The sequence below is a fragment of the Rhinolophus hipposideros genome (genome assembly GCF_964194185.1).
Source record: "Rhinolophus hipposideros genome assembly, chromosome: 24".
Taxonomy (NCBI): domain Eukaryota; kingdom Metazoa; phylum Chordata; class Mammalia; order Chiroptera; family Rhinolophidae; genus Rhinolophus; species Rhinolophus hipposideros.
Window position 1 is genome coordinate 24,084,536 of NC_138070.1, and position 121,896 is coordinate 24,206,431.

Genomic DNA, 121,896 nt, shown 5'->3' on the forward strand with positions numbered 1-121,896 from the left:
TCTTCTTCAATTGTTTAAAAAAAATGTCTTCTAGTTTCCAGCATATAGGTCTTTCACATGCTTGGTTAAGTTTACTCCTAGGTATATTATTCTTTTTGCCGCAATTGCAAAAGGAATTTTTTTTTAATTTCTTTTTCTGAGATTTCATTGTTAGTATATAGGAATGCAATGGACTTTTATACATAGACTTTGTGGCCAGCAACTTTCCTGTATTCGTTGATTGCTTCTAACAGCTTTTTGGTGGTGTCTTTAGGGTTTTCTATATGCAGCATCATGTCATCTGCAAATAGCGACAATTTAACTTCTTCATTCCCAATTTGGATGCCAAAGAATAATTTTTAAGGTCATTCATCTAATGACCAATTTTGTTGAAAACTTGAGAAAGTTCAACCTGTCAGGCAAGTAAGCTTTCAGAAGCTCTTGCTCACTACTAGACAATTAGTCAACAGACTCTATCAAATTACTTTTAGCCAATTACTTAAGGAAATTATCAGAAGCAAAATACTATCTGCTTTATAAATTATGTTTTCTTCCTTTTTTTTCCTCATCAGGTAGAAAAGACAAATGAAGGAAAATCATCAAAGACAATGCAACACCCAGGAATAGGAGTTGCTTCTCAAGACCAATATTTAAGTGCCATTTGACTTAGATGCAGCAAGATTCCTATCAGGGAGCCTCTTGGGTATCTGTGTATAATTACCATCAGCTACAAATCGTTTCTGCATTGGTCATAAGTTGACATTAAAAACAGACAAACAATAAGTAGTAATTTGGAAATCAAAGGCATAGAAACAGACGTATGGTGAAACAATGAGAGAGACTGTGATGATTCAGAAGATACAGTTGGTGTAAAGAGAGAAAGTGGCCACAGATTAAGTGATCACAAAGGATACCAGCATTTAAGGGTATGCAAAGAGGGGGCATAAGGGAAAACATCCATTTACCACTTAAATCATTTGCAAATTGCAGTATGTTCTATTTCTAATTCCACCTACTTACTCCGCATCCTGATTCTACCTGAATCTCCCTGAGGTTAGTCAGCACATGGAGAACAAGCAACCTCAAACTGTTCCTCAGTTTCTTTAATTTCCTCAGGATAAACTGCATTTAACGCCAAATTTTCAAGATACAAAATTACTCTAGTTCCAATAAACACAAAATTATAAAGAAAACAAAACCTTTACTATCTGTAGCTAAACTTTATCACCTGCCCAGAAACACAGAGCTCAATGCCCAGAAATACCACAGATCAATAAATCAGAATTACTATAGGAGGAACCTGACATTGATATTTTTAAATAACTCTTCAGGTGATTACTAGTATAACTAAAACTAAGAATAACTATCCTAAAGTCCCAAGCTCAATGAAAAATTAGAACAAATTCCAGATGCCTAATGAAAATTCAGATCTGTATAGCAACAGAATGTTTGGAAAATATTTCCATGTATTTTAATCATGGAATAAAATTGTGAATTGATATTATAATTCCATTTATTCTCAAATGTGGACATTGATTTGTCACCCAGTAATTCGTAGGGCTTTAACTGCTGGACTATACTATCTGGTATTGAAATAAGCTTGCCATACGTTTCATTTCATGGTAATATTTTGGATTGCCTAGGTGACAAGGGACAGTCTCTTACTGGGACAAAAGTCAACTCAAAATCTATAAATAAAAGACATTTGTATTCACCTGTAGGGTAACTGAGGAACATGAGGGTGGTAAAGCTCTGGGGGGAGAGTGGGTTTCTCACCTTCATTTCCTCTGAATCACAGCAAAATTGTCTGAATTCTAGAAAGCATTAGAGGGAGTACAGACCCAGTCAGGAAAGAGGTCAAGATCACTCAGTAAGAAACAAATGTTGGTCCCTAGCCTCACCAGAAAGGCTCAGATGTAGTCTTTCATAGGCTCTTCTCTCTAATCCTCACAGGACTCCCAAAGGAGAATGGCGACAGAAAATCACTCTACAGTGACAGAGTTCATTCTTCGGGGACTAACAAATCAGCCAGAGCTCCAGCTCCCCCTCTTCCTCCTTTTCCTGGGGATCTACTTGGTCACCATGATAGGGAACCTGGGCATGATAACACTGATTTGTGTGAATGCTCAGCTTCACACCCCCATGTACTACTTCCTCGGCAATCTGGCACTCCTGGATCTCTGCTACTCCTCTGTCATTACCCCTAAAATGCTGGTGAACTTCGTGTCAGAGAAGAACATCATCTCCTATGCCGGGTGCATGTCACAGCTCTACTTCTTCCTCGTGTTTGTCATTGCCGAGGGTTACATGCTCACAGTGATGGCCTACGACCGCTATGTCGCCATCTGTAGCCCTTTGCTTTACCATATCACCATGTCTCATCTTGTCTGCTCCCTGCTCGTGGCTGTGGTCTACCTCATGGGCCTCATTGGCTCAACCATTGAGACTAGCCTCATGTTAAAACTGCCCTACTGTGAGGTTCTCGTCAGCCATTACTTCTGCGACATCCTCCCCCTCATGAAGCTCTCCTGCTCTAGCACCCGTGATATTGAGATAACCATCTTCTTTTTGGCTGGATTTAACATCATAGTCAGCAGCTTAACAGTCCTTGTTTCCTACGCCTTCATCTTCTCCAGCATCCTACACATCAGCACCAGAGAGGGGCGGTCCAAAGCCTTCAGCACCTGCAGCTCCCACCTTGCAGCTGTGGGATTATTTTATGGGTCAGCTTCGTTCATGTACTTAAAACCCTCCACAGCCAGTTCCCTGGCCCAGGAGAACGTGGCCTCCGTGTTCTACACCACAGTGATCCCCATGCTGAACCCCCTCATCTACAGCTTGAGGAATAAGGAGGTAAAGGCTGCCATGCAGAAAACGCTGAGGAGAAAAATGTTTTGATGCAGAAATTATTCTTGCTCAATTTTATGAGTAAGTTTTTATAAATGCCAGCCAGAAGTCCTCTGCACACGCAGCCATGATGGCAAAAAATGACTTCTCTACATGGTTCAGTGAATGCCTCCTTTTCTTCTTCCCACTTCGTTTCTTCTCTCTACTCTTATTGCTGTTTGAGGCCTGTCAATTTCAAGCTCACATTTTCATTCTCTTAGGATCCATTTTCTATATCCTGGGCCCTTTGGTAAATATTTACTTTCTTAATTGTAATTTAATGTACATTTTAAACTTTCAGCATTAAGTTTAAGAGTCATTCATTGTTTCATTACCTTTAGATAGAAAATATTACTCAACTCAATTCTTACTTTTTTTATTTGGGCATGCACAAGGCAAAGATAGGTGAATCTGAAAGTCACCAAGTGTGATACACAGCCCCTTTCTCCTCTAGACTCTTCCTTTCATCTCTTTCACTCATCTCTACTTATTCCTGCCCAAGAACTTCTACTGATCCCTTTATGTCAGATCCTTAGTTACCATAAAAATAATACTGGCTGCTAACATAGTTTTGGGTGTTTATTCTGAGTCATATAACTCTTCTAAATGCTTTATATGCATTATTTCAATTATACTGCACAACAGATAGGTATGATTATAATCCCCATTTCACAGGTATGGAAAGTTGGTTTGGTCACATAGATGGTAAACAAAGCCACTGGGATTTAAACCCTGGCCTAAGTGATTCCAGACCCCACACTCTTGACTCTCAATCCTCTTTGCTTTATGCTAACACTCCCTTTGTACTGCCTTTTAAGCCTGTCTAGTTGTGCTCTTCAAATTTTGAATGCCTCCTGTAAATAATTTCTCAGACCCCAACTTTTATCATCCACCTTAGTCTCTTCCCATTTACAGGGAACCTCTTCAAGATGACTAAGGAAAGACTAGTGATAGAGTGACAAACTTGATATAGTTTGAGAACTAAAAGACCTACATCCTGGAAAACACCTCAGTCCCAAACAAAAAAGAATGCTTGTTCATCCCAGATTACACATGCTGCAGAATCGTTTGTCCTCCTTAAATAATTGATATATCAATGGGCTAACTCACTCAGTAAATCCACTGGCCATGGAACAAAATTTCCCCCTGTTCCTCTTGTTTATAACAATATCAAGGGTACTTGTTTTAGACTCAGCACCCTGACAGAGTGCCAAGGATTTGTGGTCATCCTCTTGTCATTTCTAGCTATTTTGGGTATACTATTGTGCCAATTACCAGCTCATTATGGAAAACAGAAATAACTCTAGTTTTTTCAAGCAGAAAGAGATTCATACTTGCTTACAATTTTTTGAATGACTGGAGGAGTGGTGAGGGAGCCCCCAAAGTGACTCCACAATAGATATGAATACCTGCTGCCACTGTGACCCCTGCCACCATGAAAAATACCTCTTGCACTCAAAAAACTGGTAACTAAACAACTGAACTCTAGTCTGAGCACTACATGGTAACTTGTTAGAAATGCAAATGTGGGGGCTCCACATCTACAGAATTACTGGGTGGGGCCCAGCAATATGTGTTTTAATAAGCTTTTGGGTGATTCTCATATGAGGTGTGACTATTAACTTTGTGAACTTGTTGCAACTGTGTTGCTAAACTTTTTTAATATCATAGGGATTATTCATTATGAATTGGTACCAACTTGACAAACTATTAACCAAGTTTACTATTTGGAAGTGTTGAAAAGGCTGCGTGAAAAGGTTAGACAACCTGAACTTTTCATCAATTCATGGCTCTTGCATCATGATTATGCACCAGCTCACCCGGCACTGTCTGTGAGGGAGTTTTTAGCCAGTAAACAAATAACTGTATTGGAACACCCTCTCTACTCACCTGATCTGGCCCACAATGACTTCTTTCTTTACCCAAAGATAAAGGAAATATTGAAAGGAAGACATTTTGATAACATTCAAAACGTCAAGTGTAATACAATGACAGATCTGATGGCCATTCCAGAAAGAGTTCCAAAATTGCTTTGAAGGGTGGACTAGGTGCTGGTGTCGGTGCATAGCTTCCCAAAGGGAGTACTTCAAAGGTGACTGTAGTGATATTCAGCAGTGAGGTAGGTAGCACTTTTTCTAGGATGAGTTCATGATGTTAATTGTCATTTCTCGTATACTGAAGTGTGAGATCTACCTCACTCCCACCTTTCAAATCTCACACAAATGCATTTAGCTAGTGCTACAAAGCAATATGAGATATGTAACTTTTAGCTTTTTCACCTGACTAAAAGGAGGATGGAAAAAATATTGAGAGAGACATTTCCAAGTGGCTACTCTGCCCATTTCTCTTGACCTTCCTTCAGGAAGAGCTGAGACCTCTATCATACATATTCCTCTAATTAGAAGGAAATATAGGAAAATATTTTTGTTATGTAAAGATGAGAAACTATAAAGCCAAATACATTGGTGAATTTGATTACATAAAAAATTAGGATTTTTTTTGTTCAGCAATGGACACTGGGAATAGAGTTCATCCCCAGTGGGGATGGATGGAAGAAGATACCTAACTAGCTTATATTAAAAACTTCAACAGTGACAGAAAATAAAATGGGCACAGTATATAGAACAAACAATTTATAGAATAGGAAGCCTGAAGTGACTCCCCACATAGGAGGAGATGCTCAAGCCAATTACTAATCAGAGAAGTGCAAAAGAAAACAACAGGATATATCTTTGCACCCATCATTGGGTAAATAAAGACATAAATTGCAGTGGAGACTTTACAGCAGTTAGAAGCAAAGGATTAGCGATAGGCAGCACAGCTCAGAGCTACAATGCTTTGTGAGAAAAGTAAGAAATGAGATAATGAGATATAAAACACAATATCACTCAGGTATATTAAAGTTACATATACACAAACCAAAATAAAGCATATTTAGAAAGAAAAAATAAAAACCCTTAAGAAAGTGGGAATAGAGGGATCATATCTCAACACAATAAAGGCCATATATGACAAACCCACAGCTAACATCATACTCAATGGGGAAAAGCTAAAACCATTTCCCCTAAGATCAGGAACAAGACAAGGTTGCCCACTATCTCCACTTCTATTCAACATAGTGCTGGAATTCTAGCCACAGCAATCAGAGAAGAAAAAGAAATAAAACGCATCCAAATTGGTAAGGAAGAAGTAAAATTACCATTATATGCAGATGTCATGATACTATACATGGAGAACGCTAAAGACTCCACCAAAATATTAGAACTGATAAATGAATTTAGTAAAGTAGCAGGATACAAAATTAATACTCAAATCAGTTGCATTCGTATATACCAATAATAAACTATCAGAAGGAGAAATTAAGAAAACAATCCCATTTACAATCTCTTCAAAGACTATAAAATACCTGGGAATAAATTTAACCAAGAAGTAAAAGATCTGTACACATAAATTTATAAAACACTGAAGAGAGAAAATAAAGAAGATTCAAATAGATGGAAACACATACCATGTTCATGGATAGGAAGAATTAATATAATTAAAATGTCCATACTGCCTAAGGCAATATACGTATTCAATGCAATTCCTATCAAACTACTAAGAACATTTTTCACAGAAATAAAAGATATAATCTTAAAATTTAGGAGAACTGACTCTGGGTGGTGAACACACAATGGGATTTATAGATGATGTAATACAGAATTGTACACCTGAAATCTATGTAAATTTACTAACAATTGTCACCCCAATAAATTTAATTAAAAAAAAATTATATAGAACCATAAAAGACCCTGCATAGCCTCAGCAATCTGGAGAAATAAGAACAAAGTGGGAGTTATAATGATACCTGACATCAAATTATAGTACAAGGTACAGTAATCAAAACAGCAAGGTACTGGCATAAAAACAGACACATAGATCAATGGAACAGAATAGAGAACCCAGAAATGAATCCAGGCCTATATAGTCATTTAATCTATGACAATGGAAGCAAGGATATACGGTGGGGTAAAGACAGTGTATTCAATAAATGGTGCTGGCTCCAGTCAAAATGGCTATCATCAATAAATCAACAAACAACAAATGCTGGCTTGGATGTGGAGAAAAGGGAACGCTAGTGCACTGTTGGTGGGATTGCAGATTAGTGCAGCCACTATGGAAAACAGTATGGAGGTATCTCAGGAATCTGAAAATGGAACTACCCTATGATCCAGTAATTCCACTCCTAGGCATCTACCCGGAGAAATCCAAAACTCCAATTCAAAAATCTGTATGCACTCCTATGTTTATTGCAGCACTTTACACAATAGCCAAGATATGGAAACAACCGAAATGCCCATCGGTAGATGACTGGATTAAGAAGCTGTGGTACATTTATACAATGGAGTATTACGCAGCCATAAAGAAGAAAGAAATCTTATCATTTGCAGCAACATGGATGGATCTAGAGAACATTATGTTAAGTGAAATAAGTCAGAAAGAGAAAGACAAGTACCATATGATCTCACTTATATATGGAATCTAAAGAAAAGACTATGTGAATGAACTAATCAGAAACAGTTTTGGGGACACAAAGAAAAAACCGAGAGTTGTTAGATGGGTGTGGGGGCGGTTTGGGGATAAGGGGAAAGGTGAAGGGATTTGGAAGCAGCTGGTAACCACAAGATGGCCTCAGGGTTTTTTTGAAAATTAATTTGGGGAAGGTATTCAATAATGTTGTAAAGATTTTGTTGGGTATCCGATGGACATGCATCCTATTTGGGAGACCACCTCAGGGATACTGTGGATACCTGATCATGGCATTGTACACCAGAAGCTAAACATTAATGAATGCCAACTATAATTTTATATATATAATGTGATGGTTCAGTGTGAGGTCGGAGGGATAGTGGATGGGGGGGGGGTTCACAGTGTGAGGGATATAAATGATGAACATCTAAGTATTACCTTGTCTTGTACACCTGAAACTAATAAATAAAAAAATAATAATAATAAAATAAAATAAAAAATGGTGCTGGGAAACCTGGACAGACACATGCAAAAAAATGAAGCTGGACCACCTCCTTACATCATATACAAGAATGAATTCAAAATGGATTAAAGACTTAAATGTAAGATCTGAAACCATAAAATTCCTAGAAGAAAATATAGGAAGAAACTTTACAGACACTACCTGGAGTAAGATTTTTACTGATATATCCCCTCAAGCTAGGGAAGTAAGAGAAAAAATAAACATGTGGGATTACATCAAACTAAAAAGTTTTTTCATAGTAAAGGAAACCATCAATAAAACAAAAAGGGATCCGCTGAATGGAAAAAGGTTTTTGCCAATGATATATCCGATAAGGGGTTACTATCCCAGATTTATAAAAAACTCACTCAACTCAACTCCAAAAAAACAAACAATTCAATTAAAAAATGTGCAGAGGACATGAAGAGACATTTTTCTAAAAAGGACATACAGATGGCAAACAGACATATGAAAAAATGCTCAACCTCACTAACCATCAGAGAAATGCAAATAAAAACCACAATGAGATACTACCTCACTCCAGTCAAAATGGCTATCATCAATAAATCAACAAACAACAAGTGCTGGCGAGGATGTGGAAAAAAGGGAACCCTTGTGCACTGTTGGTGGGATTGCAGATTGGTGCAGCCACTATGGAAAACAGTATGGAGGTATCTCAAAACTCTGAAAATGGAACTACCTTATGATCCAGCAATTCCACTCCTAGGTATCTATCCGGAGAAATCCAAAACTCTAATTGAAAAAAATCTATGCACCCCTATGTTTATTGCAGCACTATACACAATAGCTAAGACATGGAAACAACTGAAATGCCCATCAGTAGACAATTGGATTAAGAAACTATGGTACATTTATATAATGGAGTATTATGCAGCCATAAAGAAGAAAGAAATCTTACCATCTGCAACAACATGGAGGGACCTAGAGAACATTATGTTAAGTGAAATAAGTCAGACAGAGAAAGACAAATACCATATGATCTCACTTATATGTGGAATCTAAAGAAAAAATAAATTAATGAACTAATCAGAAACAGTCTCAGAGACATAGAGGAAAAACTGAGGGTTGCTAGATGGGAGGATAGGTGGAAATAAGGCGGAATGTGGGGGGATTAGAAAGCACAGTCAGTAACCACAAGATTGCCACGGGCTTATGAAAATCAATTTGGGGAATGTAATCAATAATGTTGTAAAGATTTTGTAGGGTATCCGATGGACACTTGTCTTGTTAGGGAAACCACCTCAGGGAAGATGTAGATGACTGATCACTGTACTGTACATCTGAAGCTGAAGCTGAACAATAATGAATGTCAACTACAATTTTATATATATATATACATATATATAGTTACAAGAAACAGAGTACAGCATTAGAGATAGTGGAAATGTAATGGCTGTGTGCGATGTTAGAGAGATAGTGGATGGGGGAGGGGGATTGTCACTGTGTGAGGGATATAAATGATAAATGTCTAACTATTACATTGTTTTGTGTACCTGAAACTAATAAAAAAAATTAAAAAAAATTTTTGAAAAGTAACAAAAAAAGGAATTTAAGAATTAGAAAAAGTAAAGTCGTAACTAAATAGTTATAAAAAAAAAAAAGACATGGAGGTACAGAAAACCCATGTATATTTAGTGAATGATAGGTGATAAAACTAAATCACTTCTGTGCTGAAGATTGAAATAGGAGAGCTTTGGGGAAGAGTGGTGTGATTGTTAATTTTATGTACCAGTTTGCCTATCTCGTGGTGGAAGTGTGGCTTTGTTATTATATTTACTTGGAGATTAAGTGTAGTTCAAGCAGATGTGTATGGAAACCAAGTTGGCAATGGGTGGACTGAGATGATTAGTTTATGTGTCAAGTTGGTGTTCAGTTACTGGGTCAAAGTTCATCACCACCAAACCAAGGAATGTTAGAGGGACTTCTTTAAGATGGAAAAAAAAGATCAAAATTATGAATAATAAAATGGCAAAGGCTACATATTTATCAACAATTACTTTCAATGTAAATGGATTAAATGCTTCACTGAAAAGACATCAGAGTGCTGAATGGATAAGAAAACAAGGCCCTTACATATGCTGTCTACAAGAGACTCACTTCAGATTGAGAGTCTCTGAGATGGAAAGTAAAGGGATGAATAAAGATATTTCATGAACATGGAAATGAAAAAAAGCTGGGGTAGCAATACTTATACCAGACAAGAGACTTTAAAACAAAGGCCATAACAAGAGACAAAGAAGGACCCAGTAATCCCACTTCTGGGTATTTATCTGAAGAAACCCAAATGCTACTTCAAAGGGGTATGCACGTCCATATGGTCACTGCAGCATTGTTTACAATGGCCAAGATATGGAGGCAGACTGGGTGTCATCGATGGATTAATGGACAAAGAGGAGGTGGTGCATATATACAATGGAGTATTGCTCGGGCATGGAGGGGAATGGGTTCTTGCCATCTGCAGGGGCAGGGATGGACCTGGAGGATAGTGTACTGAGTGGAGTATGTCAGACAGAGAAAGACAGATGCAATCTGGAATGTGGAATCTAAAGAACCAAATAAACAAACAAAACAGAAACAAACTCATAGATACAGAAAACATTTTGATGGTTGTCAGATGGGAGGGGGGCTTGGGGGTGATTGAAAAAGGGGAAGGGATTAAGAAGTACAGATTGGTTGTTACCTAGCAGTCACGGGGATGTAGGGTATAGCATAAGGAATATAGTCAATAATATTGAAATAACTATGTATGGTGTCATATTGGTACTAGATTTGTTGGGGTGATAGATGGGAGAGGATGGGGGCAGGGTGAAAAAGGTGAAGGGAGTAAAGAGTACAAACTAGTAGCCTAAAAACAGTCATGGGAATGTAAAGCACAGCATAGGAAATATAGTAAATAATATGGTAATAACTCTGTATAGTGCCAGATGGGATCTAGACTAGTCAGGGGGATCATTTTTTAAATTACACTAATGTCTGACCACTATGCTGTACACCTTAAATTAATATAAAATAATATTGAATGTCAACTGTAATTGAAAAATTAAAAAGTGGGGGGGAAGGTGAAGGAGAATAGAGGTCCAAATTTCCAGGTATAAAAGAAGTCATGGGGATGTAATGTACAGCATAGGGAATATAGTCAATAATATTGTGATGGCACAGTATGGTATCAGATGTTTGCTGGACTTATCATGGTGATCACTTCTTTAGGTATATAAATGTTGAATAACTATGATGTATACCTGAAACTAATATAGTACTGTATGTTAGCTACAATTTAATAAAAATCTTTTTAAAAAATAAAAAAAAGATTATTTCCATTCTTTACCATGCAGGGACACAGAAAGAATAGGTACCCAATTATAAGGTCCGATTTTGGCCAAAGCTGATGGGCAATTATTTGCCCACAGCAGATTCACTTCTTGTCACATTTTAAACACTTGCTTGTAAAGTTCAACTAAGCAGAGTTTGGTGCTATGTTACTACTGAGACACACCTTTAATTTTTAAACTATTCCCAAGAAATAATTAGGAAACCTTAAGACATAGCTTCTTAAAAGGGCTATTTCCATCGTAGCCTAGCTGTTTCTCTCTACTGGGCAGATTTTGGATCTGCTTGTGGGAGCCCACGTGCAATTGTGGGGTAAACATGCAAAGTGTGACTCAAGTCAAGAGCAGCCTAGAGAACTTCCCACCCAGTTTGGGGGCCTCTTGGAAGCTTGCTTTCCAAACAACCTAAGTGATTTCTAGAAGAGAACGAGTAGAGCAGTTCATCAGCATTTACTACTTTTATGAGATCCCAAAGTTCAGAGAAAAGATGGGGGTCCCTTGTTCCACCACTCTTTGTGGGGGGAGGGAAGAAGAGAGATGTGTACCTACCAGTTTTAGTTTTTGGCTTACCTGTGTCCTGTCCTTTGTTGGTCTGCAGGCTGCTGGAGCAGGCAAATATACCAGACAGACAGATGAGCACTTAGTGCCCTGGCCACAGCATGGAACAAGGCAGTAATCATTTTCCTGCCGCCTGGTAATCTTTTTACATGGTAGGGCCATAATCAGTGACTGGCGGGAAATAAAAACAGAATTTAGTTCCCAGAGAGGGGGCTAGTAAGAGGCAAGGGTAGAGTCCAGGGCAAGGAAATTGAAGGCTTGCCCAAAAAGCTAAGACAATATCCCTCAGAGTCCCAGTAGAAAACAGCACATTCAAATTGGATGATTTACCTTGGAGATTTCAAGAGAATTTCGGAGGTACATGAATGCTGGAAAAGAGGGGAAGGGTGAACAGGAGAGCAGAAGAAAGAGGAAGAAGAACAAGTAACCAGGATTAAGTGGAATCTGCAGATACTGAAACTTTGGACCTGCTCTCATCAAAGATGATACGTAGGGTGATGAAGTAAATGAAAACGTGAGATAAAGACTGGGAACTACAAAGTGAATGCCCATGACTACAAAAGCCACCAGCTGTGACATAGGTGCTAATTCAGGAGAGGTGGAGGAAGGGACCTACGGCACACCTGTAAAAGTCTATGCTGTTGTGGTCACAAAACTTGGTCAGTCCACGTTTTTTGGTCAAGCCATGGCTCTAGCAAACATTGTAACATAGAAACCAAGCATGAGCACAAAAGAGTCCTTAAAGAACATAGCCTCAATAGTGACCACAGACCACTAGTAGTATCAAAACACAGTGATCACCAATGACTAAAAAGATCTAAGTCATACACTTCACATAGATGATGATTAAAAAGCTCCATTATCATTTTGGGTGAAGTGAAAAAAATGAATAGAAGAAATCTATGAATGAGAAGCTAAAGACAGAAGAAGAAGGAGAAAGAGAAGGAGGAGGAGGAGGAGGAAAAAGGAGGAGGAGGCGACGCAGAAGGAGAAGAAGAACAATAACAACAAAAACAACACGGCGTGTTGGGTGACCCAAGAGTGGCGAAGCTGTGGCTTCCCTAAGATCAGGAAGAAGTGAGTGGCTTGTAGCTCTGGTCTGTGTGTGAACTGAGCAGGAACCTAGTAGTCATGACTGAGCCATCTTCTTCTGGGTAGTGATCTCTAGGTTTAGAAAAGAAGAACCTTACTAAAGGTAGAACCAATTCCTTACCTCTAGAATGAGAATTTCTGTCTCCATATTAAGAGAATGGCGAGTTTTTGTGTAAAGGAAGAGGAGCGAGGTAGTAATGTTGATCTCCTTTTTGTCCCTTTCCACACCTAAGAGTGCCCTTCTGTTACAAATTCATACACAGGCTTGAAGTGTCTGCAGCTTCTCAGCTTCCCAGGGCGTATCACCAGTCTAGGTTGGGCACCAGAATCCAGTCCTCACAGCATCTCAGAGAGATTCAGCAGTTACCCAGGATACTCAGAGCTTGGCCTTAAACCAGGTACAAAGACTGAGACCTGGGAAGAGACCTAGAGACATCATCATCTCCCCTCCCCTCCCCTGCTTCAGTCTCCCCCACCTCAGATGCAAACAAGGGGAAAGGACAAATCCAAACCAACGTCCAAATCCAAAACATTCCATTGTACGAATCTAGGTTAAGAAGGACAAGAAGACACGTGGTATACAGCCACTCTCCCACCAGTATCACAAGAGCTGGGACTTACAGTCCTTTCTGTCCTGATGCTGGAAGGGAACAGGCTCAGATAATGGAGGAAGGGACAGTCCTGAACCTAGATCCTTCTTTTCCATTAGGCCAGGAAAAGAAAAGCCTAGTCCCTTTGTTTCTACATTATCCTAGCAGGAATTCTAAGCTAAAGACCATAATTTCTGTGAAAGGCTATGCCCAGAGGCTCCTCTCCAACTGAAGAACGGAGGCATCACGTGGCCATATCATTGTGGCCATCTCAGATTTTAAAAACAGTTTTACTTTACATGTAGCTATACCAGAGGCCTAAACAGTAATCAAGAGGAGGTTCCCTTGAATACTCTCCTGGAGTTATTATAGAAAACAAGAAATTGAGGCCTTTGAGTTCATGCATGCACCACACTGTGATTATGACCATGCATAGTTTCTCTTCGCCCCTGGCACTGCTTACCCTGAGAACAGCAGAGACAGGTTCCTACTCTGTCCCCTCCCGCCCTTGGCCCTGGGACCCGGGGTTGATGCTAAGTGGGAATCCCCATGCTGGCTCTCTATAAAGATGACCAAAATTTAGTAACACAGTTTATGGACCTGGAAATTGAGCATCGTTTTAATATCCACATCACAACCTCTAGTGCTTGTTTTTATTTTAGTTTTGGACATAAACATACATATATTATATATAAACATGTGTACCATTAAATAAATTATATAGGTATATATGTGTATATATAATATAATTATGTATATTTATACACATGCAGTTTATATACCGGGGATGCCAGAAAAATCTGTACAAGCGGACGCTTTGGTCAACGTTCCTCAAGCCATAGTTCGCCGTAATCAGAAGTGTCTGGATGCTGATGGTAACCACTTTGAGCACCTCTTGTCATTGCAGAAGTCAAACATTACTTGTAGTCACCTTTTGTTATTGGTATATAGAGAGTATTACAATTTTAATAGTGTTTTCCTTTCTTAAAATGTGTATACATTTTTTGCCACCCTCTGTGTGTGTGTGTGTGTGTGTTTAATAAAAAGAAGTAGAAGATGGTATTTAAAAATCAACAAAGACCTGAACGTTTTTTCAGTTTCAGATCAGACAGGATGACTCCTTAAGCTACTGCCACCTGCTGGCAACATGCCTAAAATTCAAGAACAGGAATAAACGTGCGCAGGAGCTCCTGCTAGCCCAGGAAAGACTGAACAATTAGATAGCAAGTTCTAAAACACATGGAAAACCCAGATTTAGATTTACAGGTATATCTGTACAGGAGTTGCACTGTGGCACTGGGTATGAACAGAGGGATGGGCAAAGAATGGTATAACTTATTTGAAAATGAACACCATCCCTTGAATATAGACCGAAAATAAGGCATAAGTAAACATCTCTATTTTACATTTTTTTTACAATAAAAGAAAAAAAGAGGTTTTTTTTAGGGTAATGAAGGTATGCTTATTTGTATACGCATACTTATTTGATATGCACACTGGAGAAATGAGTTAGTGAAAAAGAGAATATTGAAAGCACAAGCAAGACAATGGAAATTTGAGAATTTGAAATACCTGAGGGGATGGAAGGGAGTGAGACCAAGAGAATGTGAAAAGACATTTGACCAAGTCTAATACCTACTCATTACTTTTGAATATTAACTGAAATAAAAATTAATAGACAATTCTTAATATTATGTGAAAACATTCGTTAATAAAAATATGTGTTGCTGTTATGGTCTGAATTGTGCTCCTCCCCCAAATTCCTATGTTGAAGCCCTAAACCCAAGTATCTTAGAATGTGACAGTATTTGGAGCTAGGACCTTTAAAAGTAATTAAGTTACAATGAGGCTGTTAGGAGATCTAACAAACAGAAAGACATTACATGATCTTGGATTGGAAGACTCAACCAAAATATATTAATTCTAAGTTTTTTTACAAATATAACATATAAGTAAAAATAGCACCTTTTTTTCTGGAGTAATACAAATTGATTATAAAGTTTATCTGAAAGAATAAATAAGAAGAAAATCATGGAAATCCTGGGGATAAACCACACACATAAATAATGTATAGAAGCTAACCCTGACAGATTTGAAAACATTATAAAGCTTCCATAATTAAAACAAGGTGATGGTAGCACATGAATAAAATGGTAGACCACTGGAAAAGAATATGAAACTCAATATAGACTCAAGAACAAGTAAAATTTTAATATTTAACAAAGCATCTCATATCAGTAGGAAAAAAATGTTTCCATTTTTTAAATAGTAAAGGTACAATTGGACAGTCATATGAAAAATAATAAATTTAGATCAATTTCTCACACCATAAACAGTATTAATTTCAAATGTATCTGAAGGTACATATTTCAATTCAGACAAAAAGCCAAAGTTTTTAATATAAAGAACTTCTTTAAAATGAGAATAAAGAGAGCTACAACCCAAGAGGAAAATGGACAAAAAATATGAATGTGAGTAGAGATTTCAGAGAAAATAGAAACAATAATAGTTTTTAAACACATTAAAAGATGTTCAACCTTTCTCATAAGAGAAATGCACATTAAACTACAGAAAAAAATACTTCAAGAAAAAAATGGAGTTGAGATTTCCTCTTCCAACCACAAGGGAATTAAAAGGGTTTAGAGTTTGCCTAAACTTTAAACAACTAGAAAAGTAGAATATATGAAAGGGCTGTTTCCAGAAATTGTCAAAGGTAGTAGAAGAATCTAATTTGAGGGGAAAAAAGAAAACAAATGAGACCAACCTGACATTCTTCCTAGAGGCAATTTCCAAACTGGAAAGCAGGGAAGGGAAGCAGTAGTTTGGTGGTCTCGGTAAGCTAAGGAGGCAGACGTTGGAGTTCAGGGAGCCCAAAGCAGCTCGAATCTGTAGAGCAGAGGGAGGTATGCAAAGACCTCCACAAATCCACAAAGAGGTCTCCTTAAGAATTTGGATGGATAGCAAATCTAAGTACAGTTAAATTCCATGAGACCAGATTAAAAATAAATAAATAAATAAAAGTTTCTTTGACAAAACCAGTTACCAGGGAATTCCACAGTCACACAGCCTGGCATCATTCAAAAATTAAAAAATAAATTTAAAAGGGGGGGGAAACAGAAAAGAAGGAAATTAATTAAAAAGAAAAAGACAAATTCTCACCAGCTAGACTGAAGAGATTTCAATGAATACATGAGGCATATCCTAGGCTACTCTAAATGTACCCTATAAAATCTTAAAAAAAAAAAAAACTTCAAAGAAGAAGGTCCAAGATGGTGGAATAGGTAAATGCTATGCCTGCTGCCTCCTAGAATCACATTAAAATTACAACTAAATTATAGAACAGTCAACCTTGAGAATTACCTGGAGACTAGCTGAACAGAACCCTTATAACTAAGGATATAAAAGAGAAGCCATGTCAAGACTGGTAAAAGGGGTGGAAGAGTAAAACAGGCTGACCCCAAGCCCACAGGTTGAGCACTGGGAGGGACATCTTGGTGGTTGAGGTCCCCCTGAAGAGAAAGGGGTCCCAGCCCCACACGAGGTTCCCAGGTGTCCTGTGCCAGGAAGAGGAGTCCCCACAACATTTGGTAGTGAAAGTCAGTAAGGATTCTATCCATCTGTCCCAGTGAGAAGGAAGATGACTGGAAACCCAGATGTTCTCTTAAAAGGCCCGCACAGACTCACTCACTTGTAAGCACTCACACTGGGCTTCAGTGGAGGGGAGGCAGCTCGAGAGGGGCCAGAGAAATACAGTGAAAGACTGAGTTGTGTGGCTTCACAGAGAGGGGTGGAGGGACAGTTGCCATTATCCCTGTGTGGAGTCTGCCTCACATGGAGACTATAGGAGGGCACCATCTTTCTTGTGTTGATCCCTCCCCCAAAGGGCCAAATCTGAGACCACATTGGTCTGGTAAAATCCACACATGCACACAATGGTGACCTCCTGGGACCACCCCCTTTCTCCACCCCTACTCAGCTAGTTGTGGCATCACCCAGGGCACACTTGGCTCCTGGGAAGCCACTCCCATCCCACATATTGTGGAAGTCTTTTAGCAGTGGATGTCCAGCAGTGGCAGCCTGGGGAACTTTCAGTAATAGGTGGTCAGTCATAGCTTGCACTGCAGGCTTTCTTGGGTGGCTTTTGGGGATTTATGGGCCTAGTGCAGGTGACGGCTGGCTGTGGTGTTCTCAGGGCATTTTGTGGGTGGCCACAAGTTCAGTACTGGCATAAGAACTGAATCTACATTAACTTTGTGAAAACCACTGGCAAAACACAATGACTCCCTGGGATCCCATTCCTCCCAACTCTGGTGGCATCACCAAGGGAACTGTCAACACTCACTGGGTCAACCAGCCTGGCCTGCACACCTAAGGAGGATCTTTAGGCAGCTGAGACTTACAGGCAGCCAGCAGGTAGCAACAGGCTCAGGGAGGCCCTGGTCCTTTTGCTAAGCTGCCCCAGGCTCAATACTGGTGGCAGCCAGCCTTGGTTCACAGTGAGGCCACCTCCACATGCCTCCATGTCCAGCACAGGCAGCAACCAACTGCATATAGCTTTGTAGCTCCCACCAGGTAGCCGTGGACCAGATACAGGCAAGGCTGAAATTGGCCTGCACAGGAGCCCCTCCCAAGAGGCACCAGAAACAACACACCCAAAGGCTGGCCTCAGACCACATCAGAGCACTACCCAATTAGCCCCACAAATGGCACACCCAAATGGTGGCATCAATAGGCACAAGAATCTACAGGAATGAATCCCCCTCTGACGGGTCAGTCCCCACACAAATAGCTCATACACTGTGAGTGTAGCCAATCCTCATAGCTACTCAGCCTGAGAGTCAGTCCCACTCACTGACTCACACAATCAAGGCTCAACTACAACTGGAGAATACACACAACACACACAATGGAAACTCCAGGAACACACACACAGGTGATCAGGGAAACTGTGCTACTGGACCACACAGGACACTTACTACATAAGGCCACCCAGCAAAGACTGAAAGACATAGGAGATCTGCCTAATACACAGAAGAAAACACAGAGAGGCAGTCAAAATCAGGAAACAAAGAAACATGTCCCAAATAAAAGAACAAGAGAAAACTCTAGAAAAAGAACTAAATGAAATGGAGGCAACCAATCTACCAGAGACAGAGTATAAAACACTGGTTATAAGAATGCTAAAGGAACTTAGTGAGAACTTCAACAAAGAGACAGTAAGCATAAAGAAGGACATAGAAACCATAAAAGAGAACCAGTGAGAAATAAATAATACAATAACTTAAATGAAGAATACACTAGAAGGAATCAACAGCAGATTAGATGAAGCAGAGGATCAAATCAGTGATTTAGAAGACAAGATAGTAGAAAATACCCAATCAAAATAACAAAAAGAAAAAAATTGTTTTAAAGAAGACAGTGTAAGGAACCTCCAGGAAAACATCGCACATAAAAACCTACACATCATAGGATTACCAGAAGGAGAAGAGAAGGAGCAAGGGATCAAGAACCTATTTGAAAAAATAATGACTAAATATTTTCCTAACCTGGTGAAGGAAATAGACATACAAGCCCAGAAAGAGCACAGAGTCCCAAACAAGATAAAACCAAACAGGCCTACACCAAGACATGTTATAATTAAAATGGCAAAGGTTAAAGACAAAGAGAGAATCCTAAAAGCAGCAAAACAAAGATAACTAGTTACTTACAAGAGACATAAGAGTGTCAGCTGATTTCTCAACAGAAACTTTGCAGGCCAGGAGAGAGTGGCAGGAAATATTCAAAGTGATGAAAAGTAAGGGCCTACAACCAAGATTACTCTACCCAGCAATGCTATCATTTAAAATTGAAGGGGAGCTAAAGAGCTTCCCAGAAAGAAAAAGCTAAAGGAATTCATTATCATCAAGCCAGTATAGCAAGAAATGTTAAAGGAAGCTCTGTAAAAAGAAAGAGGGAAAACAAACAAACAAACAAAAGAAGATTAAAAATATGAATAATAAAATGGCAATCACTATGTATCTATTAATAATTACTTTAAATGTAAATGGATTAAATGCTCCAATCAAAAGACATAGGGTAGGGGTGGGGATAAGGGAGAAGGTGAGGGGATTAGAAAACAGTCGGTAACGACAAAATGGCCTCAGGGTTTTTGAAAATTAATTTGGGGAACGTAATCAATAATGTTGTAAATAATTTGTAGGGTATCCGATGGACACGTGTCCCATTTGGGAGACCACCTCAGGGATGCTGTAGATGCCTGATCATGGCACTGTACACCGGAAGCTAAACAATAATGAATGCCAACTATAATTTTATATATGTAATGTGATGGCTCAGTGCGATGTCGGAGGGATAGTGGATGGGGGGATGGGGAGAGGAGGGTCCACAGTGTGAGGGATATAAATGATGAACATCTAAGTATTACCTTGTCTTTTGCACCTGAAACTAATAAAATAAATAAATAAAATAAAAAAGAAATAAAAAAATAAACTCAGAACAAATCCTGCTATAAAAAAAAAAGACATAGGGTAACTGAATGGACAATAAAACAAGACCCATACATATGCTGTCTGCAAGAGACCCACCTCAGATCAAAAGACAAACATAGACTGAAAGTAAAAGGATGGAAAAAGATATTTCATGCAAATGAAAACAACAAAAAAATCTGGGGTAGCAATACTTATATCAGACAAAATAGATTTTAAAACAAAGACTATAGTAAGAGATAAAGTAAGACATTACATAATGAGAAAGAGCTCAATCCAACAATAGGACATAACCCTAATAAACATCTATGCACCCAACATAGGAGCACCTAAATATATAAAACAAGTAATGACTGACACGAAGAAAGAGATTGACAAGAACAATCATAGTAGAGGGCTTTAACACCCCATTGACACTAATGGACAGATCTTCCAGACAGAAAACCAACAAGGAAACAGCGGCCTTAAATGACACACTAGACTATATGGATTTAATTCAGGGGTGTCCAAACTTTTTTCAACGTTTTTTACCAAGGGCCATATGCGGTAAAATACATAAACAGCCAGGCCACTCACTCGAGGTGAAGTACATATTGCTTCACCTGGTTTATTTAAGTAAACTAAATATATTTTTGGAATTTGCTGCAGGCCAATTAAAAATGGATTGTGGGCCGCAGTTTGGACACCCCTGATTTAATTGATACTTTTAGAGCATTTTACCCCAAAACAGCAGAATATGCATTCTTTTCAAGTGCATATGGAACAATTTCTAAGATAGACCACATGTTAGGCCACAAAACATGTCTCAATGAATTTAAGAAGATTGAAATCATATCAAGCATTTTTTTCTGACCACAATGGTATGAAACCAGAAATCAATTACAAGGAAAAAAAACTGAAAAGCACACAAACACATGGAGGCTAAATAAACAACAAATGGGTTAACAATGAGACGAAGGAAGAAGTCAAAAGATACCTCGAGACAAATGAAAATGAAAACACAATGACCCCAAATCTATAGACCTACAGAAAGCAGTCCTAAGAGGAAAATTTATAGCAAAACAGGCCTACCTCAGGAAACAAGAAAAATCTCAAATAAACAATCTAACTTTACATCTAAGGGAACTGGGAAAAGAATAGCAAATAAAGCCCAAAGTGAATACAAGGAAGGAAATAATGAAGATCAGAGCAGAAATAAACAAAATAAAGGCTACAAAAACAATACAAAAGATCAATTAAACCAAGAGCTGGTTTTTTGAAAAGATAAACAAAATTGATAAAACTTTAACCAGACTCATCAAGAAAAAAAGAGAGATGACCCAGGTAAATTAAATCAGAAGTGAAAGAGACATGACAATGGACACCACAGAAATACAAAAATGTTTAAGAATATACTATGAGCAATTATATGACAACAAATTGGACAACCAGAAAGAAATGGAAAAATTCCTAGAATCATACAATCTTTCAAGAATGAGTCAAGAAGAAAAAGAAAACCTAAACTGATCAATTACTACTAATGAAATTGAATCAGGAATCAACAAGTTCCCAATAAACAAAAATCCTGGACTAGATGGTTTCACAGGTGAATTTTACCAAACATTCAAAAAAGAATTAACACCTATTCTTCTCAAATTATTCCAAAAACTTCAAGAGGAGGGCAGGCTCCCAAGCTCATTTTATGAGGCCATCATTACCCTGATTCCAAAACCAGTCAAAGACATTATAAGAACAGAAAACTATATGCCTGTTCAATGTGCTATACACCTGAAGAGCTGAAGTAGAATATTGAATGGCAACTATAACTGAATATATAGGTATATATAGTCACAGGATGTGGAGTACTACATAGGAAGATAGTCGATGGTATTGTTACAGCTATATAAATTGTCAGAGGGATAGCAGCTTGGGGGATGGGTTATCACTTTATGAGGGTTTTAAATGTCTAACTATTACATTGCTTTGTACACCTGAAACTAATTTTTTTAAAATCCATTTCCTAGAAAAAAATTTTTTAAATAAAAATAAAAACAGAAAACTATAGACTGATATCTGTTCTGAACATAGATGCAAAAATCCTCTACGAAATATTAGCAAACCAAATCCAGCAATACACTAAAAAGATCATACACCACAATCAAGTGGTATTTAGTCATGGTATGCAAGGTTGGTTCAATATCTACAAATCAATTAACGTGATACACCACATAAACAAAATGAAACATAAAAAATATATGATCATATCAATAGATGCAGAAAAAACATTTGACAAAACCCATCATCCATTTATGATAAAAACTCTCAGCAAAGTGGGAATAGAGGGAACATGTCTCAACATAATAAGGGCTATATACATATGACAAACACACAGCTAATATCCTACTCAATGGGGAAAAGCTAAAAGCATTCTCCTTAAGATCAGGAACAAAACAAGGATGCCCATTTTCACCACTTTTATTCAACATAGTACTGGAAGTCCTAGCCACAGCAATCAGATAAGAAAAAGGAATAAAAGGCATCCAAATTGGAAAGGAAGAAGTAAAACTGTCATTATCTGCAGATGACATAATACCATATAGAGAAAACCCCAAACATTCCACCAAGAAACTGTTAGAACAGATAAATGAATTCAGTAACGTAGCAGGATACAACATTAATATTCAAGAATTGATTGCATTTTTATACACCAATAATGAACTGTCAGAAAGAGAAATTAAGGAAACAATCCCATTTACAAATGCATCAGAAAAAAATACCTAGGAATAAATTTAACCAAGAAAGTAGAAGACCTGTACTCAGATCATTAGACGACATTGAAGAGAGAAATTAAAGAAGATACAAGTAAATGGAAGCTTATACCATGCTCATGGATAGGAAGGATTAGTATAGTTAAAATACCCATACTACCCAAAGCAATCTATAGATTCAATGCAATACCTACCAAAATACCAAAGACATTTTTCACAGAACTAGGACAAATAACCCTAAAATTTGTATGGAATTATAAAAGACCCCAAATAGTCACAGCAATCTTGAGAAAAAATAACAAAGCTGGAGATACCACCCTATATGATATCGAACCATACTACAAGGCCATAATAATCAAAACAGCATGGTTTTGGCATAAAAACAGAAACATAGATCAAGAGAACAGAATAGAGAGCCCAGAAATAAATCCATGCCTATATGGTCATTTAATCTATGAGAAAGGAAGTAAGACTATACATTGGGGTAAAGACAGTCTATTCAATAAACGGTGCTGGAAAAAATTGGACAGATACATGCAAAAAATGAAACCGGAAAACCTTCTTATTCCATATACAAGAATAAACTCAAAATGGAATAAAGACTTAAATGTAAGACCAAAAACATAGGCAGTAAACTCTCAGCCATTACCCTTAGTAATATTTTTACTGATGTATCTCCTCATTAAAGGAAAAAAAAAGAAAAAAGAAACAAATGGGACTACATCAAACTAAAAAGTTTGTGCACAGCAAAAAAACAACAACCCACAAACAAAATGAAAAGACAGCCTTCTGAATGGGAGAAGATATTCATCAATGATACATCTAATAAGGGATTAATATCCAAAATTTATTTTAAAAACTTATATAACTCTACACCAAAAATTAAAAAGTCTAATTTAAAAAATGGGTAGAGGACCTGAATAAACATTTCTTCAAAGAGGACATGCAGATGGCCAATAGATATATGAAAAGATGCTCAATGTCACTAATCATTAGAGAAATGCAAATAAAAGCCACAATGAGATATCACTTCACACCTGTCAGAATGGCTATTATCAATAAATCAACAAACAACAAGTCTTAGCTAGGATGTGGAGAAAAGGGAACTCTTGCATACTGTTTGTGGGATTGCAAATTGGTGCAGCCACTATGGAAAACCATATGGACGTTCCTCAAAAAATTAAAAATAGAACTATCTTATGACCCAGCAATTCCATTTTTGAGTATGTACCCAAAGAAATCTAAAGCACAAATTCAAAAAGATATATGCACCCCTATGTTCACTGTACCACTATTTACAATAGCCAAGTCATAGAAACAACCAAAATGCCCATGAAGTGACAACTGGATACAGATGTGGTGGGTGGCCAGGTGGCTCAGTTGGTTAGAGTGCGAGCTCTCAACAAGGCTGCTGGTTTGAGGCTCGACTTGGAGCTGAGCTGCGCCCTCCACAACTAGATTGAAAGACAGTGGCTTGGAGCTGATGGGCCCTGGAGAAACACACTGTTCTTCAATATTCCCAATAAATCTTTTAGAAGAAGAATGAGGAGGAGGAAGAGGAGGAGAAGGAGGAAGAGGAGGAGGAGGAGGAGGAGAAGGAGGAAGAGGAGGAGGAGGAGGAAGAGGAAGAGGAGGAGGAGAAGGAGAAGAAGGGGAAGTGGTGTATATATATAATGGAATATTACTCTGCCATAAAAAAGAATGAAATCTTACGATTTGTGACAATATGGATGGACCTAGGGGGTATTATACTAAGTGAAATAAGTCAGACCAAGAAAGACAAATACCATATGACATCAGTTATATGTGGAAACTAAAAAACAAAAGTTCTTCAGTTTCTTGTTCTAAAGAAATGAAATGAAATGAAATCATAGATATAGAGAAAATTTTGAGGGTTGCCAGATGGGAAGAATGTTGGGGGGCTTGGAGAGAAAGGTGAAGGGATTAAGAAGTACAAATTGATAGTTACAAAATAGTCACAGGGATGTAAAGTACAGTAGGGGGAATATAGTCAACAATATTGTAAAAACTATATATAATGTCATATGGGTACTAGACTTATCAGGGGAATTACTTCATAAATTATATAAATGTCTAACAAATACACTATATACATGAAACTAATGTAAAATAATATTGAATGTCAACCATATAAAAAGTCATAGGGATATAAAGTACAGCTTAGGGAATATAGTCAATAATGTTGTAATAACTATGTACCATGTCAGAGGGGTAATAGACTTATTGGGCTTATCACTTTATGAGGTATATAAATGCCTAATCACTATGTTGTTTTTTTACACCTGAAACAAATAAAAAAAATTCATGACATATTAAAAAAAACAACTTGAAAAAGATCATACTGATCCTCAAAATACTTAAAAACCTGCCAGATGAAAGCTCAACACACTTTAAAGAATACAATAAAATCCAGCATTCAACAACAGAAAATCTATAATGTCCACATCCAATCGAAAATGACTAGATATGAAAAAGCAAAAAAAATGTGACCTACAATCAGGAAGAACGTAACTCAACAGAAACAGCCTAGAAATGACAGAAAAAACTGAATTGGTAGATAGGACTTTACAATTAGCTACTATAAATATACTCAATAAGTTAAAGAAAAAAGGAAAATGATGTCAAAAAGAAATGGAAGATATAAAAAACCCAAATGGAACATCTAGATATTAAGAAAAAAGTCACTTGATTGTATTAATGTTAGATTAATCACTGCAGAAGGAAATATCAATGCACTCGTAAACATAACAATAGAAACTATCTAAACTGAAACATAGAGAGGAAAAAGACTGATATAAAAATTAATAGAGCTGCATCACCCTGTGGAACAATATCAAAAAGGTGTAATTTGTGTACCAGGAGAAAGGAGGAAAGAGAAAAATATTTAAAGAAATAATGGCTAAAACTTTTCCAAATTAGTTGAACACTATATACCCAGAGATCCTAGAAGCTCAATTGATCTATAATCAGAATAAATACAAATAGAACCACACTTTTTTAAATTAAATTTATTAGGGTGACAATTGTTAGTAAATTTATATAGGTTTCAAGTGTACAATTCTATAATACATCATCAAAAAAATAGAACCACACAAAGGTACATTATAATCAAATTGCTAAATATCAATCATAAAGAGACCATTTTAAAAGTAGGCAGAGGGAAAAAAAACACATTACATACGGAAGAATAAAGATAAGAATTACCACAGACTTCTCATCCGAAATGATACAAGTAATAAGATAATGAAATGACACCTTTAAAGTGCAGAAAGAAAAAGAATTGCCAATCTAGAATTCCCTATTCAGTGGAAATATCTTTCAAAATCGAAGGTAAAATAAAGGTACCTTTATACAAACAAAAGCTTAGAGAATCTGTTGCCAGCTGACTGCACTACAAAAAATGTTCAGGAAAGTTAGCTAGACAGAAGAAAAGATACTAGATGGAAACTTGGGGAGCCCCTGAAATTGCAAAAAATAACTTTGGAGATATAATATAAATGTAAGCTTGGAGAGCACCTAAAATTGTAAATGTGTAGATAAATATACAGGCTATTTTTCTCAATTTTTGGTGTCCTTAAAAATAAAGCAAGGAAAGATGATAGGAAGGGAGAGGTATGGGCAGCAATTTTAAATTGGGTGGTGAGGTTAGCCCTCATTGTGACGGTGATATTTGTACAGATACTTGAAAAAGACAAGGCCAGAGTTGTGCTCAGCAATATCACCTTCTCTAATATCCTATTGGGTAAACATGCTCAATGAAACATCCCTCCCAGGCAATACATTTTTATCATACACTTTAGTAACCAGGCCTTAACCCAAAGCACTGGCTCTAAGGGAGAAAATCTTAAAGTGAGAGTTTAGAGGTGCAAAGCCTTTTTTGACCGTTTTAAGAAATTAAAAATTATATGATAAAGGTACCTATGTACACCCGATTCTGTTCTCCAAACACCTAGGTCTGGCTACTCTACATTCCATTCATTTTGTAATTGGCTTCAGGAAGGGGTCTAATGAACTCATTCCTTCAAGGACGAATAAAGCTAGTATATGACCACCTGTATTCCACATTACTTATTTAGAACACTTTTATTTTAAAGAGGAAAGACGTAGCCCAAGCAGTAAATCTCAATTTGGAGAAATTCAAGCTTTAGCAAGCAGGGGGGTTAGACATATTTTTTTGGTCAGAGTTAAGGTCTGGAGTCTCCTTGGAGAAATCATAACACAAAGGTTGAAATCTGTTTTCTTCAAAGCTTGTTTATGTTTATTAGTATATGTACACACTTATCAGTAATTGCTGATCTTTCTCTGTAGCCCATATGCAACCCAGACTCAGAAGTAATGGTGCCTTATTTATAGATTTTCACTTAGAATTTTGCTGCATCCTTCAGTATCATTAATGGATACCAATCTCTGTCCTCAGTCCCACTGCTCAAAATTTACAAACAGAGGAAAATAATTCATTACCACAAATTTTAAATAAGCCCCAGAAGGCAGACTCTCCTTGGGATTCAAGAGCAAATAAGACCTCAGGGGTTCATTAAAAGTTGGCTTTTCTCTAAGAACCTTTGAGGGTTCTTGCCGGGATGATGCAATACCAGGGAAAGTTGCTCTGAGCTGATGTCACTTCAGAGACTATTGCCACGGAGTCTCAAAGATATTAGAGCACACCCCTGTTTACTTTTGTTTTGTTTTGTTTTTTAATTGATTTATTTTACTTTTTATTGAGGTAAAATTCACAACACAAACTTCACCATTTTAAGCATTTTAAAGTGCAGATACCACAGCTTTTAGTACATTCACAATGCTGTGCAACCATCCGCACTATAATAATTCAGAACATTCCATCATCTCAAAAAGAAGCCCGATGCCCATAAGCACTCACTCCCTATTCCCACCTACCCCCGGCCCCTGACAACCACTAATCTGCTTTCTATCTTTACTGATTTTCCTGCTCTGTCATTTCCTATAAATGGAATGATACAATATTTGGCATTTTGGGCCTGGCTTCTTTCACACAGCGTAGTGTTTTCAAGGTTTGTCCATTTTGTGGCATGTATCAGTACATCATTCTTTTTTATGGTTGAATAATATTCCATTGCATGGATATACAATGTTTTATTTGTCCACGTTATCAGTCGATGGATATTTGTGTTATTCCCACTTTGAGGCTATTATCAGTAATGCTGCCTGAAGGTCAGCCAGAGGTGAGAGCTTAGGGTCTTCTCAGGTCTTTTCTGAGCATCTGCCCAGGGCATGTGTGTTGCGTTGTAGGTTCCCAGGAATATGTATGAGCTTATTTCCTTAAGTATCTCATTCCCTAGTCTTTCCTCCCAAGCTTTTTGGTTAATCTATTATTTGCCCCAATTACCTCTTGCCCCAGGTGGCAGTGACTAATACATTTGCTTTTAAACATTTCCTACAAACAGCCTTCTCCTCCTGTAGCTGCCTCAGCCCTGGGAGTGTTCCAGGTTAGGCAAAACAGAGGCAAGCCCTTTGAGTAGGTCTTTCAAAGAGCCACAAGACAGATCAAACAAACAATCGTAATTCTTGGAGAATGATGTCTGTTATGCTCCCTCCAATACTGGCGCTAACACCCGGAACACAGACTGTTGTCTCCAAGGCCAGCGCTGAGCTGGGAGCAGGGCAGGCATCCAGGATAAGTTAAAATGCCACAAAACTCTTACCAAGACTCAGCTCTTTTCCTTTATTGTGTTCTCCTGGTTGTTGCAAGCTTTTAATTAGTATCCAGAATTCCACAAAAGTTGATTTTGAAAGTTTTTGCCAGTTTATTCATTGCTTTTCTGGATAGAAGGGATTGGGGAGCTGCCTACTCTGACATTTTTGCTGACATCAGTTTTGAATTGTCCCCTTTCACTCAACGAAATATCCCAGTTGAATGGCAAATTATATGGTCCCACTAAGTATTCAGAGAATAAACTTTGGAATCAGTTTGCTCTCAGTACAAAGCCTGACTCTGCTACTTCCTAGCTGGATGACAGTGGTAAATGTTTTAAACCTCTCTCTGAACTTCAAATCCTTTCTTCTCTTAAAATAGGGATAATAAACACAACTAAAAGAGTTGTAATTACGAAAAAAAGGTGCCATTTCAGGCACTGCAGTTTAAGGTGTAAAGCTTATGATGCAGTGTGGATTTCCCTGTCTTTAGGAACATGGTTAGGGCAGGTGTTGTAGGGGGAGGCAGGGGATCACATATTATGTATTTTAAAATGCAACACAAAAAAAGCAAGTCGTAAGCATTACATATAATAGGGCCTTATTTCAGAAAAAAAAAGGCATATGCATCCATACAAAAATATGGTGTCACGCAGGGCGGCCGGCGGGGTCTCTGGTCCCTCTCCCCACATAAGAACGCAGGATATGGTGAGGCCAAAAAGGAACACCCACGGAGCCATATAAGTAGGGGAGTCAAACCAATATATTCTCCCTGGCGGCTGAGCTGGAGACACAAGAAGCAGGATCTATATCATCTGCAACCCGCCGTCCTAACAGCAGTCCGCGCTTGCCAGCTACCATCTTCTTGCTAGCCCCCAATTTTTTGCTAGCGTAGCCACAGTAGTTATGTTAGTGGCCAATGGCTTACGGGTTACAGCTGACGGCCAACTAGCCACAGCTGATGGCCATCTGATCACAGTTGATGGCCATTTACTACCCGAGCCAGCACCTTTCTATGTGAGGCCGAGAGCCTGGAAACTGCTTTTTTGGGGCTTTGTCCCCACACCTGGAACAATAAATATTATGTGATTAAGAATGGTAATCACTAGATAGAGAAAATAGGGTGTTTTTATTTTCCCACTTTTTCTTGCCTCCTTATATTTTCTCATTTTCTTCATGAACATAAGCTGCTTTTGAAATTTTATAAAATGCTTATGAAATACAGTAATAAGATCCATCTCCTGTTTATCCCCAGAAAACCAATACATCAATTTTACTTTTAAAAATGAAGTCCTACACAAAAATAAGTTAGAGCAAAACAGCATGTCACAGTGGAAGACAGGGGGCTAGTGGTCAGAAGTTCCGGGCTCAGGCCCAGTTCTGCCTCTTACCAGCTAACATAACCATGGTAACTTGAGTAACTTCTTGAACTTCAGTTTCCTAGAAGATGAAAAAAATAATACACATTTCTCTTTCTCCCTGTGCTGTGCTGATAATAAGATATTAAGAGTAAAGTGCGTGTATCTGCAATGCCTGAGACCAATATACAGACTTAAGAGGCTACAAACCAGAACAGTGGTTCTCAAACGTTACTGTTCATCAGAACCTTCTAGAAAAGTTAGCACCCAGATTGCTGGACCCCATCTCCAGAAGTTTGATAGAGCTAAGTGGGGCCCAAGGATTTATATCACAAATTCCCAGGCAGTGCTAATGATACACGTCTGGGGACCACATGGCAAGAACCACTGGACTGGAGGCAAGGTGACAAAGCATAGGCTTTTCAGGTTCAAGTTCCAAGTCACCTCTCTTAGTTCTGCGACTTTGGGCACATCTCTTAATCTATTTGCACTTGAGTTTCTTCACCAATAAAAAACATAATTCCTGCTAATAAATACCATCTGCCCCCAAGATTTTTATGAAGATTAAGTGGTTTAAGTTTGTGAAAAGAATGCATAAACTCCACTGAATTATGTAAATAGCATTAATTATATAAGTCAGGCAACTAAACTAGCTTGAATTTAAATTATTTTTATTTTAGGAAATACATCTCAGACACAGATGTCTGTCACTTTAGATTCCCAACAATGAAGACCCATGCTTCCAGAAAGCGTGTTTGACATTTGAGTACCTGCCGCTGTGGAGCTAAGAGTGCCTTGGTTAAATACTGTAATGTGGATATGTAAATAACAATAATAAACAACCCAAGAGTTAAAATTTATTGAATACTTACTATTTACCAGGTACTGTAATAATTTAAACATTACAATGAAGTAGGTTCTGTAATAATTCCCAATTTGGAGCTAAGAAACTTAGGTTTCAGATGGTCAAATAACTTGCTCAGAGTCACACAGTAAAGATCAGAAGCAGGGTTTCTAAGTAATACACATACAATGTTACTTCTTAATTCATTTAATTTAGATGTTACTCCTTGATTCAGGCCTAGAACAGTATCTAACTCATAATAGTTATTATGAGTTGTTTGCTAAGGGAATTACTGCCAATGAAATTTCGTTGGGATTTAGTTCTCTTACATTCCTGAACCCCCAATTCTTCTCTCCTATCCTCCCAATAAGGTATGTCACAATTTTCATTTCTCGGTGCTTTATATTTACTATACTACAATTAGGTTTCTCTACTGGCTCTATTTTACTTTTTCCAGAGTCAATACTGTCCCCATAGCTTTCTCTGTGCTTCTTCCTAATATCTCCACAAAATCCATTTTCCAGGGTAGAATGTGACATGAGAAGAGGAAGTTAAGGACAGACTTCTTGGGACCCCAATATAAAGGGTACCCAGAGGAGGAGGACCTGGTTCTCCACTCAAATCATTTTTCTTTTGATCTATGAGAATGTTATCCTTCTACTTTCACCTACTTCTAAACTTGACCTAACCTAAATTTTCCTGAGCTCCTTTGAGCACAGAGGAAGCGATAGATTTCATCCCTTTTTCTTAGTTCCCTTATTTTACTCAGGAAAAACTACATTCTAAGCCCAATTCGCCCAAATTTTTAAGCTACAGAATTATTGATTCTCCAATTTTTCGAGCTACACAACCCTCAGCTGATAAAATCTAATCTTCCTTTAGTAGAACACTGCCTCCTGTCTAGAGTACAGATGCAGCTCACTTTTTAGCAATCATAGGGCTTAAGCACAACTACCAATCTACTGGATTCAATTTCATATGTAAAGCAAACCTAGTTATTGGCATAAACACACAAAGTGCTAGATTTTACTTCTTCTCCCCTTTTATTTTCATACCCACAAACATATATATAATTTATCATAAATACATAACTGTGATACCATGCATGTTTTTTGTGGGTGTGTACAATTCCTTGTTCTTTATTCTTTCCCTTCTTCCTTGACTACGTTGTATCCACATCATAGACAGGCCACATGTAGGCACCTAACCAGAGTTTCTTCATGGTCTTCCAACTTTTATATCTGTGTGCGTTAGTTCAGTTAGTCAAGTTCCATGAATACTGATATGCATGGGCTGTTGGGATGCAAATTGTCCTCCTTTCTGGAATGGTTTCTTAGAATCACCACTTGATGCTCTCACCCCAATTACTGCCCTTTGATTTAGCTGGTAACTAGCCTCCCCATAGTAGGAAGACACCTGCTTTGTTAGATTATAGAGCTTCAAGTCCAGGGAAAACCTACGGTCAATTTCCAGATGCCTGACGATAACTCACATTTCTATAGCAACTGAGCATTTGGAAAAAAATATTTCCATATGTGTTATTCCATTTTGTGCTTACAACACACCTTAGGAGTTGATATTTTTACTTCTCATTTTATAATAAGGACCTGACTTGTCATTCAGTGAGTAGTGTAACCACACCACACTCTACTCCCTGGATTTGGGATAAGGTCAGCTTCACAACATCATGCTCCGATGAATATTTTGGAATTGAATAGATGAAAAGGGGGATTGAGTTACTGAAGCAAAATACACGTCCAAACCCAAGAAGCAAAACAAAAAAATTATCTCTGAATGTATGAAAAAGTTGCAGGCAGTAGAAACTGCAGACCTTGCCCATTTCCTCTAACCACGCTGATCTCTGAAACACTGCCTGAGTGGTCTGATTCCTGACAGACATTAGCAGTAGTGAGATGAGTGAAACAGGAAACAGTTCACTGGGGGGAGATGCTCACCCTTGGCCTGACCACAGGCTTCCCTCCTGGAAGAGAATGGCTGCAGGAAATCATTCTGCAGTGACAGATTTCATTCCCAGGGAATCGACAAGGCAGCCAGGGGTCTAGCTCCCCTACTAGAGAGCACTATAGTGGGGAGCCTGGTCTTGATTGCTCTAATTTTTATTAATTCTCAGCTTGCTACTCCCATGTACTACTTCATCAGAAAGTCATCATTTGTGGATTTCTGCAACTGCTCTATTATTACCCCTAACATGCTGAGGAACTTTGTGTCGGAGAAGAATATCATCTCCTTTGAGACAGCATGTCACAGCTCTACTTCTTGCTTGTATTTGTCATGGCTGAGAGTGACATGCTGACCAATGACTACTATGTCATCATATCTCATCAAGTCAGCTCCCTGTTGGTAGTTGTAGTATTTACAATGGGGCTGACGGGTTCAACAACAGACAATGTGCCTTATATTAAAATTGTCTTTTTGTGAGTTATTCACCAGTGATTACTTCTCTCATCTATTAGCATGTATGATATTGATATGAAAATTTTCTCTTTGACTTGACTCAACATTGGAGTCATTAGATTAGCAGTCATTGTTTCCTATGCCTTCTTTCCCTAGTATCCTCCACACGAGCTTCACAGAGATCAAGTCCAAAGCCTTCAGCAGAAGCTCTGGGATTTTTCTATTGGTCTGATACATTCATGCTTCTCTCGTGTTCTCTCTCAGATTGTTTGCTCTAAGAGAAGCCAGCTGCCATGTGGTGAGAACATTCAGTCAGCCCTACGGAGAGGGTTATATGGTGAGGAAATAAGACTGCAGCCACACTGAGGCCTTCTACCAACAGTCATGTGAGTGAACCATCTGGGACGTAAATCCTCCAGCCCCAGTCAGACCTTCCAATGATTGCAGCCCCAGCCAATCTCTTGATTTTTAACTCTGTGAGAGACTCTGAGCCAGAGCAACCCAGCTAAGATGCTACCAAACTCCTGACCTGCAGAAACCGGGAGATAATAATGTTCATTGTTCTAAGCTGTTAAGCGTCAAAGTAATTTGTTACAAAGAAATATTTAATGCACATATAAAGAGATACTCAACTCACAATTAGCAAGAGAAATAAATGCAAGTTAAAACACCAACATATCACTTTACACCAACAGCTCTCAAGTTGTCTCAGGACCCCTTTGCACTCTTAAAAAATATCAAGGACCCCAAAGAGCTTTTATGTATGTGAGTTATATCAGTTTATATTTAGTGTTAGAAATTAAAACTGAAAAATTTTAAATATTTATTTATTCATATATTTTTAAATAAAAATAAATCCATTACATGCAAACAGGTATTTTCGTGAAAAACAACTATATTTTCCAAAGCAAAACAAAAATTTAGTGAGAAGAGTGACAATGCTTTACAATTTTGCAAATGTCTTTAGCAGGTGGCTTAATAGAAGACAAATGGAATCTCATATCTGCCTCTGCACTCAATCCATTGAAATACTATATATAATGTAGCCGCTGGAAAACTGCACTCTACACTCATGCAGGAATGAGAGTTAAAAGACCAGATAGTGTCAATATTAGCAGGAAAACAGTTATGACTTCAAAGACCCCCTAAAAGGGCCTCAGGGACTCTCAGAATTTCCTGGACCACACTTTAAGAACCCCTGCTTTACATTCATCTGACTAACAAAAATTTTAAAGTTAGATGGTGCTAATTGTTGGTGAAGATGTGGGAATATAGGAAACAATATGCACCATAGGTATTCTAGAGAGCAATGTAAGACTACTGAGGACCCTGAGAAATAAGACTCCTACTAAGAACGACTCCTGGTAGCAAACTGGGCTCATATTAAAAACAAAAACAAACAAACAAAAAACAGAGCCTAGCAGCCATTTCTACACAGGGTCTTCTCATGCAAACTGTACTTCAGGGAGAAAACTGCACTGAACTGCCGGCACCGTGTTCTGAACATCTGAGCCAGCCCTTATAAAGGAATTCCTGGAATTGTATTTCAATCAATAAGACTGAGACACTCCTTATCCAATCAAAGTTATGTAGCTATATTCCCATTAGCATCTTCACTGACCAATCAGAGTGGCTGTATTCTGACCAATCAGGACAGTATTTTTTGGACCAACCAAACTGCAAAGATTTGGAATCCTCCTTTGTATGAGGACAGACTAATCAGGAACCAGGGGATTAGTGGGGACTTCTCTTTACATACCTCAGCTCCCCTCTGGCTAAGGGAGCACAATTTCCCTTTCCACCAAAGACTGAAGCCTATGTTTCTCCAGCTGGAGCTGAAACACCAAAGATGAGACACTGAAGATATCTCACCAGGCCAGAGTGGAGAAGAGCAGGACAGCACAGAGCTGTTTAGCCAGAGGGCCGTCTTGCCCTAGGGCTTCCTCATAACTGCTGTTTCACAGCTGTGCTGCTTCATAATTGAGCTGTAATGTTATTGAACTGTCCCACAAGCTGTGCTGTTCTCACAGCTGTACCATATCATAATTGAGCTCTTTGCACTGACTGAAGTTTCCTTCTTCGCTGCACCCCAAACTGGGGATTCCTGTTGGTGTGTAATTGGTGTCAACAACTATCAGTTGACACTACTTTAACACAAACTAAGTATACGCTGCCCTACAACCTAGAACTTCTAGTCCTTGATATATATCGCAATTGAATTCTCTTGTAAGACCATGGAAAGGTATATTTTTTGTGTACAAGAAGTACAGGAAAAATGAATGTTCATCAACAGGCAAGTGAGCAGATAAAATGAAATATTTTGTAGCAGTAGAAACAATGCCTAGCTGTGAACATAGTAACACGGATGGACTTTAGAGGTACAGAGCTGAGTAAAAAAAAAAAAAAAAAAGCAGTAAGAAGTAGAATGAGACATAAAACACAAAATCACTTAGGTATATTAAGATTATAGTGCATTTGGGTAAAGTGTAGTATGTGATAGCAGGCAAATGCTCCTGCATCAACAATTAGAAAAAGCTATATTAATTTAAAAATTGTGCTTTGTGAATATAATTATCAAAGAAACAAAGACAAGATGAATTACAATTCCACAGGAGATGGAACCATTTGGGGATAAGAAGACAACCTCCAGGAATTTTTACCCTAAAGGAATTTTCTGCTTCTTGGTACCAACTCACCATTGGTCTTATTCCAAGCAGAGGGTTTCTGTTGGGGAAAGATGAACCATCAAAGCTTTTAGTGGTTGTTACAAGGGTAAAGTGATAATTATAAGACTTCAAACACATGTCAACTCTTCTTCAGATATTTACGGAGTGCTAGGGTTGTCAGACTAACCCAAAAGCTTCTAAAGTGCCAAGCGAAATGTCCTACACCCTGTGATGATTAGGAAACAAAGACACAGCAAAGGGAGGAAGCCTGCATTAAAGTCACTGATACAAACTCACTGAGCCAGTCTCTTCTTCAAAGCATGTGCTAAATTGTGAAGCTACATGTGGTGGGAGGCTAAGAAGCAAGCTGAAATCCTCTGAAGATGATAATAAACTCAGAGTCTTTCAGAGGTTTTTAGAGTCAAAGACCCACAGATTCTCAATCAAAAACCTGGAAAGATCAGACTCTAGGAATAGAAAAAAATAAATGTAGACTGAAACTTACAAACTCCAGTACAGACCTAACTCGGCTCTGAGCCTGATTGTATTCAGTGGCCAGATACTCACATTATATGCCTAGCTGAAGAAAGGGGAACCACCTTTGGTGAAAGATAGCATTGTCTAGAACACCTCTGGTCCTTATGGTTCTTTTAATCACAGTGTTCAGCATACAATGCAAAATTACAAAGAGGTAAAACCACGTGCAAAAGTAGACAGTAGAAGCAGATACAGATTATCCCAATCCTGGAGTTAGCAATAAGGATTTTAAAATAACTCTGATTAATATGAACAAGAAAATAGAAGATGTATTAATTAGATGAAAGTATGAAGATTTTCACCAGAAAACTAGGATTTCTAAAAAAGAATAAGGGATTTTTCTGGAGTGATAATAATGTCCTAATCTTGACGAGGTGTGGATTACACAGGCGTAGGCATTTGTCAAAATCTGTGTGTGCACATTTAAGCTCTGTGCATTTCATTGTGTGTAAATTTTACCTTAAAAGAAACAAACTGTAAACAATATTGAAGTAATGTTAGCGATGTGCATGGTGAAGTATTTAGGGAGAAGTATATCAGTGTCAACAATTTACTATAAAGTTTATCCAAAAAATAAGATGGTTTGATGGGTAGATAGAGGTATGGATAGACAAAGAGATGGATAACAAAGCAGGCCAAATGAAATGCTAATAATAGAATTAACTGTTACAGATGTTTACTGTAAAACTCTTAATTTAGCTGTATATTTATTTTTTTATAATACAATATAATAGGATATTATAAATAATGGTATGTGAAAAAATTGACAATTTGGTTGAAAAATGGACAACTTATTCAAAAATTTAACTTATCTGATGTAGTGGTTTAAAATATACCACAGGCTCAGTCTTTTGGGAAGGATCCTGCTGAGCCACTAGCATAATAAAGCTGACTCTCCCAAAACAAAAAATATATATATGTAGTATATATATATACCACAAATTCTTTGACACCCCCTTTAAAATGTGGAGCTTAATTCCCCTCCCCTTCAATATGGGCTAGATTTTGTGACTTCCTTCTACTTAATAGAAAAAAATTAGAAGTAGCAGTTGCAACTTCAGAGATTAGGTCATAAAAGGCACTGTGGCTTCCTGTTTGCTCTCTGTCTTAGATTACCTGCTCTGGGAAAATCATCTGCCATGTTGCCCTAAGGAGATGCCCACCTGGTGTGGAACTGAGGCCTCCTGCCAACACCCAACAAGGAACTGAGACTCTCAGCCAATGATCACTGAGTCATCTTGTAACTTCCCATCAAGACTTGGGAGGTCTGCAGCCCCAGTCAACATTTTCACTGAACCTCATGAGAGACCCTGTGCCAAATAACCCAACTAAGCTGCTCCTAAATTTCTGATTTACAGAATCTTTGAGATAATAAATGTTTGTTATTTTAAGCTTTAATTTTCAGTACAATTTTTATGCAGCAATAGAAATGCATTTCAGCTACCAGAAAAGCTAGAAAATCTGAATACCCAAATATTTATTAAGGAAATTGAATCCACTAACCAAAACCTCCCCACAAAGAAAACCCCAAGCTTTGATGTCTTCACTTGTAAATTTGTCCAAATATTTAATAAAGAACTGATACCAATCTTGCACAAACTTTTCCAGAGAATAGATAAAAAGGAAGTATTTCCTAACTCTTTTAGTGAGGCCAACATAACCTGTCAAAGTACTTAGAAGAAAGGAAAATAATATCAAGCTTGTTCTATTTCATAAATACAAATGCAAAATCCTTAACAAAATTTTAGCAAACTGAAACCAGCAAAAAAAAAAAAAAAAAAAAATCAAGATTTTTATCAGAACCAAAGTCTATTTCAGGAATGCAAGAATAACATTCAAAAACCAATCAATACATTTCATCACAATTACAAATATAAGGAGAAAAAAATCATGTTAACATCTCCAAATATGCAGAAAAAATATTTTTAAAAATTGAACATCCATTCAAAATAATCACACTTAGCAAACTAGGAATATAAATGAATTTCCTTAAGGTGAAAATGAATGTCCACAGAGAGAGAGAGAGAATAGGAACACCCACTATCGCTACTTACATTGAAGGTTCTAACCAGTGCAATAAGGCAAGAAAAAAGAAATTTTTAAAAAGAAATGAAAGGCACAAAGATTAGAAAATAAACTGGTCATTTTTCATAGATGACATAGTTGGGTAGATAGAAAATCCAAAAGAATCTACAAACTATTAAAGTCAATAAATGAACTTAACAAGTTTGCTGGATAAAAGAGCAATATAAAAACATCAGTTGTATTTCCATATATTAGGACCAATTAGAAAATCAAATTTTTAAAAAGATATTGTTAACAACAGTAACAAGAAATACCGAGTAACAGTAACAAGAAATACAAAATCAAATACCGAGGAATAAATCATAACAAAAGATGTAGAAGATATCTACACTGAAAAATAAAAATCACTAGGAACAGAAATTAAAAACCTGAAGAAATGGAGGTATATACTGTGTTCATGAATTTAAAAACTCAATACTGTAAGGTATCAATTTTCCCCAAATTATGCTATAGATTTAACAGTTCCAATAAAAAAATTCTGGCAGGTTTTCATCCTGAAATTGATGAGCTGATTGTAAAATTCACATAGAAATGCAAAATGTCAAGAATAGCCAGAACAATCTAGAGGAACAATAAAACAGACATTTACACTACAGGTGAATAGAGCTTAATAGTAGTTAAGACAGTCTAATATTGGTACAAAAATAGACAAATTTTCACCTGGTTTATGAAAACAGAAAAATGCATTACAATGAGATAGATGGTCTTTTAAATAAATTGTGCTGAGTTGACTGGATATCCACATGGAAGAACCCTGCCTTCTCATGATGTGCCTGAAGTCTGAAGTAGGACAGCTTCAGTTTTGTCATTTTTGCCTCCAGCAAGGTTTCGTGATTAATTTGCTCTAGGGCCTACTTATTTGTCTTTCTGATGGCTCAGGGTATCTGTAGAGCTCTTCGCTAACATCATATTTCAAATGAATCAATTTTTTTTCCTATCAGCCTTCTTCACTATCCAACTTTCACATCTGTACGAGTAATTGGGAATATGAGGGTGTGGATGATCTTAGCCTTGGTCTCTAATTTCTCTAATCCCTATCTAATTCCTGTTTATAATCTCTAATCCTTATCTCATCCCATATGTTAAAAAAACAATTCCAGAGGGACTGCAGATCTGCATGATAAAGATAAAACAAAAATATTTTAGAGAACAGCTAGGAAAACATTTTAGGACATTGGAATAACCAAAAGTTTCTTAAATAGGACACAAAGTACTACATAAATGAAAAAACTTGATACATTAACTATTAACTATATTAAAATTATGAATTACTAGTCATTAAAAGACACCATTAACACAATGAAAAGTCAACCAATAGAGTAAGAGAAAATATAAATAAAACATATATTTGGTAATAGTCTTATATGAAAAATAGAAAAAGAACACCTGTAAATCAATAATCAATATAAGAAGAACTCCTGTAAATTAATAGTCAACAGAAAAGCAGGAAAAATACTTGAACATGCACTTGACAAAAGAAGATGTCCAAATGGCAAAGGTGGCCAAATGCACTCATCATCAGAGAAATGCAAGTTAAAACCTCAATCCAATGCTACTACACAACTTCAAAAATGGCTAAATTGGTTTTTAATTGCAAATACATAATGGTAAAGTTGTGAAGCAAATAGGACTCTCACAAACTGTTGATGAAAATGTAAATTAATATAAACACTTGGAAAGCTAATAAAGATGAACATATACAAAGCATTATGGCCCAGCAATTCCAATACACCAATTCTCTTTGGTATATACCCAACAGAAATGCATACATTCATTCATCATAAGACAAAAATTAGAATGTTCACAGTAGCATTATTTTGCAATAGCAGGAAACTAGAAAATCAATTGCCCTTCAGTTGGTGAATGGATAAACAAATTGTTGTATTTCTGTACAATAAAAGGAATGGAAATCTGATACTCACAACAACATAGACAAATCTCAAAAAAATACATTAAGCAGACACGGATAGGAAGAATCACATCATTAAAATGTCCATACCACCCAAAGCAATCTACAGATTCAGTGCAATCCCTATCAAAATACTAAAGACATTTTTCACAGAATTAGAACAAATAATCCTAAAATTTATATGGAACAAAAATGACCCCAAATAGCTAAAGCAATTTTGAGAAAAAAGAACAAAGTTCGAGGTATCATGCTATCTGATATCAACCTACAGTACAAGGATATAATAATCAAAACAGCATGGTATTGGCATAAAAAAAAAAAGACACATAAGTCAATGGAATAGAATAGAGAGCCCAGAAATAAACCCACACCTATACAATCAATTAATCAGTGACAAGGAAGACAAGAATATACAAATGGACTGAAGACAGTCTCTTCAATAAATGGTATTGAGAAAACTGGACATATTTATATGCAAAAAATGAAATGAGACCACTTTCTTACACCATATACAAGAATAAACTCAAAATGGATTAAAAACTTAAATATAAGACCTCAATCAAAAAACTCCTGGAAGAAAACAGAGACAATAAATTTTTTAACATCACTGTTAATAATATTTCTTTTTGGATATGTTTCCTTGGGCAAGAGAAACAAAAGAAGAAATAAACAAATGGGACTACATCAAACTAAAAAGTTTTTGCACAGTAAAGGAAACCATCAACAAAACAAAAAGACAACTTACTGAATGGGAGAAGATAGTCTCCAATGACACAACCAAAAAGGGGTTAATATCCAAAATACATAAAGAATTCATACAGCTTAACACCAAAAACCACACAATCCAAATAAAAAAATGGGCAGAAGATCTCAATAGACATTTCTCCAAAGAGGACATACAGATGGCCAATAGACATATGAAAAGATGCTCAGCGACACTAATAATCAGAGAAATGCAAATTAATAAGATAACCATAATAAGATATCACTTCACAACTGTCAGAATAGCTACCATCAATAAATCAACAAATGACAAGTGTTGGCAAGGAAGTGGAGAAAAGCGAACCCTCGGTCCTATTTGGTGGGATTGCAAATTGGTGCAGCCACTATGGAAAATAGTATGGAGGTTCCACAAAAAATTAAAAATAGAACTACCATTTGACCCAGCAATCCCACTTCTGGGTATTTATCTGAAAAAATTCAAAACACTAATTCAGAAAGATATATGCACCCCTATGTTCATTGTAGCATTGTTTACAATAGCCAAGATATGGAAGCAACCTAAGTGACCACCAATTGACAATTGGATAAAGAAGATATGGTATACATATATAGTGGATGTCGTGAGGAGCGTCCGGCGGGGTCTCTGCTCCCTCCCACTCCCCACATAAGAACGCAGGACATGGTGAGGCCAAAAAGGAACACCCACGGAGCCATAGGTAGGGAAGTCATACCACTATGGTCTCACTGGAGGCTGGGTTTACACGACGTGCGACCTGCTGTCCGCTTTGCTGCCAACCAACCAACTCTCCTTGACTCTCCTTCACTCTCCTTTGCTCTCCTTCAGTCTCCTCCTTCACTCTCCTCGGCTCCCCTCCATAGCCGCGGCAGTTATATCAGTGGCCAATGGCTTAATGGCTACAGCTGATGGCCAACCAGCCACAGCTGACGGCCATCCACCATCCGAGCCAGCACCTCTCCACATGAGGCCGAGAGCCTGGAAACTGCTCTCCGGGGCTCTGTCCCCACAGTGGAATATTGCTCAGTCATAAAAAAAAAAACAAAATCTTACCATTTGTGACAACATGGATGGACCTAGAGGGTATTATGCTAAGTGAAATAAGTAAAACTGAGAAAGACAAATACCATATGATTTCACTTATATGTGGAATCTCAAAAAACAAAATAAACAGAAGGGAGATCCAAGATAGTGGAGTAGATAAACACTGTGCCTGCTTCCTTCCATGAACAAATTAAAATTACAACTGAATTATAGAACAATCAACCTGGAGAACTATCTGAAGTCTGCCTGAACAGAAGTTTTATAACTAAAGATATAATAAAGAAGCCACGTCGAGACTTGTAGGAGGGACAAAGACATGGAACTGACGAACACCAAAGCTCCGTGTGGTAGTTGAGAAATGGGATGGATATCTCAGCTGTGGACATTCTCCCCAGAGGAGCAAGGGACCCCAGCATCACACCAACCTTCCCAGCCCAGAGTGCTGGTGCTGGGAAGAGGAGCCCCCACAATATCTGTCTATGAAAAACAGTGGGGATTCCAACCATCCAGGTGTAAGGGATGCGGTGGGAAACCCAGGCATCCTCTTAAAGTGCCTGCACACACCCTTTCACTCCCAGGCACTCACCTTGGGCTCCAGCAGAAGGACAGTAACTTGGGGGGTGTCAGAGACTTACAGGGGGGCAGACTGAGTCATGTGGGTCAACAGCTGGAAGATAGTCAGCATTCTCCCTGTGACAGGTTCTCTTCCTGTGCAGCCAGCAAGCTAGAGCCATCTTTTCTGTGTTGAGCCCTCCCCCTACGATTACGGCCAAAACTGAATCTGATTGGTCTGGTGAGCTCTGAAGCTCCAACCTCCTGATTCACTGAGATCCCAACCCACCCAACTCCCCCAATGCCAGAAGCACTTTCTCCAATAGCAGCCAGCTCCACTCGCATTGCACTCTTTCTTGGGAAACTATCAGATTTTGACAGACCCCAAGCAGGCGGTGACTGGCCTCAGTGTGCTCTGAGACTTTTGCTGAGTAGTTCAGACTTAACACTGGCAACAAACCAGAATTTGCATTAACCTGGTGACCACAACTCTTCTCACTCACGCTGATACCCTGCCTCACCAAACCTGCATACTGCACGAGGCTTTTTCAGTGGCTGAACCTTAAGGGAGCAGGCCTCAAGATGTCCTGGCATTTTGCAGAGCTACCCCAGGCCCAGTACTGGAGGCAGACATCCTCAACTCACAGCATGGCCTCTCCCACATGCCTCCAGGATTAGCACAGGCAGCGAACAATCGTGGTTCATTTTGTAGCTCTTACCACATACTCCTTGGCCAATCACAGGCAGTAGGAATCTTGGGCCTATACCAGAGCCCCTCCCAAGAGGCCACAGAACCAACATGTTTGGAGGTTGGCTTCAGACCACAGCAGAGCACTACCCAATTAGTGCCACAAGCAACACACCCAAAGGACAGTCTCAACACACACCAGAGCCTGCTGGGGCGAATCCCACTCAGTGGGGTAAGCCACCCACACAGCAGCCTGTAAGCTGTGGATGTGGCCAAACCCCACAGCCAATCAGCCTGAGGGTCAATCTCACCCACTGACATGCCAATAGTAACCAAGGCTCAACTACAACAGGAGAGCACACACAACCTACACAAGGGACATTCCTGGAACACCCAGTGCAGGTGACCAGGAAGACTGTGCCACTGAGCCCCACAGGGAACCTACTACATAAGGCCACCTGGCCAAGACTGGGGGACATAGCAGATCTACCAATACACAGAAACAATGAGAGAGGCAGCCAAAATGAGGAAGCAAAGAAATACATTCCAAATGAAAGAACAGGAGAAAACTCCAGAAAAAGAACTAAACAAAATGGAGGCAAGCTACTTACCAGAGACAGAGTTCAAAACAACGGTTATAAGGATGCTCAAGGAACTTAGTGAGAACTTCAACAAAGATATAGCAAGTATTGAAAAAGGACATAGAAACCATAAAAAAGAACCTGTCAGAAGTGAAGAATACAATAACGGAAATGAAGAATGCACTAGAAGGAATCACCAGCAGACTAACTGAAGCAGAAGATCAAGTCAGTGATTTAGAAGACAAAGTAGCATAAAACACCCAATCAGAACAACAAAAAGAAAAAAAAATCCAAAAAAAAAAATGAGGATAGTTTAAGAGACCTCTGGGATAACATGAAGCGTAACATTTGCATCAGAGGGATACCAGAAGGGGAAAAGAGAAAGCAAGGAATTGAAGAAATTCCTATTTGAAGAAATAGTGACTGAAAACTTTCCTAACCTGGCAAAAGAAATAGACATACAAGTTGAGGAAGCGCAGAGAATCTCAAACAAGATCAACCCAAACAGGCCCACGCCAAGACACATTAAATTAAAATGGCAAAGGTTAAAGACAAAGAAAGAATCCTAAAAGCAGCAAGAGAAAGGCAACTAGTAACTTACAAGGGAGCTCCCATAAGATTGTCAGATGATTTCTCAACAAAAACTTTTCAGGCCAGAAGGGATTGGCACAAAATATTCAACGTGATGAAAAGTAAGGACCTACAACCATGATTACTCTATCCAGCAAAGATATCATTTAGAATCTAAGGACAACGAGCTTCCCAGACAAGAAAAAGCTAAAGGAGTTCATCACCATCAAACAGTATTACAAGGAATGTTAGAGGAACTTAAGATGGCAGCAGGGGGAGGGGAATCAAAACTATGAATAATAAAATGGCAAAAGCTACATATCTATCAGCAATTACTTTCAATGTAAATGGATTAAATGCTCCACTCAAAAGACATAGGAGGGCTGAATGGATAAGAAAACAAGATCCTTACACATACTGCCTACAGGAGACTCACTTCAGATGGAAAGACACATACAGATGGAGTGTAAAGGGATGAAAAAGATATTTCCTGACAATGGAAATGAAAAAAAAAAAGAAAGAAAGAAAGCTGGATAGCAATACTCATACTAGAAAAAACGAACTTTAAAACAAAGGCTATAACAAGAGATAAAGAAGGACCCAGTAATCCTACTTCAGGATATTTATCTGAAGAAACTCAAACACTACTTCAAGGGGATGTGTGCATCCATATGTTCATTGCAGCAGTGTTTACAGTGGCCAAGATGTGGAGGCAGCCTGGGTGTCTGTCGAAGGAAGAATGGAAAGAGGAGGTGGTACATATATACAATGGAATATTGCTTGGCCATGGAAGGGAATGGGTTCTTGCCATCTGCAGGGGCAGGGATGGACCTGGGAGGTATTGTGCTGAGTGGAGTGTAAGACAGAGAAAGACAGATGCGATGTGATTTTGCTTATAGGTGGAATCTAAAGAATAAGTTAAACAAACAAACAGAAACAAAGTCATAGATACAGAAAACATATTGATGGTTGCCAGATGGGAGGTGGGTTAGGGATGACTGAAAACGGGGAAGGGATTAAGGAGTACAGATTGGTTGTCATACAATAATCATGGGGATGTAGGGTACTTCGTGAGAAATATAGTCAATAATATTGTAATAACTATGTACAAGTATGGTGTCATATGGGTACTAGATTTGTTGGGGTAATAGATGGGAGGGAGTTGGGGGGCAGGGTGTAAAACTGAAGGGATTAAGAAGTACAAATTGGGCCGGCCCAGTGGCTCAGGTGGTTGGAGCTCCGTGCTCCTAACGCTGAAGGCTACCTGTTCGAGTCCCACAAAGGCCAGTGGGCTCTCAACCACAAGGTTGTTGGTTCAACTCCTTGACTCCCGCAAAGGATGGTGGGCTGCGCCCCCTACAACTAACAACGGCAACTGGACCTGGAGCTGAGCTGCGCCCTCCACAACTAAGACTAAAAGGACAACTTGACTTGGAAAAAGTCCTGGAAGTACACACTGATCCCCAATAAAGTCCTGTTCCGCTTCCTCAATAAAATCTTTTTTTTTAAAAAAAAGTACAAACTGATAGGTAGAATATAGTCATCAGGATGTAAAGTAAAACATAGGGAATATAGCAAATAATATGGTAATAATTATGTATAGTGCCAGTTGGGTACTAGACTAGTCAGGGGAGTCATTTTTTAAATTACACAAATGTCTAACCACTATGCTGTACACTTGAAATTAATATAAAATAATATTGAATGGCAACGGCAAGTGAAAAATTAAAAAGTGGGGGAAATATGAAGGGGAATAAGAGGTTCAAATTTCCAGGTATAAAATAAATAAGTCATGGGGATATAATGTACAGCATAGGAAATACAGTCAATAACATGGTGATGGCACAGTATGGTGTCAGATGGTTGCTGGACTTATCATGATGACCACTTCTTTAGGTATACAAATGTTAAATAACTATGGTGTACCCCTGAAACTAATATAATGTTGTATGTTAGCTATATTTTAATAAAAACCTTTAAACAATAAAATAGAGGGGAAAAACAAAAACAAAATAAACAAACAAAACAGAAAAAAACTCATAGATATTGAGAACAATCAGATAGTTGCCAGATGGGAAAAGGGTTGGAGGCTGGGTGAAAATGATAAAGGTATTAAGTAATACAAATTGGTAGTTACAAAGTAGTCATGGGGATATGAAATATAGCATAGGAAATATAGTCAATAGTATTACAATAACTATGTATGGTGTTGGGTGGGTACTAGACTTATTGGGGGGAATCACTTTGTGAGTTGTCCGAATGTCTAATCACTATGCTGCACATCTGAAACTAATATAAACTTGAATGTCAACTGTAATTGAAAAATTAAAAAATATAAGTCCCACATAAATCAGCGAGAAATGAAAAAAAAAAGTATGTCATGCAGAGAATCCAGTCACAAAAAATGCATACATGTGATTCCATTTACATAAGTCCAGAAACAAGAAATAAAATGGTTGATTCTCATAAATATGATGTAAAACAAAAGAAGCCCAACAGAGGAGAGTATACATATGATTCCATTTCTGTAAAGTATAATGAGGCAAAACTAATTTATGCTATTCAAAGTTAGGATGATGATTACCCTTTGGGAAATGATAGTTATTACAAAGGAGCACAAAGATGGCTTCTGGGCATTAATAACCTTCTGTTTCCTGATCAGATGAAAGTTGATTGAACTGTACACTTATGCTATGTGTATATGAATAGATGTGTATTCTACTTCAATAAAAAATGTAAACTATTTTTAAAAAGCAAAAGAAAATACATGCATGCAAACCAATAACAAACATTTGGCAAAAACACACATAATGAAAAGATACAGAAATGGGAGTGTGGCAGGGCTAAAGGGGAATGAAATAAAAGATCCTTTCCCCTGCTCCCATGCCTGGGTCACTCCAGTTAGCACTCACAGGCATCTCTGAATCAGAGTTGGCCTCTAGCCTGGGGATGGGGAGAGAGGCATGCCCAGCCCAAACATTTGTGGGCCCAGGGAAAACAGTTCAAATAGAGGCCCACATACTATATATCTAATAAATTATACATTATAAATAAAATATGTTCTATCTGCCTACCTTGACATATTTAGACATACACACATACACACACAAATACACATACACACACAAACCCTTTATAATGATCAGGAATGCCATGTTTGAATTTAGAATCCTCAGACTCCCCAGGGCCCTTCTTCCCAACCCAGCTAAATCCCACATTGCAAGAAACTTCACAGTTGCATGTGTGGGCCCCCCAGGACTTCTAAATTCCATCCAACCCCCCACAGCAAGCATTCCCTAATCCCAGGGGTGTGCACACCAGCAGCGAGGTCTGTCCATGGGAGGATGCACTTGAGAAAAGGCCTGCACAAACCTTGGAGCAGGTTGCAGCCATCTGGGCAGGGAATGACAGCGTCCCGCGTCCCAGGATAGTGGTCTGGAGCAGGCACATAGGCTCTGAATGGGCACGTCCTCTTGGCCCCACGGACTCCTAGGCTGTGGGAAGGCCAAAGCCACAGGGGACCAGCATGAAGGCCACGGTCAGAACCTCTCTTGCCAGGTCTCAAGGCAGATGACCTATGCCCCACTGTTTGCTTTCTGACCCAACCCCACCAAATAGAAATAAGAGTTGTCATTTGCCCGACACTTTACAGTTTACAAAGTACCTTCACATGTAATACTCATAATCCTCACAATCTTGTAAGATTACAACATAATACCATTTGATAGATGAGAATACTGAGGCAAAAGTGACTTCTTGAAGTCACACAATAAAAAGAAAAAAAAAAGATTATTGCTAGGTCTCCAGTGGAAGACTTTTCCCTCCAAATTTCAAAGGTCATGTTCTTTCCATGACTCAACACTGCCATCCATCCCTCAGCTTTCTAAAGAACTGATGGGGTTAAAAACATTGTAAATACATGAAAATTGTAAATATGTGGTTGAAGCATGTCAGAAAAACACCAGAGGCAGGGAAGGAAATTTAATACCAAATACAGAGTCCTTTCTGGGAAAGAGGCTGGGCCAAATTCATCACTGGGACAAAGAATAGTATGTAGGAGTAGAAAACCTAGCTGAGTCTTGGGGGCCTCATCCCTACCCCAAACCACAAAATGAGGGCCTTCAATGCAATTAAGCAATCTCCACCCAAATTCCACACCAATTACATGAGGGGCCTGGTTTCACAGCATGCCTTCTCTCCACCGCCCCACCAAAAATACTTTATTAATGAGAGAGCAGCATAAAGCCACAGGCCTCCATCTGCTCAGAGACAATCCAGGGACAGCAGGCTGGCACCAGCTCCAGTTAATGCCCGACCCTCCTCCAGTGAGGATCCACTAAGCTATGCCTCCCTCTAATTACCAGGTGTCTGGCTCAGGGCCTGGCCAGTTATTTAGAGAACCAGCGCCTGCTCCTAGCACAGATCTCTATGAGGCTGGGGCTGCAGGCACTCTGCTCAAAGCCAGCTGCCTGAAGCTGCCGTCTCCTCACTCTGCTATTCCAGGACCCCTCCTGCCGCCTCTGCACCCCAAAGCTCAGCAGCACCATGTCACTAGCACACACAGCTGCAGAGTACATGCTGTCAGATGCCCTGCTGCCTGATCGCAGGGGTCCCCGCCTCAAAGGATTGCGCCTGGAACTTCCCCTGGACCGCATGGTCAAGTTCGTAGCTGTGGGCTCCCCTTTGCTGCTGATGTCCCTGGCGTTTGCCCAGGAGTTCTCCTCTGGTAAGTGGCTTCCAAGACCTAGTGTATAGGAGAGATTCCGCTTTGTGTCCCTCTTTACATGGGCTCTGAAGCTACGCAGCTCCCACGTTGTCCAGGTGTCATGACTGGCCTGGGCATTACCTAAAAGGCAAACTGTGCATGAGTTCAGCGCACCAGCAAAGCAGAGGCACTAAGAAATTTTGAAAAGTCATTTCCAAAATGTTGCAATAAAAATTTAGCTTAAATTTCAGTATTCATGTATTTTATGTCGTTGCAATAACTAAACTTTTATTTTGATTTTATATGAAAGAGAGATTAGGGCCCCATAATATTTTAAGGATGTAGGACCTCTGAAGGTCTTGGTCATCCATGCTTTACGTAAGTCTCTTATCTTCTTGGAGCCTTCTTCCTACTCGCCACCTCCAGGGTTACTGACTGGAGAACAGAGGTTAAGTGGCTGACAGAGCCTGGTACATCACAGGTGCTGAATAAACCCATTCCTTCCTCTGAAAACACAATTAACAAATACATATATGTAGTGTTCTAGGCGCTGGATTAACTCAGCAAACCTGCCACCTCTATTAAAGAGAAGGTGGATTTCCCAAGAATTGGAATTTCTGGCTTTCTTTTCCTGCTGTGTGATTAGCTTACCGCATTTCCCAACGAAGTGTGTCAACCTCCCACTGCCTCTCCATTTACCTAGAAGATGGGGAGTACTGGTTCCCATTTCTGTCTCTTTCTAGAGAATGATGGGAAAACCGAAAACCAGAAACTCTCCTTCCAAGCCTACTTTCCTTCTAGTACCACTCCCCCACATTTTCCCTGATTTGGGCTCAGAAGTCCAGTAACATAATCCTCTAAATTTTAAAACCTGGAAGACATCAGCTCTCTGAGAAAAGTGATGTCACCACCAAACTGCAAGCCTTCCGGTGCAAAACTGCAAGAGCGCAGGGACGCTCCCCACCTCCCCCCACCCATTCCCACCACCACCCACTGCTGCCTGCCTGTCTGGGAGTCTAGGAGGAGCCCAGAGAGAAAAGAACTGCGGGACATCAAAGTCAGTGCATGGGCAGGCCTGGGCTAGAGACTGGAGTACTGTCCCATCATGCTCTTCCTATGGTGACACTGCCTTGCCAAACCCAGAAACGGGCATGGTAAGAAAGTGCCTACCAGGTACACAACTCTGCCCACCAGGTGGCAGAGTTGTGGAGGGGACCCCTAAAAGCTCTTAGCTGCATGTCTCGTGGATTCCCATTCCTCACTGCAACGCAGGGCTGCCTCAAAGCTGTATTCCTGTTCCAGGGTCTCCCATCAGCTGCTTCTCTCCCAGTAACTTCAGCGTCCGGCAGGCTGCCTATGTGGACAGTTCCTGTTGGGACTCACTGGTTCACCATGAACAGGACGAGCCTGGCCAGTACAAGCTGAAATCCCTCTGGCCTCACAAGGTAAAGGGGGCTGGGACTCCATCAGGCCGGCTTCCTGGCTGAATGGAGAGGGACAGAATTGCATCATTATAGTCTCGCTTGCCTTTCCGCCACCCCTCCCCTTTCATATGTTGGTCACTGACTTTCATGTTTCCGGCATTCTTCAAATGTCTGATGTTCTTTGGTTTCCCACTTTTATCTGATTGTCAGCTTTGTGCTGATGGATGAGGCTTGTTGACCAGCAGCCTTTAGTTTAAGGAGATGTCTTGGGCCATTTTATGGGGGAAAACCTCAAATATCAGTATCTGTAATCCTGTCTCTAGGGCGGTTCAGTTTTCACAAGTATGATTCGATCATGAATTTGTGTAGAGAGGGCAGGTTGCAGTTGGCATCAAGTTCAACTGCCAACCCTCTGGGAACTCAGCATTCAGCATTAATTCAACTAACCCCCCCCCCAATCTCAACATGGTTCCCCCGCTCCCCCGCCCTCAATAGACCCAAGTGCAGAATCTCTCTGGTTTAATGTTTCCAAGACGTAAACCACGGCCTTCTGCCAGGGACAGGGAAATCGCTTGAGTGCATCACGTTACAGAAAGGATGAGCAGGGCTGCTTTTCCAATATTCCTGTTGTTTCAGCCCCACCTGCAGCCTGTTTCACATGTACCTGGTAGCTCTAATTCCTGAGTCTTTCGGGTTCTGTGGCACAAAACAGCTTGCTTGCCCCTGCCTCAACTCCATATCCACCCACAGGCTGGTATCTTGTCACAAAACTGCTTTCCAGTTTTCAACATCTTGTTACTGTTGTCTCCCCTCCCGTTTTCTTTCTCTTTACATGATTATGTCTTTTTGACCTTTATTCTCATTTCAGTGGGGTTTTATGAGGGAGCAGAAGTCATATGTGCATCCAATTCGCAATGTTTAAGCAGAAGTCACTCATAATATTTTGTAGTTATGACAATTTACAAGGCCTCAAAACACCACAGTTCGAGAACCCCAAACCAGTTACTTAATGCAGAGTTCACAGAGGGTTGGCAGTTGAACTTGATGCCAACTGGTCTTTGTCACTGGAAATGCGTAAGCAGTATCTGGAAGGCAATACGTTCAAGATATTGCAGAGGGAATGCATGTCAGAAGAGTCAAATCTCTAGGGATGAAGGGTTTGTTTTCAAGAAATGTCATTTGACAAACATGCGTGAAAAGCTTCTAGTTTTCTTTTGTGGCCTAGTATACCTTTCCCAACTGCGCTCTTTAGTTTAGAAACTGTCTCTCACACACACATGCACACATACTCCTTTCTCCTCTACCTACATGCAACCAAGTACTATGTGTCCTCCCTCTTTGTCTTCAAATTGTCCTCTAAAATACAAAGCACCCCTGGTTCAGAGAAGCTGTAGTCACGTAGTCAATGAAGAAATAAGCACCAACACCAGACTGCCGAGTTTCAAGTCCCACTCACTCACCTACTAGATGTGAAACCCTGTAGGTTACTTACTATTTTTACACGTCAGTTGCTTTTTCTGTAAAATAGATACTAACAGAGTACGTACCTGCTAGCAGCCTTGTGAAGATCAAATGAAACGATGCATGTTAAGCACCTAACACAAACGTAGCTTTAAAAAGCCTTTACATGTAGAGTTTTCACTGTGACAGAATAGTGGGCCCAACCCTGCTAGGTGTGGTGTACGATGAGGAAACAAGGAAAGACCCTTTATCTCAGGCAGCACGAGAGGAGGCTGGGAAGGGAATGGGATCGGACCTCTTTTCTACAGGGTCTAAGTAAGTCAGCAATGTCGGGGATGCTGGCTGGACTTTGAAAGCTAATGGGCTTTGGGTGCCTGGTAATGAGAACCTGGAGCAGAGAAAGAAAATGGAAGACTGAAAATAAAGACACTGTCCCTAGGGATGCCACGACCACTGTTGGCCATGCCTTCTGGTTCGCTACCCAGGCTAACGTACTTGGGCACTGGGGAGCACTCTTGGTCTCCCCATCTACCCCCTTCCCTCCAACTTCCTTCCTTCCTCTCTGCCTCTAGCCTTTCCAGATCAGGAAAGTGGAGACGGGGAGCATGATGATACACCATCCCCTCTCCTGGGTCCTATATTCAGCCAGCTCAGTCAGTAGAGAGCCATAGGCCCTGGGCTGCTGGGAGCTCATTCCCCTTTGGAGGCAGGAGCCCCACTCAGAGCTCTCTCCACAGCTCACTCTTGCCCCGCAGGCCCTCCCCTACTCCCTGCTGGCCCTGGCCGTGGTCATGTACCTGCCAGCTCTGCTGTGGCAGTACGCAGCTGTGCCAGCCCTCAGCTCTGACCTGCTCTTCATCATCAGCGAACTGGACAAATCCTACAACCGCTCCATCCGCCTGGTGCAGCATATGGTGAAGATCCGGCAGAAGAGCTCGGACCCCCATGTTTTCTGGGATGAGCTGGAGAAGTGAGTTGTTCCTTCCACTCCTTTCCGAAGGACTCCGTCAAGAATTAAAGTAATATCCGTGCAAAGTAATCTTTAAACTATCCTCTATACCACCTTTCTCAAGAGTGCAAAGTGCTTAACATCTCATTAACTTTCTAGCATTTCTGTGCCAGAAGAGCAAGGACTCTACCCCTACTTTACAGATGAACACAGAGTCACAAAGGGATGGATCTCTTTAAAATACTTTCATATACCACTCCCCTGCTCAGAAAACCTTGAATAGTTCCTCTCATGTCTACAGAAAAATATCCACGTTCTCCCAAATACTTTTCCAAGGCTCTCTGGCCACACTGTCACCAACGACTTTCTGAAACTTCTTACTATGTGACAGAAATTTTCCAGTCTAGCTAGGCAGTCTCCTCCTTTTCTCCCGAACAAGTCATTCATCCATTTCGGCATTCATCAACCGTGTATGAGTACCAGGCACTGTTCTGAATGTTTTAGATACATGTGTCTTTGTTGGGGGGGGGGGCAGAGATAGGGAGGAGACAAAGCTACGCCTATCAACCCCTGTGGGGCTTATATTCTACTGAGGGAAAACAGACAACAAATAAGCATAACACATTAAGTAAATTATATGGTAGAAGAGGTATGAAGAAAAAATAGTAAAGCGGGTAAGGGTGGAGGTGGACAAGAAAGCTGGAAGGTTGTGGAGTGGTGCAGTTCTTTTTTATATTTTTATTTTTTTTAAGGAGGGTGCCGCTCACAGGGGACCATGCGGGGATCGAATCAGCAACTTTGGTGTATTATTAGCACCACACTCTAACCAACAGCTAACCGGCCACCCCCAATGGTGCAGCTTTAAACAGGGTGGCCAGGGTGGATAGTTGAACAGAGAGGATAGGTGAGCTATTTGCAACCATATTCTGTCTCGTGTTTGCGCACATACTCTTTCTGGACCCTATCTACCTTCTGGAGACCGACTCTAAGACAATCTTCTCCATGAAGGTTTCTGAACCCTCCAGCCCACACTGCTGTTGTCACTCTCCTGATTTATTACCATGGTTTGTAATCATTTTGACAACAAACCAAGTGCTATTTTTATTTTATGTTTGCGTATCTTATCTGCCCCTTCCCCACAAGCCAGACTGGAAGCTTCTTCAGAGCAGAGACTGGCTTACGTGTACCTGAACACCACAGCTCCCAAAAAATACTTGTTAGCAAATTTATTTTTATAAAAGTGAATGAATTGACCTAAAAATCATAGAGTATACAGATGAACCAGAATGCGCTTATTTAGACTCCCAGTCCAGTGCTACTTTATAATAAGCCTTACTGCTTCCTACGGCTCCTACCTCAGCTTACAGGTTTCCTCTGCCCTGCTGGGCAGAAATCCAGTGTGACCATTTATTATTCACTGATCATTCACTGGATTTACTGCATTGTACTCACTGCTTGGAGAATTACGATGTACTTACACACCTTCTTTTGGAGAGAGGTAGTTATGGTCAGAGAAGGGAGATTTTCATGTGAATTGAGAATACCATGTTGGATCCACACATTGTGGTTTTTTCCACATGGCTTTTTCAGGATATGGTTCTAAATGTCCCTCACCTTGTCTTTCTTCCCCTCTCCAGGGCTCGGAAAGAACGATACTTTGAATTCCCCTTGCTGGAGCGGTACCTGGCATGTAAGCAGCGCTCACACTCACTTGTGGCCACCTACCTCCTGAGGAACTCCCTCTTGCTCCTCTTTACCTCAGCCACCTACCTGTACCTTGGTCACTTCCACCTGGATGTCTTCTTCCAAAAGGAATTCAGCTGTTCTGTCAAGACAGGGCTGCTCAGTGATGAGACGCACATCCCCGACATCATCACATGCAGGCTGACCTCCCTGTCCGTTTTCCAGATCGTTAGTCTCTCCAGTGTAGCAATATACACCCTACTGGTTCCAGTGATAATCTACAACCTCACACGGCTATGTCGGTGGGACAAAGGACTTCTGTCCATCTATGAGATGCTCCCAGCATTTGACCTCCTCAGCAAGAAGATGCTGGGGTGCCCCATCAATGACCTCAATGTGATCCTTCTTTTCCTCCGAGCCAACATCTCTGAGCTCATCTCTTTTAGCTGGTTAAGTGTCTTATGTGTGTTGAAGGACACCACCACCCAGAAGCACAACATTGACACTGTGGTGGATTTCATGACTTTATTGGCTGGCTTAGAACCCTCAAAACCAAAACACCTCACTCACCGGGTGTGTGACGAAAGCCCATAGTGAAGAAATCCTGGAACAAGAAATTTTATGGTGTAAACAGCTCTCTCCTTCATCACAAGCCTCATAGACTAATATACAAAAATATCTGTTTTAGAATTGCTAAGCTGGGATTTAGCCGACTCATACATTCTGTATCATGTTATCCTAAAGGTGAGAAGAGATCATCGACACATGGAAATAAATCTGAAAGCTGGATCTGAAGAGTCAAAGAACTGAAAAATTAGGTCTAGAGCAGATGAGAAGAAAAACCTACAACCAAAATAAAGTCTAGACATTCTACAAGGAAGAAGGTTCTGAAGGCTATTTATGGAGGCAGGTTCTTCTCACTGTATTTACTCCATGGCCCTTCTAGAATACACACATAGCTTATCCCAAATAGCAAGTGGGTTACTCTGGTAGGAGAACCCCTCCAAACCCCTTGGTGGGGCCTGACATCCTAGGAATTTGCCCTGCTTGCTTTGTCGAAGCCATCAGCCGTGCTCAGGCCTTCTGTGGCCTGCAAAGTGGGCAGGTGGTAATGATGGCAGGAACCTGTAATCTGCTCTTTGGGCTTAAGGACCATGTAGAACAAGACCAGGGCCGTGCCACAACCATGAGGTGTGCAGATACACCGTTTCATCATCTAAATCAGGGACTCCCTTAACCACCGGCTGGGATTATGGGCTGCGGACTACTTCACAACTCTTCATGGGCCCAGGTGTACTTTTACTACCCCAGGGGAGGTGATACTTCCACTTGCAGCCAACCACCGAAAAGCGACCACTTAAGTGAAGTGCTGTTGAGCCTCTTCTCTCTTCTCTGACTCATCACCCTATCTTAGTTGGTAACTTCCATTCCTGTGCCTGTATCTAAGGAGACCTTGATCTGACTCCAAAGGCCACGCTCAGCCCACAATACTATGCTGTCTCTCATTTGATAGTTCTTTTCCGAGGTGCACATTGTTACACCCTTCTTCATATAGGTAAACAGAAAAATTATCTTGCTCCTGACAAATCTGGGTAAGTTCACCTAAAACAAGCAAAGTGGCAGACAGAGACATTCATCAATGGCTTCCTATTGTCATTAGGTAAAAGTCTAACTCTTCAGTTAGTACAACACCCTTCACTATCCAAATACTGTCTACTACTTCCGTCCTCTTGCCTCTCTCCATGTGCATCGTTCACTCTATTCAACTACTTGCAGTTTCTAAGTTCGCATGATGTTGAGGACAGCATATTCAAAAGCTTATGAATACGCCGTCCCCACTGCCCAAGATGCCCTCCTGTTCTTCACTGGGCTGACCACTACCTCTCGTTCAGTCAGCCAGACATAGTTCTTTCAAGAAGTGTTCCTTATCTCCTCCCCCGCCCCCAACTAGGTGCTACCATGTCATCCAATACTTACCTCTGAGATGAAACTTATTACACTGTGTTACTACTGCCCCTTTATTTGCCTGGCTTTCCCTCTTAAATAAGTTTCCCAAACATTCTGCCACACTGAACACTAAATAAATATTGTCCTGAGCAAATAAGTGACTGCATGAGTTGCTTGGTAACATCACATTGTCTGTAGTGCACAGATTCAGCCTCTAAATAATCCTGTATGGAAAAAGCTTTGTGTGCAAAGATGCACTTTGCAGCAACTGGTGACCAAAAAATCAAATTACATGAAAATAATTATGAAAAATTATTAGGCCATAACTGGAATATTAAGCAGCCATTTAAGATGGTTTATAAAGAAGTCATAATAATACTGCAAAATGACTATACCGTGTTTCCCCGAAAATAAGACCTAGCGGGACAATCAGCTCTAATGTGTCTTTTGGAGCAAAAATTAATATAAGAAAAAAAATTAATATAAGACCCGGTATTATATTATATTATTATATTGTATTATATTAATTATATTATATATTACATTACATACGTTACATTACAATATATTATTATATTATACCGGGTCTTATATAATTATTATAATTATTATATATTATTATAAGTATAATTAATATAATTATTATAATTATAAGCTGTGTGTATATCCTGTTATGTTACATAAGACCCGGTCTTATCTTACTATCTTACGGTCTTATAGTAAGATAAGACCGGGTCTTCTATTAATTTTTGCTCCAAAAAACGCATTAGAGCTGATGTCTGGCTAGGTCTTATTTTCGGGGAAACACGGTAATAATGGCAAGTGAACAAAAAGGAAACATTATATTCATATGCTCTAACCTACATAAAGATGCATGAACATATGCAGTATGATATAACCTATATAAAAATGCACGAAAACATACATACCAACACGTTCAAAAAGGTTCACTCCATGTGGTAGCATTATGAATTTTTAAAATCTTTGTACTACATTTTCTAAATTTCTAAAATGTGCATGGAATGTTTTACATATTGTAAGGAAATGTTTCTAATGAAGAACAAACAATAAACATGTTAATGCAAATACCACTGAAATCCACTGGCCAGAGCAGTTTGCTAACTAATACAAATGACAGCACTTTTCCTCCCACTATGTATGACACGTGTATTTCAAGAGGAATAATGATAATAAAGTCAGATCACGAAGCCTGCAAGGACAAAATACAGCTGTACAGCAAATAAACCAGGCTGTTAGCAAATATGGGATTAAAAAAACAGAAACAAAAACAAAACCACCCACATCTCTTCCTATCACTCAGAACTATTTTCAGGTTCCACGGTAAAGTTCCCATCTGTAGTATCAAAGGCATGACTCGTGGATATTTTGTAGGACAAAAACATTGCTGGCAGTTTCCAAAAACAAATCTATATGGCTGCCTTGAGTATGCGTGTGGAAACACACTGGCACCGTGGAAAGCGGCTCCGTTAAAACCCAGCCACGTGCAGCAAGGGCAGCTCACAAGGCAGATGGACATAAAAGGACTTTCGCAAGCCTTCTCTCTGCGCTAAAACTGTCTTGTCAAGACCCTGTCACTAGTTTTACAATTTTCTGCAATGAAATACTGGGTCAATTCCAAACCCCCTTTCTTTGCACTGTGTTCCTATGTGAGCGTTCGATTTTTCTGCAGGAATTCAATGAACTTATTAACGAGGTATTTGCCATCATGTCGATATACACCTCTGGAAGTCTACACTTGTCATACACAACCGCGATGACGTTTTGTGCCGGTGGTGCCTTACAGTTTAGAAGTCGCGGCCACCTCCGTCCGTCTCCAGTATGTGGTTTTTCAAAGGAAAACTCTGTCGCCCGGGCTCAGTGGGCGGGTTGCGGGCACCGCGGAGAGGAGAACCGACACGCCTGTGCCTGGCGGACCGGTGCCCTTACTGCACCCTCACCAACGGCCTGTCCTCCTCATCTGATTTTCAGCTAGACTTTCATGACGAAGCGAGCGCTACACAAATAGATGATTAAGGACAGGAACATACTTCCGTGCTAGCGTGTTATTAAGGCTGCGGGCTCTGTCTTCCACCTCCCCTCTTAGATGCTAACCTGACAGAGCAGAGGCCTTTTTTTCTCTATTCAGCACCGTCGTCCCGGCTCCTGGTGAAACCTCAGCGTCCTGGAACCCTGCCTGTCACCTGCACGAGGGAAGGAGATGAGGAGAGCAGCGGCACCAGCACGTGCGTTCGAGCGGGACCTACAGTCCGGGGAGGACCGCGGGCGCCAGGAGGGAAAAGCGGGTGGTGACCGCAGGGGGCCACGGGCGCGTGTGACACTCGCGCCGCGAAGCTGTCGCCGGCTCCTGCCTCCGCTCTCCAGCACGCGCCGGCTGAGCACGCCCACGCGAGTCACGGGCGGTCACCGGGACGGCTTCCGGCCGCCGGCCCACCCCGTCCCACCCCCTCAGGCAGCTGCCCGGCGCGGCCGAGACGGACCCCCGCTCTCCACCCAGAAGTTACGCCAGTCGGCGCCACGACGTCACTTCCGGGCAGACGCGGAAGTGCGGAGAGACTCCGGGAGCCGGCTCGGCCGTGCGGGTTTCTCGGCCGCGCCGCGCGCCGTGGGAGCGTGCTGGAGAGGCCGGTTCCCCAGGGCCCGGTTCGGCCAGCGCAGCCCGGACGAGGCCGCCGCCCCGCCGCCCCTCGGCTCGGCGTCGATGCGCGCCGCGCCCGGGAGGCCCCGCGGCGGGGCCGGGCCATGAGCCTGCCCCGCGGCCTCGCTCCGTCGCTGCGGGCCCCGCTGCAGTCCGGCCGGACCAGGATGAAAAAGCTCCCGAAGAGGAGCCAGAACGAGAAGTACCGACTCAAGTACCTCCGGCTGCGCAAAGCCGCCAAAGCCACGGTGTTTGTGAGTCTGGCGCCGCCCGGCCCTTCGCCTCGACACTCCGTCCGCGAACTCTGTCCCCAAACCGGCCCCCTCCCCAGAGTGGCAGGACGAGTACAGTGTTAGCCTCGGCGGGAGACGTCGCTCCTCGGTGGCCCGGTGTCCTCGGACGGATTCCGGTGGTTTCTGTAATCTTAGTTCCCCGTCCGCGCGTGAGAATAACTCCCCTGCAGAGCTGTGAACATTAAGCGAGGAAAGCCAAGTGCTTGGTACCTAAAAGTACCTAAAAGATGTGCCCCTGAGTTTTAGCCATGACCGTGATGACCGCGGGACTCTGGGAAACGCGATAGAGTCTCAAGAGAACCCTGAGAAGGAGGCACTATTTTAAAAATGACAGCCCTGAAACCCAGGGAGATAATTAGCTGTAAGGGCACGGGGTCAGAGCCCTGACTGCAACGTAGACACCCTGGTTCTGGTTTCCTTATTCCTCCCACTTCGCAGCCTGTTTCCTAACCACGCCGTGTACGCAGAGCTGACCCCTTCCCTAGACAGACACGTAAAGCTTTCAGTCATTTATCTCCTAACCTCTTTTGAGTCTCTCAGACGTTACCGCCTTTCTTTTATTATAGAAGCACTGGGTTTATTGGATGCACTGGTTTGCCAGCCACACTTTGTTTGACAGTGTTCTGGACGGTGGAAGCTGGCCCCAGGGATGGGAAATAGGGAGTGGAGTCCTGCAAGGCCCTCCCGCGGCCGAGTCACCACCTTAATTGTTTTTGCCAAAAGCTTGAACATCTCACCTTTCCGGGAAGCATGAGGAACAGTTCGGAAATTAGAACATGCATTCCAAAACCATGTATTAGCTCTTGCTGTGTGCACTGCAGAGAAATAAGGGAAGTAAAATTAAGAGGATTTGATAGTCAATTGACTGTTACCTTTTATTCCCTCCACATCCAAGGTACATAAAGCTTGAAGCCTATGTTACTAGATTCCATTAACTAGCTGAAGGACGGATATTGTGTTGTACAGAGTTTGAGGTCCCACCTGTGGACCATCAGATTGGAGCATTCCCTTCAGGACTGATGCTTGGCCAATAGATTGAGTCATCAGTAAGGACAGATGATACGTGAATACACATAAGTAGATTATGAATAAGAATTTTACACACTAGAGTTGATTTGGTTCCATCCAGCTTTGTCTTTAAGGTTCATATTACCTGGGATGCTTTGGGTTAGGTTGGTTCTGTATGATCGACAACAGTCAAGGTACTTGGGAAGGGATATTCCTTTATATAAGGACTGAATTTGAGCATCTGTGGATTTAAGTACTATGCCCTCTTCTCTGCCAGAGGCTACCCTAATTAGGGTGACTGTACATCTTGGTTTGCCTAGAATAGCCCGAGTTCACCATATTGTTCTGGCATAATCACCAATAGCTCCCCCTTTTTACTCATAGGTACCCCAGTTGTGATAAGTTCTATAATTACCCTGCCCCTAGTAGAACTTGACTCTACCTATAGGTTCTCTTATAGTTTACAACAAAGACTTCTTTGGTTTGAAATACAACTCCTCTTCCCAGCATAATCCTCTGATCTTCTATTCATTTTATATGATTATATTCAAAATTTTTCTTAAAGGAAAATGCTGCTATTTGTGATGAAATTGCTCGTCTTGAGGAAAAATTTCTTAAAGCAAAAGAAGAAAGACGGTGAGCTGACTTCATTTTGTGTTCAGAAACACACTTTTGGTGATTGATACGGTATTACTGTCCTGGGGATTTTTCTCCATGGTGATTTTTGTGCATCGCACAGTCCACTGGCCACTGATCAAGTGCAGAGAAACTCACAATTTGTGGTATTGGTCCCAGTTCATTGTGGATCACAGTGATGAGACAGCTCCTCTACTCATCTTTCTGACAAAGCCCTCTTGCCACAACTAATGAGTAATCTAATTATAACTCCCCAATTATGAAGCCCAAGGGATAAAAAGAAACTCTTCATCCTACAAATATTTATTATGTACTACTCTATGCAAAGCACAGAGGGTATGTACACATATGCAATTCATGGTATACATATATACACCCTTCAGAAGCCTAATACCTTCCAACGTCAAGGTAGAACAACCCTCAGATGCAGAGAGATATGCTACAATTCTTTATCCTTGACTTCTTGAATATTGTCCTCTAGAGCTTCATTATTCCTAGGGTCCAATAAGAATGGTATTTTTATGAGCGCAAGAATCTTTGTATATAGTTCTGGCTTTTCCCAGTACTTAAGTAAAATAGTGACTTGAGATAAAACAGAAGTTCATAACTCTGCTCCTTTCCTTCCCAACCTCAGGTACTTGCTGAAGAAGCTCCTTCAGCTTCAGGCTCTAACTGAAGGGGAAGTACAGGCTGCAGCTCCTTCCCACAGTTCCAGTTTGCCCCTGACTTACGGTGTGGCCAGCTCTGTGGGGACTCTACAGGGAGCTGGGCCCATTTCTGGGCCTAGCACTGGGGCGGAGGAACCATTTGGGAAGAAATCCAAGAAGGAGAAAAAAGAAAAGGGCAAAGAGAACAACAAACTGGAAGGTACTTTGGAGTTACCCCAGTGGCTCAACAACTAATGACAAAGACCTGGTACTAACTGGTAGACACACACGGTCACAGATCCACTTCACCTCTCATCTGGTCCTTGATGAGCCCTAAGAGCCCTAATAAGCCCTTGGAAAACAAGTGTATTAGAGCCATTTTGGGTGGAGGAATTCCAGTTAGACACAAAGGGAGCAGGCTAAGGCCTCCGCATTCTTCCCTGTCAACTCTGGGTTGCCTTCAGTTCAGTCTTTCCTAGAGGTAGAGAAATGAGGTAAGTGGCCTTTTGAACACACTGCTGGCTTGGGAAATTTCTGATCTTAAAAGGGAAGTAAGAGGCCTTAAAAAGTATAAGACTCTTAGGTCCTAAGCAATAATAATAAAATTGGTCACTGCCAGGTGGGCGGGTTAGAAAGATACTCAGGGCTTTGGGGAAAAGTCCCCTGTGCCCAGTGAGTGAGTGTGTAGAACCAGGCTTGGCTAATTGCTCTTAGCATTCATGTGTAAATTTTTCCCTTCCCCTCAGCACTGGGAGGGGCTTAAAGTGGGTGACCCCAGATTTGCGTTTCAGTTCTGAAGAAAACATCCAAGAAAAAGAAAATGGAGGGAGGTGCTCGCAAGCTGGTTCAGCCCATTGCCCTGGATCCCTCAGGACGGCCTGTGTTCCCCATCGGACTGGGGGGTCTAACAGTATATAGCCTGGGGGAGGTGAGTGAGACCAGCGATACACAGACAGGAGACTCAGAAGCATGGGAACGGGGTTGAGACTTCCCTCCCTATTCCCATTAGCAGCAGCCCCTTGCTGATCCGGACCAACCCCAGAAAACCTCCAGTCCCTAGGAACCAGGTCGGTTTTGTCTGCTACACAGGCTACACGCCCTCTTTGCAGCCCCAGAGTGGTTCCAAAGGCTACCTGCAGTACACTGGACTTCCACATTCTCCAGTGACCTCACTTGTAGGTTGGGGGAATCCTTTTTCTAGATCATCACCGACCGGCCTGGCTTCCATGATGAGAGTGCCATCTATCCTGTGGGTTACTGCAGTACTCGAATGTATGCCAGCATGAAGTGCCCCGACCAGAAGTGTCTATATACTTGTCAGATCAAGGATGGTGGTGTGCAACCTCAGGTAGTTTTCTTTGCAAAAATTCTTTGAACTTTCTAGAAAACTAGTCAAGGATTTAAGTTGGCTAGATAGCACTTTATACAAAAATACTTTCTTGGCAAAAATTCCTATTAGAATAATTTTGATTTAACAGTTTATAGTCAAGGCATTTTGCAATTCAAAAAAGAAAGAAAATAATGTGACATGGGGGTTTGCAGTCAAAGTGGCTTGTACTCTTCCTCGCTATTATAAGGATAACCTAAAATTACATAGAGAATGATCTCATGTGTTTTTAAAATAGCATTTGCATTTGAACTTACAGATGTAAGTAAGTGGATAGGAAGGGTCTAGAAAGTCATGTAACAAACTGTTGACCTCTGGAAAGCAGTCAGGCCAGGAGTATAGAATTGAAACAGTCAAAGAACTTGCTCTGTTTTCTTTTTTTGTTTGAATTTTTAACAGCACTGTTAGGAATTTTTAACAGCACTGTTAGGGCATTGTACCCACCTCCTAGTATGGATAATATCAGCTTCAAGTTGCAGAGTGAAGAATAGCACAGGAGTAGTATGACTTTCTCTCTACTACTTCCTCCTTGAAGATTGCTCTCATGGCTCCTTTATCTTTCTCAGTTTGAAATTGTTCCTGAGGATGACCCCCAGAATGCCATTGTCAGCTCTTCCGCAAATGCCTGTCATGCAGAACTGCTCAAGGCTGTAAGCGCTACTATGTAAGTTGACCAACAGCTTGAAAGCAGGCAAAAAAGATCACTTTTGGTACAGCGAGACCTTTTCCCTTGCTTTTAAAGAGCAGAGATCCCTTATTTTAGAGAACGCTGCCCTGCATCCCGCAGTTGTCTTAGCAACTAGTTTCCAGCGTATCCAAGTCAAAGCTTACTGTGTGTGTTCATGCCCACATTCCATTCCTAAACCCATTCTCATCTCCCTCTGAGATCTCAAAACTTTCCCTCTCCTATTTAGGGGGAAACTAATGTCTAACCTGCTTCCATCTGGAGCTGACTTTTTTGGGTTTTCTCATCCAACCATCCACAACCTGATCCAGAGCTGTCCAGGAGCTCGAAAATGTGTCAAGTAAGTGTGGTCAAATCCAGTCCCTTGAGAGAAGCTCTGTGGTCAGTGGGGCAGGGACCTAAACTGCTTTGAGCTGCTTCTGTGCTCCAGGCATGCATGCTCCTTGAGCAGTGTACCTCAGTATTGGTCCTCTTAGCCCTCTAGACAGGTGAGCAGAAGGCAGTACCCTCTAGACAGGTGAGCAGAAGTGTACTGTAATTACCATTTTCTGTGTGTAGCATGATAGCAAAAGGAAGTCCTACAGAATGGGTCACTAAAAAAACCTGTCTAATTTTTTTTAGTGTTTTTTTTTGGGGGGGGGGTGTAATAAGTTTTTAGATGTATATGGGAGAGAGCTACAGAAAAAAATAGCTGAGCCCTCTGGAGTAAGAATGGGTTATGGCTAACAGACGGCTCTTGATAATGATTCCCTTTGATCCTACAGTTACCAGTGGGTGAAATTTGATGTGTGCAAACCCGGAGATGGGCAGCTACCCCAAGGACTGCCCGAGAATGATGCAGCAATAAGCTTTGAAGCCTTTCAGACACAGACCTTTGATGAAGATCCTAATGATCGCATTCTACAAGGTACCTTTTAATTTTACCTTTCTGGTTTGAAAATTGACGACTTTTATTAGACTACCCTCCCCTCTTCATTCATAGCTGAGTACCCCAAATATCTGGGCAGTAAGTGATACAGGCTTTTCACTGCTCCACCATTGAGAGTCCTGAGTCAGGAGGACCAGCTGCTCTCCAGCTGTCCTCGAAGAAGTCACAGGGCATGGCTGTGATCACAGTAAGGCAGGGCTCTGCGGGAAACTAGGATTCCTCATTGCCTACCTAAGTAAGACCTAAGTAAAACTCCAGGTGAAAGTTTACTAAGATTCCATGTGAGGTCAAGGGCATCAAGTCGTGGCCTTGGTCCTGCCTCTGGTCCACGGATTCCTTACCACGAAATGGATAGAGCAATCGGGGGATCTGGCACTGGGATCCCCTGATACAGGGAGAGCTCTGCACTGGAAATAAGCAATTAGAATTAAAATTGTTCCTCTTTGCCTGATATACTACATAACCCGAGGCAAGTCACTTCATCTGTTTCAGCCACAGTTTTCTTCATTGTAAAAGAAAGTATCAGTCCTATCTTACCAAACAAGGACACAGATACACGGGTGTCAAGGAGGTGAAAGAACATACATGGATCTCATCAGTCTCCTGAGGTTCCCAGGCAGCACTGGTACTTAAGGAATTTTTTCCTCAGGATCATTGGCCCTCCCAGAGCTTCAGACGACAGCCTTTGTGTCTTCTTACCGGCCCGTGTTCTTGACACGCGAACCCTTGGTAGACGATCACCTCCAGCACTTGAAGTCTCCATCGCAGGGTAGTCCAACACAGTCTTCAGATTGAACAAGAAGGGATCACAGACCACTTCATTTTCATCATGATGAGTTTTTTTAACTTAAACTGAAACTTAGAATATGTGGAAGAAGGCAGCCATTCAGGAGTGAAGAAGATATTAAATGAACACATTCTGTCATGGAGGTTCCCGTGGTGACGGTGTTCCCTGAGAAAAACTTCACCTGCTTTATTTTTAGTAATAAATTTCTTTTAACAGTTCTTATTTTCATCCTGTTGTAATCAGGATATAATCTGTTTTGTTTAGCTCTAAGGTAAACTTAAGTCGTTTTTCAACCAGAGTAAGAGATGGCTGCTGACTCATGAAGGAGTTAGTAAGATTCTGACAACCTCGACCCTTGATTCTGATCCTAGTTTAAGGAATATTAAGTCTCAGCCCCTGTACGCCAGGCAGCTGCTTTATTTTCATGTCACTATGATCAAAATCGAATCCTGCTTATCCCCAAGCTGCAGAGTCCAGTCCAAGGTACATTTCACATATCAAAAGGTCTTTTCTTCACATTTCACATATCAAAAGGTCTTTTTTAACCCTTTCTGCATCCTCTTTGTGGTTCCTTATTGGAGAATGTGCTTTTAGCTAAATACGTTGAAACCACATTAACACAAATTTAGGTATGTTTGGGGTTTGGCTCCTCCATTTCTAAGTGTAATAACATAAATCCGCATTTAGTGTGACTGAATCATCTGGACCCTGCGTATGGCATTAATGCGGAGGCTAATCTCGACCACTCCACAGCAGTTAGATGGATGGGCAGTGAGGCCATCCAGGTTCGGGTGCTGGAATGGGAAGGAACAGAAGGACTCCAGAAATAGAAGAATGGGGAAGGAGTGGTGAGAACTGGGTTGTTAACTGTGCTGTAATTCCTAACTACTAACTGGGGACAACACAAATGGAATTAGCATTTTATAGGCGTGAATTTGGCCAGCCCATTCAGGAGGGGCTCCGATAGCACCTTTGCACCACACCACACTGACCACTATAAAGTATCACAAGCTAAAGTAACGTTCATTTTATGACTAAAGTATAGTCTTTTTATAAGTTGGTATAGCTTTTACAGTGCAAAAAAATTATTCAAGTTTAGACAGTGGCAAATAGGGGTGGAAAGGTATTACTTAGCTGTTAGTTTTAATATTTTTCTTTTGTCTTTTTTCTCTATAAGTTGCCTGACATAGCTGCACTTACACAGAAATGATACATGCTGCTTCTATCAGATAGCAAATATCTTTCTATTCTATTACAGCTTGAGTAAAACACATTAAAAGAGAGCCTCATTTTAAGAAAGACATTTAACATTTTTTTTATTAGTGTGTTGTTTACTTTAATAAGAGTATTCACTTTATAGCTTTCCTAGAATGGAAAGAACCCATTAGTTGTTATAAACTCAGAGGATCAAGACCTACATCTTTTAAAATTAAATAATTAGAAAATATTGCACTACATTGCATGCTGAAAGGTTGAAACTTTGGTTTCAACTATAATGTTTATGTATGTATTTATATAAATATCACACATGTCTGGGGATACGTGGAATAATGTTCAATGTTTTTCCTATGGATCATCATTTCAGAAACCTCGAAAAATAACTGCCATATTGTACTTGAAATATCTTCATTTACCGGATTGTTAAAGATTTTTAAAATTTGACAACATCCAATATCATTGAGAATGAGTTAAAAAAATGGGACTGTACTTGGTGGGAATTTTAACTGTTGAACCCTTTGGAAGGGGTAAGCTGTAAGTATCAAAGTTTTAAACGTATCTATCCTTAAACCTGTTATTCCACATTAAGGACCATAAGGACATTAAGTGTGGTATGCTATTTGCAAGTAACATTATCACAGTATTAGTTTAATAGTGAAAAGCTGGAAAATACCTGCATGTCCACTAATGGGAAATTGTGGGGAAATTGGCTCCCACAAACTGAAACACTAAACATATGTTCAATTTACACAGGAAAATTAATTTGAAAACATAAATCAAAAACACAGATTACACAATAATCATATAGCATGGTGTGTAAATTATAACCCAAACAAATCAAGTGACTTCACCAAATTATCAAGTGTTTCTCTCCAAATGATGGATTTTGGGGTGATTTTTACTTGCTTACACTTTTTACTAGCATCCAAATGTTCTATAGTGATTATAAATTTCATTTTTCAAACAGTAGCATGTTATTTCATTTGAGAAATAAACTGAATTCCCACTGAATGTTTTAAATTATTCAACCAGTAAAATTAACTTTCACATGACTTTTCATTAATACATCCACTCCCTAAACCTAATTTTTCACATTGCGTGCACTAGGTTATTGGGGATGAAAGGAACCTGGGCTTCTTAGCTATCTCTAGTTTATAAAGTAAAAAAGTTACAGCAAGCTAAGGTTAATTTATTATTGAGGAAAAATATTTTTATATAAATAGTAGTGTAGCATAGGTGTACACTGTTTATAATAAGGTCTGCAGTAATGTAACGTCCTAAGCCTTCACATTCACTCATTGCTCACTCACTCACCTGGATCATCTTCCGATCCTGTAAGCTCCGTCCTTTCATGGTAAGTGCCCTGGACAAGTGTACAATTTTTTATCTTTTATACCGTATTTTTACTGTACCTCTTGCATGTTTGGATAGGTTAGATACACAACTACATATTGTGTTACAAATGTCTCCAGTATTCCGTACAGTAACATGCTGTACAGGCTACAGGCTTGCCGCCCAGGAGCAAGAGGCTGTACCAGACAGCCCGGATGCAGTTAGGTTATACCACGAGGCTTGTGGAAGTACACTCACTGTGATGTTCGCACGACATAATCACCTGATGATGCATTTCTTAGAATGTGTCCCGCCAGTAAAGCAATGCGTGACTGTATACTTTTATTTCTAATTTCTAATAGAAACACACAATTATCAAGTGCCGTGAGCTGTTTTTAATCAACCAATAAACAGCATTATGATTTTTTTTTTAATTAAAGTTTATTGGGGTGACAATTGTTAGTAAAGTTACATAGATTTCAGGTGTACAATTCTGTATTACATCATCTATAAATCCCATTGTGTGCTCACCACCCAGAGTCAGTTCTCCTTCCATCACCACATATTGGATCCCCTTCACCCTCATCTACCACTCCCCTCCCCCCTTACCCTCTGGTAACCACTAAACTATTGTCTGTGTCTGTGAGTTTTTGTTTCTTATTTGTTTGTCTTGTTCTTTTGTTGTTTTTGGTTTATATACCACATATCAGTGAAATCGTATGGTTCTCTACTTTTCCTGCCTGACTTATTTCGCTTATTAGCATTATATTCTCAAGATCCATCCATGTTGTCACAAATGGTCCTATTTCATCTTTTCTTACTGCCGAATAGTATTCCATTGTGTATATATACCACAACTTCTTTATACATACATCTATCGAAGGACATTTTGGTTGTTTCCATGTCTTGGCCACCATAAATAAAGCTGCAATGAACACTGGCGCACACGTGTCTTTATGTATAAATGTTTTCAGATTTTTTGGGTAGATACCCAGGAGAGGGATTGCTGGGTCATATGGTAATTCTATTCGTAATTTTTTCAGGAACCTCCACACTGCCTTCCATAATGGCTACACCAGTCTGCATTCCCACCAACAGTGTATGAGGGTTCCTTTTTCTCCACAGCCTCTCCAACCCTTGTTACTATTTGTCTTGTTGATGACACCCATTTTGACTGGGGTGAGATATCTCATTGTGGTTTTTATTTGCATTTCTCTGACGATTAGTGATGTTGAGCATTTTTTCATATGTCTATTTGCCATTTGTATGTCCTCTTTGGAAAAATGTCTCTTCAGGTCCTCTGCCCATTTCTCAATTGGGTTGTTTGTTTTTTTTGTTGTTGAGTTTCATGAGTTCCTTGTATATTTTCGATATTAGCCCCTTATCGGAGGCACTGTGCAAAAATCTTCTCCCATTCAGTCGGTTGCCTCTTTATTTTGTCGATGGTTTCTGTTGCTGTGCAGAAGCTTAGCATTATGATTCTTAATAGTACACACAAAAGCCTTGCACAGCTGTCCCATCTGAATTATTTTTCTAAATGCTTATCATGTAGCTTTCAGCCTCACTTTTTTCTTCCATCTGGATTATCCTTTATATAGTTAAACCTGTTACCTAAAAAGAGCCTGAGATTTATATTCAATTCTAATGACCTGTTAGCCTCTCAGTGACCTCCACTGTCATATTTCATAAGCTTGTGATCCACCCCCACCACCCTCCTGTTACTGGCAGCACGAGTACCTTCCAGGGTCAGCACCTCCCAAGACACCTGCATCTGGTTCTGCTTTGTTAGCTTTCCATATTCACAGTATCATTATTTAGATTGAAGCAGCAGAATTGTTTATAGAGCCATCTTCAATTATCTGAAAGGCTCACGTAGTAGAAGAAAGATTTCAGTTCCACACAAGGAAAAACTTGGGAAATTTAGAAAGGAAACTTAATAGTGAGATTCAATAACTACTTGTCAGATTTTGTAAAAAAGAAAAAAAAAGAGAGAAAGAAAAACATAAATACTAGCTGGCCTACCTGGCCTTGAAAGGTCTTCCCACCTTAGTTCCCACAATTCTGGATGTAAGGGGACAAAGTGTCAGGCATTTCACTCTCAATAATGAGGAAGTGAATGACAGTGAGGTTCAGTGTGCTTGTGGTTTGGAATGAGTCCAATACAGCCACCAGCCTAACTAGAGGACAAGGACATGTACTTCATCGTCTGCCGGCCCTGGCTCACCTCAGAATATAGAAACAGCCACGTGCTAGCCGGGAGCTCTCCAACGAGGCTTTCCTGTTAAATTAATTTCCTTTAAAAGCAACAGTTGTCATCATTTAAACTCCTAAAAGCCCAAATCTAAAGGTTCCACACTTACGTCTTAGATACGATCATACTGCAACTAAATCACTGAGCAACCTTGTGATTTGCACGCATCTGGTCTGTAATGAAAGCAATGAAGGGAGGAGCTGGCAGGGCACTGCTGGGATGGTACAGGGGACACCGTTTATATTCACAAGGCCATGTGGTCCAGGCATAGCGGAGAGCAACCAGAGTGCCACAACAAGAACTGATACTCAGTGCCAGGGTCTGGGTGGAGAAAGTGTTCATGGGAGCTGGAAGCCACTTGCACTGATGGTCATCACAACATGAGATCTAATAAGAGAATCATAAATAGGAAGGGTCAGGTCAGGTAGGAGGATGTGCTAGGGGCTGGGAACTGCTCTTTCAGACAGACTGTAAGGGAGGGAGAGAAGGGGCCACTCTTAGCCAACGATCCACTTCCCACAGTAACCAGAGCAAATCTGAGTCCAGGCTGGGTCTGCTCAGTACAGCCACAGGTTGGTAACAGATGTTCTTGTGATGAAATAAACAACTTAAACCAATAAAACATAAATTAGTGAGGGAGACAAGGAAGAAGCATCACATCCAGGATCTTGGGAAGGCTCCCCAAACATCTTTGCTGTCAGCCTCCTGCCAAACAGCAAAGCCGGAATCGGAGAGCGAAGTAGCCCAGCTGCAGCTCCCCTTTGGCACTGACAATTGCTGAGGAATGACGAAGGGGCACAAAGGAACTGCGGATAGTAAGCCCTTCGCAAGTCAGGAAGCAATCCAGGCAAGGAAACAAGTGATCCAGTACCCAAGGGTTAAATTCTGACCTGATCCCGACTGTGCCCCCAGGTCCAGATGATGAAAACACTGCCAACCATTGACTAGAGCGGAGAACACGGGTGCAGAAATTTCCTGGGAGCTAGAATTCATGAAAACCCAGGACCCAGAAGCTAGGAGGGTAAGTGCTGACTAAGCACCTGAGACAAGTGGGTGCTGTAGTCAGGATTCCAGAGAAGAAGCTGCCCTAGATCAACTCCCAGGTGGTTCAAGTCTCTCTTAAATACTCGCATCTCCTCCGCTGCCCTCTTTTCATTTACCGCCCCTACCCCAGCCGAATGGCCTCATGGTTCGCAGACACTCATGTGAAGAAATGTTCCGTCTAGGAACGCCTCCACCCCCAACTACAGAAGACTCCTAAGAACCTCTTTAATCAATAGCCCCAGTTCCACAGTGGAATGACCCTTGCTAGGTATTAGAAGAACATAGTTTCATTACATTAATTCACACTAAGTTACAAATCACCAAGCTTAAGCCTCTCAAAGGAGACATTAAACTCAAAAGAATTTCAGAATTTAGAATAGTGTGACATAGAGACATCCAAGCATAAGCGAAATATTCTGGAACAAGGATCCTTTCAATAGTTAACCTACACATAAAGCTGCGGGCCCTGCCCAGAGCAGATAGTTGCTCTGGGTGGGAAAATACAAGAAGAATATGTTAATATGGACTCATTTCCCCTTCCTTAATTGACTTGGCTATCACAATTGCCTCTAAGTGAATGAAAAGCTGCTTATTAGCCCCTCTGAGACAAACTCAGCCCCCCACCAACCAACACCTGCCTTCCAAGCATGTTATAATTCAAGAAATGGGCGTCACTGTGGAGAAAATCCTGAATCTCAATACAGGAGGAACCCGTATTGTTTCTGCTATTCTTCTCACCTCAAATATCTTGTAATCTTGTCTCTGCACCTGGATTTGCTGGGAATACGTGATGTTGAGCAGCCCCTTGACAGCTGAGAGCTCTATCTTCTCAGGTAGTGGCCCTTGAAAGGTCAGCTTCTCACCATAAGCCACAGCGCGGGCCCCCAAGTGCAGCCTGTAGGCCACAGTCTGTTTATCTCGAGGGTGGATGCTACAACAAGGATAAACAAGGAGAAAACTGGGTTTGAGCTCTTATAATAACCATGTTTCACAAAAAGTAAGTAATATACAAGCACCCTTCAAGAAGGTGAGAATAAAGTTGACTAAATCTAATAGTGATCAGTGGTGGCTAGTTAGCTTAAGATAAATGGTGAATGGTAACCATAGATGGGGCTCTGGGTCTTCTACAGGTTGGGAACCTTGAAATAAGAGATGACTTAGAAGGAAGAAATAAAGGGAGGGAGGGAGCGAGGGTGGGCACTGAACTAAACCAGGAGAACTAATTCACGTAAGACCATTCCAACCAACATACCCTATGTTTCATCAGAATCCGCTGTTCATTACTTGGTCCCCTCCAGGTTTTATTTGTTCATTCAATAAATATCTACTCATTCACAAATAAATAAATATTAGTTCAAGCTCCTACTATAATCCAGACGCTGTGTGTTGGGCTGCATGTCACATCTGAAAGCCCCTCGTATCCTACAGCTAGCATGTGGCAGTCACTGGGGCCACTCACAACTACCATTGCTCCTCTTCTGAGTCCATGGCAGAAGCCCCTTTCCTGCTCTCCCTGAAGCTGGGGACGGCTACACGACTGCTTCGGCCAATGCAAGTGGGCAGAAGTGACTTGTGTTGCTTCCAGGGGGAGCATTTAATTGCCAGTGTGGGACGTTAAGGGGACAGTGGAAGCACAGATCAACTTGGTGCCCCTGTCTCTCTGGATCTGGGAATGACTATGATGGCAAAGCCTCTCTGGTGACCCCTGGACAAGTAGTGAGAAAAAGAAGTAAGTTTTTGTGGCATCAAGGCTGAGAAGTGGAAGGGTTTGTTTGTTTGTTTGTTTGACTGCAGCACAGCCCAGTGTAAATGATGGTAGATAATGCTTCTACGGTCCAACCCTTAGACCTACTCTCTGTCGCCTCACAGGTGAACTTCACAGTGAAGGCCTCAGACAAGGAACATACATGATGACTACTCAAACAACGCCCAAGAAGCACTGATACCTGCCAAAAGGTGAGGTTCTGTCACAGAGGTCCATAGCTACAGCCATGAAAGTGTTGGGCATCCTTAGGTTGGGGACGTAGCCAAAGTCTGCTGTTTGATGCCAACGGATCTGGGGAAAGCCATCGTCTAACGCTACACTGGACAAAACTGAAGACAACTAGAAAGGAGAGAGATTGTTGTATCAGAATTTTATTGCATCAGAATCCTACACTGGAGTCCTTTTCACAAGCAGACCCCAGATCCACTTTTCCTCATTTGTTCAAAATGGTCATTCAGCAGGTATTTCCTGAGCCTCTCACTCTCATCCCACATACCACAGTGTGTAACTCTGCCAGCCCTCTCATCACGAGGTAAAGTCTGTCTCCTCCCACCGAAGCCTGGCTCAGTCCGTGATGTTCTCTGACCAACGGAATGCTCAGATGTGATGCTATGCAGCTTCTGAGTCTTTGCCTCAAGGCTCCTGCCTTCTGATTTCATTCTCCTGGAACCCTGAGATGGCCAGGCAAACAAAGTCCAGCTACCATGCTGGAGAAATGATGTGGAGAGAGGGGCCTTGGAATTTGAAAGAGAGTGAGGCAGATACTTGTCAATGTCCCAGCAATCCCAGCAGAGGGGCCAGTCACGTGACTCCCAGATCCTTCAGTTTAAACTGCAGCCACGTGAGCAAGCCTGGTGACATCACATAGAGCAGAGGTGAGTCATCCCAGTTGAGCCCACCTGGCTAACGCATGGAATCATGAGCAAAAACAATGGCTGATGCTTTAAGCCACTAAATTTTGCGGTAGTTTCCTGCAAAGCAATAGGTAACAGACACGTCTGTATACAACACAGGGCTAGGCACTGTACGAAAGCACAGAGGGATCTGCCTGTAAGCATGTGGCAAACTGCATCGAAGACCCTAATTCTCTACGTCTTTCTATGTCCACGCCCTCTTGCCACATGGCTTTGTGGTTTCTCCTATCAAGAGAAAGAGTATGGATTTCCCCACCACTTGACTCTGAGCTCAGCCATGTGGTTGGCTTTGGCCAACAGATGAAACAGAAGTTATGGTGTGTCAATTCCTAGCCTAGCCTTAAGAGACCTTGTATGGTTCCGCTTGCTCTTCTGCTATCACCATGAGAATGGCATGCCTGGGCTAGCCCACAACTCTCGAGAGAAAGATGACAGCTGTGGAACAGAGCTAATCCACTCCAGCCAAGCGGGGACTGGAGCAAAGCCCTCCCAGTTGAGCCACAGAGATATGCAAGTATCCAGTGAAGCTCAGCCAACATCAATCAACACCCCGCTACTCAGACATGTGAGGTATAATAATAAAAGTTATTTTAAGTTATGGAGTTTTGAGGTGGTTGGTTACCTAGCAGTAACTAACTGGTACAAGTACTTCACAGCTTTTTGGGGGGGACAGACCTGCACATAAGCAATGTTAATAAAAACAGTATACAATAGCATGGATTAAATACTATATCGGTAGCTCTAAATTGGAACAAAGTTTATTATTATAAGTAAATACATCCTCAGAATATGTAAAAAATTTGGATGGGTATAGAAAACATGAGAAGTCACTACAAACTGGACTGCTCATATGTCACATGTTAGAACCTTATGAAATGCAAAGGTAGGAAGGACAAAGGCAGTTTTGAGAGACGGCAATCTAGTTAAAGTGGAGGGTTTCTGTGGGAAAGACAAGGGTGGAAAGATAGTGAGGCAAGTGTTTGGAGGGAGTTTGTCCAATAAACAACAGGGAACCACTGTAGAGGTAATGGGTGCAGAACACTGAATATACTAAATGCCACTAAACTGAACACTTTAAAATAGTTAGTTTTATATTATGTGAATTTCACCTCAATTTAAAAATTAGAGAGCCACTAAAATCTATGTCTACTGTCAGATGGGTACTAGGCTTATTGGGGGGATCTCTTCATAAATTATATAAATGTCTAACCACTATGCTGTACACCTGAAACTAATATAAAGTAATACTGAATTTCAACCATAATTTAAAAAAAATAATCGCAGGGATATAAAGTACAGCATAGGGCATGTAGTCAATAATATTGTAATAATTATGCACAGTGTCAATGGTAATAGACCTATCGGGGTTATCACTTTCTGAGGTACATAAATGTCTAATCACTATGTTGTTTTGTACACCTGAAACTAATAAAAAAAGTTCAGGAGAGTTTGGAAGACAATCCAGTAGAACTTTCTAAGTTAAGCTAACCAGTGTCTTTATAATTCTAGAGCCTATCCCAAGAGGAGAAACTAATGCTTTAAATGCACAAAAAGCTCATATTATAAAACATTTTAAAAGTATGCTTAGTTGTATTGCCATTTGCATTTAATTCAATTCAAATATTATAGTAATATAGTAGAAAAACATACATATGTATGTACATACTTGTGTGTGTTTGTATAAAATTTATTCCTAAGCTTCATATATTTATTGTTTAGAAAAATAATACGTACTAAGATTTAACTTATGACAAGAACAATAAATAAATAAATAAATAAATAAATAAATAATAAATAAATAAATAAATAAAGCATACTTTTATTTCATAGAAAAAAATTAGAGAGTCACTGAAATTACTGACATAATATAAAGACTTTCAAAAGACTACTTCAATGATCATACAAATGGTTCTGTGAAGAAAGAAAGACTGAAAGCAAAGAGACTGATTAGTTCGGAAAATAATGTAATCTTCTAGACACAAAAGAGAAAGGTCTAACTTAGAGGATAGTACTGTGAATGGGATGGCTCGAAATAAGGCAATCTGAAAGACAAACTTGGCAGAGCCAGGCAGCCAACTGGATATGGAGCACAAGAGAAAGAATGATATCCATCACGGAGAATCTGTAACATCTGAATTATCTGCTTGGGATTTTGCAGATGTAAGTTAAGGTCCCTTATCAGGTGACTTCAAGATAACCAAAAAGAAGAGGATTGTGGGGAACCCAACCCAGTCAGATAAGTCCTTTAAAAGATGGCCTGGAAGTCAGAGATGTTCTCCTGTTGGCCTTCAAGTGAGCTGCCATGAGTTCTACAGCTTCAAGGAAATGAATTCTGCCAGAAGACACATGAGTCTGAAAGAAAACCCTAGGCCTCAGATGAGACCCCAGCTCCATTCAACACCTTCACTGCAGCCCTGAGCAGAGGACTCAGCTAAGCCATGCATACCCAGACTCCTCACTCACAAAAACTGTGAGATAACAAACTGCTAAATATGCAGTGATTTGTAATGCAGCAATAGAAAAGTAATATACTGGGGAAAGAACTTCCCAGGCAGAAGGAAAAGAAAATGGTGGGCCATGGGGCGGGAGTATACCTAGCATGCTTAAAGAAAGTAAGGCAGAGAGTGTGGCTGAAGTGGCTTAAGCGAGGCACAGAAAATCACAAGATGAGGTCAGAGGAAAAAGGAAGCAGGAACAGATAACACAACATATGGCTGGCGGTTAACCTCAGTCATAAGGAGGAACGAATGGAGCTTTCTGATGTGACACACACTTCAAAGGATCACTTCAACTGATGTATTGAGAATATCCTAAAGGGGAAGAAAAGGGACGCAGGAAGACCAGTAAGGAGGCAATAATTCAGGAAGAGATATGGAGGCTTGGACTAGCGTAGGAGCAGTCAGATTCTGTACACATGGTAAGGAAATAGGCTCTGCTTTCATCTAGACTAAAAGTTAATAGACTCCTACTCTTGCAAAGGACAGAGGGCTCTCAGAAAAATTATTTAATATTACTGTGATGCATGTGGTCCCACTATTTCTTCTTTCCTTACTTCTCTGCTCTTTGTATCACCCTGTTCTCTGATTTAGATCACACCTTGTTCTTAGCGCTAGTTCCAGCCAATGAGAGATATCAACCTATTATCTCTCTTTACAAACCATGATCTAGCAGTTAGGTAGGAAATAGTCTGGGCAGGCGACCATATTGTCTTCAGACTCCATTCCAAAATTTCTGTCCCCATCAGACATTAGGAATGGACTGTTCTCCCCAGTCACATAGCCAGGAAACACCTGAGCCCATCCCTACAAATGTGGCCAAGTGAAGCTTTGAATAGAGGACCTTTCCTACTTCTTGAGTTATTCCAGGAAGACAGGAAAATCATCAGGAAAACACTGGAGAGGCTGCAATAATAGCAGAAGCGATACGGAATAAAGGGTATACTACGGAACGTAAGGGATATTTCCAATTCTCTCATTAAAATCTCTTATGCAAATCGGTTTTAATCTGTGAAATAATAAGAGGTACTGAAGCTTCACAATGGAATCTCATGAAAACTAAAAAATGAGATAGAAAGATCCATGAGTCATTCCACTGGTTCCCCCATGACACCCAGAAGACCATGTTTAACAGTCAGTGCCATGATGGGGATCAGAACAACAAAGCTACCAGAAAGTTCTAGGGTATGTACCAGCCTGAAGCGCAACAGGGAGAAATGTTAACTAAGGCCAAGGAAGTTTTCTCAAAATGGCAGTTTGCCGAGAATTCCTGCAGCAATTCTCCACTCCATTTCACTGGCTGCACTACTATACACTGGCCACATGGGGGCACCAGCATACGCCACAACCAAACGAATTCCTGTGTTTTCCCTAATCTGAGATCTAGTAGGGTGCTGTCCAGTCTCTCATGGTGATTAGTACAAATATTGCTGCTAATGAAGGTATATAATAGGCAAAGAATAAAAAGCGGCCACATTCAGAGGACTTTACAAATAACATACTGTAGTTTGCAGTCTGTTCCACTGGCCCTCTAAACCCCCTTTTAAGAAAGCGCAGTATTAAGGACTGCAGTCCCTAGCCTCCTGCTCTCTTTCCTTCCCATGCTTCAGATCATCTCTCTATGAGTACCTCTCAGACACAAGTGTCTGGCGCTGGTCTCTCCACTGAACTTGAGTCCTTCATCTCTAACTGTGCTCCAGTTACTGCAACCATCATTTCAGACCTGACACTTCTCTAAAGCCAGCTCATCTTTCCTTACAGACCAACTGTCCTTCCAGATTTTCTGACTTCTCTTATTAATAACAAACACTAACATTATCTGGCATGTGCCAGGCTTTACGTGGGTTAACTCATTTACTACTTCAAATAACAAAGAGGTTCGATATCTTGTCCAAAATCACATAGCTAAAGAAATGTCAGAGCTGGGATTTGAATTCAGGCAGACTCATTCCAATCCATGCTCTGAACCACTATATTGTCATGTTGGATATTTCCCTGTAAAGGTGAATGTTTATATTCCCAGTTTTCCACAAGTAACCAACATATTTTTGATGATGGAGTTAAAGCCCAGAGGCTAAGAGGCTTCTACTAAATTGTAAGGCCTAAGAACAAGGACAAGGTCTCTGATTCATGTTATTTCTGCACCTCACACAGTTCATGGCATATAATAAGCATTCAACACATAGTTTAAGTTTGAGTTGGCTGAAATCACATTCAAATCACCATGTACACAGACCAAGAGACAAAAAAAAAAAAATGCCTCAAAATTCCAAATGTAGTCCCACCAACAGTAACACAAAGCTGGTGACAGGAGTTGCTATTTTGATAATAATGAGCAGAATCATCTCGTTTCAAAGTCAAAATAAATGTAAGAAAGAACACGATTGTAAAGTAATTATAAGTGCAAAGAGTGTCTATAAAAATTTTACCTAAAAAAAGTATGGTAAAGTAGGACAAGGTAGAGGAGATGGGCGGATGGTTGGAAGAAGGTATCGTGAACATTCAGAGGCAGCTCTCTAGAAGCATTATGTTAAATTCAAATATTAAAGCCCATTCCATTATTATGTTGTGAGTTGGGCCTCGTTTTTGTAATACCTTACTTGTTTAACTTCCTATGTTCCAGAAAAGTCAGAAGAACTACCACCCTACTAAAAAGTCGAGGTCTTGGAAGGGTCCTATGAATACGTGAGGCACACTGAACTTCATTAAATAAGTTTACGTATTCTTTTTAGGCAAGGCTGAGAGCAGAATCTTTCTGACTAATTACCACTAATTAAAAGTATGGTTTCTCCTGATATGTTTTTATTTGTGTGTTTGGACATATTTAATAAGTGCCAACCAGTTAGGTACTGGGGATATAAAAGTGATCCAGGAAAATATGGTCATGTGTGCAACCTACAGGTAAGAAAAAAGGGAAGTAAAGGGTGCTACGGAATCCCCTATCTGGGTGAAGGGGGTTTCTAACCCAGACTTTGGACAGTCACAGAAGGCTTCCTAACTGATCTCCAGGCTGAGACCTAAAGGATGATTAAAAGTAGCGAGGAAAGTATGGGAGAGAAAGATTCTTCCAGGCAAAGAGCAGGTGCGATGGGCTGGGAGTGAAAGAACAAGGTACATTCTACCGAGTGGCAGCAATAACCAAGACCAAGTTAGGGAGGGTGTAGGGAAGTGGACATTCTCACACGTTGCTAGGAGTATACATTTATACAAATTCATAAATTTCTACAGAGAAATTTGGGAACATGTTCAAAGTCTTAACAATAAACATGTAATGCTTTTCGAATAAGAAATACTAGTTACTTATTAACTTTTTAAAAAGATTTAATTGTCCCATCAGTGAACTGAGACGAATTAAGTCTTACATTCAGTTCTTGACCAGCCAGCTATGAGAGCAAAGAAAGGAATATGGATTCCAGGAAAGAGATCTCAACAGTACATTCCCACACCAAAGTCCACAAACCCTCTTTCCCTCGACATATACCTGGACAAATCCAAATGGAAAGAGACGCTCTGTCTGCCCCTGGGAGCCATGGTGGAACGTCTGACGCCAGTCTTCAATGAGTGCAGGGAACGTGCAATTGTATAGGTCCCTGTTAAAATTTACATTGGATTCCCCTGAAAAACAGTCCACATTGTCAGAGGCGTTTGGCGTAGATGCAAACATGGCCACACATTACTCCCCAGCTTCTATCCATGCCCTTAGGAAGTGGGCCTTCCTATATAGTCTCTCTGGATTGGCTTAGTGACTTGCTCGGGCCAATGGGGCATCAGCAAACATGATGCAAGCAGAGGCCTGGAAAGTGCTTCAGTTTGGGGGCCTGCTCTCTCTTGATACACCTGGAGCCCTGAGGTCGCTGTGTAAATAATAAACATAGCTGAGCTAGCTTGCTGAAAGATGGGAGGCCACATGAGAACCACGATAACCCAGCATATAGCTCCCAGTCAACACACATGAGGGAGGGGTCATCCTAGGTCATCCAGCCATTAGACAACTTGCCAGTGGCTAAAGACACCTAAGAGATCCCAGCAGATATTAGCCGAAACAGTCCAACCAGAAAAATCACCCTACTAGCCCACAGAATAGTGACCTAAATAAATTTGTTTTTGTTGTAAGTCACTAAATTCTAGGATGGGGTGTGTGTAGGCAGCAAAGCTAACTGATACAATGGAGAAACAGCAAATTGCACACTCACCCTGGTACCATATCACGCCTTTCAGAGTCATATTACACAGCGGACGGATCATGGCATTCCAGAGAACAGAGCGTTCACTGGGACCAGCTACAGAATCGGACAAAATGAACCTGAAATCAATAAGAGGCACAAGTGTCACGAGAAAGCTAGTGATTGATCACATCATGATCTCTCAGCTGGGCGTCTATCCTACTTTCACTTGTGGCCAACTCTGATGAAAGCAACACAGAATTAAACTGAACCACTCTGTTTCACATGTAAACATGTGAACAGTCTCTGAATTTCACCTGCAGGTTCTTCCCAGGATAAGGGTATTAGTCAGTTTTCTGCGAATTCAGAGTGGGCCATCCCAGCTTCCAGATAAGGTCATTAAAACCAGAGAGGAGGAATGTTTTATTATGAATTTCTCACTCAGGCAATACATTTAACTAGCACTCAATGAATAGACAGTCAATGGATAGATTGTTTTAAGCTTTTGCCATGATTCTCTTTCTTATAGCTTAATCATTGCATACAGGCTTAAGTATTTCCTTAAGATAAATTCCCAGAAATGAAATTGCTGGGTCAAAAGGAACGTTTTTTTAAGGCTTTGAACATGTTCCTACATTTCTCTGTAGAATACTTGTACAAATTTATACTCACAGCATCTGTGTAGGGAAACGCCCACTTCTCTACACCCTTGGAATTGTCCCTTCCATGTCCTCAGAGATGGGAAGCCTGGCTCCAGATTCCTCCCACTGTACCACAGGCAATTCTCTCTGCTCCAAAGCTGAATGTTTTCACTCCCCCACAGACATGCCTTTACCCAAGCTAAATTAAGAGCTCAAGTCCACCCTCTTCCCAGAGGCCTGCCCAGAACTGATGAGACAATGTCTGTGCAATCAGTTCACATATTGTCAATCTTTGTTAGTAACAGTAACTAGTCCTTTCCCCACACACATCCCCACCCCCACCAAGCATTCTTCCTGATCCAGCTTGTGTTAAGTGTGCTTTCCTAATCAGTATGCTATGCACTTCTTTGATTACATGTATATTTGTTCTTCCTGTTAGGCTGCTTATGCTTGTAAGAGATACAGCCCAGCGGTTAAGAGACAGACACTGAAGTTAGACTTTGCCACTTACTAGTCACGTCCATGAGCAAGTTACTCAACTTCTCTCAGACTTAGTATCTTTAGCTATAGTGTGTTAATGACATAGACATTTCAAGAGGCTGTTGTATTAAATGAGTTAATACATATAAACTGCTTACAACATTTTTTGGCATAAAGCTTTCAGTATTATCTACTATTATTATTAAGAAAAAGAATCATAATTGCTTTTTGATATATTCTCAAATGAGTGTGGTGGTAATGATGGTGAAAATAATACCTTACCTGTGCATGGAATAAGTTAATACATATTTGGACTTTCAATCCATACTTGACTCCCCAAAGGAGACCATGGTCCTTCTCTCTTGTATAATTTCCTGGTCAGCTTTCTCTAGAGGATGCTATCTTACCCTTGCTTAGGGACCCCACAGGCTTTCAGTGATCTTCCAGATGACCAGGCTTCAATGGGTGTGCCACCCCACGAGGAGGAGACCAGCCCAATGGGATACCGCAGAGTGTCATACAGATAGCGCCCGAAGAGCCAGCACATTGCTGACATGTACTCGAAATCTCCATGGCCTAAGTTTTCTGTTCAGAGAAAACAGTTAAAGAGAAAGAGTCAGGGAAAAAGTAGATGGATACTGTAGGTACACGATGGGTCTAAGTGAGAAGAATGGGTATGAGTCATTCCTTGCGTTCCTTTCTAAGACTTTCCAAAAGTAGGATAAGATTGAGGGGCAATTGTCTCCTTAGCAGAGAGCCAAAGCTCCCTACCTAGCCAGGCAAGGATGTTTCCCATCGACCTCCCCTATCACTTACAGGTTTCTGAGAATCTAGCACTATTAATTGTCCTCCTCAGTAGGTGAGGGGCAGAAAGGTTACTGAGTCCCTATACTAGCCTCACCTACACTTCTCTTGCCACACCTTCGTCTCCCCTTAGCTCTGTGGAAGAGAATAAGCAGTCGAGTAGGGAGCAGTCGAGAAGAAATTTGTATTTTTTTCTAGGTAGTTTTATACCTAATTTTACAGTTATGGTACTGAAAACATGGACAAGTAAGTGATGGGAAGTTTGGCCAAAAGGGAAAGCAACAAAAACCAAAACCAGTGTTTGAATTTTCAGTATAGTCTAGCTCATTTGTCCATACAGCCCAGTAACCAACACAGATCAGAGTGGGCAATTTCCATGTTAGAAGAAAGCTGATGAAGAGAGGAATGCACACACACACAAAAAAAAATGATGGGATCGTTCACCCTAATATATATTAAAGAACTACTTACTATGTATAAGTCAGTGGCTTGGCCCTATTAGAGATTCAAATTCAATACGGTCCTGGAACTCAAAAAAGTTGATAGTATGAGTGGGAATTCACGTCAATTAAAATTGATTGAGTACCTACTAAGTGCCAGGCACTTCTAGATGGTTGGGACACAGCAAGCAAAGAGATATGGAGAAACATGGAACCTTTCCTCACAGGTCTTATATTCTATAGAATAAGAAATCTATTCAGTTGAACAAAATACATGGCAAAATATGGTTAAGTGCCTCAAGAGGTACAAACAAGTGTTAAAGGGTTTCAACTGCAAAAGAAAGAATATCAAATGAAGGCATATCATTAAAAGCCTACTCCTCCCTGGTGCTTCCATGATACTCTATGCAGTGTTCCTCTTACCCCACTAAACTATTAGCTACTTAAAGGCAAGGACTTCATCCTATTCAGTATCTGGTACCTAATGGAGAGTCAGTAGATGTTTGCTGGCTGGTGTTGGGTGGCTGTGCATGACCGTTATAAGGTTGGATTCACTGATGGGCAGGTAGACATAAAAGGTAAGAGAAAAGGGGATAGGGGTGGGGAAGCCTTGAAGGACAGACAGTAGTTTAACAAGCAGAGCTGGCATTCTAGGCAGAAGAAACAATACATAAAAAGGCACATAGGCTAGGAAAAATTTTGAAACTGTTTGCCTGGAACATGGGTTGCAAAAGGAACATAAGGCTGGAGGGGAGGCTGGAGTCGCATTGGGGAGTAAAAATAGAAAGTCACTTGAAAATACTTGCGAATGAGATGGTGTGTAGGCAGAACAGGGCTCCCCCCTATTCTGCCTAATACCTGTAATCTAATACCTGTAATCTGTAAATATGTTACCTTTCGTGGCTAAAGGGACTTTGTAGGTGTGACTGGGGTTAAGGACCTTGAGACGGGAAATGGTCCTGAATTATCCAGGTGGGTCCAAACTAATTGCATGAGTCCTTCAACTCAGGGAAGCTTCCCAGCTACAGACAGAAGAGGCAGGAGAGATCGGAAATGTGAGCGAACTTGGCCTACTGCGCTCTTCCCCACATACCTGCGTCGTCTCACCTCTTTCAGGTTCTTACTGAAATGTCGCTTTTCTCAGTGGGGCTTCCAGGGCCACTCAAAACTGGAAACCACTATCCATCCCAGACCCAAGAGTCTCTCCTGCCCCCCTCCCAATCTATTTTGTCTCATTAGCACGAATCACCATCTAACCTATCCCTTATATCTCCAAATTTATTTGGTTTCTGAAGTCAGAGAGTGAAAGTCAGCTGACAGCAAGGTACAAACACATTACCCAAATCTAACTGATTCCTAAGTTTTGGATAACATGTAGTAAGAGTTCACAGACCAAAAGATTCACCCAAAAACTTACCAAAATAAATTTAGTTCCCAAGTTCTTATAGGGAGAGTTCAGATAGCATGATACTGAATGGTATCAGATACTTCGTATATAATTAACTAATTTTATTATTCATTTTCTGTACTTCCCTGCTCTAGAATGCAAGCTCCATGAGACCAGGGGTTCTTGCCTGTTTTACTCACTGTTATACCCCCAGCACTGAGACCCATACTTGACACATACCCTGTTTCCCCAAAAATAAGACCTAGCTGGACAATCAGCTCTAATGCGTCTTTTGGAGAAAAATTAATATAAAATAAGACCGGGTCTTATATCATATTGTATTTTATTATATTATACCCGATCTTATATTATAGTAAAATAAGACCAGTCTTATATTAATTTTTGCTACAAAAGACACATTAGAGCTGATTGTCCGGCTAGGTCTTATTTCCAGAGAAACACGGTAAGAGGCTCTCAAATATTTGTTGAATGAATTAATACCTGAGAATGTAGGAGCAATTAAGGTTACCAAGGTAAAGCATGTACAGAGAAAAAAGAAAAGGGACTAGAAAGAGCACAGGAGGCCACATGCGGAGGAAGGGATTGAAGAAAGCAATGACAGCAGGGAGAAGACAGAGGAGGAAACACGGGGAAGGGAGAACCACACAAGCAAAGAGGAATGTACAGCTCCTAAAAGGGGTGGTCAGCAGTGCCGAATGCTGTGGAGGTATCCAGGGTGTATAATTAGAAGAACAGTGGTCACTCTGAGGTGAGGAAGTTGTTGAGATGGAAGCAGAAGGCAGATTATAAAGGGTTAGAGAGTGAGCACGTGAAAAGAATGAAAACGAAATATGTTCTGGAAATCTGAAAATGGAACTACCCTATGATCCAGTAATTCCACTCCTAGGCATCTATCCGGAGAAATCCAAAACTCCAATTCAAAAATCTGTATGCACTCCTATGTATATTGCAGCACTATACACAATAGCCAAGATATGGAAACAACCGAAATGCCCATCGGTAGATGACTGGATTAAGAAACTGTGGTACATTTAAACAATGGAGTATTACACAGCCATAAAGAAAAAAGAAATCTTACCATTTGCAACAACATGGATGGATCTAGAGAACATTATGTTAAGCGAAATAAGTCAGAAAGAGAAAGACAAGTACCATATGATCTCACTTATATGCGGAATCTAAAGAAAAGTGAATGAACTAATCAGAAACAGTTCTGGGGACAAAGAGGAAAAACTGAGGGTTGTTAGATGGGCGGGGGGGTGGGAATAAGGGGAAAAGTGAGGGGATTAGAAAACAGTCGGTAACCACAAAATGGCCTCAGGGTTTTTGAAAAATAATTTGGGGAATGTAATCAATAATGTAAAGATTTTGTAGGGTATCTGATGGACACGTGTCCCATTTGGGAGACCACCTCAGGGAAGATGTAGATGCTTGATCAATGTACTGTACACCTGAAGGTGAATAATAATGAATGCCAACTATAATTTTATATATACAATGTGATGGCTTGGTGCGATGTCGGAGGAATAGTGGAAGGGGGGATGGGGGAAGGGAGGTCCACAGTGTAAGGGATATAAATGATGAACGTCTAAGCATTACCTTGTCTTGTGCACCTGAAACTAATAAAAAAATATATTCTGGAAACCACTATCCATCCCAGACCCAAGAGTCTCTCCTGCCCCCCTCCAATCTATTTTGTCTCATTAACACGAATCACCATCTAACCTATCCCTTATACCTGCTTTGTGTTAACAAAGCAAAGGGGAGACGTAAGGCACCTTGAGAAGGGTGTTGTCATGTTTAGTTTTGCTTTGTTTCATTATAATAAAAGAAAAGCTAAGCTCCAAGAGTAGGGACTATGTCTGTCTTGCTCACTGCTATCTCCTTGGGGCCCACTACAGAGCCACACAGAGCAGGCATGAAATAAAAATTTCTGGCTGAATAGTCAGTGGGTGAAAGAACCGCGCCTGAGGGACAAAAGGCGGGCCTGGAGGAAGTAAGAGCCCGCATCAGAGGTAGCTATGGAGGACACCTGTCAATTGTGTCCAGCCAGGGAAAACAGGGAGGAAAGAAAAGGAGAAGAGAGCGCTGAAGAGAGATGCTAGCAGACCTCATGCTGAACGGCCTCGATGTATTGAGTGAAGCTGAAGGAACAGTTGCCTGCTCATAGCAAGGAGGAAGACTTGCTGGTGGAGTCTTGGGAATAAAGCTGTGGAATGGCTACCATCGGGAATGGGGCACCGAGTCAATAAAAAATGAAAAAAAGGATGACTGGATCATAATCAATAGATAAGAATCAAATTCAGGATTACAGATTCCACCTGGGGCACTAACCCTCTACATAAGAGATGGCACGTGTTCCAGCAATCACTTACCTGAGGTGGGCTTAGACCATCGCAAGTCAACCTCAGCTAGGTCCTCCAGCTCCTCCTCTGCCTGAACGAGAGACACGGAGAGCATGCGGACAGACTGATAGGCAGCGGTGTTAGACAGCTCGCTTGTGGCATTAAATATCTAGAGAAGAAACAGGAATGTCATTTCTTACACCAACCTGCTTAGCGGGTGGTCAACTATCCTACTGCGTCTGAAACACTAGCAACCCTCTGTTTCCTTCTGAGTCTCCAATATACCAAGATCAAATGAATAACCAAAACCAATGATGCGCTGGTGTGAGTCACCTGGTTCGTCTTGACCATGAAGTGTCATGTCCCCAAAGAAGGCAGGAATGCAGTGAAACCTGACATCTCAAGGAGCAAGTCTGTATTAGATGAGAGGAGCCAAGGAGTGGTTTGGGCTAAAGAAGATCACCTCTCAGCTAGACCACTGTGATATCCTGAAATGAAAATACTTCTATTTGGAAAACGTAGCTGATAACATAAAGCCATGGCATTAACTTCTTTGAAAAATGGAGCCCAAAAGGCCGTGGGGAGGTAGACTTGTGTAATCCACACCCCAAAAGAGAGGTGTACCCAAAAGAAACACAAATGAGAAACGATCATTGAACGACTGAAACATGCTGAAATCAGTCTAAAAATGCTTATGTTCTCATCTGGGTCCAGGCAAATCACCAAAGAAAACCTTGGGAAAACATGGCAATCTGAAAGGTAGTATTCAGAGTGACTACTGAGTACAGTCCCAATGAAACAAAGAAAATGAGACAAAGGAAAGGGTCCATCCAAAGACACTTCACTTTTTCGCAAATCACTCTATGAACCCTTGGCCGTTGCTGAGAGTATGACAAGAAGGACATGGGGTTTTTCTAGACAACAATGTATATGCTCTACTGTGTAGATCGTTGTTGCTCCTATAGGGCATCCTTCCTCTATGGGCTTACACAAAGTGCTATTTCTTTTCATTCTGATTTTTTTAGTTATTTTATTTTAAAAAAGAACGTATCGTAAACACATTGTTTTGCTTTATTTGTGTTTGTTTTTTCTTGTCTTCTCTCTATCCCCTTGGACTAGTCCAGTTTTCCCAAAACAAAGGGCTAACAGGAGCATCAGGAAGCCCAGTTATCACTGGCCTCAGGGAACAAGCACTCCAGCTGAGGCAGGACTGGAGACGCACAGGAGGCTGGATACCTTCCATTGGCCGCAAGCCGCAGAGTGTGCAGCTGGCTCGTTTTCCCTCCTGCGCACCACAGAGAATACAGCTGGCCCTCCAGCCCACAGAAGAGAAATGACAGAGCAGTCAGGGTGCCCCCACAGAGTATTTCACTGAAATATGCTGCCCCCGAATCGCCTCTTCACTTGCCACCGAGCCTGTTGTGGCCAATAAGATGACCAGAAGCAAATGAATGGCTCTTTTGGTCACAATGGGAGCCACAGCCTGAAATGTTCCCTCTGTGGCAACAGCTCTAGCCTGTCAGGGTGACTGGGCTTTCCACTATCAGGACACAGATAACATACGGTTGCAGGAAAATTCCATAGTAAATCCAGATCTGTTTGTTCAGGATCTTGCCTGGCAAGTTTAATGTAAAATAAACATTAAAGAGTAAAAACAGGCTAATGCACTCACAGTATATTCTGGCAGGGAAATTATTTTTCAGCAGCAAGTACCTGTTAAAAGAGTCGCCTCCCTTGAAATTCAGTTCTTCGCTAAGCGCTAAGGATCGTCTGCTGCTTCCATGGAAACAGTGCATGGCACTGCTTCCATTCTTGCCACCCACACTAGCTTCCGCACTGATGGGGAAGTGCCTCATCGCATGAGATGCCAGCTTGGGGAGGCAGCATGGGTGAACACACTACTTGTCTTTTCGACCTGGTGCGAACACTGTAGAGTACAGCAAGGCCAACAGGTCGGAGTGGCTGATGGTCTCCCGTATTATTACCAGCTCACCAACTGGATTCAAAACATTGCCTGAAAAACTTATATTTTCAAACTCACATTTGTGTATTATTTCAAGTCAAACTTGAAAGCCACAGAAAGTGTTAAAAAAAAAAAAAAAAAAGGGCGGGGGGCATGGGGAGAAAATTTCTGCTGTACCTGATGACAATTACTTCTTGGTATCCTTTCCCAGTATCACCAAGCCTTTTAGGTGGAAGCATTTCCTCAGGGATATGGGCAGCAAACTTAGGAATAAAGAGATTTCAGGAAGATTTTCATTTAAATGACACTTGGTTTCCCTGCTGATGAAAGGGGAAGCCTTACTCCATCTGCTGAGATCAAATTTCATCTCATCAAACACCTCAGTGTAATTATTTTTCTACCAAGTATTTAAATGAGGATGTAAATGAATACCGAGGTATTTGAAGTCATTAAGGCTGCTGCGCCTGAGAGGGACCGCCACTGCCTCTCTGGGGACCTGCAGTTCGCCATCAAAGCAGCTGCTCACTAGTGTTCATTTTGTAACCTTTACACCACGTTCTTGAATTAATGAAGAGACATCAAGAATCTATTTCCTCAGAGAATCTTGACATGGGGTCTGCACAGGGAGCAAAGCACGTGTATGACTGCGTGTGTGTGTGTGTGTGTGTGTGTGTGTGTATGTGCACGCACTAAAGGACATAGGAAAACTTTACTTAAAAGAATTTGGATTCTGTAAGTTATTTTACCTTCTACTACAGTGTAATTTAGCAGTTTTTAAAGTTGAGGAAATAACTGTAAATAAGCCATCCGTAATGACTCCTGTGAATCTCTTAGTGTAATGTGCTACTGAACCTTCTCTATCTGGATTTTCATTTCTCTACTTGTAAAGTAGAAATGTGGGGATTGCCAAAATATTGAAAAATGGGTTTCCTGTCAAACAGTGGCCATTTTCTCCTGAGCTTAACTAGAAATATCCAAGTCTTAAGACCTACCCTGTCTTAGGAGGAGACAGATGAACATTTAGACTTTTCTCCATTTATAAACATCTCACTCAGTGTTATAAATAACACTCAATTTTAAAATTCCACTTTACCCTAACAAGATGGCCATACAATCTGCCATTTCCTTCATTTGAATATGAAGAGTGGTAGGTTATAGTGGAAAACTTATCTCCACAGAAAAGTCACATGGAGGGAGGGAAGGAAAAAGAACGAGACAGACACTAAGTATGTGTGTGGCGGAGGGAGTCTTTAGGAGAAAAGGAGCAAAAAGGAATAACAGAGGAGTCACATACAGCACCTTTTTGATCAAAAATAAAGTTCTCCAAAATGTTAAGAGACTAAGAAAACTTGGTTTTTGGTACTGTCAGCACCTAAAATGCCATCATATAAACTAAGTACATCCTTTAAAACCAAAAAATAAAAAATCAACACTTGGCTGTGCCAGATGGAATCTTTTTTCTATTTCCCTGTATCTTAGAGCTTATAGCCTTTGTTGAATAAAGACATGCTAAAGAGTAAATTCTAGCCAGAAAGAATGTGTTGACTCTTAACAATCAAAATCTGACTTCATTTGACAGAAAATGGGATGAGATCCACTGGCATAGATTGCTATTGAGAACCTGACTTTATAAATACAAATAGATCTGGTCCATGCCTTTCTGTGTAAACAGAGAAGTACAATTAAAGCATTAGGAAAGAACTGTTTTCCTTAATGAGTTAACAGCAATCCCACTTCTATACAAAACCATGCTTTCTATCAAAAGCTAAAAACTTCAATTTTGCTTCCATTCACTTATGCTAAAAGGGAGCCCAATTAAAGTTCTTTAATAAACATTTAAATTCAAAAGGTTTACATATTTTTAAGTAGGGCAGGAAGCAAGAGTAAATAAAAAAGGGTGGCCAGTTAGCTCAGTTAATTAGAGTGTGGCGTTGATAACACCAAGGTTGCTGGTTCAATCCCTGCATAGGCCACTGTGAGCTGTGCCCTCCTTAAAAAAAAAAAAAAAGTAAATAAAATATTGGTTGGGAAGAAATAAACACAAGAATTTAGATTTTGAATTAGAAAACTAATAATGAAATGAAGTACCTAGGTCCAGAGTAGAATCTTTTTAGTAGTATTATTTATTAATCAGTTAAAAAAAAAAAAGAAAGAAGAAACTAGAAGGGCTATAAGGGTTAGAAGCACTTCAAGCAAAACAAGAAATAAAGTACGTAAACGGACTCAATATTATAAATTTTTTAAAAAAGAAATTAATTGAGTTGATGGTCTAGAGATGGTTGTAGAGATTTTTAAACCTCAAATTTAAACATTTCTGAAAGACAGAAAAGCAGATAATGAAAGAAAGGCAGTAAAATAAAAATCAACTTGAGAAGAAACTGAGTTTTAGAGAAAGAGCTAGAGAAGACAATAATCTTTCCAAGTTCTTATCCTATTAAAGGAAACAAATCAAAGTACACAGAACATATTAACGGCAATCGATAATGCAAATTATGTATTCCTGAGGTCCTCATTTATATAATGTGCGTCTTTATTGTATAATGAGCCTTTAATAGCCATTTAAGAGATTAGTTAAATCAATACCAATTTCTTGTTTTTCAAAACTTTCTTTTTAAAATTATAGTTATGTCATGCTTAGTATAGAAAAATACAGACAAGCAAAGAAAATCAGTCCCGATTTCAAATGTGCCAAAGAACTTAATTCATGCTATTTCTCTGGAGCTCTGATAGTGAGTGACAAAGGTAGTACTGATCTTTCAGCAATATTTTAAGCTGATATAATTTAAATATGTCTATGAACTTGCTATCACACTGTCTAGCCCTGATCCTAATTTAAATGAAACAACGGTCTCCCTTACTTTTATTTTTAAATCAGACAGCTGCCACTAAAGAAACAAAGCAATGACAATTCTGAGGCCCAAAGCACTAACTCCAATCACACCCTATCCAGAAATCCACTCTCCTTATTCTAGACTGTTTTTTGTGTTTAATTTTAAAAAGTAGAGTTGACCTCAAAAAGAAATCTAAGTGCTAAACACATACAGCACCAAAGCTTTTGTTCTACCACAGATGCCTTGCTATAATACCAAACTATTAAGAGATCTCTTCCCTTGATAACTTTTCCAATATTCTTTTTATCCAGCTTTACTTAGGAGAACTCACTAATGGTCTATCAGAGGGGCCCTATTCTCTAAAAGCAATGGAGACAGGAACACTTCAAGTGAGTTTCATCATTGACCGACATATCGGCAAGATGGCATCCTCTGGATCTGTCCCACCTGATTCTCCATGTACTGTACAGTAGTACCTCAGTTTTCGAACGGCTCCATTGACGAACATTTCAGTTTACAAACGCCATAAACCCAGAAGTAAATGCTTTGGTTTTCAAACACGCCTCGGAAGTCGAACATGTCACATGGCTGCCACTGACTGCAAGATCCTGAGGCCTAGCTGTCGCCTGTTTTCAAACGTTTCAGAACTCGAACAGTCTTCCGGAACAAATTACGTACAAAAACTGAGGTACCACTGTATACGCTGGATTCCCTACCTAGGAGCCTACACAGTGCTCTTGCTCTTGACACTCTAGCAGGGGGAAACAATCCCAGTGATGCCTCTGCGTATTCATAATAAAGGAGAAAAAAATACTAGGTCTCAAAATTTAAGAACAGTTAATTTTCAAAGGCAGTGATTGAAAGAGAGAAAAAAAATTGACACTAACAAAAGAAACCATAGGCTATGAAAAAGTTGAGCAAAAAAGGTCATGACTGGCATATTATTTGTTCTATGTGAATAAAAAAATGTATGTTAATTTGATATATGAATATTTATATATCAATTTGATATGACACCTAATTGAAGTATTGAAGTATTAAGATATCTGTAACTTACCTCAGATGGTTCACCAAAAAAAGGATAAGCCAAATATGGCAAAATATTAACAACTGTCAATCCAGGTGATAAGTAGATAGATGTTTATAAATCTCTCAACTTTTGTGTCTGTTTGAAATTTTTTATAATAAAAAGTTGAAAAAATAATGACATATTATATTCAAACAGCAGTAAAGGCCTTTTAGAGGCAAACAAAATAATTTACTCTTCCATAAAGGTCCTGTAAAACAGTTAGGTCAAATATAATCACTGCACCATACAAACTAAGCCTCAGACATTTAACAAAATTCAACATATTTTCATGAGAGAAAAGTCCTCAACACGATAAAAGGCATATATGAAAAGCCCATGGGTAATGTCATACTCAGTGGTAAAAAAACTGAAAGCTTTCCCCCTAAGTCCAGGAATAAGACAAGGATATCTGCTCTCAACTCTGCTATTCAATGTTGTACAGAAGTTCGAGCCAGAGCTATTAGACAAGAGAAAAGAAAGGCATCCAAATTGTAAAGAAAAGGGGTAAAACTACCTCTATCCACAGATGATATGCTTCTATACATAGAAATTCTCAAAGAATCCAAAAAAGCTACTAGAGCTAATAAATGAATTCAGCAAAGTTTCAGGTACAAGATAAACATGCAAACATCATTTGTTTCTATATACCAGAAATGAACAATCCTAAGAGGAAAATAAGAAAGAAATCCCATTTGGAATAGCATCTAAAAGAATTAAATACTTGGGAATAAATCTAGTCAAGGAGGTAAAAGATCTGTACACTGAAAACTATTTTAAAAATGCTGAAAAATTAAAGAGGATCTAAACTAATGGAAAGAAGTCCCATGTTCATTATAGGAGTTAAAATGCCAACACTACCCAAAGCAATCTACAGATTCAAACACAATACCTATTAAAATTCCAACAGAATTGTTTTCAGAAATGGAAAAGCATATCCTCACATTCGTAAGGAATGCTAAGGGACCCTAACTAGTCAAAACAATCTTGAAAAAGAAGAATGAAGTTGGAGGATTCACACTTCCCGACTTTGAAACTGACTACAAAGCTATAGTAATTAAAACAGTATGGTACTGGCATAAGGAGAGATATATAGACCAATAGAAAAGAATAGAAAGCCCAGAAATAAACCCTCATATATATCGTTAATTGATTACTGACAAGAGTGCCAAGACCACTCAATGGGGAAAGGACAGTCTTTTCAACAAATGGTGCTGGGAGAACTGGATATCCACACGCCAAAAAAAAATGAAATTAGACCCTCACCTTATATCATATACCAAAATTGACTCAAAAACGAATAAAGACCTAAACTTAAGAACTAAAACTATAAAACTCTTAGAAGGCAACACTGGAGAAAATCTTCATGACATTGTATTTGGCAACAATTTCATGAATATGACACCAAAAGCACAGACAACAAAATTAAAAAATACATAAACTGGACTTCATAAAAATAAAAAACTTGTGTGCATCAAAGGGCACCCTCAAGAAAGTGAAATGACAATCTACGGAACAGGAGAAAAATATTTTCAAATCATAGATCTGACAAGTGATTAATATCTAGAATATATAAAGAATTCCTAAAGCTTAACAACAAATAACCCAATTCAAAAATGGGTGAAGGACTTGAATAGACATTTCTCCAAAGAAAATATACAAATGGCCAATAAGTATGTAAAATAATAGTCAACAACATTAGTCACTAGGGAAATGCAAATCAAAACCACAATGAAATACCATCTCACACCTACTAATATGGCTACAGTAAAAAAAAAAAGGAAAGTAACACATGTGAGGATGTAGAGAAACTGGAACCTTTGCATATTTCTGGTAGAAATGTAAAATGGGGGTAAGGGGGATCAAATATATGGTGATGGAAGGAGAACTGACTCTGGGTGGTGAACACACAATGGGATTTACAAATGATGTAATACAGAATTGTACACCTGAAATCTATGTAATTTTACTAACAATTGTCACCCCAATAAACAAACAAACAAACAAATAAATAAAAGAAATGTAAAATGGTACAGTCCCTGTGGAAAACAGTTTGGTAGTTCCTCAAAAGTTAAACATAGAGGCAGCCAGATGGCTCAGTTGGTTAGAGCAAGAGCTCTGAACAACAGCGTTGCCGGTTCAATTCCCACATGGGCCAGTGAGCTGCACCCTCCACAACTAGACTGAAGACAACAAGCTGCCGCTGAGCTGCCGGAGGGGCAGCCGGATGGCTCAGTTGATTAGAGCGCGGGCACCAACAGGAAGGTTGCTGGTTCAATTCCCTCATGGGATGGTGGGCTGTGCCCGCTGCAACTAAAGATTGAAAATGGCAACTGGACTTGGAGCTGAGCTGCGCCCTGCACAACTACAATGAAGGACAATGACTTGGAGCTGATGGGCCCTGGAAAACACACTGTTCCCCATTATTCCCCAATAAAAACTAATTTAAAAAAAGTTAAACATAGAACTAATAGATGACCCAGCAATTCCAAGCATAGGTAGATAGCCAAAAGAGTTGAAAGAAAGGACTGGAATAGGTATCGGCATCCCAGTCTTCATAGAAGGATTATTCACAATAGCCAAGAGGTGGAAACAACCCAGGTGTCCATCAACAGATGAATGGATAAAAAAAAATTGGCATATCCAATAGAATATAATTCAGCCATAAAAAGGGATAACATTCTGATACATGCCACAACATGGATGGACCTTGAAAATATTATGCTTAATAAGTCAGACACAGAAGGACAAATACTGTATGATTCCATTTATATGAGGTACCTAGAATATGCAAATTCATGGAATGAAAGCAGATAGAGATTACCAGGGGCTGGAAGGAGGAGCAAAAGGGGAATAATCGCTTAACAGGTACAGAGTTTATGTTGGGGATGATGAAAAAGTTTTGACTACAGATAGGGTGACGGGTAAACACAGCATTGTGAATATATTTAACGCTACTTTTACCAACGGTTAAAATGATAAACATTACATTCATGTAAATACATTTTTTAAAGCATGTTTTAAAAACAGTCTCAAAAATACCAAGTGATCTGCTCCAAGACATACCCTAGTAAAAGGCAAAGCCAACGTTCAGTCTCAATTTTTCAATCTCCATGACAACAAAAGACATAGAGTATATTAGCTGCTCGGCATTAAAACAAAATCTAATTGTTTTGATTTCCTAGGCTCTCCCCAGAAGCTCACCTTGTAAGACCAGTCCAAAGGAAGAGTAATCTACTTTGTCTTCAATTTGTTAAGAAATCGCCATTACCATCACATAGGTTCTAGCTTCTGCCTTCAGTGTAGCCCAGGGAGGTGGGAAAAGAGATGCCTGGCATCTGACAGCACACCAGCCGTGATTAAGACAGCTGGCTCTGGAGTTGCATGACCCATTCATATTCTGGCTCCACTATTCACCGTGACCTTAAGCAGGTAATTTAACCTCAGTGGGCCACTTGCCTAGGATGTGAGATGTGAATAACAGCACTTACCTCATAAAGTTGTTAAACCAAATTAATTAATACGTGCAAAGCACTTAGATTAGTTCTTGGCAAATGGTAAGAACGAAGGTATCTACCTCCTTGCCCCTTGCTCCTCCTTCTTTTTCTTCTTTTTCATCAACGTTATTTATTATCACTGAGACTGCAAATTACCTGTAAAACCGTCATCTGCATGTTACTCTGCCCACTGCAAAGCCAGACATCACCAAATAAGACATCATGAACTCTCAGGGTTAAGTTCCTTCCCCCGAAAGTCTGTTCTGCCATGACTTCATAAGGCCCACCAGCCTTCATAGGATCCAGAATCACCGTCCAGCTATTGGAGTATGCTGAAATAATAACAAGGCTCCAAGAAATTAGTCAATCAATTAATTAAACGGAGATTAAAGCCCAATTATGTCATGTATCATACTCATTTGTGGCTATTCCCAGCCTCAGTGATGAACTGAAATCAAAGCTATGAAAACTGGCCAAATTTCAGACAAGCAAATAGAAATAACAAAAGCAGCCACATTTCTATCCTTAATCTGTGCCAATCCCTCCTTACTATTAACTGGAGCATTTATAACAAAAATTACCCAGTTATAATCCTAAATGAGGATAGACAAAAATACAAAGAGATTAAAATTCAAGGGAGTTTAATTAAATAAAAAGGATTCTTATTATACTAGCCAACTGTCAATATTAACATAATCATAATCTAATAGATTTACACAGTGCCCCAAATGTGAGCTCAGCTTAGAGAAAATCATTTATAATCTGAAACTTTCCCATCCTTGTCATCAATTCCCCCCAACCTCCTCCCCACATTGCTACCAAGAATTAATACTAGTAGTGGTGTTTTTGCTCCAAAAGACACAGCAGAGCTGATTGTCCGGCTAGGTCTTATTTTCGGGGAAAGACGATATCAACAGTTAAATAGGTGAGTGGAGAAACTGACACATAAAGAAGTAGTGGGAGGCATATAAATTAATCTCTGTGACAAAGATATTTAGACTTTTCCAATTAATTATTTTCACAGTTATTTACCAGACTTAAGGTTTTCAGGCTGAATTAAGGAGATGAAAAGCTATCCAAAAAAGACCCTGTTTCAGAGAGTCAGAGCATATTCTTAGGAACCACCCTCCTACCACCTTCCTACCTCTCACCTACTCACACCACCACCCTTGCAAACATCATACTCAGAAACTTAAGGAAAATGTCTTCAAAATGGCAAATTTATGCCTAGGAGAACCAAACAACATGAATAAAGTTAAAAAAAAATGAAAGTGAGAACATACCTAAATTGGAGAAATTATCATTTAAAAATAAATATTCTTGGGATAACGCAGAAGAATAGGAACTCATTTATAATTTGTGCCCATCAGATCCATGTAAATTCAAAGGAAAAGTAATGGTAAGAACTGGAAATGGAGCATCCTAAAGTGATTATACCAGCCTGGAAAAAATAATTATAAAAATACTATCCATGTGCTAAACAGCGTGCTAAATTCTTTCTAATCAGCAAGAGCAAAGCAGAAGCATAAGAAGTCTGGAGGCACAACGGGAGTTCAGTAAAATCCAAACTATAAAGGATTACTCAGTTTTGGGGGAAATATCCAAACCCCCCCAGGTATCAGTGAAAGGGTGCATGTTTGCTCCTCTCTAAAGCACAGCTCACTGAGCTTGCTCCGCCAGCCCTAAACGGTCACTTAAGCCCGGGACCAAATGTTCACTATTGTTTTTAAATCACTAATAGCCAGACATCAACATATTAAATGTATAATTCACCTAAAGCGGAAGAATCACTGTTTTGGAAACAGTGGGCAGCTAGTACAGATTGTGTCCCACAGGTGCGTGCGCTCTGTATGGCTCACACTTCTGAGCAGGCAGACACTCCAATCTGTCCCAAATGCACTCTTGCCAAGGTCTTCCCAGGCTTCTTGCACTGACATCTCTTACTGGAGCTCTGTCCTTCTGCTACCAACATGACTCATTCATAATGATCAAGTCAACCCCCAGAAAACCTAGCACAAAACTATGTTTTAGCCTTCTATGATTAGACCATCCTTTCCTCGTCACTGCTGTTGACTCGGTATTTACACTTTGCCTCAAGTCAGGCAATATGGCTGGTGAAGAAAACGGCCTTCACCAGAGTTTCTGAAAGTTTAGCTGCCCAGCAATAAAAAGACAAATAAGGGAGGGGGGACATCTGGACAAAACATGACAATCCCATCCTATGACAGAGGATGAGCTCCCTCCTCGGAGGTGAAAAGAACTACAAATCAAGGCCTGGGCCTTATTCCCAAGCATCGTTCTCCAGAGGAAATCCATCAGCTCACTCAAAGACCCTTGAGAATTTCCTTCTGTTCTACTCCTCAAGTTCTTTTAATTTCTAGCTTTTCCCCTCTCCTACTTGATAGAAAAACAAACTCTGATACAGTAATGAGTGTTAAGTGAAGTTTAACTGCCAAGAGGGGCAGAGGTAATCAGACCCACTACAGAAAGGTGCGTGGCTGCCTGAATTTATCATCATGCTTGAGGTAAACAGATATATTTTCTCTAACTTAGGAAAATACAAAAAGACTAAACCCCTTAGAAAAATAAAAGTCCATGAGGTTGAGTCCAAATAATAAAACTGAGTCACTGACCACAAAGAGTTGAAGTTCACCAACCATCTGGCTTCCTGCTGATTCTGGTGGGCTTTCGGAGCAACACTTGCTCTGGTTCCTTCTTCTGGGCCCTAATCACTTGCGATTTTGTAACCTCATTTCCCATCCAGGCCTAGGTTTCTGTAAATTGTCTTCTATTCAAATCTCTGCTTCCTCATATTCTTTTTCCCCCATCTAGGAAGATTCACCTCCTACCTTCACTACACAGCTACTTGGAGTGTTTACTGTGTGCCAGGCACTCCATCATGTAAATGACAGAAACACCCCCCCACACACCCCCAGGGTTATACTGACAAGAAAGTCTTGCAAACTGACTAGGGCTTTGTGTTTTCACATGTAATGGGTAGCATACATAGTGGCATATTCCTTACTGTTCATCTTCTCTTCACATTCCAGCCAAGAGCACAGGTAAAGAACTCTGTGTCCGTTTCCTCTCCATCTCCCTGACCAACCCCCATCTCAAAATGGGAAGAACAAACAATTAAAGGGAAAAAAATTAAAATAATTTGTCTAGAGACATGATTAGTCATAAAGTGCTTTCTCTTTTCTTTTTGCTATTCACATCAGATGTTAATTATTTTTCAGGTTGTTGTGCCAAATTTCAGATGCCAAGAACAGAAAAAGGAAAATCATCCATGACCTTTCCCTTCTCTAGAGGAAAAAACCTGGAGCTGGAAAAAACCACCCTATTCATTTCCTCCCCTACAGAACCCTGGCACTTCACCAGCTGCAAATTGGTTCAGTGGTTTGTGGAAGTGACTTGGAGGTAAAGAAGGCTTTACTGCCCAAATTGCCCTTTTCTGACCTGTGTTTATTCTGTATAATATCCATCTCCACAACCACCAAACATAAATGTGAGAAAAAGCTTACTTTTCAGTCAATAAAACTGTTTATGTAAGTTACTTAAACCGTACCATGGTATGGCAGACACACCCACACCCTAACGTGACCCCTCAATAAGTCACACCCTTTTATAATCCCCTCCCCTCGAGTGCACGCAGTCTGTGATTTGCATCCAACCAACAGAAATGGCAAAGGACACTAGACATCATGCTCATGATTAGGTCACATTACATGGAAAAGAGAAAGGGATTTTGCAAATGAGATCAAGTCCCTAGTCAGTTGACTTTAAGTTAATAAAAAGCAAGATTATCCTGGGTGAGCCTGACATAATAAGGTGAGTCCTTCAAAATTGCATCTAGAGGTCAGAGGTTGGAAGCAGCTAAGATATGGCCAGGAAAATCCTACAGGCAGAGGGAAATGAATCTGCCAGTAGTGTGAGGGAGCTTGGAAGTGGATCATTCCCCAGTCGAGCCTCTGGATGAGAACACACCCTGGCTGAAGCCTAGATTTCAGCCTGTGAGACCCTGAGAAGAGAACCCAGATAAACAACAGCCAGGCTACAGATCTACAGAAATTGTGAGACAGTAAAAGTATGTCATTTTAAGCACTTAAGTTTGTGGTAATCTATTATGTAGCACAGAAAACTAGTATGCATGCTAACACTACAACCAGGAGCTTTTTATTTGTCTAAGGGGTTTAGTCTTTTTGTATTTTTCTAAGTTAGAGAAAATAAATGTTTACTTCAATCATGATGATAAATTCAGGCAGACACAACCTCATTTTATCACCCACATATGCGTCCCCCATATGAGTAAAAGTGAACGGACACGCTATTCTCCCCAATTTGATTCCTTGTGTCTGAATCATCATGCATCATTTGACAACATGGTTTGAACAGGCCCAATAATTGACCATATTCCCAATCATCCCTCAGGTTTTAATTTTCCCAATGCTTAAGTATCAGTCTTCTGGACAAAAACCTTTACGTTATTAAATTCCACTCTGTTGTGGGCACCTGGGGGTTTACAGGTAATAAGTTAAATATTAACAGAGATAGATAGAGTGGCAAACTGCAGTAGTCTAGCTGAAAAATCCCAGAGTCCTCATTAATATTTAAATAGAAGGTAACCCTTCAATAGACCCTGCAGTGTCTCTTGTGAGAACCATTTTGTTTCCTCCCCTATGAAATTTCCTACATGTCTACCTTCTTTATTCCAAATAACACTTTATCCATTTTGCTTCATGGGCAGGACAGAGCAAGATGCCCACTGAAGTAGGTGTGTGGATCTATACAAACTAAAATACCTTTGTTCTCTACCAAGCAAATGTAGAAAGTCTAAGCACAGATCTGGCTCCACCACCATATCGTTAACTCTTCTAGACAGAGGCTCCTTTGTAGGGACTCTGTGCATGAAGGTTGCTAATTCTCACCTTCTTGACCATCCTCACATGACTACCTTGGGTCAAGCCTTCACTGTCTGTTGCCTGAATATCATAATGGTCTGTTAACGGGTCCCATCACCTCTACTCTGATCGATCTCCAATCCACCTTCCACAGTGCTGCCAGAGTAATCCTTCTAAAACAAAACTCTGATTGTGTTATTTTGCTGCTTGATCCAAAATAGAGTATCTACTCCTTAGCAATGACAGACAAGCCTCCTACAATTCCAACCTTGTCTCCTGTCATCCACCACCAGTCATGTACCCCAGTGTTCCAGACACACACACCTACTTCCCATTTCTCCAATGACCCATGCTCACTTGTTCCTCCAGGCCTTTGCCCAGACTATTCCCTCTACCTGGTTTGCCCTACTCATCTTCCAAGATGAGTCATAAAACTTAGACTAAGTTAATTATCCCTATTAAGCACTCCCATGGCATCCTGTACTTCCCAATTGTGACACATATCACACTTAATTGTAATTGCTTATTATTTTTCTGTCTCCTCCCCTAATCTACAAGCTTTATTAGGGGAAAGACCACATCTGTTTGTTTTATCACTGTATCACAGTATCTAACACAGTGTCTAGCACATAGAAGACATTCAATAAATGTTTGAGTGACTAACCAAAATAATGACAACAACAGTAACAACAGCTAACATTTATTCAGTACTTATTGTGTGCCAGGCACTGATCTGAGTACTTTATATGTGTTAACTCATTGAATCCCCACAACAATCCCAAATACTATTATCTCACTTTTCAAATAAATAAATTGTGACACAGAGATATCAAATAGTATGTCCAAGGTGACACAGCCATTAAGTGAGGGAGTCAGGACCTAAACCCAAACAGTGAATTCCAGAGCCTAGGTTCTTAACCAGTCCTCCATACTGCCTTTCCTTTATATGCGATTCATTCAAGTGCCCCCTTCTGTAGAAATCTTCCCTTTCCATGCAATGTGAGGTAGGTATTTTGCTTCTGTATCCCGTGACACCCCTTATGTAACTGCCTCAGAGCAGTTACCACACTGCTCTATGTGACTTGGTGCCTATTCCCGTTATTCCATGAGCTCCTTGAGAACAGGCACTTTGACTTAATCTCAGTTTTCTTTGTTTTCTCAGTGCCTGGCTCACAGTAAATACTCAAATAACTTTTATGGATGGATGAATGAATGGATGGCCTGAGCTGGAGCACAAGCATTCATTTTCAGATTCTCCAGCAGATGGCAGAAGAAGACAAAAGCTGAATGAAGGATGGGCAGCCTTACTTTTCACAGAGGTCACTTTCTTCATGATGGTTTCCTGATGTTGGCAAAGGGTCACTGTCACTGTGGCTCCAGATATGCCATACCCCCAAATCACTGCCCCCGCAGGCTTCTTCTGCAGCACCATGTGATTATCGATGTATGAAGCAAATCGAAAACGAGCATCTAAAAAATTTAGCAAACACTTAGAAGAGCAACCCCAGGAAGAGCATCATGGATTGAATCTGGTTGAACAGCAAGGAAAATACAGTCTTTATACAAGAGAATTTGAATATACCCAGTCGTTTTAATCTTCTAAAACTAGATCTTACTCCTCCTAGTTAGGTAAGCAACATAACAAGAACAGTTTCCAACAATATGCAGCCCAGTACAAGACCAGTAAGGAAAACATGAAGAGCCTAGAGCAACCAATGTGCCACAGACCTTGTCCCCTTCAGAGCTCTTGATTTGCCTTTGCTCTCAGGGTTGGCCCTAACGCTCTCCCCCAAAATCATTAAAATGATCCTTTTATGCACCCCATAGGTGGTGTTTATGAGAAAAATAAACCACTTCCCGTCCCCTACTTTCCATTGCCACGCCCACTTCTAGCAGCTGGGAATAAAGCAGCCTGCCTCTCTCCAATAGTTCTATCTAATCATGTCTCCCCTTTCCATCCTACCAGTGTGAATTTCCCTCGAATAACTCCCCTCACTGTGGTTTTTTGACAACCCACTGAAAATTCTAAATAAGCATTTATGAATATCTGCGACAAGCCTGCTTCCTTCTAAGGTAAATTCAGATAAATTAAGATGTAAAAAATAAGGTCGGTGAAAGACAGAAGGTCAAAATGTCTGAACAAAGGTCTTTTGTCCCCATTTTACCCATTTCACAAGCTAAATTATGCAAAAAAAGAACAAGAAGAAAAGCACTAGAAACTGGGTTCTATTCTAGAGTCACTAACAAGACTGAATAAGAACTCACTTTAACAAGATCGTTCCTATTTTTAACATCCAGCCTATATCTTAGTATTTTATTAATAACAACTATCTATCCAAATGACCTGTGAGTTCCTCATCACAACTTAAAAGGGGATAAACAACTTAAGTTACATCCCATTACATTTTGTCTGAACAAAACAGACAAAAATCCCTAGAATAATTAACAAAAATTAAGATTTTTTTTAAAGGATTTTAAACAAAAATGATAGGCAGGAAAGAGAATCAGACCTAACAAGGCTGACATTTTCCTCCCTGGAAGCTACAAATGATGACAGCCCCTTAGGCTATACAGAGCAGCATAGCTAATGGGGCCTCCTACACAGAATCGGTGGCCTATTTGTCCCGTGCTTCAAATAACAGCCCCAGTCCCTAAATATTCACAGTTCTCTTATGAATTACTTCCATCATGAAACCTACATGACAATCAAAGTTCATCCAGAAGGCCCACTGGGCTGGAGATGCACGGTTACCAGGAACAAAATGCTCTAAGACACCCGGAATTGCATAAGCTCTTTGGCAGCCTGCAGTAAGGAAGGGGAGAAGCACACGCTTGCGCATGTGTGTGCATGTGTGCATGTGTGTGTGTGTGTGTGAAGGCCTTGTCTCTGGTAGGTGCTTCTTATAGAACAAAACTGAAAACCAATGGCCTCAGAGCTAAGCAGAGAGAGGGTGGGGAGGGGGAATGGAGTGAATAAAACTGGCTGCTGCTGGCATATGAGCCCATGCAAATGGAGGGCTCTAGACATGCGCAGCCACTGTCTCAGAAGCTGGGGGAAATGCCTTTCCAAGTCAGTATGTTTTTCCCAACACACATTTACTGAAGCTCTTTGTGCATAGCTCTATTCTGAATTAAAGAATAGTAGAAGTGGAAAGGATCTTTCACACCCTGGGGTATAATCAAGTTATTTACTGATCGATCAGTAGACTGAGACCTTAGTAGATTACATAATTTAAAAAATACCTTGAATATTAATTAATTAATTCAACAAATATTTATTGATGCCTATGTCCCAGGCACCATTTTAAACACTGAGGATACAACAGTGAAAAGACCAAAAAGAAAAAAACCAGACCAAATCCTTGCCAGCAGGGAGCTTACATTCTACTGGGGAGCTTACCTGTGGCAGGCACACTGCAGATATTACATTTCTTTGGCCTCAAATCACATAGGTAGTTTATGACAGGAATGGAAACGAAGCCACTTGATTCCAAAGTTACTGTGATTTCCACTCTGCCACAGTTCGAAGTGATAAATCAAAGAAAAGTCATTTTCCCTGTCCTCAAATTCTAAGCTGAGTAGACAACAGAACACTACCAAGGAAAGGAGCAATGGACAAAACAGGAGAACAAGAAAGGAGTAGGGATTGGTAACTGTTTTTGTCAAACACAACACTTAATGTTTGATTTTTTTTTAATTTTTTTTTTTTAGGTCTTTAATTTTTCATTTGGGTGTTGGACTAGAAAAACAGGAACTCTGTTCTGCAGAAGAGACCATCATCAAAAGTAGGCTGACAAAATTAGGGCAGTGGTTCCATCTGGTGAGGAACCAGAGGATGCATTGGGAAGGAACACCCAGGGAATTTCAGTAAAATTGGCAATGTTCTAGTACTTAAGTTGGGCGGAGCACCCATAGGTGTTCATTTTATTGTTTCATTGTCACATACGTATAGGGCAGAGCACACATGAGTATTCATTTATTTCATTGTTACATATAGGGCAGAGCACACGTGGGTGTTCATTTTATTGTTTCACTGTTACATATGTTTTGTACATCTCAAATATTACATGATAAACATGGGCACATAAGTAATGATTTGAAAGAAAGATGCCAGGATATGCAACCAAATAAGAAAGAAGGAAAATTTAAAGCATTAATCAATGAAAAATATAGTCAATGTTAACAGTGATACAACAACATGACCCAAAGGCAAAGATAAAATACTCAGTTAACAGCCTTTAATAGAAAAACTAATAAAATAATGGCCCTACTCTCCTTTTTATCTTCTCCCCACCTCATAGGCTAGACTCAAAGGTCACTGGGTGGGGATGAGTCAGAAAAAAATTAGTTTACACTTTTGTTAAACCCTGAAAAAACACATCTGGGTGCTTTTTGGATTCTTAGGTAAAGCAGCAGTCATTTATTTTTCTGCACTCCCAACTGTTTTCCCACCTCAACTTTCATTTCTTAACGGAGATCTTTGTGGTCCACCATTTGCGTGTTTGAAGAAAAAACAGAAACAGATCCAGCATTATCACTTAAACTTTGCATTAGCAGACAATATTCCACCTTCTGGTTTCTCCTTGGATGTGACCCAGTGTCCAGCCCCGCATATTCAAATGACAGGGTATCATCTGGACAACAGTCAAAGGGAGTCACCCTCCTCCCCAATGCCATGAATATTATCCCACCACCAATATCTGTAAGCTGCACCAGAAACCAAAGCTGAGCCTTAAATATTCTGAGCTAGTTGAGGGGGTTGTTACTTCTTAGCCCTAATCACCATTTAAACGTAAAATCTAATTTCCAGCCTGAAGCAAACCCTCCCCCAGGGTACCACTGAGGAGGCAGCACTGCAATGTTTGGGATGACTCAGTCACCTGTTTCCAAATATTATTTAACTGGCTTCGCCCCTCCCCTGCAGCTATTCAAATACCCCGAGGGCCTCTCCACTCAGATGAACCCCATTCTCCCTCTGCCCAACGCGCCGCACTCTAACAGCGGTGGATCGGAAGGAGGAAGCTAAGGGCTGGGGCACCAGCCCAGCAGAATCTGCAGCCCACGCCGGGGGCGGAGACCCCTTCCGGGATCTCCACATGGGGCGTAGTGGGGTCCGCCCAGCCTGGGGGATGTCGGAACCCGCGCAGGCTGACCCGTGGGGTCGGGCCGGGCCGCCTCACCTGCACCCGTGTGGGCCCGCAGTATTAATGGCAGCACCAGCCACAACACAAATTCCGGGCGCACCATGTTAGCTGGGATCCGTCTTCCGGCGCGGACTCAGGCCTCGGACTCCGGGCGGGGGTGGGGACTGAGCAGGGCGGGGCCTGAGGGGCGGGGCCCGAGTGGGCGGGGCCTGAGTGGGCGGGGCAGGCCTGACCCCACCCTTCCCGGCCTTTGCTCCGAGAAGCCGCCGGCGGCCGCCCGCCGGCTCTTATCTCTCCCCTTCTCGGCCGCCATAGTTAAGTAAACAACACCACCAACAAACGGTTCCCCAGCAACGGGGAAAAAAACAACCAGAACCATCGGCACCCGCTCTGGGAGAACTAAGAGGTGAGGCAGTTTACCCCACTTCCTCCCCGAAACCGAGACTTCACGTTTTCCCTTCGCCCGTTGTATTCTGTCCGGATCCCCGACACAGCCCGGGAGCCCTGGGGCCGATTGGGAGCCCCGGCAGCCGGATCTGAAGTCCCAGCTCCTCGACGACCGGCGCCCTTCGACCGCCCTCCGCTCCCCCGACGGGTTCAGGGTCTACCAGTCCTTTTCACAACCCTAGAATGATTCAGGACCTCATCTGGTCCCTCGAAAAACGGTGGTGGGGGGCTCCTCCGTAGAGTGGGCCTTACGAAACCGTCCAGCTTCCCACCGAGACCCCCACCTGCCACAGCCTCCGGCCTGCGGACGGAGGCACCGGCCAGGGCCCCGAGGGTTGCGTGCATACCCCGTAGCCCAACCCGCTGCTGGGCAGCTATCGGTAATCTAGCCCGTGTATTCCAACATAGAAAGGCAAACCTTGGTCAAGACAAAAACCAAAACACCTAAGAATCGCAAAACATTGGATGCTGGGTTTGCAAAATCAAGACTGCCCTGCCCTGCCGCCTGCACTGCCCCTTCTGAGTGTACCAGTGTTTGCAGGCATCGTTTCCGAAGTGGAAGCCAAGGGAAAGGCTAAGTGTGCAACTCCTTCATTTAACAAGTAATTTCTAGAACCAGGACTAGGTTCTACTTGTTCTTTCAAATTTTAGACCCTAAACAGGATCTTCTCAGTAATTTATTACGAATTTTTAACAATCATTCTCTCTTAAAGTCCCCTAGGATGGCAATATTACACTCACGTTTTAAATCACAGAATAGGGACAGGAAGAAAAAAGTACTTCGTGTTCTAGTGAAGAATCTGTGGTTATTGTTATTAAAAATGATTTGGTCTATTAAATAGGTCTGTATTTGTAATATTCTAACTAATAATGGAGAATTCAAAACTCTTCAGAAGAAACGGGTGGACCTGAGTTGTGTTGATTTAAAAACCTTGAAGCCCAGGAAATTTGGGACTCAGAAATAATTTGTTGCCAGAGTTGTGATTATATAAGTCAAATCAGACCAATTTAAAGACAGTACTCTTTCATGAATCTCTAGGTACAATAGGCAGTTTCTTCCAAGGAGATGTCGATTCCGTTCTCCAACACCCACTACCGAATTCCACAAGGATTTGGGAATCTTCTTGAAGGGCTGACACGTGAGATTCTGAGGGAGCAACCGGACAATATACCAGCTTTTGCAGCAGCATATTTTGAGAATCTTCTAGAGAGAAGAGAGAGTAAGCTTTTTAAACATAAGCATTTTTAAAAATAAGAGACTAAGTAAGCATTTGGTTATGGTGAAACTTGCTTAAGATCATCCCTGTGGATTGTTACAGAAAGCCTTTATGAGACAGGTAACTTGCTATTTGAAACAACATGTGCCTTTTTTTACAGGTTCTCTTAAATCACATTACTTCACATTATTGATTATCTGCGTATTATTCAGACCTTCTTGGTTGTATTTCTCATGGACACACTCGGTAGAAGGGGCCCTCAAGAGATCATCCAGTCTCTCTCTCCATTTTCCAGCGGCTGTTCCTATGAGTCCCAGGCAGTTGACCGTGTATACTTACTGGGAGGAGAATTTGTGGTGTTCTTTACATTTTGACTCTTCTTATTTGAAAGTATTAAAAGTATTGTAAAAAATAATTCTACACTTCTTAGATTAAATATATTGGTATTTGCTGGGGGATATGAAACTGTTCTACAATAAAGGCACCGAGAACGGCTTTGAAAAGTGAACTTCCAGCTTGGGAAGGTAATTTATAGTCTTTCTCTATACTCTCAAGGTTCCATCCAGGTTAAGATTCAGGCTAACAGTGACTCTTTGGTTGAGAGCCAAAGCAGAGTTTCTTCACTACCATAAATAAAACTTCCAAATTCCCAGCCTTGAAGGTTCATTACTATCAAGACAGGACCCAGTGGTCAAAATGGGAATTATCACAGCCATAAGTTTTTATTAATAACCTATTCTTGACTGGAACAGACATTTTTGTTTATTTTTTTTTAACATTTTTTTTTATTAAATTTATTGGGGTGACAATTGTTAATAAATTTACATAGATTTCAGGTGTACAATTCTGCATTACATCGTCTATAAATCCCATTGTGTGTTCACCACCCAGAGTCAGTTCTCCTTCCATCACCATATATTTGATCCCCTTTACCCTCATCACCCACCCCCCACCCCCTTACCCTCTGGTAACCACTAAATTATTGTCGAAACAGACATTTTTGTATAAGCTTTAATCATTACTTTTGATTACAGTATTCCAAACGGGTGTTAAAGGCAACTAGAAATAGCAACAAGCAAATAAACATTCCATTTTAAACCATTTTACAAAGGGAGGAAACCTACCACAAGGCTTGAACTGAAACAACTCCTGTCACACTGCACAGCTCCATCCTGGTATCTTCTTTCCTGTACTCCGGCAGAGTTCAAAATCTGCCAGTTTCCTGAATATTGTTGGTCTTTTCCATATCCAGTCACTGCGAATATTTGTTGCACAATCTGAAATTAAAGTGCCACTAAATACTATTAAGAGAAACCCTTAGGGCAAGAGGTAAATTGTCATGAACATTAATTTAATTTTGTTACTATAACTTTAATTTTACAAATATATGAGTAAAATGTCTTTAGTCATTTATTTAATTTTAGACCTCAGAAACATCCCATTACAAAAACATTTGAGTCATTGTGACCAGATCATAATTAAAGCAATTGGTGATTCAGAGTAATGGTCTCAGAATACTATCTCTTTAGCTAATAAAAAATGGGTGAAACTATTTGGAACAATTTTAAGGACCACACCCATTTCCACTCGTGTAAACCAAAGGTGAATTATCCAACTGATAACAAGTATTAGAATTTAGTCTCTCCAAAAGGGAAGAAGAAAGTCCTTTAGGCCAGTCTCTCACACAATGCAAGAATTTCCTTACTAGCATTCCTAATAGGTAATTAATAGTCTCAATTTTTATTTTTGTGACAGGAAATATGTTAGTATATGAAATAAGTAATATCTTTAATCACTGGAAAAGGTGAGCTTTTTATTCAATGATGTTGTGATAAAGATGGAAAAAGATAAAATTGGCTCTATTCCTTACATCATACACCAGGATAAGTACCAAATTGATTGGAGATTTAAATATTTTTTAAATGAAATTATTCAAATACTAGAAGAAAACATGGATAAATTTCTCTATAACATAAAAGAGGAAAACATTTTGCTAGCTAAGTTGCTATAATTACTTTGAAAATCTAAGAGCAATTAGGGAAAAGATAGATGAAATTGACAGTAGTACATGACAAAAATTGCCATAAGGATAATAAAACTACACATGATAAACTGGGAAAAAGTGTTTGTAATTTATATCACAATGGGTTAGTAATCCTAATAAAGAGTTTGTAAAAACAGTGAAGAAAAAAACCAACAGCCCTATATAAAAAATGGGCAAGTGATATGAACAAACAATTCACACACAAAAAATACAAATGGCCCTTAACATATTAAAACGTACTCAAACTAACCCATAATATAGAAGCCCATGTTAAAACTACACCGAAGTACTACCACCCACACCACCCCAATTCATCAGATTGGCAAAAAGTCAAAAATTTGCCAGTTTATTCCAGGCAGGGCTAAGGGGAAATCGGCACTCAACTACAGGGCTGGAGGAGATACAAAATGATACAATCCCAAAGAGAAGAAAATGGCAATATCTACCAAAATTATATATGTATTTAACCTTTGACCCACAACTTCCACTTCTTCACTTTTTATTGCATTTTTATTTGAGGAAGCAACCCAAATATCCATAATGGGATTTATTGAATAAACTGTAGAATACATCCACACAATGGAATAGTATAAAGCTTTAAAAAAAAAAAATAGAATGGGGAAGATCTCCATATGATGCTATGGAGTGATCTTCAAGATATATTAAGTGAAAAACATGAGGTGGAAACAAATTGTTTGGTATGCTACTAATATCTAAGAAAGGGATATTGATATGAATATATAACTGTTCGTTTATATTTTTTAATGGAAGAATAAATCTTTTTAAAAATTAACATTTACCTCTATGGGGAGAAAGAATAGAGTCAAGGGAACAAGATAGAAGCTAGATTTCTCTGAATGCATCTTGAATTCAAAATCATAAATGTTTAACGTATTTATAAGAATAAAATTTAAAGATTGTTAAACAATTTCTAAAATTTAAAAGCAAAGTGAAATAGACTTAACTAGTATTTCCTGGGTAGAATAATCACATAGAAAGGAATTATTTCGAGTGACTATAACACGGTAAATTGATGGTACCTCCTGGTGGACATAGCCTAAACACACACAGTGAAGTGAAAAAAATCTTAAATTATTTTCAGTAATTATTGTTAATATTTAGTAATCTTATTCTGAAATTATTTGTTATATATTATAGGACATAGCAAATAAGTAACTCTCCTACTGTCATTAGGAATAAGATTTTTAGTATAAGAAATATGACTAACAAATATAAAACTAAAATTAATAAAATAAAAATTTAGATCCTGTAATCCTAAATTTAAGTTGACAAATATCAGTGTAACCTCATGATATATTTTTTATTTAAGAAAGGAAAGAAGTATTTTCTAGCTCTTCACATTTTTTTAAAAGGCCTCAAAACATAACTTACCCCTGAGCACCTATCCCTTACACTGTGGATTCTAACTACCATTTCCCAGGAACCAGGCCTTGGAGAACTAGGTAATTCCTTGAACTGTGCAGGAAATATGAACATGAGCCTGAACATGTTGCCATACCAGAAAATAAGATCGAAGATTGCTAAAGTTGTTTCCAAAGGACTGAAGAGCATCTGAGCATGTAACTAAGCACTTACTGGCCAAGTTTGGACAATTAGAGCATCAATAAGAATAATAAATGCAATGGGTTGAAATTCTTCCAACTTGTTCAATATTCATGAGTTGTTAAATATTCATGAGTTTGTGATTAAAAAAAGAAAGTTCCTTGAGAGACTATCCTAAGGAACCAAATGGTTATCCTAAAAACTGGTAAATAAAAGGAAAGAATCAAAACTAACCTGCCTTATTTATAAGAAGTGTATTTCAGGATAACCAAATAGTTGATGAGGGAAAGTTTTTTATTGAGTACTCCCGAAATAAAGAAGAAATGATCAAATTAGAACATTGCAATTTTGCAACCCCTAAAGAAATTAAGCAATCATCAACGGGCCCAAAAAAATTATAGAGAGACAACCAGGTATTATACATCTCCTGACAGAATTACACTGCGCTACCTAAAGTCATGCCAAAAAACAAAATCAAAGATGAATGAGATCGAGCTGTAGATGTAACTAGCAATCCACAGGAAATTTAAAGGCAAAGGAAATTGTTAAAATCATCATAGGAATGTAATAAAAAGTAAACTGGAAAACTCCAAAGGAAAAATGGCCCAATTTCCTCAACAAATTGTCAGGAAAAAAATGCAGGGTGGGAGGTAGGGGCTTTCAATAAAAAAGATTTAAAAGACATAATAAAAGGCTGTACGTGCCCATTGTTTGGGTCCTGATTTGAATAAACCAACAGAAATATCTATATATCTATATATCTATATATATATATATCTATATATATATATATAATCCAAATATATTGATGATATTAAGGAATTATTGATAGTATTTTTAGGTGTGATAATGGTATTTTGGCTTTATATTTTAGAGATGCATACTGAAATAAATATTTGTAGGTGAAGTAACGTGATGCCTGGGATTGGCTTGAAAATAATCAGAAGAAAGGGCGAGAAAATGAATGAAATTTCAGATAAGATAAATCATGAGTTTCTAATTGTTGAATCTGATAACATGCGCATAGGAATTTGTTATACTATTCTCTATTTTCTAAATTTGAAATTCTTCATAATTAAAAGTTAAAAAAAAGTCTGTCTCAATGTAAATACTCCTCCCTGTCTATGTCAACTGACTATATAATATGCATGGTTTTTTTAAAAAACACCTCTCCCATTCTTCACTTTTCCACACTTCCTTACAATTTAGTATTTATTTTTATACATATTCCTGTGTTTACTAATTCATGTTTATAAGTTTTCATACTTATTTATACTTAAGTATTGGCATTTGTTCTGTTTCTACCATTTTATTATAAATTTTATGAAGGCAGCAATTTCAGTTTTTACTGTCTTTCTAAATATACTCAATGGCTCATCTAATGTTTAATTCATCATATATTTAATGATCACTAGTTATATCTGCAGTGCTAGGCTTTGAACAACATTAGTAAGATTTTTAACTGACAGTTATAAACCTGGATTTTGGGAAAAAAACTTTTGTGTTACTATTCTAGATTTATTTTAATGCATGCAAATAAGTCTAAAATTATATTTGTATTATTTAGAAACCAACTTTGATCCAGCAGAATGGGGGAGTAAGGTAGATGACCGCTTCTATAACAACCATGTGTTCAAGGTATGGCCCTGTGAAGCTATTGGATTTGGTTGTTTCTTCTCCCTGGCCTCCAAAACAGAAATTATTGGGATTTCCCCAGAATCATGGAAATTGTGAGAGGCATCACAAATATCTTATTAAACCTTTTTAACTGTGCTATTCTTTCTGATGAGAAATTCTTTTCTAACATATCTGAATCACATACAGAGACATAGTTTAAATTTAAAGATGATCAATGGGAAGAATGTACTTGAAAGTTATAGAATAATTACTCTCATTTATCCAAGTTTTATTGCATATTACAGTGCTTAGCAGTAGCAAATAATATGAATGCTATTTCATAAAATAAAACTATCCAATTATTTCATTATCATTGACATCCTACAATAGACTCATTAGAATTAAAGATAGTGGTATGTAGACTTTTCTCTATAAAGCTAATCTGTTCAGAAACTGAACCTATTTTCTCTTTGGTAGCATTTTTAGAACCAGCCTTTCTCAACCAAGGTTCCTCAGAATAATTAAGCTCTAAGCTAAAGGCACTCATTGCATGTAAGGAATCAATGTCCCTCCTTTATATCTAGAATAATTCTGGTTACGTACCATCCTTGGGAAAATGGAGACAATAGTCACTCAAAATATTCTGTGTTCTGTGGTTCACATAAGGAATACTGGTTGAGAAAAGCTGTGTGGCAATCAACGTTATTGGCATCAACTGGGAGCTTAGGAAAATTCAGTCTCAGACCCTACCCCAGGTCTACAAATCAGAAGTTGAATTTTAACAAGATCCCCAAAGTAAACTGTAGGTACGTAATAGACTGAGAAAGCACTACTTTAGACAACTGATAAAACATTAGCCACAAAACACCCTCAGATATTTAAATTAAAAGGAATTAACAAAATTAAAGTTTTGATGGTGTTCCGCAGTAGATTTGGGGGAATATTTGTCATTTATTCCATGAGTTCACAAATGAAGTTCCAGTATGGCGGTTAGCTCAGTTGGTTAGAGCGAGGTGCTCTTAACAACAAGGTTGCTGGTTCGATCCCCATGTGGGCCATTGTGAGCTGCACCCTCCACAACTAAATTGAAACTACTACTTGACTTGGAGCTGATGGGTCCTGGAAAAACACACTTGTAATAAATAAAAGTTTAAAAAAAAAAATGAAGTTCCATCCATTTATGCCTGCCAGATAATGAGGGTGTTCTGTTTATTTCTATTTAACTAGATTCTCGGTGTTCATGATTTATTGAAGTCAAAGGGAAAATGTTGAAAATTTTAAAATATTTGTGTGTGTGTGTATATATATATATATATATATATATGTATATATATATATATACACACACACAAGCAATTTCACAAGCAATATATAGCAATTTCAGGTGTTTCCCTTTTTCTCTTTTGACTTTTAAAGGCTTTATTTGATTAGCATATATGTCCTTTCTGTTTCATGGATTAAGGAAACTCTCCCATAAGTTGTGAATTATTAATAGTTCCTATGTTTTGTAGCAAGATTTCAATAACCATATCAAAACAGGCAGAGCTAGTTTCCCTTTTTTCTATTGAAATCATTCCCCACAACAAAACTTACCTTTTGACTTAGTTTTTAGTCCACAAACGTTATTAAAAAATTGACTTGACCTCACAATATGCAACACAATGATATTTATTTTGTTTTATTTTAGAAACTGTTGGCATCTCTTCTTTATACTATGTTCAGAATTCATTATAGCATCTTATCAAATTTTAGTATAACACAATGATTTGTTTTTAATACAAAATAATGTCATATACATTCCAAAAGCAAAAGAACAAACTTTTTTTTTATCAATTCCTTGGTCTTTAATATTTGTTTATGCATAGTCCCTTGAGAGTTTTCATTTATTTATTATTTTTACAACCTATTTTCCTTGTTGAAAAATCAGTATGTATTTAATTCCCACTACTTCTCAATAACGTAAAGTAATATTTAATTACCTCTAAACAGTTTAATCCAAGACTTTACTATTTTGGAAATATTGCTTATTTGGTCCTCCCGATTCTTTCTAGGAGCAAGAACCACCTGAGAAAGGAAAGTCTCAGACAGCTACGAAGGAGGAGACACTAGTCACAGCCTTAGTAAGTTCTATTTTTCATGTACTATTGGATTCCTAGAAAGAATGATATTACTCGATTTAAAGTTAAACTCTAAATATGAATCGAGTCTGTTATTCATATTTCTAAAATTATGATATTGCTTTCTAGATAACTAATATCAGTGATAAACTAAAAGGTGCATCATTTTTAGTCATGCCTCTTATAAGGGAAAACTCATTCTTCCCCTTAAAAATAAAATCTTATTTCTCCCAAGATTGACATTTTCTATGTCAATAGATGGAAAAATCTCCCCAAGGGAGAGAACAGACAGGACTCACAGTCCCAGTCTGTTTTTGTGTGTGTGTGTTTTTTTTACCAAAAATATGTGTCTTAATTGTTTACACATTTTATAGCAATTTTAAAAATATTTTTTTGTTTTTCAATTACAATTCACATACAATATTTTATTAGTTTAGGAGTCCAATATAGTTATTAGACATTTATATAACTTACAAAGAGATCACCCCAATAAATCGAGTACCTATCTGACACCATACATAGTTATTAAAATGTTATTGACCATGTTCTCTACTCTGTACTTTACATCCCCATGACTGTTTTGTAACTACCAATTTGTACTTCTTAATCCCTTCTCCTTTTTCACCCATATCCCCAACCCCCCTCCCATCTGGCAACCATCAAAGTGGTCTCTATATCTATAAGTCTGTTTCTCTGTTTTGTTTGTTTAGTTTTTTAGATTTCGTATATAAGTGAAATCATATGGTATTTGTCAGTCTCTGTCTGACTTATTTCACTTAGCATGATAGCCTCTGGGTCTATCCATGTTGCAGATGGCAAGATTTCATTCTTTTTAATGGCTAATTAATAGTCCTTTGTATATTTGCCCAACTTCTTCTTTATCCATTCATCTATTGATGGACACTCAGGTGGCTTCCACATCTTGGCTATCATTAAGTAATGCTGCAATGAATATAAAGATGCATATATCTTTTTCAAATTAGTGTTTTGTGTTTCTTCAGATTAAAACTAGAAGTAGAATTACTGGGTCCTTCTTTGTTTCTTGTTATAGCCTTTGTTTTAAAGACTAGTTTGCCTGGTATAACTATTGCCATCCCAGATGGGTTTTTTTTTCATTTCCATTTTCATGAGATATCTTTTTCCATCCCTTTACTTTCAGTCTCTCTGTGTGTTTCGATCTGAAGTGAGTCTCTTGTAGGCAGCATGTGTAAGGGTCTTGTTTTCTTATCCATTCAACCACCTCGTGTCTTTTAATTGGAGTATTTAATCCATTCACATTTAAAGTAATTGTTGATAGATATGTAGTTGTTGCCATTTTATTATTCACATTTTTAAAAAATTGTTTTTCCTCTTCATCTTAAAGAAGTCCCTTTAACATTTCTTGTAATACTGATGTAGGGGTGATGAACTCCTTTAGTGTTTTTTTCATCTGGGAAGCTCTTTTTCTGTACTTCTATTCTTTTTGCTGGGTAGGAGTAATCTTGGTTGTAGGTACTTGCTTTTCATCATTTTGACTATTTCGTGCCATTCCCTTCTGGCCTGCAGAGTTTCTGTTAAGAAATCAGTTGACAGTCTTATGGGAGCTCTCTTGTAAGTAACTACCGTTTTTCCCTGAAAATAAGACCTAACTGGAAAATAAGCCCTAGCATGATTTTTCAGGATGACATCCCCTGAACATAAGCCCTAATGCATCTTTTGGAGCAAAAATTAATATAAGACTGGTCTTATTTTCAAGGAAACACAGTAACTGCTTTTCTCCTACTGCTTTTAAGATTCTTACTGTCTTTAACCTTTTGACATCCCAATTTTGATGTGTCTTGGTGTGAACCTCTTTGGGTTCATCTTGTTTGGGACTCTTTGTTCTTGAGCTTGTATGTCTATTTCCTTTGCCAAGTTAAGGAAGTTTCCATCATTATTTCTTCAAATAGGTTTTCAATTCCTTGCTCTCTCTTTCTTCTCCTTTTGGTACCCCTAGTATGCAAATGTTTATAGGCTTGATATTGTCCCAGAGTCCCCTTAAACTATCCACATTTTGGGGGTGGGGAATTATTTTCTTTTTGCTGTTCTGATTGGGTGTTTTCTGATACCTTATCTTCCAAATCTCTGCATCAGTCCTCTGATTCATCTAATCTACTGTTGATTCCTTCAAATGTATTCTTCATTTCGGTTATTGTATTCTTCATTTTTGACTGGTTCCTTGCTATGTTTTCTATCTCCGTTTTTATGTTTCCTATCTCTTTGTTGAAGTTCTCACTGAGATCATTGTGCATACTTATGACCAGTGTTTTGAACTCTGTGTCTGGTATATTGCTTTTCTCCATTTTGTTTAGCTCTTTTTCTGGAGCTCTGTTCTGTTCTTTCTTTTGAAACATCTTTCTTTGTCTCCCCATTTGGCTGGCTCCCTGTTTTTGTTTCTGTGTATTAGGTAGAGCTGCTATGTCTCCCAGTCTCAGTAGAGTCGCCTTATGTAGTAGGTGTCCTATGGGGCCCAGTGGCTCAGTCTCACTGGTCACCTGAGCCAGGTCCTCCAGCTGTGTCCCTTGTGTGGGTCATGTGTGTCCTCCTGTTGAAGTTGAGCCTTGATTGCTGTTTGCACATCAGTGGGAGGGATTGACTCTTGGGCTGATTAGTTGCGAGGACTGTTCATTATTACAGTGGAGAAACCAGGGGCTGACCCTATGGAGCAGGATTCGCTTTATCTGGGCTCTGGTGTCTCCCGACTCTACCCTTTGCAAGTATCATTTGTGGAGATGGTTGGGTGGTGCTCCGGTGTGGTCTGAAGCTGGCCATCAGGTGTACTGGTTCTGAGGCCTCTTGGGAGGGGCTCTTTTATAGGCCAAGTTCAGCTACAACCTGGAGCCACTTAGCGTGAGCTACAAAGTGACCTGCAGATGGTTTCCATTTGTGCTGCACTTGGAGGTGCCTGGGAGAGGCTAGGCTGTGAATCAAGGCCAGTTGCCGCTAGTGCCAGGCTTAAGGCTGCTTAGCAAGAGGTATGGGGCACACCAAGGCCGGATGCTGCTTGTAAGTTGGATGGGGTGCATCTCGGAATCACCAGGGCATGGCGAAGAGTGTTAGCCTGGGTGATGGGGGCTCAGATATGGCACCTGCTTTTGTCTGCCCACTGGGTGGTGGGAGGGCTCAATAACAGAACAATGGCTTCTGCCAGCACTTCTATCTGGGAGAAAGCTGCCCCTTCAACCCTTACCCTGAAGACAGACAATTCATATCCTCCCCATATGTCCCTGGGGCCTTTTGCACTGATGCCACAGTACTGGAGTTCAGAGCAAGTGAGTCCATCACTGAGTAAATCCGTGTGCAGGCCGTTTAAGAGGAGCACTTCAGACTGCCGCCACTCTCATCTCATTCAGCCACAATCTCCACTGGTTTTTACAGCCATAAGTTGTGAGGACTTCTCTCCCTTGCACTGGAACCCTGCGCTGAGGAGCCTGGTGTGAGGTTGGGACCCCCTAACTCCTCAAGGGGGACCTCCACAGCTGAGATATTCCTCCCGATTTTTTAATACCACACACAAGTGTAGGACCAGCCCGTTCCAAGTCTTCACCTCTCCTACCAGTCTCGAGGTGGCTTCTTCTATGTCCTTAGTTGTAGGATTTCTGTTCCACTAGACTTTGGGCTATTCTTGATGATGGTTGTTCTGTAATTTAGTTGTACTTTTGAAGTGGTCCGTGAGAGGAGTAAAGCACAGCATTTATCTACTCCACTATCTTGACCATTATATATTTTTGAATTAGTGTTTTAGATTTCTTTGGATAATAAAAGGAAATTCACAGGGAATTACATACCACCAAATGAAATGGCTTTACACAATGTGTCGTACTCACTTTCCATGTATTGCCCTCAATAAAAATGATTTCCTGCCTGACAGCCTTCATCTAAGCAGGAATGACATGGGTAGCTACCTGTACTCAAAGATACGTATGTTCAGTGGTGTGCTAGAGCCAGCTTTCAAGAGAGGATTGTGCACATCTCTACACAACCCTGTGCTCAGTAATGTCACTTTGGTAGCTTGAAATCAGCCACAGGAGGAGTATTAAGACCAATGACAAATAACACAAATCAGGCCTTTTTTTTTTTTCCTGAAGAGCCAGTTTTGAAGCATTGACCAGCATATCACTGTCTATATTCTTCATAGTCCAGGCTCAAGAAGACCAAGCCTAGTGAGAAAGAACTCACACTCCACAATATTGAAGGCCAAACTTTTGAGTTCCTTTTCATGTCTTAATGTCCCCTCAAGGAATACCTTACTTCCTACCCAGTGGGGCATAACTTTATCCTATAACCTTTATAAATTATTCCAGAATTATATCAATACAACTCAGTCACCTAACATTGGCATAAGATACAGTAGGTGGTCAGGGAAGAAGGAAGGGGTGTTATTTCCTTACATCTTTCATCAGTGTCCTTACACAGGTTTTCATGAGTTTGAGTTAAGATCCCATTGATTTCTAGCTTCAGAATAATTTATTTGCCCATATTAGCCATCGTCTCAGGGGATTTTATACCATTTTGTTTGCATTTAAGACTTTAAGAGCTAGATTTGCCTCATTATTTGTGATAGGGAGAGAGGGGAGGTGAACAACCCGAAGGTCTATAAATAGGAGACTGAGTAAATAAATCAAAGTTCATCAATACAATGTAATACAATAATGTTATTTTAAAAAAAGAATAAGTAGAGTTATAGAGTTATATACTGAATAATAACATAGGTGAAGAGAACCAAGATATGTTGTTACATGGAAAAAGTAGTTGCAGAACATTGTGAATAGCATGATCTCAATTTTAAAATAAAAAAGGCATATATGTACCCATATGAGTACTTTGTTTATAGAAATTTTAAAAGGATATATACATTCAACCTATAATAATGGTCACCTCTTAGGGGTGAGATCTGGGAAGGGAGAGAAAACTTTCACTACCAGTGATTCTTAAATTTTTAAATATTTATGCATCACTTTCATAATTTATAAAGATATAAGCTATATACCTATTGAATTGTACACTTAAAATCTGTGCATTTTACTGTCTGTAAATTATACTCAAATATAAAAAACAACAAAAAAGCTAGCTATAAAAGTTAAACCAACCATGTTAAAACTGACATTATTGGACTAAGTAGGTTTTTAAATGTATGTTTTTGGTTAGCTAGTCATTGAGAAATTAGGAAGTTAACACTTAAGTTCATTTTATGTAATCATTATCTTGAAACAACCCATTTTCTATTCTCAACATTTTTACCAAGCTTCAAGGATTCTTACTTATTCCCCCCCGCCCCACCAAAAACAAATGTTATTGTTTGGGAAACTGTTAAATAGGAGCTATTTGGGGGAGAAAAGTGGCAATGATGATTTACTGCAGAGACATATTAAAGAATGACAAAACAAAATGCTTATTTTGGAATTTACCATTTGGCACATATACAACGTGACAATACCGGGAGTGCCAAAAAAATGCATACAAGTAGACACTTTAATCAACGTTGCTCAAGCAGTAGTCCGCAATAATCAGAAGTGTCTGGACACTGATGGTAACCACTTTGAATACCTCTTATAATACAAGTCAAACGTGACTTGTATTCATCTTTTATCGGTATATACTGAGTATTACAATTTTAATACAGTTTTCCTTTCTTAAAATGTGTATATTAAGTTAGTGCAAAAGTAATTGCAGTTTTTGCAATTATTTTTAACCTTTTAAATTGCAATTAGTTTTGCACCAACCTAATACATTTTTTTGGCACCCTCTATATATAAAATTCCCTCAGGAAGCAATTAGATCTCAATTGTTACATCCTTAAGTTGATTAAATTTATGCACTATTTTTATGGCGTCAAAATACTATATGGAATGTTTATGAAGTCTCTTTTTTCTCCTTTTCATGAAGGAATCTTCTGAAGAAGATAAGGAAAAAGTGGAAAATGCTGCTGTCAAAATCCAAGCAGTCTTCCGGGGACACTTAGCCAGAGAGGAGGTGAAGAAAATGAAAAAAGGTGATCTTCAAGAAGAGATAACACAGGAAAACAACTGAGGAGACTGGTTTTGTCCCCCATCCCAACCCGAAAACATGAAAAAATAATCCAAAGCCATCAACGTTGTTGTGATTGTTGTTTTTTTTTCCTTAGGGAGATTTGATGTAGTGAAATAACACTTGTTGCTATTGTGAAAATCTGTCATGAGCATTTGTTTAATAAACATGCCATTGAACACATGCCTCTTGAAGATTTCTCTGAGATCATGTCTTATTTATACTTCTCCCAAGTCTATGTTTAGAGACCCTTGGATTTAGAATTATACAAGTGGAGTATCTGTGTTTTCAGAGATGTCAGAGATTATGTGGTCTAACCATTTATCTAATGAATAATTCCTCTCTATCACATCCCTGAAAAATGGGCTTCTGGCTTCAGTTGCACTCCTAGTGACAGAGAATTTCACTGCCTTTCAAGGGTAGTCATCTTAATTTTTGAATACTGTGAATTATTAGAAAGATAAGCTGAGGCAAACATCTGCCTCCCTGGGTGGCTGGGTGGCTCAGGTGGTTTGAGCACCGTGGTCACCAGTTTGGTTCCCACATGGGCCAGTGAGCTGCACCCTCTACAGCT

The 121,896-nt window shown here is 40.0% G+C and overlaps 5 protein-coding genes across 11 annotated transcripts; 4 read left to right on the forward strand and 1 right to left on the reverse strand.

Moving 5' to 3' along the window:
• Window positions 1-1,941: 1,941 nt before the first annotated feature.
• OR8A1 (olfactory receptor family 8 subfamily A member 1) lies at window positions 1,942-2,877 on the forward strand (the record flags this gene model as incomplete). Its single annotated transcript, XM_081037878.1, has 1 exon — window positions 1,942-2,877. The coding sequence occupies exon 1, from the start codon at window positions 1,948-1,950 to the stop codon at window positions 2,875-2,877; it is 930 nt and encodes a 309-aa protein (XP_080894004.1). The 5' UTR covers window positions 1,942-1,947.
• A 45,575-nt stretch (window positions 2,878-48,452) lies between these two features.
• On the forward strand, window positions 48,453-56,971 carry PANX3 (pannexin 3). Its single transcript, XM_081037564.1, has 4 exons — window positions 48,453-49,100; window positions 50,382-50,524; window positions 52,720-52,934; window positions 54,551-56,971. The coding sequence occupies exons 1-4, from the start codon at window positions 48,920-48,922 to the stop codon at window positions 55,188-55,190; spliced, it is 1,179 nt and encodes a 392-aa protein (XP_080893690.1). The 5' UTR covers window positions 48,453-48,919; the 3' UTR covers window positions 55,191-56,971.
• A 2,127-nt stretch (window positions 56,972-59,098) lies between these two features.
• Window positions 59,099-88,006, forward strand: TBRG1 (transforming growth factor beta regulator 1). 5 transcript variants are annotated; one of them, XR_013992451.1, is made up of 10 exons: window positions 59,103-59,453; window positions 61,066-61,136; window positions 61,771-62,003; window positions 62,575-62,711; window positions 62,985-63,131; window positions 63,737-63,834; window positions 64,085-64,195; window positions 64,620-64,762; window positions 71,284-71,392; window positions 73,285-73,423. XR_013992451.1 is itself a non-coding variant. In XM_081036586.1 (10 exons), exons 1-9 carry the CDS (start codon window positions 59,304-59,306, stop codon window positions 73,356-73,358), a joined length of 1,164 nt encoding a protein of 387 aa, XP_080892712.1. In that variant the 5' UTR covers window positions 59,103-59,303; the 3' UTR covers window positions 73,359-73,371; window positions 87,990-88,006. The 5 variants fall into 5 exon arrangements, 4 of the variants coding, with proteins under 4 accessions (XP_080892710.1, XP_080892712.1, XP_080892711.1 ...); XM_081036586.1 differs by lacking the exon at window positions 71,284-71,392 and adding an exon at window positions 87,990-88,006 and having other exon boundaries at window positions 73,285-73,371; XM_081036584.1 differs by lacking the exons at window positions 71,284-71,392; window positions 73,285-73,423 and adding an exon at window positions 65,433-65,798 and having other exon boundaries at window positions 59,099-59,453.
• SIAE (sialic acid acetylesterase) lies at window positions 68,553-106,422 on the reverse strand. Of its 3 annotated transcripts, XM_081036581.1 has the most exons (11): window positions 106,309-106,422; window positions 102,437-102,598; window positions 96,384-96,559; window positions 86,901-87,039; window positions 82,281-82,458; window positions 80,783-80,892; window positions 80,071-80,204; window positions 73,362-73,519; window positions 72,154-72,346; window positions 70,481-70,758; window positions 69,636-69,742 (listed from the first exon to the last, which is right to left on the reverse strand). In XM_081036581.1, exons 1-10 carry the CDS (start codon window positions 106,373-106,375, stop codon window positions 70,510-70,512), a joined length of 1,566 nt encoding a protein of 521 aa, XP_080892707.1. In that variant the 5' UTR covers window positions 106,376-106,422; the 3' UTR covers window positions 69,636-69,742; window positions 70,481-70,509. The 3 variants fall into 3 exon arrangements, with proteins under 3 accessions (XP_080892708.1, XP_080892709.1, XP_080892707.1); XM_081036583.1 differs by lacking the exon at window positions 70,481-70,758 and having other exon boundaries at window positions 68,816-69,731; XM_081036582.1 differs by lacking the exon at window positions 73,362-73,519 and having other exon boundaries at window positions 68,553-70,758; window positions 80,071-80,179.
• A 159-nt stretch (window positions 106,423-106,581) lies between these two features.
• On the forward strand, window positions 106,582-121,505 carry SPA17 (sperm autoantigenic protein 17). Its single transcript, XM_081037636.1, has 5 exons — window positions 106,582-106,678; window positions 107,759-107,939; window positions 113,111-113,181; window positions 115,212-115,280; window positions 121,182-121,505. The coding sequence occupies exons 2-5, from the start codon at window positions 107,786-107,788 to the stop codon at window positions 121,323-121,325; spliced, it is 438 nt and encodes a 145-aa protein (XP_080893762.1). The 5' UTR covers window positions 106,582-106,678; window positions 107,759-107,785; the 3' UTR covers window positions 121,326-121,505.
• The last annotated feature ends 391 nt before the right edge of the window (window positions 121,506-121,896 follow it).

Coding starts and splice junctions, on each gene's coding strand:
- SIAE (XM_081036581.1), bottom strand. CDS start 106,375: ATGGTGCGCCCGGAATTTGTGTTGTGGCTGGTGCTGCCATTAATACTG. Junction 72,347..73,361: donor AGAACCTCACCTTTTGGCAG/GTATCAGTGCTT, acceptor TCCTTGTTGTAG/CATCCACCCTCGAGATAAAC. Junction 70,759..72,153: donor AAGATTACAAGATATTTGAG/GTGAGAAGAATA, acceptor TTCTCTTATTAG/ATCTCATGTTGTGATGACCA.
- SPA17 (XM_081037636.1), top strand. CDS start 107,786: ATGTCGATTCCGTTCTCCAACACCCACTACCGAATTCCACAAGGATTT. Junction 107,940..113,110: donor TCTTCTAGAGAGAAGAGAGA/GTAAGCTTTTTA, acceptor TGTATTATTTAG/AAACCAACTTTGATCCAGCA. Junction 115,281..121,181: donor AGACACTAGTCACAGCCTTA/GTAAGTTCTATT, acceptor CTTTTCATGAAG/GAATCTTCTGAAGAAGATAA.
- PANX3 (XM_081037564.1), top strand. CDS start 48,920: ATGTCACTAGCACACACAGCTGCAGAGTACATGCTGTCAGATGCCCTG. Junction 49,101..50,381: donor TGCCCAGGAGTTCTCCTCTG/GTAAGTGGCTTC, acceptor TTCCTGTTCCAG/GGTCTCCCATCAGCTGCTTC. Junction 50,525..52,719: donor AATCCCTCTGGCCTCACAAG/GTAAAGGGGGCT, acceptor CTTGCCCCGCAG/GCCCTCCCCTACTCCCTGCT.
- TBRG1 (XM_081036584.1), top strand. CDS start 59,304: ATGAGCCTGCCCCGCGGCCTCGCTCCGTCGCTGCGGGCCCCGCTGCAG. Junction 59,454..61,065: donor CCGCCAAAGCCACGGTGTTT/GTGAGTCTGGCG, acceptor TTTTTCTTAAAG/GAAAATGCTGCTATTTGTGA. Junction 63,835..64,084: donor AAGGCTGTAAGCGCTACTAT/GTAAGTTGACCA, acceptor TCTCCTATTTAG/GGGGAAACTAATGTCTAACC.